The following is a 102,110-nucleotide window of genomic DNA, read 5'->3' on the forward strand; positions in this document are numbered from 1 at the left end:
TTAATTTAACCAACCATAATAATTTGAGCATATAGTTTTTATTATTATTATTACAAGTTTGTTTGTATGAGTTTTTTTTGCCGTCAAATTTGTCGTATATATAAGAAGAATTAATGGGAAGTAGTATAAAACCTCCTGTGCTTTTCAAATATTTCATTTTTCAGCTAGAAGTTGAGTATTTGTGAATGGGATTAAAGCAAAAACAAATATTTCATCAATTAATATTTGTATGATATTTCATCAGGATAATTGATGAAATATTTGCATGGATTAAATCCAACATAAATACCATATAAATTCTAACGTATTGATGAATCGATATCAAATAAGGCAATTCTCATGTATCTTTCATATGAACTTTTACTCGAGTTATGTTTAGAACATGACAACTTAAAAATGAAATTCACGAAAATTTAGATGAGTTTGAACCATTTCCTCTAATTTTAATTTTTAAATATCAATTCAGTGCTCCAAATGCAACATTAAAAATGACTTTGAATTGAAATCTTACCCAACATAAATAAAACAAAACCTAAAAACTAGGGGTGCAACTTGGGTTGGGAATCCCAAACCCAACCCGAGCCCAGTCCAATTTTTTACGGGCTTAGGTAATCATTTTTATAATTAGGATTGGGTTTGGGTTGAAAAATCTCAACCCAAATTGATTAGAGTTGGGTTTGGGTTGAAGTGTTAGCAACCCGAGCCAACCCGAATACGAATTATAATATTATTTTCATTTATATTTTTACTTTAAAATTCATCTTATATATTATTTAAACTATAATTACCTTTTTTCTTTTCAACTTCCTTTTTTAAATCTTAATTTATAGTTTATAATTTATTAAAAATCTACAAAAAGTATTTAAATTTTTTTTTTTTTTTTTTTTGTTTAAGAGTAATTTAATCTAAAACTAATTCAAGATCATATTAAATTTTCGGTGTGAAGATTAGTCATGTGAGTAACCCGAATTAATCCGAAATTTTAACACGAAATCTAAACCCGAATTGCAAGTCTGAATTTAAAAGTAAAAGGATGGGTTGGACTCGGGTTGAGTTGTTAGGATTGAAGATAGGATTAGGGTTAGATTTGAATTTACCATTTCATATAATGGATTGAGTTCAAGTTATATTCCAAACTCGTCCAACCCACCCGAATTGAAACCTACTGAAAACACATAAACTTAGTGGGGGTATTAGTTTTACATGTGCTGAGAGATTGCAAAGATTTCCATTGAAGTGATAAGCACCATGATTTCTTACAATTCGAGTATTTGTGAACACATTGTATAATACGTGTTTCATACTGAAACAGTGATTCGGACTAATCCAATTCTAGCCCAATGTACTTCTATTCTTATAGATTTCATTGTGGGCCCAATTATGGTCACCCCTGTATAGAATTAGAAGAGTCTGCACAAAAATAAGTTTGTAAAACCACTTTCATTCATCCTTCCTATTCATTCATCAGCCCCATTCCCTTTCAGGTCAGGTCCGGTCAGGAGTGGGTATTCGAGGTGTTCGGTGCACCTTATTTCAGGCATATCAGAATAGTTCGTGCATAACACGCGCATGAACAAACGGCTCTAATGACCCGGTGCACAGTGCACCGAACATATCGAATATATTCTCCAAATCCATGGCTACACACAATTCTTGAGTTAGGAATGTTCGGGTCCATATGGTCTCGTACTGAGGTGCCGCTGCTACTTTTCTCTCTGGACTGACATTATATATATATATATATATATATATATATATATTTGTTAACCGAGCATTTTATATGTCTGATAGTATATTATGAATTGATCTAAGAAGCCCCACACTGCCATCGTTATGTACAACAGTTCATTTGTTTGAAAATATGTGAAAGATTTGTAACACAAAAATTTTAGCCATGTCTTCAATATTTATCTATAAGCTCCCTTTAACTCGAGTGACTTATGAAAATGCATGAGCATATAGGGTACAACAATTAACCAATTCAAATTTCAGACCCAAACCAGAAAATTGTGTTGGGCTTTGAACTACACTACTACATTCACTGTAAAGTTCTAAACCCTGCTCAACCTAAATCAATAAAGTCAAACTTGACTTCCAACAAAAACATTTTTTTTTTCACTATTCATAAAATAGCTCCAGATGCTTAAAATTTCACCATCTAGATATAATTAAATATGATTAATTAAGTCCATTTGTTACTAAAAGTTTGAATATATGTATTAGTACGTAGTATATATATATGTATTAGTACTTTTTCTTTCTGGACTGACATTGTATATATATATATATGTTAACCGAGCATTTTATATGTCTGATAATAAATTATGAATTAATCTAAAAAGCCTCACACTATCATCGTTATCCACGACACTTCATTTGTTTGAAAATATATGAAAGATTTGTAACACAAAAATTTTAGGCATGTCTTCAATATCTATCTATGAGCCCCCTTTAACTCTAGTGAATTGTGAAAATGCATGAGCATATAGGATACAACAATTAACCAATTCATATTTCAGACCTAAACCAGAAAATTGTGTTGGGCTTTGAACTACACTACTACTTTCACTGTAAAGTTCTAAACCCTGATCAACCCGAATCAATAAAGTCAAACTTGACTTCAAAAAAACATTTTTTTCACTATTCATAAAATAAATTCAGATGCTTAATTTTTCACCATCTAGATATAATTAAATACGATTAATTAAGTCCATTTGTTAATGAAAGGTTTTTTTTTTTTTTTTTGTTTAATTCTCTTCATCACCTTTTCTTCTTCTCATTTGTTACTAAAAGTTTGAATACATGTATTTTAAAATATGTAGGCTAATGAATTTTGGCATGTATTAGTACGGAATATATAATATTATGAGTTATTGAACTTGACATTTAGAACTTCAAAAGGATAGCGTAATAGCAAAAACACTTACCTCGTGACTTAGAGATCGAGAGTTCAAATTCCCTTAATGCCACTTTCAGAGAATATTTTCATCCGACTATATATATGTTTTTTATATTTTAAACGAATAGCTCAGTTGTCGTAATGGTTACAAATACCTCTAGAGAGAGGGGGCTAATGCGGCCACACGTCACATTTAATGAAAGAGTACTATATATATATGTTCCGTGTTTGATTATTAAATTCTCTAAGTCTGACACCACAAAAAAAAAAAAAAAAAAAAAAAAAAAAAAACCCTTAATATTTAGAGCAAAAAAATTCTAAAGAAATTAGGGGTCTTTCCCTACTGAAGTCAATACCTCTGGGCCCTAATTTCTCTGGGGACAAAAATACTAATGGGCCCAACTATCACATGCTTAAGCAAGTTTGAATTTAAAGGCTTGGATGGGACACTCATAGGGCTGGCGATATCTGATAGGTTGAAAAATGAGATTGGGGCTATCTTATGAAAGTCACTTCAATTATCTGCACTAAATATGGATCCTCATGGCCCTTTATTTTATCACTGTGAGGGACCACATTGTGGTATAGCATGTAAAGACAATTATGATTCAAGACATATATGTCTTTTGTGTTTTCAAAATGAAATGGGAGATTTTTGAAAGGAAAAAATGTAAAGATGATTTTATCATTTCATTTACTAAACTGCCTTAAATACAAATTATAATATTTCAAAAGTATAAGATGATTTTATCATATAATACAGAACGATAAACTAGCTTAAGAATACTCACACTTAGGTTATAGTTGTTCTATATACGCGCGTGTGTTAAGTTTGGTTAGAGAGATTGAGAGGAGAAAAAGAAGAAGAAAGGAAATGTAGGAAAAACATGCAAAAATGGAGTGAAATGGAAGGATTTGGAGTGAGAAGGAGCTCACTCAATGGTCGCACAAATTTTTTCTTATAGACCGAAATGAATGAAAATGATACAAATTTTCATTTATTTTCTCTCTTCTATTTTTTTTTTAACAGTTGATGCTATTAGGGGTGGTTTTAAATTGGATCGGATCGGATTAGACATCAATCCTAATTCGATCCGCTCCTAACGAATTAGGCAAATCTTAATCCGCCATCAATTCGTTATTTCACGAATCGAATTGAATCCACAAATAGAATTTTATCTAAATTATTCATTATTTATTATTATTATTATTATTATTATTTATTTGTTTTTTAACCATAGCCCAATAAATAAAATTTTTAATTTATTTATATTAATTCATATATTTAAATAATTATTAACTAATACATCATTGAAATCCATTAAATTATAATTAACTAATATATTATTTGAAAAAATATATATAAGTTTTACGGATCAGACTAATGGATCGGATCAGATTTTTAACAGCCCAATTCTTGATTCGTTCCGTGAATTATGGATTCAATTTTTTTTTAATTTGCCATCGATCCGTGAGTGTAGCAATCCAACTCGACCCGCACGAATTGGACAGGATCGAATCGGATTCGGGAATTCATAGATTATTTACCTACCCCTAGATACTATTCTTTCCTTTATCACAATCAAATACAATAACAAATTAACACTAAGTCACATAAAGCAGAAGCGGAAGTGTGAAAACAACAAAATTTAAATCATACAGAATAAGAATCAGAGCAAGAGCATACACGAAACCTAAGAGCGGGAGCAGCGCAGAGTTGAGAGCGGCATCAATTTTAAAAAATTATCCTCCCATTTCTATTCTTTTCCTCCTATTATATTGAACACAATAGTAGGTCTAATAAATTGCATTTTTTTTTTTCCATTTAAAGTACTAAATAATTCAATCTTCTATTTATACTATAGGTAAATTAGATATAAAATTGAGATCAAACTTTCATTCAAACCCTTACCGACTTGGATGTAAAATTTAAATAAAAAGAGAGAAAAAAATTTTATTCTCTGGTTTTTTTTTTTTTTCTTTTCATAGGATATTATTTTTTTTAATATTAAAGTTGCCTTGATTATTAAAAAAGATTATTAAAATTGAATTTTAATTAAATTAATTATTATTTAAATTCATAATGTAATATTCATTATTTAACTAAAAATTAAAGAAATATTTAAAAAATTAGATTAACAATCAATTATTTGAGTAATTTTATCATTACGAAATTATATATATACGTATGTATATATATATATATATATATATATATATATATATATATATCATTAGTTAGAAACACCTTCGCATGCTCAAGGATGTAACCTCAAATTTTTTTCTTTAATATATATATAAAAAAAAAGTATCACTAAATTACAATCTTTGGCTGAGACGGACACTACTTACTTAAACTTTTGTTTTTTAAAATATAAAAATTTAATACCAAAAAGTTAAAATTATTAATAGTTTCTTCTTTAATTTAGTGGCAAAAATCTGAATAATTTAGGGTTGGCAGCCGCAATTACTGGCTCCACATGGGCTTCTCGAATGGCACTGACACATGAAACTCTTGAAGGACACTGTGGGCCTCTCAATCCAGAGTCCACACTAATAAGGTGGCATTCAAGTTTTTATCACATAAACGGCCCTATTGGGCCCATCATTCGAAGGACGTCTCTGTTACAATCGATTTTGTGCTTGTGGGACATTTGCATTAATGCAGGAAATAACTTGTCTATTAAAGTCCAAATGACCTTTTTGTCAAATTGGACCGGGTCCTCATTGGTGTCCACCGGCTTCATCCAAACTAGCACGTATCCTCCCGTGTTATGCTATATCGAACAGCATCCATCACTTGCACATATAATTGTTTAAATGTGCAAGTGATGAGAGTCATCCGATATAGTTAAACACTTATGATTTATTTTATCTGAATTTATATTTGAATTTAGTTTTTTTTTAAAATACTACCATCACTTATATATGTGACCGCTTACATATACGATATAACAAGAATTATCAAATACAGTTCAACACCTGTGCTGCAAGATTTTCAACTCATTCCAATTTGTATTTTAAATTTAATTCAAAGCAAGTAATGAATTTGTATTCCCAAACCTTATTACTACTGTAATGCTTTTTTATTATTATTATATAAATAAATAACACTTTATTTACTAGTACATAGAAAAAAAGGGTAGCAATTTATTGTGGTAGCATGTGCGTACAGCTATATGAAAATTGAAGCTGTGGGGGTGAGGTGATTGATGACATAAAAGAGAGGGTCCATTGAATTGAAAATAGATATCCAATAAATGAAGAATAGTAGTATTAATTTCTAGGTAAATTTATTGCAAAATAGTCAAAACAAATCTTGTTAGTTGTCGAATCGATTTCTTATTTGTGTTGCTCTCTGATCTGTCAGACTGTGAAATTAGTAGTCTACTTATTCAGCAGAGAGAGAGAGAGAGAGTCTGTGTGTGTGTGTTTTTGCGAGAGAGAGAGAGAGAGTGTGTGTGTTTTTGCATGGGCCATTTAATGGACCTATGAGAGCTTAGTCCACATGGTGGGCCGCCAAATATTTAAACCAGGGCCTTTGACTTTAGAGTAGAAAAATATGATTATTTTTTGAATAATGACAGAACACTGGATAAATATCTTTGAAATAATCACGGAAAAAGAAATTTTTTTTACTAAACACTCCTCCTCTTTTAGATATAAATCAAGATTTCATTTTTCAGAAAAATTTGTAAGTAATTTGGAGATATTATAAGTCTGTCACTTTCACTTTCCGTGAACTTTGTAGGTTTGCTATTCCATTTGATAGGTTACAAAAATTTATACAAAACATTATCAAAACTATATAATAAAATAAAAATAAAAAACCCTAGTTTTTTGGATTCTACCATCATCATGTCGGTTTCATGTTTTGCCCCAATTCTTGCTTTCAAAAATTGTGAATTGTGAAAGAGAGTACTGATTGAATAGCTATTGGAGAAGAAAATTCGTTACAAAGCCTAGAGGCCAAAAGCGTGAATCTGGGATCGATGTTGTTGTGAGAATGTGTCTGTTATTTATCTTTTTAAATTTGTGAGAACTTTTAGATATATATATATATATATATATATATATATATATGTCAGATTTGTGTATTTAACCACCATATCTTTACCCTATTGCTTTTCTCTATCCACGTCAGACTCTTTAAAAGGTAAGATTCAGAGAATAAACATCTTCTATAATTTTTTTGCGTAAACTGAAGAAAAAAATAAAAGAATAAAAGACTATTTTGGAGATAAGATTCGGTTGCTCTATCACTACTCTTATTTTTTACTAGGTCAGTAAAAATTAAAAGTCTTCTAGTCCAGTGGTATATTCTTTACCTTTTAAAGTGAATAGATAAAAAATTGAGTCTCTATAATAATTTGTTTGGAGATTTTCAATGTAGATTATTTTTAAATAAGAGTGTCAAGTTCTCTAAATAAATAAATAAAATAATTTTTGTAGTATTATTTGACACATTTATTAGTCGTTGAACACTCTTAGCTAATCTTATTCTTGGGAGTGGAATACATATGAGTCTTGCATAACAATATAACAATCGTATACGGTATATACACACACATACATCAATATAGTTCTAAACGTGATCAAATAATAATTTCATAATGAAAAAGTGATAAAAATGTAAGCAATTTGTAAGAGCTCGAACGCTCGAACTCTTCAAAGGATCAAAACTTTAAATTTAAAATGGCTATGCATTAGATGGTTATTACCACCTAACCAAAAAATTTATTGTATGTATCCCAAGTGGTCAGAAATTTGTGATAAGTCTGATAAACCACATTAATGTAGTCAGTATCAGCATCAGCATCATCATTATCATATGTTTGTTTAATTAGTCAATGTATGATTACACGAGTTAAGTTAACTAAATGCTTTTAATTCGGCAATATATGTTTACACGGGTTAAGTTACAATCAGGTTGAGTTCTGAACTTGTCCTGTCAATGCACATGGCTTGTTGGGTATTGTGTATATTTAGTGACGGATTAGTCTCACCCGTAAAGTACAGAAATACCTCAATTATGAAAAAAAATATATATAAGAAAGTATAACTTTCCACTTTCTTATCTCTTGCATTAATGACCAATTAATCCTATTTAATCAAAGAATTATCACTAGCTCTAAAGGTGATCAAATAATAATTTCATAATAAAAAAGTGATAAAAATGTAAGCAATTTGTAATGGAGCAGGAAGTTTCTTTTTCCTCATTGAATTTTAACATAAATACAATATATTTGGTTTCTTTTTTTAAAAAATAATTTATTTGACACAATTTCTAAATAATTTTACTTAAAAGTTCACCTGTATTTAAATTTCACCACCAAAGACATGTGCACTTGTTGATTTGCCAATAAAGGCGACTATAGGCAATTTTAATCCAGTCCAAAATATAGACAATTTTAGTCCAGTCCAATATATATATATATAGTATTAACCCACCCAAATAAATTGAAATTAACTAAATTTATATTTAATACTATCCCACCCCATTTACAATTTCTGATCCGCCTTTGGCTGCCAATGCAGAAACAGAGCAAGCTTTTGAATTCTAGTCTCATTTTCATTACTCAAGAATGACAATTAATGATGGGTCCAGGGCTCCAAGTAAAGCAAGGCATAGTTAGAGTGCAACGGGCATCCTCTGTGTGTGTGTGTGTGTGTGTGTGTCTGCGCAAATGTATGTATATCTAGAGAAAGAAAATATGAAATTAATGAAAGACCTACAATTAACTCAAGGAAATGAAAAGACTTCCTTTTGACACGTATAACATGTTTATGCATGTATTAATAATTTAATATGAAGTAGGCTCAATCATTTTTCCAATAATGCCCCTGGTTTAGGACACTAAAAATGTGTGTTTACCAAATCTCCTAATGCACTTTAATGCTTACTACTAAATAAATCCATGTGGCTCACATTCTAGATGTTTAACTTGGAACAATTTTTTTTTTTTTGAAGTTCAAGCCAACAACCCTACCAAATATATATTTTGGCCCTCCACCAGAGCTCGAATCAACCTCTCCAAAGGATCAAAACTTCTTAATGGCTATGCATTAGATGGTTATTACCACCTAACCAAAACAATTATTGTATATATCATAAGTGGTCAGAAATTTGTGATAAGTCTAATAAACCACATTAATGCAGTCAGCATCACTGTCATCATTATCACATGCATGTTTAATTAGTCAATTTGTGTCTTCACGAGATAAGTTAATGAATGTTTTTCGTTAGTCGACGTATGTTTACACGGATTAAGTTGTAATCAGATTGAGTCCTGAATTTGTCCCATCGGTGCACATGACTTGTGAGATATTGTATGTATTTAGAGATGGATTAGTTTCACTCATAAAGTATGAAAATATATCATCTATAAAAAAATATATATACAGGAAAGTGAAACTTTTTACTCTTCACTTTCTTATCTCTTGTATTAATGACCAATCAATTATCATCAGTCAAAAAATTATCACTATTCATATCATATTTATATCATAAAAAATGATTTTAAGGTTGATGAATTAGGCAAAATTTCTTACGGTTAAAACGAAAGGCTTAAATTAGTTAATGAGGGCTGAATATAAAAAATTGGAACCCTTATTTATTTATTTTTATCTCTAACATTAATAACCAATAAAATTTATTCCACTCAACTTTTTGCCCCAAATATCAATACTCTCTCATATCATACAGAGTTCATGATATTATGGATAAATGACAAAATAAGGCCGACATGTCAGACCTACTCAACCGTAAGGTATCAAACAGTGTGATTGATTTAGCTTGAAAAGTGGGTACTTTTCATTTTGTAAGCTCGTATGAGATTGCTCTTCTTGTAAACAACTTCATTGTTGATACTAGCTAGAAAACTGAAGATTTTTTTTGGAATGCTAGAAAATTGAAGTTGCTATTACTGACTTAGAGGTATGGTTAGGGGTGGGCAATTCGTGTTCGGGGTCGATGTGCCATGTTGATTTAAAAATATTTTATTAAACAGTTCAACTCAAAAATGATCTGTTTAATAATCGTATCAAAAAAGCTGTATCAGAAAAGCTTAATATTAATCCGACCTGTTTATTAAACACATATAACCTGTTTAATGACCTGTTTAATAAAATTAAATATTTATTATTTAAATTATTAATAATACCCGATCAAATATTAAATATTAAAAAAATATAAGTTTCAATCTAAGTCACGTAAGTAGGAGCGGAAGCGAATTCGAGAACGGGAGTGTGAGAGCGACAGAATTAAGTCATAAGTAGTGAAAATTTGAACGAGAGCACGCTCGGAGCATAAGAGGGATACTTGTTAAAGAGAATTGTATGACTTAGGTTTCAATCCAACCAAATTACTAATTAATCTCTAATCTACAAAAGTATAAATTATAAGATACTAAGTTTAGATAGTTATTTTAGAACTTAAATAAAAATTTGCTTATGATACGCATAGTTAAACGGGTATAAACGAGTATACGGGTTGAACTCCTCAACCAAAACACGACACGATGAACTAAACGGATTAATCGTATAACCCATTTACAACCTGAACCCGTTTAAGATCAATTCATACCAGTTTAACTCGTGACGTGTTTGAGTTTTGTTGACGGGTCAAACTTTGCCATCCCTAATTACAGCATGAGCTTTACTAATGTGTTGGTATATGCAGTGCAACCACATTGAATACCACGCGTTTTGGTGAGACAGAAGAGGCAAACACACACACACGCAAACACATGCATATATAATTATATATATATGACTTATACAGCTTAGCTAGCCCATGGAGTAAATGCCCTCACTGAACCCTTTTGAAACTACGGGTACCCATTTGCTTCTTTTAGGTCAGTGTCCTATAACATTGGGTTCTCATTTCCTATACATGTGTTGATCAACAACCTTTTGACCCTTGTCTGATCAGCTTAGTGTTTTCCAAGAAGAGAGAGAGAAGCAAACAAAGACGCTATAGAGAAGAGCAAGATTAATTAGAAAGGAGAGACTTGAAAAAGAGCCAAATAAGTTGATATGGGAAGACCACCTTGCTGTGATAAAATTGGAGTGAAGAGAGGACCATGGACTCCAGAAGAAGATATCAAGTTAGTGTCTTATGTTCAGCAACATGGTCCTGGTAATTGGAGGGCTGTTCCTACAAATACAGGTTATATTTCTCTCTAGCTTGTGATTCTTTTTTTTCTTCTTTTTTATTTTTAATTTTTTAAAAAAACATTTGAGTTTGATCTTGTGGCTTGATGGGTTTGTATTGCTCTCATTTGTTTATTCATTGATGAATGCATCATTGAGCTATGTTTAGGAGTACTGAATCATCTGCCTAGATTTGGAATTAAAGTAAATTTAGTTCGAAGTTTGAACTAAATCAAAGGCACCGATTCAGTTCTCCTAAACACAACGTTAGTTTATTTCATTTTCTGAATCTTTTAAATTCACTAAATTTGTCTTTGTTTATATGCTTGGTTTAATTTGTCAGGATTGCATAGATGTAGTAAGAGTTGCAGGCTTAGATGGACTAATTATCTGAGGCCAGGGATTAAAAGGGGTAACTTTACAGATCATGAAGAGAGGATGATAATCAAGCTTCAAGCTCTTCTAGGCAACAAGTAATTAATCCCACTCTCTCTCTCTCTCTCTCTAGATTTAATATTATAAGTGTTGTAACTTTGATTGTTGGATAGTGTTATTCAGACCTAATAGTCTATCCAACCATATCTATCCCTCAGGACAGATTTAATAGAATTCTCGAATAGACTGTTAGGTTTGAGAATCATTATCCTTGATGATTCGGACTTTGGAGGTTCTATATTGTTTCTAATGAATTTAATAATGTGACTATTGTTTTTGTGAAGATGGGCTGCAATAGCTTCTTACCTTCCTGAGAGAACTGACAATGACATTAAAAATTACTGGAATACCCATTTGAAGAAGAAGCTCAAGAAGGTCCAAACAGGGCATGAAGATCAGTACTCCACAGATAGGTACTCATCTCCACACTCAATCTCTCGAGGTCAGTGGGAGAGAAGGCTACAAACTGATATCAAGATGGCCAAACAAGCCCTACATGAGGCCTTGTCTTTGGAGAAACCAAGCTTTGTACCTGAATTGAAGCTCTCTAATGAGTATGATGACACTTTCACTACTAGTACTAGACCAACTCAAGCATCTACCTATGCATCAAGCACTGAGAATATAGCTAAATTACTAAAAGGGTGGATGAAAAATCCACCAAAGTGTGCTCAAACAGACTCCTCAAGTACTCAATGTTCCTTCAACAAATCGATGATCGATTCTACCTCTAGTGAAGGCACTCCAAATGCTAAAAAGAATAGTGGTATTGATAAATCCGAGGCCTTAGAGTCGTTGAGCTCAGCGAATTCTGATGTTTCTAGGTCTGTGTCCCCTGAGGCCGGTCTTTTTCTAGGCGAAAGCAAACCGGATATTGGTGCCCAAGTCCAATTGTCAATGCTTGAGAATTGGTTGCTTGATGAAGTTACTGTGGATGGGAAAGAAGTCTTAAACAACTTATCATTTGATGAAAATGCAGGTTTTTTTTAGAAGGATTCATATTTTGAAGGCTTTGTAGCCCAATTTATATTTTGTTACCTTTTGTTCTAGGCCTTAGATATGAAAAATTACTCTGTTGCTTTGTAGAAATTGAAACTCATTGGTGTGTTAAACAATAAATTGGACATTGTTAAGCTCTATGCATTGAATGGAAATAAATTTCTTTCTTGATCTTCTTACTTTGCTAATTAGTTCTGTCAAATTCCTTGGAGTTTATATCAACATATATATGTTATGAAATGATGCAAGTGATCTCAACTATGGGCTATCTAAATTAATTAAACACTATTTCTTTAACTTGAGCCATTTGAATCAATGTTTAAAACCAAGGTCAGTCCATGCACTTTTGCTGTGATGACCTCGTGGACGGATGTGCCGTGGGCGGGTGCGAGAGACACTGACAAGCTACTACATTGGCGAGTTATGGGTACACAGTCTCACATCGCCTGGATAGAGGAAAGGTGAAGTGCTTTTATGTAAGTGTGTCATCTCCAATTGGTATGAGGCTTTTTGGGGTGAAGCCCATGAGTAAAACCGTGTGAACTCAATCCCAAAGCGGATAATATCATACCATGTGGTGGAGTGGGTCGTTACAAATGGTATCAGAGCTTGACCCGGCCGGAAGTGTGCCGACGGGGAAAACCGTGCGGGTTCAGGCCCAAAGCGGACAATATCATATCATGTGGTGGAGTGAGTTGTTACATTTGCTACTCTCTTTCATCAAGAAATTTTATTACTCCAATTGGTATGATGTCTTTTGGGGTGAAGCCCAAAAGCAAAACCGTGAGGGTTCAGGACCAAAGCGGACAATATCATACCATGTGGTGGAATGGGTCGTTACATTTGCTACTCTCTTTCATCCAAGAAATTTTATTAATTTCTAACAATTATCCAAATCCTACAAAATTTCTAGCAAAATCCATGACAAAATCAAGTTGTTCATCGCCAAAAAAACGCGTATTCTTTAGACAAGCCTCTGCTGTCCAACTGCGTGAATATATACTAGATCAGTTTCTACATAAAATCTATCTACCAAATGATCACCTCTTTATCAAATTAAGTACTTTGAAGGTCTATAGAATGACTTGAATACCACTGGCTCTGATAGCTGTTAAATTAATGTCAGGCCATCAATGACTATGATGGAAATTTTAAAAATTTTCTGATCATATATATGTACTCTTTATTATATTGTACTGAATCTTCTATTCCATTGTTCAGGTTCTTGATTGTATCATTTCAACACCAACCATTTTCAGAAGACAAGCTCATGTGGCTTGGGACGAGACCATTAATAGACACCTCATGTTGTATTTAAGTGAAGCATGTGAATATACTGCAATGGAGTAAACCTCCAGCTAGTGCATTACACACAATAACTTAATTGAAACGTGGAATTCAGTATTGAGGAAGAAGAACATGTGCGACGAAGAAATAAACACGATACAAATCCGATTTCTCTGAGTCATTAGGTACCAAACATATATATCTGCAGCTACATTTATTGAAGGGTAGTGACTCTTGTCAAATGCTTTAAGTGCATGTACCCATTGCATTTATAACCTGATTCTGGATTTATTTTATGGGATTAATGCAGCATTCTTGAGTTGTTCTAATCAGACATTAGGTGCAGACCTTACTATTGCTGTATGAAATTTGTAGTTTACTTAGCAAAAGTACAACCATAAAAACATGCTTTCTAGGTTCAGTTTATGTTATTAGATACAACATTGAGTGAGCAATTCTATACGCCAAGTCACATAATTTTTCTGGGTCACTCTCACGCTTCGAAATTGCTCATGCTCTCACGTTTCGTGCATGCTCTCGCTCTCATTTCCACTTTTTGTGACTTAAATTTTGTCGTTTTCATGCTCCGACTTTCAAATTCGTTCTCGCTCTTTCTTCCCACTTTATGCGACTTAGTGAAATACATCTCTTCATGTGCTAGATAAAACAAAATGCCCAAATTTTTTCCCCTTTAAGCACCTTACTGCATCATTTTTCATATTGAATCAAGCTGCACAATTAGTGAAGAATTAATAGGTCTTTTTTTTTTTTTTTTTTTGATTTGTATATAATAGGAAGAGTAAGAATCCGAAAGCTCAGAATCATATAGGAGTATTTTGTGTGCAACTAGTAAGTTAGTTCTGGAAGGCTAGAAATAAATTTCTTTTTAATGGGGAGCTATAGGATGCTTAGAAGATTGTTGTTTTGTCATGTTCCTCTTTGTGGGAGTTCAAGGAGGGATTGGCTTTAGTGTCATTGCGTTAGTCACGAGGTCCGCTTGTCTCTAGTGCCCGTCCGTGTTTTTCCTCTTCATTGTCTCGCTGGCGGCCTCCTCCTCCAAGTTTGGTTAAGTGTAATGTGGATGCGTCTTTTTCTCATACTCACCAAGTGGGAGGGGGTGGAGTTGTTTTTCAAGATTCTTCTGGTACTATTTTGCAGGCTGTGGTTTTTTGTCCGTTCCTAGCCTCTAGTGCGACTTTATCTGAGGCTTTTTGTCTTCATAAAGCAGTTTTGTGGGCGTTATCTGTCCCTTTTGCTTATGTTTGGTTTGAAACAAACTCCTTAGCTGTGGTTAAGGCTGTTTCGGCTGTTGATCCAGGGCATGTGGACATTCATGTCATTTCCTTTGATATTCAAATGGCTCTTCATTGGTTCACCTCGTCTCATCTTAGCCATATATATAGGCATGCTAATGAGGAGGCCAATGCTCTTGCAGCGCTTTTCCAAAGTCATTTGCATATGGATGTTGCTCTTGAATTCATTCCTCATTATATTCTTCTTTTATGGATTGTATGTCTTAGATTGTGCTGCTCGTTTTTGTTTGTTTGGCGTTGTTTGCAAGGATTAACATACTTCAACATTTGGGGCCATATGATTAATTAGGTCAATAAATTGATATCATACTTCAATGTCCAAGGTTGATCTTACAATCAGCCCTAGTGCATGCCATGGGGCGCGACGAATATATCACGCTATTAGTATGCTCACCGAATAAAAATACAACACTTAATAAAATAGCTTACTTATAAAAAAATGCTGATAATAAAATGATATGCCCGTCCGTGTTTTTCCTCTTCATTGTCTCGCTGGCGGCCTCCTCCTCCAAGTTTGGTTAAGTGTAATGTGGATGCGTCTTTTTCTCATACTCACCAAGTGGGAGGGGGTGGAGTTGTTTTTCAAGATTCTTCTGGTACTATTTTGCAGGCTGTGGTTTTTTGTCCGTTCCCAGCCTCTAGTACGACTTTATCTGAGGCTTTTTGTCTTCATAAAGTAGTTTTGTGGGCGTTATATGTCCCTTTTGCTTATGTTTGGTTTGAAACAGACTCCTTAGCTGTGGTTAAGGCTGTTTCGGCTGTTGATCCAGGGCATGTGGACATTCATGTCATTTCCTTTGATATTCAAATGGCTCTTCATTGGTTCACCTCGTCTCACCTTAGCCATATATGCATGGTAATGAGGAGGCCAATACTCTTGCAGCGCTTTTCCAAAGTCATTTGCATATGGATGTTGCTCTTGAATTCATTCCTCATTATATTCTTCTTTTATGGATTGTATATCTTAGATTGTGCTGCTCGTTTTTGTTTGTTTGGCGTTGTTTGCAAGGATTAAAAAAAAATAAATAAATAAATAAAACTTCAACATTTGGGGCCATATGATTAATTAGGTCAATAAATTGATATCATACTTCAATGTCCAAGGTTGATCTTACAAACAGCCCTAGTGCATGCCATGGGGCGCGACGGATATATCACGCTATTAGTATGCTCACCGAATAAAAATACAACACTTAATAAAATAGCTTACTTATAAAAAATGCTGACAATAAGATGATATGCTGCATTTTTATTGGATGTAAATGTCTGGATTGTCCAATATCTTCAACACGATAGCGGATACAACTAAAGATTCATGTAGAAAATGTTTTATTGTTGGGAGATTAAGTGAAGTATAATATGAAAATTCAATTCTTTCAATAGTTATTAACCCCTCCCCCCCCCCCCCCCCCCGCGCGAGAAAATTCAATTCTTTCAATAGTTATTAACCCCTCCCCCCCCCCCCCCCCCCCCCCCCCAAAAAAAAAAAAAAAAACTGTATATTATATAGTTGAGATTGGCCACTAATTCAAAGTAAAAGAGTATGAAAAATCAGAGCTCACAATATGGTACTAATTGGGTTCACGTGGAAGCAATCAAACAACTAGTGATATCAATTCAATGTCAGAGGCACATTGTGTGATAAGAAATGGAAAAATAATATATATATATATATATATATATATATATATATATATATATATCTTCTTATAATTTAGGCACATAGCTGCATTTTATTCCTGTTAATGATGGACCTCCTCTTATTGCATGCTCCTGTGGTGCATATACATTCTTATTAGTTGCACTGCCAAATGCAAAAGCCCTAAACCACAAACAGTTATTGGGTAATCTCGGGTTCCGATCATATAGTACCCGGCCAATGACAAATTATATTTTTTTATTATCGAAGAAAATGAGAATTCTTTCATTTGAGTACCACAACCTTTCTATACTACATCAGAGCTCATCTCGTAATAAAGTTTTTTCTCACAACAACGGAACTACATAAATTTGTTAATTGCATACATAACTGCATATGGATCGAGTAGCTTTAAAGAATTTGTGATAAATGAATTATTAAATCATCACTCTACTCTTCTTGTTGGTATTTGCTTGATGATTTGTATATATTTGACTACTTTTCTTGTATTCAACAAGTTGTGCAATTATTATGAACAGAGGGAACCCGGAATCAATGTGTTGAGAGTTTTCGTAAATTGACAAAATATTATTGGCGATTTGATGGGTATTAGTTGAAATTATATTCGTTGAAATGCCAATAATTGCTTTAATAAACTCTTCTTTTTTTATTTATAATATTTGACATAAAATGTGACAAGTTTCCCGTTGGAATTGTGAGAAACTTTCGGTCATTAAAAGCATCATATTTAAAGTTTATAAAAAGAGTCAAGGACATTAGGATGATTAATTACTTGTCAATGAACTGAATTTCTATATCATGCCGCAAAAGTTTAGCTCTAATTTATGTTAGGCGTGGAGTGAATGTTGTTATATACCCAAATAAATAAATTCTTCTTCTTCTTCTTTTTAAATTTTTTCTTTTTTTTTTAAGGTAAATAATATAATGGGTAAATTATATTGATCTCCCCTAAAGCTTGAACAAATCGTTAAAAATTTATTACTTTGACATTCCCTAAATCTATTTGTCCGAGGCAAAAAAAATGACTTTGAGTGCGAAAGTCAGTAATACTCTTATATTATAATAATATTTATATTACAATAAATAAGATTATTATTTATTTTTTCATATAAGAGAAGGGCAAAATAGTCATTTAATAAAATTTCTTCAACATGTGTACGCCCACCTAAAAATAAAACTCTATGGGTGTCGTTAAACACACACTTCAAATTTCAGAGGGGGTCAAACTAATAGAAGTTGAACGGTTTATCCATATATAATTTGTCCAAACTTTAAAAGAAGTCATTGTAATTTGCCCTAACGGTCGTTATGCTTATCAAACTTTCATCTCACCTCTAAGAACTGAGTGATTATTTCACCTAAGTCAATGAAGTTGTGATTCAACGAAGTGGATTTTTATTCTTTAAACCCAAGAGGTTGGCTCAAGTGGGTAAGTCATTTTACTCTAGCGCCTTAGAAAGTTTTAGGTCTAAGATTCGACTCCTCTTGAGTATGAACAATTCATGTGTGAGTCACACATGTTAATGGGGTTAGTTATATAGAATAATATTAAATAGTGATTCAACAAAAATTTGAAGTCTTCTTCAATGATTTTTTTTTACAAGCATTTCCAAGCCTTCACCTAACAATAAAAAAAGACGTGTTTAATTATTTTTATTACTACCCCTATCTTTTGGTTCAAAACAATGTTAATTCAACAAGATAATGATGTATCTTTGAAACAACTGTCAAAATAAATAGATAAATGAATTTTTTAAATAAAAAGTAAAATGATTAATTCATATTTTTCAATAATTACCTCTTTTGAAGATCTTTCATGTGAACATTTTATTCAAAAAGATAGTGTGGTGGTTTAGGATATCATTGATTTTAATAGGCGCAAGACCTCACTTATAGAATGCCAGCAAAGAGGTATTAGTCAAAATTCCAAAGAACAGTGAAATAAGTTTGTGTTTCATAGCAACCTGTACCATGACCTTTTCACTAATTTATTTATTTAATTTCTTCTAATGGGATAGACTTAACTTAATTAAATACAAAATCAAATACGTAATACAGCTCAAACCGCCCTAAAACACTAATAAATGTCTTCAATTTAAAATTAGAAAAAAATTGGTTCAAACTCAAAGTTTCAAAGTGTCGGTTCCATTCAATGTTTCGAACTAATCTTATTTATCAATTCTAATAAAATATTTATTTGATTTTTAACAATTTAGCAGTACTTATTACAGACTTTGAGCTACATTTGGGACCCTATGTCAAAATCAATCAAAAATCTGACCATCTGCACTAGTAACAAGAATGGACAACTAAGAATAGATTTCCTTTTGATGGTACCAGCTCCTGTCACATGGGTGTGCACGAGTGCAAATCTCACACACACACTATCTCTTAATTACATAGATATTCGTAGAATCGACACATGATTATAATCTGATTTAACTTGGATATGAAATTGTAAATCAAATGACAACAAACAAAATTATAAAGCAAAAATATAGGAAACCTTCATCCATATTTTTAATATTTTAATAAAAAATTTAGGATATTCAATTAAAAGATTCGAATATGTACAGAGTGAGGTTGTGGACCCTGCAGTGAAATTCACAACCCTTCTCGCTTGTTCTTATTTAGATTTTGAAACTTGAAATTTTTTTTTTTAACCGATTGTTTACAGCTGTCCTGTCATTTCATTCAAAATTTGACCATAAAGAATTGAAACCACTTAAAAAAGGCCAAGTACAATTTAAATAATTGTTAGAAAAGGCCAAGTACAATTTAAATAATTGTTAGAGACAATATCGTTTGGTTATACTCACTTAAAATTACCAAAAAAAAAATCAATCAGAATGAAGGGTTGGTGAACACTGATGGCATCAAATTTAATCAATGACTAGTGCTTTTAGCATTTCAAATTGCATGGTGAGACCAAATTTAGTCCCTACAATCTTCACAGTGCATTGAGTAAAAACTTGAATGAGAGAATAGAAAGATACCCTCAAAGTTATATCTTTCCATTTTCTGTTAGATTTTGGAAAATAACTTGAAATAACTAATGTAAAGAAAAAGAAATTAAATCATTTCAGATGGGAAAGAAAAGATGAAATCACATAAATCCTCTTGGTATATTTGGGCCCTTTATCATTTCCGTTCTTTGCAATTTTTCTTGCGTGTTGTACTGCATTGAATGATCATATTTCAACTACATTAGTGTGATTAGTGATTTTGGAAAATAACTAATGCCAAGAAAAGGAAATTAAATCATTTTCAGGTGGGAAAGGAAAGTTGAAATCACATAAATCCTCTAGGTGAAACAAAAATAGTTGGGCCCCTTATCATTTACGTTAGTTTTTCTTGCGTGTTGTACTGTATTGAACAATTATATCACAATTTTGTTTGTATTAAATGATCATACCACTTCACACGGCAAAGAATTTCAACTACATTAGTGAGATCGTCCTTCATTATTTATTGAATCACGTAAATAATAATTTTATTTTGTTTATAAAAACAATTTTTTTTGTGTGTTATTGTATTAAACGATCATACCATTTCACACGGCAAAGAATTTCAATTACATTAGTGAGATCGTTATTTATTGAATCACATAAATAATAATTTTATTTTGTTTATAAAAACAAAAACAAAAATTAAAAAAATTAAAAAATTAAAAAAGAAGAAAAAAAAAAGAGTGCAATCAGATATATTGCTCCTGACCTACTACAACAGTGGTCCCATGACTTTCACATCTTGAGAAAAGACGGGATCATAAATGGGGTCTTGACTTGAGCTGAAGGTGAAAATGGCATCAGACCTACCAAACCTTAAGTAATATAAATTTTTCTTGGTTACATGGAATTTAATTTGTGCCTTTGTAAAATAAAAATAACTTAATTATCTCTTCAATCCTTAGAAAATTTTTTATCAAAGAAAAAAATTTCAAAAGTGAATCTATTCAATATAAATAAGAAATTAGAATATAATATCTTAAATTAAAAAAAAAATTGCTCTACAGATCAAAACTATATACATAAATAAATCCTATGAAAACAATATGGATATGTCATACATGAGAAATTATTTATTGTAACCGTTGTAATGATAAAGTATTTAATTGTAAAACAAAAATTAATATTATATGTACTTTGATAAAAGTCTTTTTAATCATCTGTTTACACTGATACGATTATAATAAATAATTTTACGTGAATTCGTGTAATAAGATCTAATTATATAAGCTGGGGTCCAATCTAACAAGCCATGATCGATAAGCATATGGAGGAACTATTTGATTGATTCATAACAGTGAATATGCAAAATATGGTTTCTACTTCAAGTATATGAGTCTTGAATTGCACCAATCATCAATGGCCACCAAGTTTCTTTATATAAGTAAACATTTCCATTTAAATCTTTGAATATGACTGTACTTAATATTGTTTATTAGTGGACATTTTTGGTGATTTGTTGTGTCAGTTTAATCCAAATTATTAAATGAAAAGTAATTTATTAGACCCCTATAAAAAGGTACACTAGTACCAATCAACACCAATTAATTAATTAAGTTTCTTGATATAAGTAAACACATCCATTTAAAACCATTATAAGTGAGTGCAATTAATGTTTATTAGTGACTTTTTTGGTGATTTGTTATGTCAGTTTTAATCCAATGGAAAAAGTGGATTTAGAAGCCTAAGATGCTTTAATTCAAGGACCACCAAGAAACTCTTTTTATTTGGAGTCCACAAGTTGGGTTGGGTTGGTGAGAAGCAAATTGCGTCATCTTTCATTACCCTTCACAAAACACAATGATATAATTGTCTTTAAGTCCCCATCAACCCTCAATTGCATTATCAAATCCAATCCCTTTTTCCCCTTTCTTCTTTGTTTTGGTTCATAATAAGTTTCAATTGAAATTAGTTCCCTCTAACCTAATTTGCTGGTGTTATTGATTTGAGACTCAAAAAGAGAAATTAAATTAACAAGCTAATTATAAATAACATAATGAATAAGGATGCGGAGTCCGACAATTGGACACATTCAATTAATTTTATGTGAGTAAAGGCTGATATCATCATGACATCATGAATATTAATAACATCATGATGATATTAACCTTTACTCACATAAATCAGTCCGATTTATCTGACTTTCGTATTCCAAACCATTATCTTAACATAATTAGTTCCCTCTAACTTAATTTGCTGCTTATTTAAATTTTTTTTTTTTTTTTTTTGCTAGAGTTGCAACTTGCAAATCAATCATGGTGTTTCCAAACCACTACTTAATACCTTTTTAGATAAAATTGAAAATTAAGTACTAAAAATTTTAAGAGCTTAATTTTAACTGCTGTATTTTTTTAATTGATCATTATTAATTTAGATTTTTTAAATATTTTTTAAAATTTTAAATTTTCTTTGATAAGTGAAATATCACTTTGGTGTTCTTAGCTTATTTCGTTATCTTTTTTTCTTTTTTTTGCAAGCTTATTTCATTATCGCATGCACTTAATTGAATAAGTGCTACAGAAAACTACATCATGATGATACTTTTTCACTTTCAAGTACGATGGAACACACAATATTTCTAATTATCTTTGTGTTACATTAATCCATATGGAATCTTTGTTACTTCTTTTAACCTAAAACACACTCACACACACACACACACAACTGAGTATACTCTAGATGGACGTGAGCATGAATGCATCCAAAAAGATAAGGTGGGTGACCTAGAATTCAAATTTAAAAGTTCAAACCTCCACCCATGATAGATTTGATTGTGTGTTTGTGTTTGTGTGTGTGTGAGTGAGAGAGGAGGATAGGGGGGAGAGGGGGGATCAAACTAGGCTGTCATTTGCTAAACTCAATAATATAAATGTATTAATAAGTTTTTGTTTTGTTCTTCTTATTCATTCCAAAAGCTAGCAAACCAAAACCAAAATAATTCAAAAAGGATGCCTAATATTACCAAAAGTAGAAATTATCTTTCTAACTGTAAAGGGTTATAAAAAGGACAATTATTTATCTGAATACATAGAATCTATATCTCATTGTTGAAACGAGGATTGAATGGTGGGCATCCAGGTCTCAGTTCAGTTTTTGTCACTAAATTATGGTATGTCTATTTTGATGTAAAATTAATTAACCATCCAATTGTGACCAAAAATAAAAAGAAAGAAAGTTGGATACACATTTCTAATATAAGTCTAACCAATCAATGCCTCATACTGCATTACCAAACCTAATGTTAAACCACAATAAGTTTCACTGAAAAACCATCTAAAATTCTTGCAAAAGGCTACATTGTGGCATAGGATGAGATTTTTTTGTTGATGTGAAAGGAAGGTCAGAGGGCTCAGAATATAATAATAGAACATATAGACTAAGCATCTTGAAAAATCTTTACATATATGCTACTAGCCTAGCTACTACCTATTAGCTAGGTATGAATTTCCCATGTTAATCCCTCAGATTTTAATGTTAATTAACTAGAATTGTTTTATTAAATTTGCTTGGATTGAGGCAAGATGGATAAGGTTAAGGCTTTGTTAAAATTTGGTGAGGTATTGAACAAATATTTATGGACCAACTAGTTCATACAAAACTTATTGCTGAAGTTTATATGATCCGTTGGGTTGTTCAAATTTCAAACAGGCATGTTGAATTCGGTGAGCTTGTTTTGACCCATGAGACTCATAGACTCATATTCGATTAGAAATGACCTATCGAGATTAAAACTCACTAGTTATGTTTTGCTAGCTAGCTTGTGATTGAGGTTGTCTTTGGCCAAAATCCATTATTTAGGGTTCCGAAATAACATTTTCAGAATATTTCGGAATTTTGTTGCAGGTTTAAACAGATTCGGATTAATTAGTATGAAATTTGCTAGTTATCTTAGTGTAGTAATGTTAATTAAGAACTATATATAAGGTGAAAGTCTTGAGTTTGGTCTCATCAATGGTGGTCAGCTTCACAGGAAGGGGGAAAAAAAGCGTAGAAGAGTTTCTCTAAAGCCTTTTATGGCTATTTCTCACCCAAAAAAAAAATACAAAACTATCCCTAAAAATTATTCATTCTTGAAAAACTGATTTTAGAGAACTAAATCAAGCAAACTTTAATTTTATTTTCCCTATAATCTTACCAATTTTCAACATTGTCATTCTATATATAGATGAAAGAACTCTCACCAAACCACATGATCAGCTAATTTCTGTTCTACCCAACTTTTAGACTCCCTTGCTGAAACGACTGTACTTTTGTTGTAAAAGTGCACAAGTTTATACACATTCCTCTCTCTTCAAACAATGCCATACTAAAATAAGGTGCTATGATTGATAGATCATTCACTGGTTAACTCAGTCTCTCTCTTCAAATGAAAATTTTGGTGAGATTCAGTTATTTCATGAAAATAACATAAACTAGCTTGGCTATACACTCTACTAGAGAAGGGATGATGACTGATGTCCAAACAATACAATCAAAATTGTCCAATTGAAGCATCAGAAATCAAAACCTTTTTAATCACTATTTCACTGACTATGATCAGCCTAAATTGGAAAAAATAGATATTATTCACCAAAACTCTTCTCCCAAAATTTTCAATAATAATGGAAGAATGTTGGCAATATTTTTGATAACGTGAAAAGACATGATTTGCAATCGATGCATTTGGAAAAATCCCAAAAATGAAAAATAAAAATAAAAAAAATACAAATAATAGCTGTAAATTACCATGGTATGTTAGTTTTAAGTTTGTAACTATATTAGTGTCTGTAAATTAAACACTTCAATTTATAGTTATCAATCACTTTTATACAGGTGTAGATATGCAATTTGTTGATTTCCCTCCAAGAATGTGAAGACACAGACTACCAAATAAACAAAGGAAAAAGGAAGTTTCTGATTACTAAAATAATGGCAACCCTAATTTCATTCCTACTTGCTACTCAATGGGAGTATTTAATTAACATTTTCCTAGTACCAAAAGATCTACTAATTTATTAATTGTTATTGAGTATGTGTATGATATTATATGTATGAAATTGTGCACACATGATGTCACACAACATAGAGGAAGCATGGTATTGCATTATTAGAAATGGTAGTTAGTTTTGTTTGTATTTGTAAAATGCAAATAAGCATAAACATGATCATTATATACGGAATGATTTTGTACGAGAAATTATTAAATGATTCGTGACCATATAATCTTGGTCAATTACAAACAGTCATGCAATCAAAAAATTAAAAAAAATTAACATGTTTGATTACGTCATCAATTCGGACCATCTAATAACTTTTCAATTTTGCACAGCTTGATTATGGGTCAGTCTAGAAAATAATAGTACCCACCTTCAGTATCAGTATAGGGTCCACAGAATATTAGTTTCAGAAACCAGCTTAGCTGGTTTTCTATAACAAACCAAACACTAAATATGGTCCTAATATATTCCTTTCTAATCTTTTTACTGTTTTGCATTATATTTGACAAAAATTATTTTTGTTCCATCCTAATTAGTTGTTAGCAAGCAGTTGGATGATCAATTCACAACGACCCTTCTATGGGTTTACTGGTAAAGACCACATTATCATCATGAATGAACAGTAGAAACACACTAATTGCTGGAAAAGTGATGACGTGTCACTAATGTAAAAAAGATAAGAAATCACTATTAAAGAATTACCGCCTATAAGTATCCCTTCTAGGGTTAGGGTTTTGATTATCAACCAAAAAATGAGCTAGCTTTTGCTCTCTCTCTCTCTCTCTTCATGCCTTCTTCTGGACAAGAAAACCAATTGGGGAATTGTGAATTTAGCTCTAAAGTGTTTGGAGGGGAAGAAAGTGAAGAAATGAAGAAGTGTAAGGTGGTTGTGAAGAGAGATGAGGCTGCAAGAAGCAACACTGCTTCATCTTTGACAATTAGGAGTGTGAGATATGTAGAATGCCAGAAGAATCATGCCGCTAGCACCGGTGGCTACGCTGTTGACGGCTGCAGGGAGTTCATCGCCAGCGGGGAGGATGGGACCGACGGTGCACTCATTTGTGCAGCCTGCAGCTGCCACAGGAACTTCCACAGAAGGGAGGTGGAAACTGAGGTAGTGTCCGAGTATTCTTCGCATTCTTAAAATGGGAAATATTGGAATGGGAATAAGAATTTGCGTGTGTGTATATGTGTTTGTGTGTACGTGTGTGAGGAGGTTCTTATTATGAATGGACTTGTAGTACTTTTCCATTTCCCATTGCTTTCTATGATATGAGTGTCTTGTGTTTTTGGTGTTTTTTTCTTTCCATATCTGTGTTGTGAGATTTCTGTAATATTTTTCAAGCTTGATGAACATGACTTACTTTAATTGCTCTATGATAATTATATCTCATGCAAGAAAGGGAAATATCTTGTGTTATAAATCATGATTCGATTTTTTTGTTTTCATTAGCCGACTCTAAGTAATTAGAAAAAGATTTGGTTGATGTTGTTGTGATTCTCGATCTTTCTTTTCATTAAGCGAATGGAATAAGCACAAAGAGAGAATTCAGATGCTATGATGTCTCTGGTTCATGATTTTTTTTATTATGTGGAAAGAAAAATCTATTTGAGGAAAGGAGGACTAAAAGATGGGAAAAGTTATGGATCTTAGATGTGTCTGTATTGAAGTTGTTGTTTGATGTGATCAGCTGATTTTTCATGTGTCTTCCTTGATGAACCATGTGCTTCTTTCCCTAATTATTCGTTTGAAAGGGTAGGGTTTTGCTCCTAGAACATTCTTATCTTTCCTTTATGTCTTCATCCGGTGCATCATGTGCAGCTAAAGTTGAATGATATAGGAATACCTAATCAACTTAGCCTATCAATTATGTTCAAGTAAGGAAATTTGTAACAACTCCAAGAAGAAATTAAAGAGGAAGCACGGCCGCCGAGTGCTTTTTCAGTGGTATCTTCTTTACTTTTCAAAAGAATGGTTGAAAATTAAAAACAATCGTATATATGAGCAGATGACTTACTAAAAGAAAAGGTAAAAAGTAAAAATAGAAAAAGTAAAGTAAGAAACATCTTTGGTTCATGTGTTAATCAAGGAACCCAAAGTTTGATTATGCAAATATAATTTCACTTATTCCATTTAGTATATTATACTCCATTACACTAATAACATTTTATTTTTTTCGGAAGTTAAAGCAAACACACACTCTCATATTTATAACATGCCCCTAATGTTATTCAAACTCTCAACTTCTCCTTTAAAGAGGAAAGATCATATCATCTGCGCTAGAGGTATAACGGTACGCTACAAATACTCATTTGACCCTTCTTATATATAACCTGTTTTTATTTATAATTTTGGGGTGAAACTCTTGGCCAATTATCTTGAATGAAATAATCTAATGATTCTAATCCATCTTAAAAGATCAGTGAGTATTTTTATCAAGTTTAATTGGGCCCACATATCTAATCATGTTGGTTGTTACGTTGGACTTGTTCTTTAATAATGTAGTTGAAAGGTGATTACAGCTTAAACTGAAACCCACTTTGCAGTAGGTCTTGAGTTTGGTTTCTGAAGGGAATTAATTAATAAAGAATCTAGTTGGAAAGGACTAAAGGAACATTAGGGTTAATCAAGTAGTAAACTGTTAGCACTGTTATATCCCTTTTCCCTACGTTGGGTACAGTGATACACTATCGATGAAAAAGTATAAGAGATTGATTAAATGCTGACACTAATTTGTAGCGATGAGATCCACTAATAAAATGAATGCATTTTCACTTACCAGTATATAATGTAGAATAATCTAAGATTGAAGAGGGAAGTAAAGAAGGAAATAAGAGTAAGAAAAATGTATTTTTGCTTATGTAACAATATAGTTTGTAGAATAATATAAGAATGAAGAGAGAATTAAAGAAGGAACAACACAAGAATATATTACGTGGTTCAGCCACTATAGTTTACGAGAGAAGAGATGAGAAGTTTTTCTTACTCTGTAATATGTTGAGTCTGAAGAAATGATTAATTAAAATAATGAGTCACCATATATTGATGTCTCAAGGAGATGGCAGCAGCACAATAAATAGATACAATGTTGGCCTAATTGAAAAAAAAAATTCCCAATTAAAGAAAATCAGTGGCACCAATTAAGGACCACAATTTAAGGAAAAGTACTATCAACGGCTCACCATATCAACCTAATAGTTGTTTGATTATACCAGTGACACGGTATCACCAGTGCAATGAAGTCTTTCCTCTTTCCTTTGGGTGAGACCGTTTATAAACAATTTCATATTTTTAAAACTGTAATTGAATCAAACCCTGAAAAAATCGAACCAAACCTTCCAGTATTTTTTATGCACCCCGTGATACATTAGAGAGATAAAACCCTAGGATCTATCATTCAGTAGGTACAACACAAGTGGAAACAATCATTTTAATTTGGGCCATTAAGAACATGTGATAAAGATATGTGAAGAATGCAATTCCTGAACTACAAAATTTCTCATTTTATTTTCATATAGAATATATATATATATATATATATATATATATATATATATATATATTTTCAAATTCATCATGATCAAATGCGCATATGTTTGCATGTGAGCTGTTAAAGCAGAAAAGATCAAGTTAGGTAGTATTTAAGTAACTAAGCTTAGGTATATGTTCATTTGAATTGGGTAGAAGTCAAATCTGTAATATCAAAAGTGCATGTTTGGACTATGAATATATGCTTTCGACTAGGTAATATGTAATTCATCTAGAAACAGAGTATCTTCACTTATTTTTAGCTAACACCTAACTTGATATTTTATGGTACTTTCTTTTTTTTTACTTTTTGATCATAGTTCGATTTGAATTATTGAGAATATCCTCTCAACAATTCAATCACTGTATCCTTTGCTACACCATCTAAAGTCATGAAGAATTCAGATGAATTTTTTTTTCTTTTTTTGGTAAAGGAACTGATCATATGATTGCAGATGAGGTAGTACATTTTGTAGGTCCTGTGAACATGGCTTACAAAAATGTACAATTTGATTTAGAATTTTTTTTTCTTAAAAAAAAATAAAAAAATGTTTCTTTAGCTTATTTTACCTTTCCCTTGTTTTAATGTAGTTTTCTCGAGAATCATTTTCCTGCAAATTTTTTTGATCTCTACATTAAAACGAATCAATTCTTGGAACCACCCTTGTCAATTTATTCTAGATCTTATCATACATAGCACCACTGAGCTGTTAATGTCTCTTCAACAACCTTTGCCCAATTCTCTATGTTGATAAATGAATAGTCTTTGATAACAAAGTTCTCTATATTTTCCAAAAATTGCATGATCCATACAATGGTTGCTACTATTGCAAAAGTGACATTTGGTTGTTTTCATAGACCTAAATGAAATTCTTGTATGTTTTTTTATAGTTGACATCTCTGAAGTATGCTACACGTGTTGTACTACATTAGACAGGTCACAAGATATCATACCGTATTAAACGAATCGATACAGCACACCGTAGAGGATCTATTTCAATTTTCTAAATGGTGCGAGTAAGATTTTTTAAATTGATAGAATTTTGATCATTCAACCAAAATAACAATAAAAAATTAAAAAAAAAAAAAAAAAATTGAAAGGGCCCAAGATAAAGTTTGCAAAGACCCTAGTGGGCTTCTTCATTCTTGGGTTGAAATGAACTTTAAAGGGGAAACAAACAGTGGCTCATGGACTATGAAGCCCACAGCTCGGACTGTAATTGATGAACCAGGACCAGCCCAACTTTATTGACATATTAGACTATTAATTAGACAATAGGAACTGACCAATATTACCAGCCAATTGGCCCTAAAAACACCCAGAATACCAAATCAAATTACAAATACTTAAATGTCGGAGCATCGTTTGAACTAATTCTTCTTCATGTCTAAATTCAAATTATCAATTTGGTACTGTAGATATAGCAAGACGAAAGTGAGGACTCTAATAGAACAAATTGTAAATTTAAATATAAAAACAATCACTTTGTATAAAATAATGTTAAGTCTAACATTCAATTATAGTCACTAACGACTTTTGAATAAACTCTGTGTCGTCCCATCCATCCTAATTCAAACACTAAATTGTGTGGCCGCGATTGCAATGTACAGTCAACTATCACCATTAGGGTCTAAGTCTCTATTAAAGGTTGGCCCAACATGTGCAAATGTGACTATGAAAAGCAAGATCAAGTTGAGCTATTATTTGTTTGCCGTACTAGTTATGGTACCCCTTAGGTCTATAACATGATAGCACTGTCTCTATTGATTCCAAAAATGCCCTACTGTGTGACAACTAATCTTTCACATGTTGGGTTAGGCAAATAGGCTCACCCTACTTCTTCTCACATGGGTCTTAGTCTGAACTTGATTCTTTTTGGGCTTGGATAGATCTTCAAACTATTGATCTAGATTATTCAATAATTAAAACTTGAAAATTAAAATACTAGGAATAATTTTCTTTTTCATTTTTAATATAAATGTTGAAGTGGCAAATTTCATAGATTTAAAAATCACCTTTTAGATGCATATGATTCTTTTCAAATGTGTAAAATAAATTGTGCAATTCGAATTTAAAGTGACATTACTCAAACAGGTGGAGGTATTCGGCTCTTACTTTTCAAAGGGAAATCAGGGATTTGAATCTTAGGAAAGGTATATATGTGTGAGTAAAAAAAATAAAAAGAAGGTGGTAGGAATCTTTTACGAGAAAGTGACACGGGTTATTATTATTATTTTTTGGAGGTATGGGACAGAGATTAATTGTTAATGTATCAATGTATGCTATCCAATGGTAAGATTTTTGAATAGCGAAATTAATATGTTTGTAGACACCATGTGTTTAGGACTATGAAATTTATGGCATTCAACAATACAATGTGTGTATACATAAATATATAATGTGTATGACCTGAGAAAAGTTGGACCACAAATTAAAATCCCTTGAATTCAAGTGGTGTTGTGGTCCTAAAAAGCCCTTGCAATTAGTGCTCCTTTCTTAAATTCTCAATCCTTTTTATTCCCTTTAAAATGTGAGGGATAAATCTTATTTAAAATTATAGAACTAATTAGGAAAAATCAAATTCATGGGTGTCAAGTGTGATTAGGGTAAGGAGGGCTGTTTCAAAAATGACAATGACCTATAAAAGATAGTAGTCATTGATGAAAGGGTCAATTTGAGAATCCAATGAAGATAACCCTCCAAACCATGATGTGTTTGGATCAGTAACTGCCCATCAGTGTCCAAATTAAATATCATACAACTCATGTGTCTAAAGTATGGTCCTCCCCACTCTGCACTTTTCTTGTTTTTTTTTGAGTCTTTACACATGCTACCCATACACATTAAAGTAAACTATATATATATATATATATATATATATATATATGCATGTAATATACATTTACAGACTATATTGCAATTTCCTCATCCCATAGCGCAACTCATGGAGTTGTGTTGTTTCATTTTTGTGCCCTTACTACTTATGTGTGTGATTTGAAATTTACCTACTCTCTCTTTTCACTTGGTTTGACAACACTAGACAATAGTGTTATTGGTGTTGTGGTCTAATAATTCAACAATAAAGCTACACATACAATATAAACATTATTTACTTAAAAAAAAAGAGTATCACATTTATCTTTTATTTTTCGGGTCACGTCGGTCCAACAATTTTAAAGTACTTATTTTATGTATCACCTTTTCTATGAATCCAAACTAAAAAAATACTCAATAATTGAGTAGTACTTATTATATAATCTAATAAAAATTGTCAATTATACCTATGTATTCATGGTGCAACTCATGGACGTGTGTTATTTCATTTTTGTGTGAAGCATGGTATGATAACCTTACTATTTATGCGAGTGATTAGGAATTCATCTCCGCTTCCTTTATACTTGGTTTGACAACACTAATTGGAGTACAATATCACAACTCCAAAAATAAGTCTACACAAATGATATAAGTTGGATTTAGACATAAGAATGACCATCGTATTTATCTTTTATTTTTCAGGTCACGTCAATCGAATATCTTAAAGTATGTGATTTTCAAACGCACACTTATTTTACCAATTGTACTTCTTTTTTCATAAATCCAATTTGATGTAGTACACCGACTAATAAAAACCATCAATTGCAACTTCGTATCAGTAAAGCAACTCTTGAAAAGTGTGTTATTTAATTATTGTGCGAAGCACGGTATGATAGTCTTACTACTTACGTGAGTGATTAGTTCACATCCACTTCCTTTTTACTTGGTTTGACAACACTAATAAAGACACAATGTCACAACTCAAAACACAAAGGTGGTATGATAATTCAAGAATAAAGCTACACAAACATTATAAACATTATTTTAAAAAATAATAAATAAATAAAAAGAATAACCAACATGTTTATCTTTTATTTTGAGGGTCATGTCATGATGTCAATCCAACGTGATTAGCATTAATTACTACAAAGATAAAAATTTAAAAAAAATTAAAAAACTATTAATTGCAGCCTTTTTTTTATTTTTTATTAAGCAATTTTTACTACTAGATTGTTCTGCATGTTAACCATGCAGTAAAAACCATAGAAGTTATATTATAAAGACTGATAAAAGATGTAAATGTGATAGTGATAGTAATGTTTTCGTAATGAGGAAGGTAAAAATATGATATCTGAATTGAAAATGGTATAAAAGGGATCTAATTAATACATTTCCAAAACATGAACATCTGATTTGAAATGTGGTGAGGAAAAAAAAAAAAGGCAAGAATAACGCTAGAAGAAGGGCTTGAACCTTCGAGCTTGTGGTTAACAGCCACACGCTCTAGCCAACTGAGCTACTCCGGCAGACGGGTATGCTTTTGTTTTTTTTTATTTATTAAAATCATAGACATATTTTTTTATTCACCAAATAGAAACAACATTCACTCAATTTGGACATTTGGATTGATAAATGCAATACAAAGTCCCATTCAAAATTATTTATGTTGGGTTTGAGAGTATCAAATCAATTTTTTTAATTTGAGATTGAAAAAAATTTTAACTAAATTTATTTTAAATTTAAATTTAAACCACTGATTCGATACTTTCAAACATAATATTAGTGTCATCGCGTTATTATTAGGGCTCACACCTTTACTCACATCATGACCAACTTTCTATCAATTTAGTACATATATATCTTTTCCTATATGATGGGTTTAAGAGCTTGAACCTCAACCATATGTGTGACGTTGTTTGGCATCAAGAGATAATCACACGACTCGATCTCAATAGACATTAAACTACATGAAAGTAAAAGAGAGACCATCCAATTCCAAATATCCTAGTTTGGTTAGACAAATGATGAATCCATGGCTTGCTTAGTCCTTTCTCTTTTGTTTATCACATAGACTCTAAAAAGTCGCCAAATAGCATAATTGTGAAATGAACCATCCTTTATCCTATTTTTGGTTCGACAAATTACTTCTTTCTCCTTTATCAATCACATGCCTTGAATCTATGGCTTCAATGAATATGATCTGAGTGTTGTGCTTTCCCTTTAACTTGCTATATATATATATATATATATTGAAAGGTTAAAGTATCTAAATCACAACATGTCTATTAAACGGTTTTAAAAACTTAATATTTTCTATAAAGTGGAGGGACTCTACCAACCGAACTAATATACCAAACTCACGACATATCTCTTGATCGATTCGAGCGCTCAACTTTTCTCAAATCCAAAGATCAAATAGAGGTGATATAAGTGGTTAGTTGGTCAATATTTAAGATTTCACCCAGCAATAAAAATATAGCATTGCCTCAGCTTTTTGTCATTATTATAATTTGATTACATATTGTATGGAAACTTAATAGTAGTCAGACATTTAAAATTTGAATTTGATTTTCAGCATTTATTAATAAATAAATAAAAACAGCCTACTTTTGGCCATTACTACAATTTTATCCCATATTGCATTGAAACTAAATAGTTGTCGGACATTTAAATGTTGAATTTAATTTTCAGCATTTGTAATTAAAAAAAAGAAAAATAAAAAACAGCCTTCTTTTCTCATAGATTTTTTTTTTTTTTTTTGAATTTTCTTTTCTTAGTTTCATTAACATCAAAATTACAGTTTTTTCTATTATGTTTTATCAATAGCATCTTTGACTATCCTGTTTTAATATTAAGAGACCAAAAGATGTAGTTTATTGTCTTTTAAAATAGATGGTCGAGAGTGTAAGTTCTCATATATACAAGTGAGTGTGTAAGAGTATTTCTTATCAAAATAAATAATAATAATAATAATAATAAAATTTATAATAATAGTATTATTTGATACCACCCAAGTCCATGTTACACTTATCGATTAGAATGTGAGGGTATATTTTGGTTACATGCGAAATGAAAGTAAAAGAAAGCCAAGGAAAAGAAAGAAAAATAAAACTAATCTAAAATTCATTTGATTAGACTAGTGAGTAATAAAAAATTACTTTTCCAAGGTTTGGAATGCATGAAAATTGCGAGAATTGAAAGGCATTGCTATAAATTCGTACTTGCGGATGAAAAGTAAAATATTGCTGTATATTTTTGAAGGAAACTTTTCGAACCATTCAAACTCCAAAAGTATTTTTAAAAAATTATTTCACTCAGTTGAAGTTGGAAAGAAACTCAAATCCAAAGAATTACTAATAATACTTAATAGGTGTAAAGCATCATATTCTCTCGTTGCGGTTGAATCATCTTACTTATTTAGATCATGGTTCGTCATATCGGTCGATACGTTATTATTTTTCAAGACTCTCATACTGGTCGATTTGGTCAGTCAACACTGATTTTGTTCGAATTTGTTATACTGCAACCACAATCAATACTGCGTACCATGATTTAAATATATTTTAAGCATGGTTCGCCATATCACGTTCGTAATCTTTTTTCAAAGGTTCGATTCAATTATACACCTCCATAAATTATTTGGGTTGATCAATTTATACCAACAATCATTCGTACCGCAATCAATACCGTAACCATAAACCATATTTTTAAATAAGTACCGGACGTAACATCAGACGAAGGAATAAGCTACCTCTTAACAGTCTCAATGATGTGCTTCCACCGATTTTCGTCCTATACTCCTATAAAAGACCAATCCAAGTGCATGGAGTGTTTAATTAGGACAAAGGGTACACCAAGTAAATCACTACAACGACCCACTAAATTTTACCATAATTTATGGAAGGAGTCCATGGGAGGATCCGAATAATATATGGTACCAAAGACTTTAGGGTTAGATCTTTTGATTAAAAATAGTGGTCCATCAATAATATTGTGGTTACGTCACAACCCACATGTCCAACATATGCTATGTCTGATAATACTGAACCTGCCGTGTGGAACAATGGCATTCTACTAGTAAAATGGGTGTCTCACTATTATCATCAGCTGTAATCATGACCATCAAAGAATTACTCCTTTGTTATCTTTCTTTCTTTTCTTTTATTAATTTTCAACTTCACAATAAATATATTTTTATTTTATTTAATCATTTGAAAGGTACAAAGATCAAGTCAAAGTGACAATACAAAAGCATAAGCCAAGTCAAACATACAAATCATGAAGCAAAACAAGAAAAATTAAAAAAGATTGTAGATTTGTTAAGAAAGAACTACCGCTCTAGAACAGAAAACACCAAAAGAAAAGATAAACAACGGAAGTGATCAAAATTCAGATCATCATCAGGGCAACAGTTCTAAAACTGCATCCACAAGACGCCTCCACACACCCAATTCTGCACAAAATCAAATCAAGTCGGGAAAAACAAAAATCGACCTAGATCAGAGATCTAGTCAAAGGAAAAACAACAAATCCACCATGTCAAGCCGAAAACAAACCAAACAAAATCAAATCTAGTCACACAAAAACAAAAAACGACGTGAAAACTCCATGGAAAGGAGCAGGGAACAAAACGGGATGGGAACTAGCAGCTGAGAAAGAGAGAAAAAGGGTAGAGAGAGAACTGAGGAGAAGTAGAGGCGGCCTTATCTCTTACATACACACTTATGCTCAGTTAGACTTCAAAATTCGATCATCTATATATATATATTTTTTTAAAAAAAAAAAAAAAGAAGGAAAAATAATGCTGATAAATTTCGAACACTGGCCATAATTAAAAGTCATGTTGTATGCTGAAATCATTACTCTTCCACATTTGTAATCTCATCTAACTATGGTCCTCGTTTCAAACTCACCCACATCTCACCCTTCTACAAATTTTGGTGGAAACTACCTAATTTTGAACGAAATTGGGATGCAAGTGTTTAAAACAAACTTATACCAACTCGTGTAAAACACTTATTTCTTTTAAATAATAAGTTGGGATAATCATACAGACATGAATTTTTTAAGAATTCCTACACAAGATGACATATAACCTTACCTAGTTTAACGAATGATAATAGGCAGTGGTGAGAAATTTAGATCCTCTCCAAATATTTCCAAGACCTCATCCAACGATCAAAAATGTGTCACGTTATTATATGTCAAAGTATCGAAAATGATCCATTCCCGAAGAGGTCGAAAATTTCCAAAGCATATTTATACAAGCACACTTGAAATTAGGGTTTTATAGCGAGTTTGATCCAGGATCTGATCAATTCAGAGTACATTTTAACGAGTCTGATATAATTTGAATCCAAATTTATAAGTACAAACGAATCTTGAATCTTACAAAAATAAATGGTGTAGAGTATGAACACGAAAGATAAGCACCATTTTATCTATTACATAAAAGTTGAACCCTCTGAAAAAATAAAATTAAAAATTAAACGGGTCGGATCGGTCTATTTTGTAGGGATAATATTGGACAACCAAAAGCAATCCTCAATAATTTAAATGGAAGAGTAAATGTATTAAGACAACAATGATAGAATCACAATAATCATGGTGTTCAAACATATCGTACGAACCCCACATATCCAGCTAATTACCCACTGTCTGAATTTATGAAAGGACCGACGACCCACACTCCATGGTTAATATGGTAGTTGGGCCACAGGCTCATCAGACACACAACACAACTTGTATATATACATATATATATATATATATATATGTAACCCTGCAACAAAAACAAAGATCACTGACTTCACCAAATCACCAAACACCAGAACACAGCACGCAGGAGAGAGAGGTGGTGTGACGGACAAGACACCCAATCCTTTCGTCATGGTCCAATCATAATCAACACACCTTCCCTTTTAAGGAAAGTTAAATCATCGAAATTAGGAACACAAATCCAAGAGGTTACACCATCTATTAGTACCACTTACCTGTTCAATTAAATACTATTATAACAAACAACATTCGACTAATGGATAAGGTAATCAATCATCAACACTAGCAAAAGACCAACCCTAGAGGTTAGACTATCTATTAGTTTACCAATTCAATATTATATATATATAATTATACTAATGGATATGGTTTATTCCAAATCACAACCACCGAACCTCATTCACAAGTTATCCACAACACATTTATATTATAATGCTTACTATTAACTACATAACACACCCTAAAAACACATCCCTAACCCTACGTGTATCTAATCCTACTCAAATTCTGTAATGACCGGAATTTCGTGGTCTTTGAGCAATTAATAAACTCCTTGTATATATACATATATATATATATATGAGTACCTAATTTGGAGAAAGTGAAGAACATTCAAAAGAGTGCCTAATGTAGATTAATGGCAACTGAAAAAGCAAAGAATTTCTAAAACTATAGTTATGTAACAAAAAAAAAGCCACCTACATTGTTCTTATCCATTTGTAATAGAAATCAGATAAAGTGAAAGAGTACTGAAGTGACAAAAGGCCAAAAAAAAAAAAATGATACCTACATTAACTTCTAAATTAATATCAAACATTAGGAATATAAATAATAGCAACATTAATCAATTTCTGTATCTTCCCTACAGGAAAAAGAACTAATAAAGATGGCATTAAAATAATATATGTATATATCTAACATCCCACACTCATACTATACACCACTTTTTGCTGCTTCATCTCAGACAATATTATTCTCTCTCTGAAACAAAATTGAGAAATTAGAAAAAGCAAAGAGAGTGATTACTTTACCATATTGCAAGCAGAGAACTGAATAAAATAGCATTAACAATCCATGATCCCCACTAACCCATCAACATTAATCCCCAAAACTGATGAAAAGTGAAGCATCATACCAAATGATCATCAATTAATTAACAATACCATCAAAATTAAAAAATTAAAATAACCCAATAAAAAAAAATGTAAGAGAAGAAGCAAGAAGATTAGTAAATTGAAGCACTGAAACAACAAGAAATGTTGAACAATCTCTCTCCACTGTTATGCTCAACAAAGTGAAAATTAAAACTACCCATTAATAAAACTACTAACAAATAGGTAAATTTAACTAATATATAGTACCAGCTTTTTTCCCCTCACTATCTACTAGTAGTAGTACTTATTTTTCATCATCAAAGATCAAGAAGAAGAAGATGACCCATTAGTGGCAACAACATTAGGAGGAAGAACAACACTGTCATTGTTGTTGTTGTGGTGGTGGTGGTGGCTTAAGTTTTCCCCATTGTTGGTGGTGGTGGCGGCGGTGGTGATGGTGGGGGTGGTGTGGTCAGTGTTTTGGTGGTTGGTGTGGTAGTGAGTGGTGGTGTTCTCATTCTGATCAGCACCGTTTGTAATATTAGCAATACCGTTGAAGCTGTTGCTCCCATCTCTTTTCCCGATAGTGTTCTTGTTGTTGTGCATCCAAACCTTCAACACGCTTCTGTCAACTCCGATTTCACTGCAGAACTCTGCGATCAAGTCTTCGTCCCTCTTCTGAATCTTCCACCCGACTTTCTCAGCGAATTGGTGCATTTTCTCCTTCTGATCTTGTGTGAATTTTGTCCGGAACCTTTTCCGGCTGTTGGGTGTGACTGCAATGGGAGTTGTCGCCGCCGCGGTGGTGTTTTCGGCCGGGTGGCTGGAGAGGCCGGCTGAGAGGGCGAGGAGCATGTGGGGTGCGGAGGGGTAGTACGAGGAGGAGATCGGAGGTGGAGATGGGGAATCGGGGCTGCTGTGGCCACCTCCGCCGCGTGGGGGCGGAGGCGGTGGTGGGTGGTGGCGGTGATGCGACTGGTACTCGATAACATGCTGGGGTGTTGCCACCGAATGGGGAAGTGGGTCTTCGGGTTCACGGCGGTGAAAGTTGCGGTGGCAGCCGCAAGCGGCGCATTTTAGTGAGGTGGGGTCGGTGGGGGAGGCGGTGGGGGAAGGCATGAACTCGCCGCATCCGTCGAGAGCGTGTCCACCGAGGCTGGCCGCGTGGTTCTTCAGACATTCTTTGTAAGTGACAACCACCGGAGGAGAGTTGAGCTGGTGGTGGTGGAGGGGGTGGTGGCGCTTGAGTACGCCGTTAGTGAACGATAAGGGCTTGATGGGTTGGATCCGTGTGGGTGTCTCGGTTTCAGCTTCTGGGGTTTTGACGCCGCCGGTTGTGACTGGGCCAGTGGAGGCGGCGGTGTGGACGGTGGTGGGGGTTATGATGTCCATGGTTGAAGCATAAACAGTGAAGCGGTCTTTAAGAGTTGATTAGATTTAGAGTTAGGGTTGTGCGCAAAACAAGGATATCTATATCCATGGATTAGAGAAATGAAAGATGGGTAGGAAGTTTTAGAGAGAGAAAGAGATAGGAGAGAGATTGGAATAGAGAGAAGATGGTTGTTTTTTTTTCTTTTTTTTTTTTTTTTTGGTGGTGATGATGATGATGAGAAGTGATGACTGAAGATGATAAAAATCTGGGTTTTGTGGTTGTCCTTCTTAACCACTTGCATTTTTAACCCTGGTTCTAATCTCTGGTTAACTTGTTGGACCCCACTCGAGGTTTAAATGTTGTGTGTAATAAATAAGCTTATTTACACTGCCTTTTGTAAGTCTACGGTTTGACTCAGCAGATTTGAAGTCTGTGTCTTTTTGTTAATCCATATGGTTTGACTCGGCTGAATCACTGTGTTGTGTCGTGTGTTGCTTGTTTTTGTCAGGAATTTGCTGTAGTATCACCATTGTTTTGACTCACTAGTTTAATGTATTTTTTATCTTTATATATGTATATATATTTATCTCAATAATAGTAGTTTTGAATCTATTAGACCTGTTTAGCATTTGTTTTGTTTTTGTTATTTTTAAATTGTTACAGTATTAATTTTGATAACAAAAACATATTTGGTAAATTCTTATTTTATTTTACACCGTGCTAAAATATTTCGTGAAAAAGTAATCCAAAATCAAAATACCAAAAAATTATTTTTTTTTATTTTAATAATTGTTCATAACCCAAAATCATAACTATTCATATTTTTGTTTTCGTCATTTCCACAACAAAATATCGTTCCTAAACGTGTTTTCAATTTTTTTTCAAAACACTCCTACACTATTTTTATTTTAACCAAAAACAAAACGCCTAACAAAGCGCATGCTAAACGAGAATAAAATTTTCTCTAATTCCATCAATGTTAATTCTAAGGCTCCAATTCCACTCAACGGAACATTACCACAACTCTTTAGTCCTACATATGTCAAGCAATTTTCTATTTTTTTTTTTTCCAAGAATGACCAAATACTCACATGTGTCCATGTGCACTAATAAGTTTAGTGAACCCACACCACCTTAGTGTGAAAAGGAAAAGTGATAGGCATTTTAGAGATAAAATTCAGGAATAAAACTGTGCTTTCAAAATATAATAATTTGAACTTAATTTGGATTATTTGCACAATTTGATGCAGATTGAATTTTGAGTTCATGAAACATATTATTTCTGAAAATTTTATTATATATCTTAGATGAATTTATTTTGTTACTTCGCTGTTTCAAAATTATTATTTAAAAGGATTAAGTGCATCTTCACTAAATTATTATGAGTCAAAAATTCTGTCTTGGGCGGTTTAAGGTCAATTTGCTAAATAGACAAATTCATAGGTGATATTCCCATTCAACACCTTTATTTAATCAACAAATATTAAATTAAACATTAAATCAGTCATGACTCATGACCTCACAACTTAACAAGATATAAAGTACACTTCAACTATAGTGACTACTTAAGCCGAGTCTAGGGGTATGTTCCTTGACCTTGTGAGTTTCTTTTGTTCTTTTGTACAATTTTATTCTTTTTATTCGCAATCTATTTAACTAAAAAATAAAATAAATTGTTTTCCCCTATTTTTTTTAATTTTTTATTTCTTGAAAAAAAAAAAAATTACACTCATATCCACAAATATCTGCTGCAAGACTTAATTCCCTCACACCTCTGCTTTAATAGAGAAGTTATAATAGTTAGGCTAATGATTCAGTTGTGTCTCATCACTTAGGGCTTGTTTGCAAGTGTTTTTTATTTTACGTTTTTGTTTTTATTAGAAAAAAGAAATACGTAACATTTTATCTGTGAGGTGTGTTCAATAGTGATTGGAAGTATGTTTGTTATGTAAAATTTTGTTGTAAAATTTTTGAAAACAAAAATATAAAAAACATGTTTGGAAAAAAGAAAAAGTATTGCCGGATTCAAAAACAAAATGGCCAATTAAAAAAGGTCATTTAGAGTCTTCTTTTTTTTCTTTTTTTTTTTTGGTATTTTGCTATAGTGCGAAAATGTTATAAAAACACTAATTTGGTGTTTGTAATTTGTGCTTGTTTTTGACAACAAACGTACTACTATTCAAATTGCAACAAAATTTACTAAATGTATTTTGATATTTTGTTTTGCTATAGTAATAGTATACTTAATAATGCAGATGTCTCGATAGTCCAGTGAGTTAATAGTGAATTCGGTAGATTTTGTAGTGCCAGACTTTGACTCTAACCTAATAATCTAACTTTTAACCCTTCTTACCTTATTAAAAATATATATATACTATCACTAAAAAAAAAAAAAAAAAGGCAATGCCAAACAAGTCCTCAATTATTACCTTAGTAAAATTATGTGGTAAGTGGGGGTAATTCTCGAACTCGGTCCGCACTGAGTTGAATGGGATAAAATTCTGATTTTGAATCAGTGAAGTTAACTTGTTTGGAATTTTTACGAAAACAGGACCTGCAGTACTGAGACGTATACTGCAAGTCTGTAGCCCACCTTAATTTGTGAAAGCTACCAGAATGGGACTGGACGCTTTAAACCCATTCACTATTGATTTGGGCACCCCCCAATTCATTTCTACTTTTGATACATGTACCACTTGATTTAAAAAAGTTTACATTGCCCCTCTCAATTTTTGGTGCTCAGAAAGTACAATCATACCCTTCCTTGTTTTAGTGTCCGATGCATAGATGCCATACATGCATGCGATGTGGTGCATGTATAGGGTAAAAATACAACTTTACTGATGGTAAAACTGTCTTTTTACGAAAGTGTATTGTTTGTCAGAATAACATGCCACCCAGGCATTTCATTATTCAATTAATTAATTACTAGTATAAAAAATATTTTTTTTCCTGGAGGTGTAACATATGAGAAAGCATATAACATTAGTTTAAAAAAAAAAAAAAACAAATCATTCAAACATTTATTAGCACTTTAATAAAAAAGCTCAAAACTGTATTTATGGTTCTTTTAAAAAAAAAAATTCCAACAAAAAGACACCCACAAATTTATAATATCATAACTCGAATACCTTATATTTCCTTTATTTTTCAAAAATCATACTATATCAAGCTGAATATTAATAAGATTAAAATTAATTTTAAATTGGTAGACAATATATATATTTTTGTTATTTGTTAACATTTTATTGAAATTATATATATATATATATGTTACTGTTATTTTAGGCCTTAAAAATGTAGATTTGCTCTTTTATCCCCTAAATTTCAAGAGTTTATATCCAAAAATGATTGGGGAAAAAAAAGTAAAAAAAAAAAAAAAAAGAATTTAGGGGTGTTCTTTTCATCCACTCGGACAGAATCTTCTGAGTCGTTCAATTAGTGACTATTCGAATCTGACGGTTCTAAAGAGAAAGGAAGCATCTTTGCCTTGGAGTCGGTGCACTATTCAGATTTTACTTTTTAGACATGCAATACGACGCCGTAACAGTTGGCCCAAAATAGAATGCACCCCACAAACATCGGCAAATTGGAGTTTAGTGCATGAATCACGAGTACTTAAGTCATTAATAACCATAATTTAATCTTCACCGCGATGGTTGGTCTGGTGACACGTGTACACTACTAGTGACACGTGGCACGTACTTTTGCTTTCTTTGGTTGACACGTATCACCTTCACACGTACCTGGTTGAGAATTTATATTATTAAAGTCAAAATTGATTACTAGTACTTTAAGTTTCTTTTTTGGTAAAACATGAGAGGGGAGAGAACAAATTAGGGGTCACGGGGTGGAAATTTGGATATGCTACTTTGCGGCCTACACTATTGCGTTACTGTTTCCTGAACCGAAACCGTTCAGTGCACTGACTACGGTGCTGATTATTTTATTACTGTATGACCCTCTCTCTCTGTTTTCATTAAAAATATTGATTTAAAGAATTGGGAATCGTACGTCAGAGATTTGATTGCACCAGAAGTCCAATCATGGGGCTCCTAAGGTTTAATCATCGATGTTTGCGTGCCACATGCAATGTTGTGGCATTGTGCAACAACATTTTTCAAAGCTTGTAACACAATTATTTTTAGGTAGAACACATTCAATGATACAATAATCTGCCAATTTTAATTTCGTTTTGTTATATATATATACATATATAACAATGGTGTTATCGAACTTTTCATATTACTTCATAATTTATCACTGTAGATATGATTGTCGCATACCTTTAATAATTATTAAAAAAATTATTTGAAATGAGTTACTATAAATTCCCAATCCCCAAAATTTGAGTGACACCCAAATAATTCGAACTCTCTTAACATCCAAAAATGTGAGGTAAGGTAAGAGTACTATTGAGTTATTCTTTTAAAATTATGCAACTTTCATTTATTGCATTGCATCCCCAAAATAATTATACATACTGGAGTGTGCATATTGTGTAATATATTTAAACTATGATATCAAAAGGTATATACCATATTCCATTGGTTTTTATGATATTACGAGACAAAGACATTATATTATGATTTTTTTTTTTTTTTTTTTGTTTCTTTTGACAAATAACTTAAAAAGTATTTTTTTTCATCTTTAAAATAGGGGTAATAACCATTTGTTTTTATAAACATATGATCATATAGCAATTTTTTTTTACCTACATATGACAATATTGACTAGTTGAGATTTTGCTCTTAAATAAGAATATCGAAACAAAATTCATGTCACCGATCTCAAACAACCAAGAGTAATGAGTTGTGTACGTGAGCAGAAATATCTTACTTAAAATAATCGTTTCCTCCACCCTCCAAAACTTATTTCATTTCAATCTCATAAAATGATTTGATTTTCAAGAGAAAAGGAGAAGATTGGCAAAAAAGGAACAAAAAATGATGTGAAAAAAAGAAGAAGGAATTACACTGACTTTTTCCGTGGTTCAGGCAATTATACACAGTAAATCATACAACATTTATTACTTTTAAAATCTCTAAATTTGTTTGGGACAATTGAAAAGTGACTTTGAATGTGAAAAATCATTATTATTTATTCTTATATTATATTTCATTTTATAAAATTTGATCGACATATGTATCACAAAGAAAGCGATAAGGGATTCCTTAAACACATGCACCAAATCTCAAAAAAAATAAAAATAATAAATATTTAACGGTACATACTTGTGCAGCGTAATATTAAAATGACTCCTAATTTCTTCGCGCGTGTGTCACACATTAGATGTCAAATATTTGAAAAAGTGGTATTAGAATGGTATGGCCATTACACAAACATTTATGTGGTCGGGTCAATATGGTTACACTTTGGACTTTATCATAACTCTAATTAAGTGGGACTTTCGTCATACCGTAACTGAATGGGATTGCTATGGACTATATATCATAGAATTTGTCCTCTTCTTCTTCTTCTTCTACGTCTCTTGTAAGTTACAATTAAGTGGTACCTTAACTAAAAAGTCATAGAAACATTGTTATGACAAGTCAATATTTGCTAATTTGTGTCTGTTTCCCAATCTTGTAGAGCTGTTGTTATGGTGAGAGTGATTAATCGAAGGTTTGAGGTTGATGGTGAGGGACAACAAATGATCATCAAGCATTTAATCAATTAGGCTTCTTTCATGTTGTACTCAATATTTATGTACAATTCTATAATTTCTCACTACTTCACATCATTTCATCTTTAACAATACCATCTTTATTTTTTTAAGAAAAACAAATTCAAAATACAACTCAAAAGTCAATTATATATATATATATATATTTCTCTGATTAGTTTTCACTGCATTTTTATTCACATTGAAACTTGAATCCCTCCCTCTTTTCAAGAATGGGAAAATTAGAAGCTATTTGGTAGTTGATGTAAAAGAGTTACCGACGGGTTAGTAGTCCAGTGGTACCAAGCCTCTACTTCTCAAAAGAATGTCAAAAGTTTAAGTCTTAGTGGAGGTACGTGTATACCAACTAATATATATATATATATATATAAGAGTTTTAAATCATTAAACGATATTTTACGTGAGGAGAGAAAATGTGATGAAAAATATCATGATCTAAATTAATGTTGTGTTACAATAATTAGAAAGAAAGAGAGGGAAAAAAAAATTAACCATTTTCTATTGATTTTATGTGAGTGCATTAAATAAGAAATTAATTTATACAAAAATGTATTATCAGAAAATGTAAGTGTCAATTTATAATTTCTCTTATTTTCCTATCATGTAGGAATATAAATAAAAATTGTGATGTATTAAGAACTCACTCAAATGCCTCTTACTTTTCTGTCCTTTTCTTCTCCAGTACAATAAAAATTAGTGAGAGTGATTCCCACATTTTCCATTTTGTTCTATACAAATCTTAATTTAGATTTGATTTGAATCGATACTTTAAATTTAAGATTGCAAGAAATTTAATTCAAATTTTGTACTAATTTTTTTAAAATCTCAAATTTAAGGCACCAATGCGGCGCCATCAAATATAGCATTAGTTTATATTGTCTATCGCACCATGTTTGATATTCATGCCGAAAAAACACACATAACTCAAAGAAAAGCAATATACATTTTATGATAAAAAAGAAAATTTTAACTTATTTTATTATTAAAGAACCTTTTACTTCAAATTTTCTTTAGGATTGCGATAATTTTGTACCAAGGGTACATGACTTCATTCGAGGGACTTAATAGATTATTTTAGTATTTTATTTTAAAATATAAACATAGACAATGATCTTTCACTATGCTTTTTTTATTATTATTAGATGTCACACACATTGTAATTAAATTTTGGGAAGAAAAAGGGAATAAAAAGTGTCCAAGTCCATGTAAACAAAAGTAAATAGTAGTTTGTGTTAATGATATCTGCCAAATAATAGAAGGGAATGATATAAAAATAAACAAATTTTTTTTCTTCTCAAGAACACTATAACATGTGAAAAAGTTATGGCTTTGGCAGGAATAGAAAAAAAAATATAAAAAAAAGTGGAGTAGGCCAAATAAGGTTACACATAGTCCCACATGAGTCCTTTGACATGTTCTTAATTTCAAGGGCTACATATCCTCTTAACCAATCAACATAAACTTCTTATAATAGTGTCATATAATAGATTGCTTTTCAAATATTTGTACAATTCACAATCTTTGACAAAGTACAACAAAACATGAACAAGTTACATAAGATAATAGCTAAAAGATACTCTATACAACAATATGAGTCTAGTACTTTGAGTAGACAACACTTTGCTAAAAAGCTGCAGTGGACATCTACTATTATTATGTTGATTATGAAGATATATATATATATATATATATATATATAACATTGGAAAGACCACGTGAAGACATCAACAAAGGTGGTAAGTAATGGTAACACACAAGTTTGACATAACATGATATGAAGTTATTATCAAAGGTGGCAAGTTCATAATGCAAGTTCACAAATCAATGCTTGGATGTTGAAAGCACATCCAACTCAAATCATTCAAAACCAGAAATTCTTGGCCCAATAATTCACCAAATTGCTAACCACTTATAATTGAATTTAACATGTAGCATACATAGATCCATTAAATAATATATTGCTTACACAGCAATTAAATTTTTACCCAAGTTAAAAGTTTTTAACCCAAAGTCTTACATATTAGAATAGAAGTGAGAGCAAGGATCAAAATCTGGTATCCAGTCACAATTTTTCGTGGTTTGTGGGTGAAATTCATTACTATCAGTGGAGAATTTTGTTACTAGTTACTTACAGGTGAATTTTACACCATTATAATAATAAAATTCATCATTAACAATAATCAATTTCAACCACCGTATGAAGCAGTAAAAAAGAAAAAATGTGACTGTAAATGATTTTGAAGTTCAGCACTATCAATAGTGAGTTTCGTTACTAGTTGCTTACAGGTGAATTTTATACTATTATAGTAATAAAATTCATCATTAATAGTGATAAATTTAATGAAACAATAAAAATAAAATGTGATTGTAGAGGATTTTGAAGCTCATCATTATCAATGGTGAGTTTCATTACTAGTTGCTTACAAGTGAATTTCAAACCATTATGGTAATAAAATTCATTATTAATAGTCATGAATTTCAACTATAGAATGAAAGTAAAGAAGAAAAAATGTGATAGTAGGAAATTTTGATCGAGAAACTAGTGTGCAAGAGCTTTAAAAAAATAATAATAAATAAATAAATATGTATATATATATAGAGGACATTGTAGTAAGATTAGGAAATGATCAAGGTGATGCAATCTAAGTAAGGGAACTAACGGCTCTTATCATTAAGAACAAAGAAGAATTAAATTAAGTGAAAAGATATAAAGGGGACTTCAAAGAGAGATAACAAGACTATGTCACACACACACACACACACAGTTTTGGGGTGTTTTTTGTTATAAGCAATTAAATACACCTAACACCTTTATTGAAATTCTAAAATTGCAAGAGATTATCATATTGATGTGAAATGAAAGTTACATTTTTTTCCTTTGAAGTGAAATGTCTTCTGACTAGTAATGGAGACCTCAATTTTTTGTGGGTTTTCCCTTGGGGGAAAAACGTTATGACAATGACAAAGTTCAAATTAGTTGAGTCCATTTGATTCCATCTTCTCTTCTTTTCCTCTCTCTTTCTTTTTGGCCATTTGAACGGTATTAATAAGAAAGACTCGTTCTGAATTGAATACATACTAAATATTTTCGAAAATGAAGGACTTTCTTAGTTTGTAACTCTAAAAACAGTTTTTAAGAACTTAAATAACAGAAAATTATTCTCAGCGAACAATCTTTTAAAATTATTTAAAAACAAAAAATTTTATAACTGTGTTTTCATAAAACAGTTTTTTGAAAACTGAACCAAACAGAGATTTTTGTACTATTTTTTATTTTCTGTTTGAGAATAAAAAAATATTTTTATAATTATAAAACAAACAGATTCGAATTATTTGTGTGTTCAGATATTCATCACTCACTTATTAGTCAAATGATAAACAAAACAAAATCCCAACAAATAAGTATATGTATATGTATAAGTATATGTATATGTATATGCGTATGGTGTATAAGGAAAAGGAATGAGCCAAAGTTGGAAAGCTGTTGCTAGCTAATGTCCAAGTGCAATAATTGTTGTGAAGATAAGTATTGGCTGTGAACAGTTGTACTAAACAGTTTTGCAGTTGTGCATTACTCTAACAAGAACCACATTTGCTTTGACAATAGAGACATGTAATGTGAATTTTTAGCAATATTTTAAAATAATTAACACAAGATTACAAGTAAGGGCTTGATTTGGGATTTTTCTTATTCTATATGGAGGAAAAGCGCAGGGTCATGAAGGTCATATTAGTGGGGGAGATGTGCTTTAATCTTCTGCAACATCAGAGAGAGAGATTCCATGGACCCCCACCCAATTTTATGAGGGGCTCATAAAGCACCCAATTTAATTCTCAATAAGATTTGATCGAATGGGAAGAGCATACTGTGGCCTCATCTTTTTTAATTTGTCTTTCGGCAATAAAAATAGGATAAGGTTAACAGAATATTTTATCATTTTAACATTTATCCTAAACTTAGCCACATAAATTTTGTTCAATATTTTAAAATTATATTCATTTCTTCAAAACTATAAGATTTGATAAGATGGAAGAGCATATTTTTCTTCAATTTTTCAAAATTTTTTGTGTAAATCATTTTAACTCTTATGAGATTTTGATAAATTACACACAAATTCTAAACTCGTTTAATGAAGGTTAAAAAGTTATTTTGAGTATAAAAAATCAATAAATTTGATATTTTATAAAATTTGGTCAAACAGATCTACTGGAAAGAAAAAAATTAGAGATGTTGAACATACACGTGAAATCTCTTAAACAATCTAATTGTAATTTGTTCAAATCTCGTGAATATATTTATCCTAATTTTTTTATTATTTTATTATATATTAATTTTGATTGATTTATTTGTATCTTACATTCTAGTCAACTAATCTTATTATTCTCACCGGTGCATCTTAAGGAGTGGACAGGAGAATAAATCTTTACATATTAAGACTACATAAAGGAGTGGACAAGAGGTCTATTAACCCATGATATCCCCACTTTTAGAAAGGAAAAAGGGAATCAGAAAAATGGAAAATTGAAAAAATATAATAAAATAAAATAAAAAATTGTCCTCATGAAAATCTGAATTGTCCTCATGTTATAATAAACATGTTATAATATGGTCATCTGTTTTAGCTTCAGAATCGGTTTGGTTTTTTTTTTTTTTTTTTTTAATCTTTTTTGTTTCTGTTATCCTAATGGTATGAAGAAAAAAAATTTATAATAAACAGGTACAAAATTCTAAATAAATTTCAAAAAAAATCTAAATCTGAAGCAAACAGCAAAAACTGAAATTCCAATTCATTGTCAATTCTACACAATCAACTCAACCTAGTTAAAATTCTGCATGAGCACCATCCATAGTGAGTATTTTGTGACAGAACAGCTGCGGGTAATCAAGTAACAATTGCGAGATTTGACTCGTTCCAAATTCTACTGTCCGCATAGAGCAAATTTGGCCCAAAAGTCTGGTGGGTTGACTCGATCCGCATAGTGCAAATTTGGCCCACATTCTGGTGGTACATATGTCTAGAGGAGATTTACTTGAGCCTAAATTTTTACTTGTCCTACACAACAACTTGTCTGACTAAAAAGCCCAAAGATCAAATGGCATTTTCTATTGGACTTCTTTTTTTTTAGAAAGTTTAGAAGACCCATGGTGATAAAACCAATTTTTTTTTTTTTTGGTGTCTTCGTAGGAATTGAAGAAGTCGGACTAGGGGTGGTAAAATGAGTCACAACACAGCAATCCTTCTATATCTGCACGCTTTTTAATAGTATTGAGTGAACCATATTTAAAATGGCTCAAAAATGAATTGAGTAATTTTTAATCACTTAATTTGATGGTCAAGATGGGTTGAATACATATTCAACCCATCACATAATAAGCACACAACACACATCTATTCTATATTGCACTCAACTCATTTCTTTCTCTCTAAAATTCTCTCATTCACTATCCTCTCTCTAAATTTATTTCTCATCAATTCCCTCTCTCTGAGTTTCTCTCTCGAGAAATTTCTTCTCTTTCCTTCACTTCTCTCCCTCTAAAACGAGTCGATAAATATTACTGAGTTTGAGATTGTGTTTTTTTATTTGTTATTAAATAAAATTTTAAAACTTTTCGAAAAAAAAATAATAAATAAATAAATAATAATTAATGGGCCCACGGGTCATAGCGGATTGGCCCTATACATTTTACCCACCCATTTTCAACCCAGCTCAAACCCGGCTCAACCCATCCATTTGCCACCCCTAATCCAATGTTATAACAACATCATTGGCTGTTGTACTACATAGAATCTGGGATTGAACCCTTGACCTCCACTCTCAAGAGATAAATGACATACCATTAAGCCAAACTTGGGTGGTCATGAAAGGGTCTCTCTTGGATCATATCGTGATAGTTTACATTGTAGCTTAAAATAAATAGAATGGTTAAATCAATGTCATGGTCATTTTTGCATTTGTACATAAATTTCTATAAATTAAACCAACTTATGTGGGTAGTTTTTAGACTTGTTACATCAAGGGCCTAGATCGCCTTAATTATTTTGTTTTTCTTATTAAATAAACTACTGTATCTCATCAAGTTTAGAGGCCCTCACCCGTTCTCTATTTTCTTCCTTAAGGCTCTGTTTGTTTGAACGTAAAATATTTTTCAAAAAAATTTTTTTTTTTTTTTGGTGTTTGATTGTCATAAAATATTTATGAAAAAAAAATATATTAAAATTTAACAAAAATAATTTATCCATAAATTTTCGACAAGTTATTTTATATATCCCGTCTGATGGACTCGACCTAAACCTCGACGTAAACATTTGCCAAATATCAACAAAGTAAAAATAAAAAATATATTTTACCTGAAAAAGAAAAATATTTTTTAAAAATAATATTTTACGTCGAAACAAACGAGTCTAAGTTCCTAAATCAAATATTCTTTGAGAGAGAAAGACTCATCTTGGGTATGGTGAGGTCTGTGAGGAAGAGCGTGAGCCCAATAACTAACTTGGCCCCGTACAAATATAGTACCACAAATGAGGCTGAGCCCGAGCCCGAGCCCGCATCTTGTGTAGCATATTTCATCCATTTAATTTAATGCGTTGAAAAACAAAGTACATGTGTTAAAAGGCAAAAGTAAATGTGTTGAAAATAGAATTAAACGTGTTGACAAATTACAGTACCATTACAAACAAGAAATGTTACAATTGAGGATTAGATCGCTTGCTTAAGAGCTAATACAGTCTAACCCTGTAATAATTTAAGATAATCTTCAATTACAAAATAGTAGTGGTCAAAGATAAATTTTACGCGATCATTGTTTAATGAATAAAAGTTGCAACATCAATGAATTTATCAATGAATTGTTTAACTATTATTTTTATTAAATTCAACAGGATTGACTCATGTGCTTAAATCCTAATCAGATTTTATATACCCATATAATTTGCCCCTACAAAATTTTAAAATACATTTGAATAGTGCACGATACTCTTACCATTGTGGATATACCTTATTTCTGTTTACACAAAAATTATGACATCTAAATCACAATGAAGCAATCTTATTATTGAGCCAAAATCCACTATAAACTTAAACAAATTGTTATTATGAATCTACATATATGTGTGTGCGCGCGGGCGCAAATAATGCAATGAAGAAGACATGAAATATGTTGGTAAAATAATATGGCGACATGTGAGGATTGAAACATATCCACATGCAGAACATGATTCAAGTAAGAAGTACATACCAATCATCCTTTTTTCCGTGATTATACGTGCAATGCACGAACCCTTCATGGATGTGGACCACCCATGAACATGATCATCAACTCATTTTTATGTATTTGTATAACCACATTGATCTCCTTCATGTATGCATATAAGTTTTATATATGTGTGTGTGTGTGTGTGTGTGTGTGGATTGGTCTATATGGACATGGCCTTTTTGAAGAATGCAATTGGGGTCAATGGCCTTGCACATGTGACATGTTCACTCACAATTCTGTAAATTCCTTACCATAATGTGACAACAAACATGATTCTTTTTTGTACTTCCTCATACATATTAACATCAATAGTACCTTGAAATGTTTGAATTATAACTATACTAGACAACATGTACATATATATATATATATATATATATAAATTTTTATAATTTGTAATACTATGATAACCAAAAGTTTGTGATATGATGGTTATCTCTCATGTCTCCTAAAATAAAAAGTGAGAGTTCAAGTTTCCACAAGTTAGTGTGTAAGTTTATGAATTCGATTTATCTCTAATGTTGTAAATTGTTCAAGTGCATTGGGAGAGATGAGGATCATCCTACTAGGACTAAAATTCACTCTATGTGTAAAGTCTACGACTCTTTAGAGTGATATACGGTACCAAATTCACATGTAGAAGTGGAATCCGGTGCATGACAATGTAGGTATTGTACCGCATCGCACATATACATAATTATATATATACATACACAATGATGTTCGTGAACCGTTGAATGCACAACAACATTTGTGGGCGAGGATGACATAATGATCATCAACTCTTTTTTATATATTCGTATAAGCACATTGATCTTCTTCATCTATGCATATAGTTCTGTGACCACTTGAAATATGAAATTGATCACTATATATGGATTGGTCTATATAGACATGGCCTTTTTAAAGAATGCAATTGGTTGGCTCAACCGATCTTATTAAATAACCCACCTCAATAAGTGATTTTGGCATATTGCATGCAATGTGGTCAATGGCCTTGCACATGTGACATGTTCAAACACAATTATGTAAATTCCTTACTATAATATGACAAGAAGTATGATTCTTTTTTGTACTGCCTCATACATATTAACATCATTAGTACCTTGAAATGTTTGAATTATAACTATACTAGACAACATGTACATATGAATATATATATATATATATGTATATATATATATATATATTTATAATTTGTAAACCATACGAAGTTAACCAAAGGTTTGTGACATAATGGTTACTTCTCATGTCTTTTAAAATAAAAAGTGAGAGTTTAAGTTTCCACAAACTAGTGTGTAAATTTATAAATTCCGATTATCTCCAATGGTGTGGATTGTTCGAATGCATTGGGAGAGATGAGAACAGTCCTACAAGGACTAAAATTCACTCTCGTGTAAAGTCTTATGACTCCTAGAGTGATATACGGTACCAAAGTGACACAAAGATCATATAAAATTGGTATCCGGTGCAATATATATATATATGATGATGATGATGATGTCCGTGAACCGTTCGATTCACTACAACATTTGTGGCCGAGGATCCGGACTAGTTAAACATTCCCACACCTGTCGGTGGAAGTAGAACTCACAATGAGGCAAGGGAGTGTTGGGGTAGCACGAGTGAGTGTGTGTGTGTGTGAGAGAGAGAGAGGAGGATGGGCTACAGCGCACGGGGCGCACTTTTGTCAAAGGGGCGCACTTTTGGGACATGTGATTTCGCTCAGAGGCGAAAGGCATAGCACATGGCATTGATTAGATCTGGCTACGACTGCTTTCTTTTCTGAAGGCAAAGCTTTCCTTTTTTTGATTAATTTAATTTTTCTTTTCCATATTAGAATAATTCTCACTTGCTTTTTTTCCTGACTTTTTATCTTCAAATGGGCCCTCACTGTACGATCTACTTAACCAACCATTTTAAATGTCAGGGAAAAAAAAAAAAAACCCTTTTAAATGCCTCTCGTTACAAAGTTATTTACTTCTGGATTTCTTATTAATGTGTTAAATACAATTAAATACTACAGAAGTTCAAATTGTGAAGGGAAACATTAATGAAATGACATTAATTCCCGTTAAAAAATAGTGTTCACTTCACACATTATGTTCACTATAAACATTAATGAAATGACTTGCCATTTATTTATTAGTATTTTTTTTTTCCTAATTGCTTGCGATTTTGTTCAAAAGAGTTGTCCGCATATAATTGTCTGAAACTTCTATCTCCATGTGCGTTTTAAATTCGTGAGTGTGGGGAGTGTACAAAACAAACACTATTTACACGGTCAGAACGGGTTCACAATAAATGATATCAGAGCCTAATTGAAAATGGGGGGCGTGCTTAAGGCAATGCAAGTCCGCCAATAAGGAGGCTATTTTTTTTTTTTTTTTTTCTTCCCTAGTTGCTTGCGATTTTGTTCAAAAGAGGTGTCTGCATATAATTGTCGGAAACTTCTATCTCCATGTGCGTTTTAAATTCGTGAGTATGGAGAGTGTACAAAACGAACACTATCTACACGAGTCAGGATGGGTTCACAATAAATAATATCAGAGCCTAGCTGAAAATGGGGGGTGTGCTTAAGGCAATGCAAGTCTGCCAATAAGGAGGCTAAGTCTCAGGAGGAGATGATTGTGACATTCCACATTATCCGGTGAAAAAATTCATGACATTTATACGTGTGAACACTCCTTAATCATATAAACACATTTTGAACAAATAGTGACCATCGAGAAAAGAGAGTGCAGACAAAATAATATCTATACAAGTTGAGACGAGGCATGACATAGGTTGAGTTCACTATCATTCTCGCTACTCTCTTTTTTTTTTAAAGAATTCGGGAATTGGGTGTTCTACCAATTATGCCACTAAACAATACCATATTAGTCATGTGTTAACTAGATATCTTGTCTCTCATAATCTTGCTAACGAGAATTTGATTATTCTTCTCTCAAATATAAGTGTAGAGGTTCATTATGACTGTGCCACATGCTCAAATTAATGAATATTTGCTCTTTTCGTAAAAATAAAAAGGAAAAAATATATATAAATTTGCAAAATAAAAAAAATACTCAGAGAAAAACTTTTTTACACCCGTTGCATTGTGTAACGGCCGCATCCGAACCATCCGTATAATATCCATGTTCGGACGTATATGTATTAATGGGCAAGAAATTTTTTCTCCAAAATATGATTAGGAACAATCAATTAGTGATTAATTACCAAACATAGATAGGTAGGTTTTCAATTGTTTGAACAAATTATGAAAAGGAAATTCTAAAAAAAGACAGACCATGTGGGAAACTGGGAATGTGGATCAACCAGATCTGTGAACACTTCATTCTTTATGGTTTATGCGGACTTGGGATATCTATGCACTCTAATTAATATACCTCAGAAGTTAGTTGAAGGACATAAATGCCCCTGCCTGTGAAGAACTTTGTCAATTAAAGACCATAGGGTCTACATCAATAACTATACATTAGATTAGCACCCTTCATACCCCCAACCCCATTCACATTGGGAGATCTGTCTATTTATAGCCCCACACCACCACAGCAAACTTTGTACCAAACCCCCCTCTCAACTCTCCATCTTTTGTGCACTGCCTTTCCTCATCTCTTTGTGGGGTTTGGGGGTTTGCTCATAGCAATGGCCATGCCTAAGTTTGCTGCTTTCATGCTCTTGGCACTCCTTGCCATTTCCATGCTTCAAACCATGGTAACACCTCTCAATCAAATATAAGAAAATGCATACACTTACACACACACACACACACACACACACACACATGCATATATGATGTACCACCATGTAATGACACACATTTTCTTGATCTCGTCTTGCAGGTTTTGGCATCAGGGCATCACAACAATGTATGTTTTATTCCATTTCCCCTTCTTTTTTTAAATGGAAATTAATGTGTAGGATTTGATTTTTTGAACAAAATGCTTACATTTTTGTGTCGTTTTGTTTTTGTTGTTATGAATATTACAGAAAGGTTATGGTCCTGGAAGTCTCAAGAGCTACCGTGAGTACTCAAATCCTACTCTCATTTTTATTTCTTCCCCTTCATTTTGCATCCCATTTTTAATAAATAGTGTATGCTTAATTTTTACTACCATTTAACATTTGTCTGCCCAAAATTACTGATATTTAATATTATATAAAATATATATAATAATAAAAAATTCCATTTCTTGGGTTTTAATTTTTTTTTCTTTCCCTTCATTTTGCATCCCATTTTTTAATAAATAGTATATGCTTAATTTTTACTACCATTTAACATTTTTCTACCCAAAATTACTGATATTATATAAAATATAAAATATATATATAATGATAAAAAATTCCATTTCTTGGGTTTTACTACTATTTTTACTTTGGTACCATACTCAACTAACTGCTTATTTTAGTATGCATACCACGTTTACTATCATAGAATGTGCCCTGGTGCGCAGGATACGGGTCTGGTTTTCTAATGCCCTTTTTACCCTGGTGAAGATAATTAATTACTATTACTACCTTTAGCTAGTCAAAGAGATTTGGACTGTAGTCAAAAGTGTAACTGAAAAAGAGCACTTCTCTGCACATATGTTGACAAATGGTCAAAAGTGTCAAAAGGTAATTGATGATGATGTTTGTTTTTTGTTTGGGTGTGAAATGACCAGAGTGCCCATCACAATGCACAAGGAGGTGTAGCAAGACACAGTACCACAAGCCATGCATGTTCTTCTGTCAGAAGTGCTGTAGCAAGTGCCTTTGTGTGCCCCCTGGCTTTTATGGAAACAAGGCAGTGTGCCCTTGCTATAACAACTGGAAGACCAAGGAGGGAGGTCCCAAGTGCCCTTAAGAAGACCCTACTAAGACTACTATTATAGTCCCATATATATATATATAGCATCATATTACTATTGCTACTACTGCTAAGTACTAACTATATATATATATATATATGTGTGTGTGTCTATTTTGTCTTTGTGGTTTCTCTTTGTTGGGGGGTTTGTTTTGTTCAATCTGAATCATCTGATCATTTGAAATGGTTCAAGTTGTATGTATCACTTAACTCACCCCACTGGATTTTACCTGATGAGGGTGGTCATATTATTTACTTGATCTTATATTTTAAATGTCTTATTTACCTAATATAATATCAATTGGTCATATTATTATGGATCTTATGTCTTACATGCATCAAGTCTCTGCTATACTTTTGGTATTTTATTTATAATTATGGTAATTAATGAGATTTACATAAAGTTACGTTTGGGAGCATAAAATTACTGTTTTGAAATTGAAATTACAAAAGTATAGGTTCAAATTTTAAAGAGCAATACGAGTCACAATGAGTTCGAACCTCGTTCTCGTTCTCCACAATGATATAATGGCACATCAACGAGTATGCAAGCATTGTCCAATTTTAAATTAATTTTTTTGCTACTCTAATTCCAAGGTGTTCATTTCATGCTTCCAAATGGGATCCAAGTGAAATTATGATATAAATCACAAAGGGCCTTAATGGTAATTAGAAATCAACCCTCCCATTTTTTAGCACAATATTAGGCCAAACCCATGTAAAGTTGAAACGAAAAAACAGAGCCCATAAACTATCCTCGCTGATTAAGCATAAAATTTGGGCTCTGTTGCTCAACAAATATCAGAATTGATGGCACAATAATCATTTCAAAATGGCCATTAGAGCCCAACATTCCAAAGCATCTACACACTTGTCCTAGGAGGACCAAACACAGTAGTTTCTTGTACAGACTCATACCGCTATGATATTGTTTGAGAGCAAACGACTAGGCACTTGGAATTGAAGAAAAATGAGTTAGAAGTTGCTCGCAAAGGCCCAACTCAACTCATTCATGGAAGGCAGAAGGCTTGTGCATAGACAGAAGAAATACCAGTTTCTCCATAGTTACAAAATCAAGCAAGCCCACAATTTCTCCATGCAACACAGAGGTTTCCGGAGGCAAGTTGAAGCCAACGAAACGCGCTTCCTATAAATTACATATATTACATGACGGGGGTAAAGGGAAAGAACATGAAAGCTACTTGGCATCTGTAAGAAGCTTAAACATTCTTGAACTTCTACCAAACGATTTGGAAAAGTAAAATAAGACCTACAAGTTACAACACATGGAAGAACATGCCAACATACATGTGTATAAATGGCCATTAATTTTCTATCATTGCTAGTCTATTACTGACTAGAGTGATTAATTTGGATATTCTTTTGCATTTGTGCATGTATTTTCCTCTTTAGCTCGAGATTGTCACCTGCAACTCATGAGGAGGTTCTCAGACTCTGATGCTCGTTTCAACTGTTGCCCTGAAAGTAAAACTAGTCGTTGCTAATCCACCTGCTTCCTGATTCGAAAACCATACGAACAGCTATTAAAGCCCACTGCAAAAATTTATGTTATGGTACCATAAAAGAGTTAACCATGCAAAACGAATCACTAACATGTCCCTGATGTCGGCGAAGTAAGAGGGTAGCAACCCATGTCATGAGATAGACCGGCATAAGGAAAGCCAAGGTGCGGAGTAAGAAAACCTGCCATAGTTATTACTCAACTAATTTATAACAAAAATATAAATTTGAATCATGAAACAACGAAAAGCTTGGGTTGGTTAATAAGAAAGGGTGGGTGGAATCGGGAAGGTATTAGGTTCGTGTGTTGACTAACAAAGTAAAAGAAAAAATAAACTTGTGTGTTGAAAAATGGATTGCAGTCCCACTTACCGATAGCAGGTTGTAAATGTCGGCGTCCTCCTCGTCCACAATGGACAATGCATGTTTCATAAGCGTAATAGCCATTAACTGCAAGAATTAAAGATGGGACTTCTGTTGGCGAGTGGCTGACAGCTGACTTATTGATCATACGAAGATTTAAGAGGAATAAAGATTTACTAGACTATGCACTTCCGATATAAATCATTAATAAATTGCCTAGAATAGGATTTTGAATTTATAAAAAGCAGGCTTCTTCAGTCATCTGCAGAGAAGATAAATATGCACTACAGTAACCCAACCATTCAAACTTGGAAGGACATAGTAGCAAGCAGCAAATAGCTAAAAGTGTAAGTTCATATATTTATTACTAGCTTGAATTTTGGATATAAGGCCTTACTATTAGAACTGTAGATCGGACAATTGCAGTTCTCATGCTAGTTGCAGTGGTACACTCACCATACTCCCCGTCCAGGAGGAGTTCTGCTGCTGCTGCCGCAAGCGTAGGGGAATGCACATCCTCAGTAGTACCTGTATAAGTCAGGCTTTCACTGCAAGACAATTCGAAATGCTTAAGAATCACGAGATAAAGTAAAGGCAGATAAATCTCCTTCTGCCAAATCAATTAAACATATTTCTAATGCACACCAAGAAAGATAGAAGAAGAAGACTATTTCAATTACCACAGCTGCATTTTAGTAAACACCGAATAGAACCAAAAACAAGTCTTCAATTGTTCATTCAAAAGCTAACCCTCTCTCTCTCGTCAGTTAAATAATAGCAAATGCGATTTAAATTTCTGTAGGAAATCTAGACAATTGCTTAAAAGCATAATATCAAGGATAGCAATGCAAGTAGAGGGAGTAACCTGATATCAACTGTTGTATCTTCAGATCTAGGAATATGAAGTGGAGATGGGGCAGTATAACCAGCTTGGTAAGGCTGTATAGAAGCATAACGAGACATAAAATGAAAGAACAGAATTAAATTTCCAAGTTACAGAAATAAATTCATACAAACAAATAGGTTTGAATCGACGGCAAAAAATGGGAAGATCAAGTTCCACATATGGAATTTGGGCAAAAATAGAAACTGACAAAAAAGTTATTTCTTTCCTCCTCTTTCTGAATATTGAATTTGTTTCCATGGATTGCAGTTATAGCATGCAAGAAGCAGAACAGTGAATAGATGTGAAGTTTGTGGCTAAATGAGTGAGAAGTAATTACAGTTTGCTGGAAGGGAGAATAAAATTTCAATAAAACCCTTTTCATGGGATTTCATCTACAATCGCAACGTCTGTGGCTAATAAGTGATACAGCTCATCACTTTTAGCTATTGCGTAAACAGTCATTGAAGAGTAATGTTCGTAAACCTAGCATGATTTTGAACGAGGTAACACGAAAATCATGAAAAACTATGGTAAAAGTCACAATTCAAATGACATATTAAACAAATAGCTTCTAAAACATATAGACTGTCTTTTTAGCATTTAATACTTGAATCAGAGAGAGAGGAGGGATACAAGAAATTTTACTATCAGAAACTTAACAAAGATAAGTGATGTCATTCAAATTTATCAATAAATGTGACTCTATATAAGCCTCAATCTGGCACAAGCTCTAGGGCGACGCCAATTGATAAATAGTTCCAGCAGAAATATGACTTCTTCTTTTTACCTCAATCCGGAAAATGTCAATAAGAAGTGTGTGCGCATGTGTGTGTGAAACCAATATTAGAATCAGGTGGACGATAACAAATATTTAAAGCCCATTCCCCGAATATGCATTCTTCCAGAAGTAACAGGATTTAAAAAGTAATGCAGGCATTTCTCTTTTCAGAAGGTACTCTGGTTATTTGAGAAGCAGTTGTGTACCTGATTGCAGATTTCGCAAGTGGTATTTTTTTTCTCGTTGCACCATTGCTGAACACATTTCCTGTGTGTGAACTGGATAATACATGATTGTCATGAATCAACAATTATAAATTTAAAGAACCGGGCAGCTTTCTATCATGAAATGTCTTTTAGTGACTACACTGGTATGTCTCGGTATAAGTAGGAGAATGAATGTAATATGCATTCATCGTCACAGCAAACAAATTGATGGAATTAATCCATCTCCAGCTTAAAGAGTAAAGACAAACCAGACTAATCATATCAAGAATCAATTGATACAAGGGCAGATTTGGCAACAAATACCAACAAATAACAGGAAAAAAAGAAAAGAAAAAGAAAACAACGTTCTCTCATAAAACAAACAACTTCATAAGGAAAGAAGAAAACCAGAATGCATTTGTGCAGTCATTGCATTGTCGTCAAGCTAGATGATTAATCATTTTAACAAACAAAAATTGCTTTATCAATTTCTCAGAACTGGACAAAAACTTGATGAAAGAGCTTAGTTTTTAAAAAATTAAACAGTGACCACCGGAAAGTCTCGTCACATAACAGACCAATTTGTTCATAAGTTCAGGTATAGAAAATATTGAAGAGGGTTCCATTAAAAATTAGCTATCTAGCTATACGACTTTGAACAACAACATAAACCAGATTAACATTCAATCTTTTCACTTTCTCCACAAAATATATCTAGTGATTCCGCAAATACAAATTAACTCAACAAAGCTTTTCAACTACTTGTGATTACTACATCAATCCTTATTTTACATTCCGTTCTTTCTAAGGCCATAGCCTCAATCAAACCACACATTATCACATATTTCCTTACTAACTTTAACAATGCAATTTTGTTCTTCCCCTATTCCTCACATTACCCTCGACATGGACCATGTTACTCTTCCTAACCGATGCATAGTCTTCTTATGTGGAATTGTTTAACTAGTCATTGATATCAATTCATCATTTCCGTGGATCTATTAACAATTCGGATATATCAACACTCATCTTTGAATTTGAATAAGGATTACAATTAAATACAGAACAATGTGTTTGTGTGTATACCTTCAAGCTGCCACTACAAGCACACGGCGCCTCCATTTTCCGGACAAGGTCCTCCTCCTGGCAAATCCGGCATTCCGTTCTTTCACCTGCCTCTTCTTTGTCCGAAAACGAAAACTCATCCACACCCCATTCATTAGTGTCCACATTGGACCGCAGCCCAATTTGAGTTGAAGTGCCTTCCTCAAAAGGCCCTGCAAACTTATCAGACTCGGCCCTTCGCATTGATTCTAAGGTCGCCGACGTTATGAGCCGGTCCGCACACAACACCAAGTGATCACTCATTGTTCAAGTATACATAAACTCCTGATTCAAAATAAATAACCATTAGCTACTAAAAATCAATGCTTTTGAACATTTAAGTTAAAATTTGAAATATAGATATTGTTGTAATCTGAATTATTTGAATGTGACATAACCTACATAATTGGGATAAGTACTAACATCCTTACACGAGCATCATAATGTCAACATGTAAAATACAATTAAATTCTCTGAATCGGAATGCAAGCAAACTCTACACACATTATACAAGTTCTGTTCGGCTACTGAGAAATGGTGAGAAAAGAAAAGAAAATTTTGGGAATCTTAATATTACGAAAGGAAAACGACAAATCCCATGCAAAATGACCTTTATGGAACGACTTTTGTTTTGTTGAGTCGAGGTTTTTCATTTTGTTGGAAACATAAACAACAAAAAAGCACAGAACTCAAACATTTGCTCTCCCTTCATTTCCTCCTCTTTCTCACCAACCAAACAGAGTGCATGAACTGGTTTGGTTTTTTATACTTTCGAAAAAGAAAAACACAACAGAGAAAATAAACACACAAAAAATTGCCCTCTCTTATTTTCCTTGGTTTTCTCAGCAACCAAACAAGTGTAGTGAAAAAAAAAAAAACCATTTATCATGGGCATGTGAACAACAGAAAACATTATAAGAAAGCAACAAAAAACCGATAAACTCGGAATCTGTTTTACCTTATTTTCCTCTGCTCGAACAGATAGGTTAATGAAAAAGGAAAAAGAAATCAAATTTTCCGAGAAAATATTTGTACGCTGACCCAAAAAAACAAGGAGCTCGCAAAGAACAAACCCAAATCAATTTTCCCAATAAAAATAGTGTACAATGACCCAAAAAAACAACTAGTACCATGAAAAGAACAAACCTTTTTATAACGAGAAAGTGGCATGAACCCTTGAAAATTTCAACAAAAAGAAGAACATTTATGATACAAATTTACAGTAAACACGACATTAGATACAACAACAACAAATGAACAGATTGAAAGTACTTGAAAAGTGATGTTTCTTCAGTTGAGCTTCCTAGGTGTAGAGTCTGTAGCCTGTCTAGCAATAGTACGGTTTTTTTATATAGGCTCGGTGGTGGTTGTCTTAGGTTCGGATATCCGAGCCTATTCGAGGCTCGGTAACGTCCGTCCAACGATTATAGGTTACAGTTGTCGACCGTCAGTTAAAAGAAACGGGCATTTTGGACGCGTAATAAGCCAATTTCGCCAACTTAATTACATATTTGGCATTATGTATGGAATGTTTTGTTGGCATGTGAAGGTTATGGTAATATGATGGGGTTATCGTACCAACTTAGATGTGTACTAAATGGGGATTTGTGCCAGCTTGCATGAAGTTACTAAATTGCCCTCCTATTGATTTTTTATTTAAATTTACCAAGTCACTCTTAAAAGTTAGTAAAATAATTTAGATTATAGTAATTTATAGTTTTTTTTATGTTTTACCTTTTCAAATCTTAGTCGGATATAGCACAGCATTTGATTCTTCTCATTCTCATCTTTGGAATCATTAGACCAAAGAGGTTTATTGGATGCACATGATAGGATATTATTTTAATATTCCAATAATGATAATTTCATTAACCATTTAGGTAATGGCTTTTATAGCTTTACAATTTTAGTAATTGGTGATTTTATACACCAATTGGTAACCTGAAAACCCAAGGGAATTGGATAATCGCAGTGTTACATTATTAATAATACATGAGTAATGTTATAAATACCACATACGTTAAGAGAATATATATATAGAACAATGATTAGATGGTTTATTATTTATGGAGAAGAATGTTGAGTGCTAAAAAATAAATACAAAGGATGCAGTTGTAAATAATCTGGAAATATAAAATTAATAATTAAAGGATTAAGAAAAAATTAGGTGCTACGCCTCTTAACGAGAAAATAAGAGATGATAGATTTAGGTGTATGGGTATATGCAACCCCTGTGTATAGTTGCACTCATGTGAAGATAAAGAACCTAAAATAACATAGAATGAAGTGATAAAAAGTAATTTTAAAAAATTAAATTTAGTTGTAGATGTAGCTTATGATAGAAAAGAGTTGAAATTTTTTTCATTTGACTCACCCGTTTATACGGGATAAATGCAAGGCTGATGGTGATGAATTTATGAATGTTATTGCGCCAATTTTATCTTTAAATGGAAGTAAATGAATTATATAAATTGGGCTTCAAAATTTAAGGTTAACGTAATAACTTCTCGTTGTCTGTGATTTATTATTATTATTATCATTATTATTATTATTTGTCTTACATGTGATTTATCATAAATTAAACAATCTAATTCCGACAAAGTTGTTCGTACACAATAACAGCTTGGCAAATTTGTACGTTAAAAACCGTTATCATAATATGTCATATGAAAGCGACAAATTGTTGACCCTAAACGTGTTATTTCCTCTAAAGTAACTCAACCTACTTCGAAAAAAAAATAGATTGACAATTACATTAATATTTTCTTTTATTTGTCTCAAATTTTGTTTATATTATTTCAATCCCGACAAAAATGACGACAAAATAGAAATTAACAATTTGCAAAATTTTGTAACGAGTTGATATCCACCCAACAAATGTCTGAAATTTAAGACAAAATAATGTGTGTGTGTGTGTGTATTTATTGTCATGGTGGGTTAGGGGCCTTACAACGGCTTTAAATCACCATAACTTGTTTATGAGAATTGAGAGAAGAGCCTCTACTTGAGGATGACAGTGGGATAGTTTGAAGCATGGAATGTCATCCCCATTTCCGTTCCCATTTAGCATAACTATCCCCATTCTCGTCCCAAAACCATTTATTAAATGGGGCGGGGTGAGGTGGGGCGATTATGGGTTTTATAAAGTACTTTTGCAATTATATTACAAATGTAACGAAAGTAAATAATGAAATTAATTTTCAACTATGATAATTATTCTTTTTCTTTTATGCGGATAAAACACAAGATTCAACTTCTCAATTAGAAGTTTAAACTTAATATTATGAACATCAAAATAATACATAGAAGTTCTTAAATAAGAATAAGAAAAGAAAAAAAAAAAAATGATTGAAATAGAATAAACTGTGATTTGTTTAATACATACCTCATATTATTGAATATAAAACATGGTTTGAGTACAAAAATTGTAATTTAAACAAAATATATGTATAATGTACTGACGCAATGTTTATGAGATGAATAATATAGAAGTAATATAAATAGAGTATTGATACTTACATCGAATACTTGCAGTGAATTGCTAAATCATTTTTCATATAAATAACATTGACAAATACATATCCGTGCTATATATACTCATAAACCCATACTTTTACTGAGGCTTGAACTCCTAACTTTTCTTTAAAAATAGGGGTCCAGTAATGTTGGGCCATTAGCCCATTAGTGAACATGTGTACATTATACAATACAATGTGTATTTTTCTTTGTTTGCTTCTATAAGTAATAATTTTAACTTACAAAATAAGTATAAATCACTTTTAAACTACAAAAATATTGTATTAAGCTTTAAGTAAGTATTGTTAAGTTTTACAAGTGACAAATTTAAAATTTAAATCTATTAAATCTCAAAAACAGAAAATATCATTATATATTATTCTTAGGAGCCCGAAGGCATTCCGATTGGGGCAGATTCGTCGCCCGACCCTAACTTAGATGGGCCTAATAGCGCCTTTTACCGGGCCACATTGGCCCATTTAATAGTCTCAAACTAGGCCTATAGAAAATCCTTATCTCTAATCCAATGTGTTTCAAAACATCATGCCACATTTTTTCGTTTCCCGCCCACTATTTTCCCTGTTTTTCAATCGATTTTACTTGAAAAAACACACACAAATTATTCTCTCTCTCTCTCTCTCTCTCTCTCTCTCTACATATATATATATACACACACACAAACACACACATTATATATATATAATCATTATAGAAGTAAATTCCAAACAAGTTCAAAGGAGTTTCATCAGTTGTGTATTGAACCAGAAATGGGGATTCAGATGGAATCGACGACTGACGAGTTCATGACCACCGATTCCGAGTCAACTCCCTCGAGATCCACAACTCCGAGGTTATTCATCAAAGAAATGGTCATGAGGAACTTCAAATCATACGCCGGTGAACAGCGCGTTGGCCCTTTCCACAAGGTTAGGGTTTCTCTTCAAATTAAACCCTAGCCTTCTTTCCAACCATCTCTCCTTCTCTCTCTCTACACACACACTTAAATTCAGTTCTATATTCAAAATTTAAAATTCAATTAGGTGTTTTGGTATAATGTTGGTGACAGAGCTTTTCGGCTGTGGTTGGTCCCAACGGAAGTGGGAAGAGCAATGTGATTGATGCTATGCTATTTGTATTTGGAAAGAGAGCCAAACAGGTATTTCGCTTCACTAATTTTCCCCAAAATATCATCTTTCATGACACTGATTGGTTGGTTACTCGGAAAATATGTAGGGTTGGAATGAAAAGAAGAATTTTTTGAGTTCTCTCTTTCTTTTCTCCTTTCTATATTAAACTTCGTCTCAAGAAAAAAGGGTGAGAAAAAAAAAAAAAAGCAGCTGTGACCATAGGGCTTAGCTGAATTACTTGTTCAATTTTCAGTAACACAAAGACTAAAATTATTGTTTACAAATTGGACAAGATGAGATCAATTTTTCCTATATGGTTAACCCACAGTCTAAGTTGGAACAACATTTTATATTATGTGCAGATGCGTCTTAATAAAGTTTCGGAGCTTATCCATAATTCCACCAATCACCAGAATCTGGACACTGCTGGTGTCTCTGTTCACTTTCAGGAGATAGTTGATACGGTAATTGTTACAATTTCTCTTTTTTAGTGTTTGTTTGGAATTTAAGAATTTTAATCTTTGTGGATTTCTAGATGTTAATTCTTCAATTCATTGTAGGATGATGGGATGTATGAAGCCGTTCCGGGAAGTGATTTTGTTATAACCCGTGTTGCATTTAGAGATAATTCCTCCAAGTACTACATAAACGACCGTGCGAGTAATTTTACTGAGGTTACCAAGAAATTGAAGGGAAAAGGAGTGGACTTGGACAATAACCGTTTTTTGATTCTTCAGGTTCTACATTCTATGCTAATTGATTGTAACTTGACTAATTGTGTAAAAATTCTGCCATTAATGCTTTTGAGATGTACTTGTTGGTTGTTGTTATCAGGGTGAGGTTGAGCAGATATCACTGATGAAGCCAAAGGCTCAAGGACCCCACGATGAAGGTTTCCTTGAATATCTTGAGGATATAATTGGAACTATTAAATATGTTGAAAAGATTGACGAATCCCATAAAGAGTGAGTTTAATGTCTCATTTTCAGTGTTGCATGTCTTAGTTTCTGTACTAGCATTTCCCGTCCAAATATGCATTACCTGTATTTTTTGAGTGTTCGTGGATGCACATTTCCCGCCCAATCTCGCATCACCTGTATTCTTTTGGTTGAATGCACAGTGCAAACATAATTCTTGTTGTCTAGTTAAGAAAATGTCAGATTAGGATGCAAGTGCGTAGCGCATATGGAAAATCTCAGGCAGCAGTCTGGTTAGTGGCAGCAATGTGCTGCTAGTTTGTGTATATATATTAACAGTTCTAACCCAATAAGATGCATGCCATCCTTTTGACACTCACAAATGTTAAATTTTGTTGCTAATAGGCTAGAAGCCCTTAATGAGAGAAGGTCTGGGGTGGTGCAGATGGTTAAGCTAGCAGAGAAAGAAAGAGAGAGCTTGGAGGCAAGTTGAATTTGCTAAACAGTGGTAAATTTTCCTTCAACTTTTTCTTCAATCAATTAATCAATATATATCATTTTATCAGGGTGTGAAGAATGAAGCAGAAGCCTACATGCTGAAGGAGTTGTCATTGCTGAAATGGCAAGAAAAAGCCACAGAACTGGCTTCTGAAGATACTAGTTCCCGAATGTTGGAAACACAGGCAAATGTGTCCAGCTTGGAAGAAAATCTAAAAAGTGAAAGGTAGTTTTAGTCACAACAATGGTTGTACAAGTATGTAGAAGTTTTATAATGAAAATTTTGGCGTAACATGTCAGGGAGAAGATTCGAGAAAATAACAAAACATTGAAGGAACTTGAGGCTTTGCATATGAAGTATATGAGGAAACAAGAGGTGTGTGTACATCTGTCTAATGTTTTTTCATTCAAGTGTTTGTAGCGATTCATGCTTTCTAATGTCGGATTATCTAGTCGGGAAAGTTTCTATTGGTTAAAACTCTACTGGCATGCCATACCAATTCCTTGACATCCTTGTCATACATATGATATTGCTATTGCCTTGAAATTAGCTCAATGATGATGTGGACATATATTTTGTTTGGAATATATAGGATCTCGAAAGTGGTCTCAGACGTTGTAAGGATGAGTTCAAAGAGTTTGAAAGGCAGGATGTTAAACACCGGGAAGATTCAAAGCACATGAAACAGAAGATTAAGAAACTCGAGGAGAAACTTGAAAAGGTACAGGGTCCAGATGATCTTCACCTGAATTCAATACATGCGTTCGTGTCTTACATCTGGATTCTTTTTAGGATTCGTCGAAGATAAATGATATCACAAAAGAGTGTGAAAAGTCAACTAATTTGATTCCACAGCTGGAGGAAAAGATTCCTAAATTGCAAAAACTTTTGTTAGATGAGGAGAAAGTCTTGGAAGAAATTAAGGAGAACTCTAAAGGTGAGCTCTTCTCTTTTGACGAAAACATACACAAATATTAAGATTATTGTGTTTTGTTTTCTTGTTAGTTTTATACTTTTTTTCTGGTTAGGTTTTATTTTATTTTATTTTATTTGTTTAATTTTATTATATTTCTAATTTATAATATAACTTTCCAGAAATTGGAGGGGCTTATATGTGATGTACTTTATCTAGGCTATAGGGCTCTTAGGTTAATTGTTCTCAATTGTCGATCTTGTGCTTGGGTCTACATTCTATATTACTTTCTCATTGAACACCGAAATACAGGCAGTTCAAATATTTTGCTTGCCATGACTATATAATCTCTACGGGATCTACTTACCTGTTTAGGAGACATGCTGATTAGTTGAAGTGTGGAACTAACACAGATTTATGATCATGTTGAGTTTTATTAATTTAGGGGCTGTGGGCAGCTTTGATAGGTGGAGGAGAGATGGTAAACATATAATTTGTCTACATTGTACTGCCTTTCCATGCTCATAGTCTCTCAGTTAAATATGCTGCTTCCATTTATTATTTATAGTTTTGTGAAGCATAGATGCCTAATGCCTTTTAATCGATTGTATATGTGAGAGACTATTGGTAAACAGAAGTTTCCCAGTGGCTACAAATATTGTTGTTATAACTGCAGTGAAGTGGGAAAGGGTTCCAGTGTTTATATATCTTCCATGTAATTTTGTAAATACTTGGTTTTTTAAGACTTTTCATAATTTTTATTAGGTGTCTTTGCTTTGGCAATTGACAGTTCAACATTATGCCTCTTGTAGCGTGGTGGTGGATTAGGGTAGCCACTATTATTTCTTTTGCACCTTGATATCATGTCTTCTGAGTTGTATGAATATGCCTTTTTAAGCTTGGCCGTGGCAACTTAATTTTTTGGTGTTACTCACTTTCCAATTGGTTGACAAACAGTTGAAACCGAGACATTCCGGGCTAAGCTTACAAAAGTTCGTACTGAATTAGAACCTTGGGAAAAGCAATTGATAGAGCACAAGGGAAAACTTGAAGTTGCTTGTACTGAAAGCAAACTTTTGAATGAGAAGGTGAGGATGACATTTCAATTGGAACATGCTCTTTGGTTATTGTTTATTACTACAACTTTTGTTTTCAGGATCCTGTAGATTTAGGTGGTCTATGTTTCTATCTTTTCCTACTGAATGGAAACAATTGCATTAAGGTCTGCTTCTTGCCATGGAAATTGTTTGAAGTCTGGAAAATTGCTTGATATATTTCTAACTTGAAAGTTGCTCCATATTAGCTATTTTGCTTTTGTGTTGTTCACAGTTTTCCATCATTCAGTGGGAACTTTTCTCATTATATATTGGATAGAAGTTGTTTCCAACTACTTTATTTTGAAATGAAAAGAAGCATGTTGGTCGTGTTCACTAATCTTATTACTATCAGTCTATCATACAATACGGTGACATTTCATAGTATTATCCCGTGGGACAAATGAGGCCATGGTAAGGGGAGCAAACTCCAACATGTACAAGTGAAGATCAATTTTATGATTTACTACTAAAGTTTTAATTATAGACTTATAGTAGAGTTGAGCAGATTTTCCTTTTTCTAGGTACTACAGTAGAGCAAATTGAGTCCTTTGAAATGAACATAAAATGTGGCCCTAAAACTACATAATTTATTTGTTTTTCTTGCTATTGCGCAAAAATGTAATTACTTATAAGAAAGTGGGATCTCATCTCCTATTGTAAAATTTAATGACATGAATGAAAATCTTGAAGATCTGCATTTGGACAATAATTTTGAATTGCTTCCTCTAATCTGATCATGACCCTGAAGGAACCAATCACTTGTTGACTTTGTTAGGGATTGTTAGGGACCAGATTATGGCCAAAGGTGGCAGATGAACCGTAGTCAATATGGGCTATTAACATCTAGCTGCTTAAGTCATTTGTGCCATTTTTATATCTCAAGAACTTTGAGGTTACAGAAATCCATCAAGACGTCAACAAAAAAGATATTTAAGCAAAATAAGATGCATGTAGATGACATTTATATGTATCTGATTTCCCATTTTCAGAGAAATCAAAATAGTTATAGTTGACGTCTTGATGGATTTCTGTAACCGCAAAGTTCTTGAGATATAAAAATGGCACAAATGACTTAAGCAGCTAGATGTTAATAGCCCATATTGACTACGGTTCATCTGCCACCTTTGGCCATAATCTGGTCCCTAACAAAGTCAACAAGTGATTGGTTCCTTCAGGGTCATGATCAGATTAGAGGAAGCAATTCAAAATTATTGTCCAAATGCAGATCTTCAAGATTTTCATTCATGTCATTAAATTTTACAATAGGAGATGAGATCCCACTTTCTTATAAGTAATTACATTTTTGCGCAATAGCAAGAAAAACAAATAAATTATGTAGTTTTAGGGCCACATTTTATGTTCATTTCAAAGGACTCAATTTGCTCTACTGTAGTACCTAGAAAAAGGAAAATCTGCTCAACTCTACTATAAGTCTATAATTAAAACTTTAGTAGTAAATCATAAAATTGATCTTCACTTGTACATGTTGGAGTTTGCTCCCCTTACCATGGCCTCATTTGTCCCACAGGATAATACTATGAAATGTCACCGTATTGTATGATAGACTGATAGTAATAAGATTAGTGAACACGACCAACATGCTTCTTTTGATTTCAAAATAAAGTAGTTGGAAACAACTTCTATCCAATATATAATGAGAAAATTTCCCACTGAATGATGGAATACTGTGAACAACACAAAAGCAAAATAGCTAATATGGAGCAACTTTCAAGTTGGAAGTATATCAAGCAATTTTCCAGACTTCAAACAATTTCCATGGCAAGAAGCAGACCTTAATATATATATATATTATTGCATGGAATCCGACTCCAGAATGGTTTCGCCACTAGCATATGTGTTTCTCCACGTATATAATCTCATGTTACTTTCATTACCAATTAAGAAATTGAATGTTCGGATTGAAATGTTCAATGAATTTTATTATAATTTAATAGAAACTGGCCTATTTCACAAGAACTACTGGTTTGTGCCTTAATTTTGTCCAAGTTCGTCACTGTATTTGCTAATCCTGGTCTTCTGCAGAAGCTGCATGTCTTATTGTATGAGTTTCAGAACTTGATTGTAATAAGTTTGTATAAGCAATTTCTCAAGTTCAACTCTTACCTATATTGACTAGTTTAACACCTCTTGAGCTTCATTGCTCGTCAATCTTGATCAACACACTAAAATATTGCTCTACTTGACTGATGTGATTTTCTAGGACTATTCCTAGTCGACCAACCCCAAGGTTCCTTGAGTCTAGTCTTTCAATTTGGTGGGAACTGCTTCTTTGTCAGATATTTTGGTAGAGAAGGATGTTTAAAAGTTGTCTGATTTGATGTTGGCTGTGCAGCATGAAGCTGGGTGTGCTGCTTATGAGGATGCTCAAAAGCAGATGAATGACATACAAGAAAAGATTAAAACAAAGACTGCAGGTATCACAAATATTCAGAGTAATCTAGAGAAAAACAAGCGTGAAGCATTGGAGGCTCGTAGAACTGAACAAGTATGTTGTTTGATATTAATAATCTCTTTGTCCCTTTTTCGTTTCCATTTTTTGATATGGTGAGATTGTTTGAATTCTTTGCAGGAATGCCTTAAAGAACAAGAAGCTTTGATTCCTGTTGAACAAACTGCAAGACAAAAGGTCACAGAGCTTTTGTCTGTTATGGATTCTGAGAAGAGCCAGGGATCCGTCTTGAAAGCGATATTACAAGCTAAAGACTCAAACCACATACAGGGAATTTATGGTCGAATGGGCGATCTGGGTGCTATTGATGGTGAGACTTTTCTGTACTGTAGCTGCTATTGATGTTTTGGACCGTATACATCATGAAAGTCTGAAATTAAGTGAAGAGAAGTGAATTTGTAAATTGCTCTAGGAGAAAGAAGTTTTAATACCATTTTCTTCATTTTCTTTTTCCTGTTCTGGGAACCAAATGGTTCATTAGTCTTTCCTGTTACTATAATGTACTCCCTTTTAGTTGTCCGTATCTGTCAAAGGAAACGATTGATGTGATTATAGTATTGAAAATAACTTATATGTGCTGTTTGTTCAATATTTTTTCTTCTTAATTTTTACTCATTTAGGCCCTCAAATGCATTTGAATTAGAAACAAAAGCATTGTAACTATTTATCTGTTTCTGGCATTTGTTATTGGACTGCTAGTTATTCTCTATCTTTGCTCAAAGTATATTCATTTGCTAAATATATTCTGATTTTTTTTAATCATTGGATCACATGATAATTATTTTTCAATAAATAGTTCTTTTAGCTTTACCATTCATCTTTACCTTTTGGTTTGACTGGATTTTTCTGTGCAGCAAAATATGACGTTGCCATATCAACAGCATGTCCTGGTCTTGATTATATTGTGGTGGAAACAACTGGTGCAGCACAAGCATGTGTGGAGTTACTTCGTAACAAAAAACTTGGTGTTGCAACGTTTATGATTTTGGTAGAAATCTTATATTCAATTTAGTGGTTTTCCATGGTTATTCTTTATTCAGTGTTGATTTATTGTGCTAGTAATTAAGTTGATGCCATGCTCTGAATGAGCTGGATGACTTGATTGGTAAATGGTAAATTTAACAGAAATTTGTCAGCACTTGCCAACAAAACTGTATAACAGCAAAGAGCCTCTTCTATTTGTTGATTCTGAGTGGCGGGAGTTCATTATGTTTGTTATTCATTTTTGTTAGCCCATGGTTGTTAAAGCGCGCCTAGGCTCCAAAAAAGTCCCAGGCTTGTCGAGGCTGCTCAGCTAAAGCGCCTCAACCTTGTACAGGCCAGGTTCCTCAGTCAGGCTTGCGCTTTTTAGTAGGTTCCAGGCTTAAAAAAGCACGCCTTTTTATTTTTCAATGATTTATTCATATCATTTAGTTTGTATCAAATGACTTCTAAATGAGGATGTTATATATCATATCATGATCATATTTTTCAATGTTATGAAATATTTGACAGAATCCATAAGTTTATGATTCACTACTTACATTAATGGCATTTAGTGCTTGATTAGGGATATTTCTGATACTATAGGTTTAACGTTTTGCATAATTATACTTTTATTTGTTTCAGATTTAAAATCACTTTTTATTTGGTTAATGCATGTATTTGAAATGATTTATAAGCAATAATTTACCTGATCCTCTTAGTTGATATATCAAATTTCCCATTCTTTTAAGAATTTTTTTTTTATTATTTGTGTCGCATATTTTGAATTGTTCTTATTGTACATTTGTTTTATTGAATTCATATGCAAAAAGAAAAGATATATGGATGTTAATTTAGCTTATGTATTATGAATTGATATGTTGAGATTATTCCTTATTTTGATGTAGTTTAATTTTTCTTTATATAGATCCCACACGCACCTTACTTTGATCAGGCTTGGGCCTTATGTTGCGACTTGCGCTTAGGCTCCGTAAGACCTTTGGCGCGTTAGTGCGCCTTGAGCCTTTAACAACTATGACTTAACCTAACCAAAATAAAATTCGTACTAGTGTTCCTATATTGGTTCATAAAATTTAGGTATAGTTGAAATTTTATGAATTTTATAAGAAGAATTCAATCTTTCACTTTTATGAGTTGAATTCCTCTGTGAAGGCAGGTTCTCTCATTTGATGATTCTGATTGTTTACTATGTAGAATCATTGATTGTATGTCAACTCCAAATGTATGTGACTTCTTTTTTGCTAATTGCTCTTGCAGGAGAAGCAAGTTGACCATTTACCTAGATTGAAGGAGAGAGTAAGCACTCCCGAGGGAGTTCCACGCCTATTTGATTTGATTAAAGTTCAAGATGAGAGAATGAAACTTGCTTTCTTTGCAGCAATGGGGAATACAGTTGTAGCGGAAAATATTGATCAGGTAGATTTCCCAACCCATCCACCCAACCCCCCCCCCCCCCCCCCCCCCCCCAAATGGGGAGATTAAATCAATAGATAAAACAATAGAGTACGAGTGTATCAGTGAGGGCATACTCTCACATTACAACAGATATATGTTTCATGTGATTTATTCTTTCATGAAGCAAAAATGGCCAAAAAGGAAAAAAAGAAAGAAAAGAAAATGAAAATTAGGGGCATATTTGGTTTGGTAAACATTGGCAATAGAATGCTAAGGCAAATATTGATTAACAGGTTTCTTTTGAATTTTTAGGCTACACGTATTGCATATGGTGGAAGCAGAGATTTTCGGCGCGTAGTAACACTTGATGGTGCTCTTTTTGAAAAATCTGGTACTATGAGTGGTGGAGGAAATAAGCCACGAGGTGGCAAGATGGGATCATCAATCCGAGTGACAAGTGTTTCTGCAGAAGCTGTTGCAACTGCTGAGAAAGAGCTTTCTGCAATGGTTGATAAATTAGGTAGCATACGTCAAAGAATTGCTGATGCAGTGAGGCATTACCATGCCTCAGAAAAACTAGTATCAAATTTGGAGATGGAATTAGCCAAAAGCCAGAAAGAGGTAGATAGTCTAGTACAACTCCTCCATCCTTTTCGGTTTGATAATATTTATTGTGATTTTTATGGGTCAAAAATTTTGTATCTCAACAGATTGACAGTTTGAATTCACAATATGTTTATCTTGGAAAACAACTTGATGCCCTGAAGGCTGCATCTGAACCGGGGAAGGATGAGCTTAGTAGGCTGGAGGAACTCAGAAAAACTATTTGTGCAGAAGAAAAAGAGATAGAGAGGCTTGCACAAGGGTCAAAAGAGCTGAAGGAGAAGGTGTGTAAGGGGATATCTTTTGACTTCTTTTTTTTTTTTTTAAAAAAAATAAAAATAAAAATAAAAATCCAATCGACATGTAGTTTAATGTTAAATATTTTGCTGGTTACTCTTTTGAGCGTTATTATATACTAAACAAATGTATTCTATGCAAAATGGTATGCCTTTTAGTTTGGGAGAACGATATCTGCACTCCACTTTTATACTCAATACTTTACTTGCTTTTCTTAAAAAAAAAATGACATAATTGTCCTTAAAAAACAAGTCCATACTTCACAATTATCTCAGAAGTACTCACACACTCCCTCCTTAGAGGGGTAACTGTGACATTTTTTTTAAAGAAAATTAAGTGGAATGCAAGAGTTTAAAAATGAAGTAGGAATGCCACATTCCTATGGTTTGTGATAGAAATTGCTTATAGTGTCCATGTTTTTATATTTAGGCTTTGGAACTACAGAGCAAAATAGAGAATGCAGGTGGTGAAAAATTGAAAAAACAGAAGTCGAAAGTTAACAAGATTCAGTCTGTAAGTATTTGCTTGACTAGCATATGGCAGATCCTATAAATGAATATTTCCACCAAATTCATATTACCCACTTTTCAGGATATTGATCAAAGCAGTACAGAGATCAACCGCCACAAAGTTCAAATAGAAACAGGTCAGAAAACGATAAAGAAATTAACAAAGGGGATTGAGGATTCGAAGAAGGAGAAAGATCGAGTTATTGCTGAGAAGGAGAAGCTACTTTCCACCTTCAAAGAGATAGAACAGAAGGCTTTTACGGTTCAAGAGAATTATAAAAAAACACAGGAGGTATTATATTTAGTTGTTTTAATTTGTGGAACTCAATATGGTGAATTTTGTCAATGGAGTTGCATTTTTAATTGGTGGATGCTCTCTTCATCATCATCATCTTCTTTTTCTTCTCTAGCTAATCGATCAACACAAGGATGTGCTGGATAAAGCAAAAAATGACTATGAAGAGCTGAAGAAAACTGTGGATGCATTAAGGGCATCTGAGGTATACCAATAAGTATTTTCTGTTTTGCACCTGTTCTGTTCAATCTATTTTGTAATACCATATCAGTGATTTATTGGGGATGGTATAGGTTGATGCCGACTACAAGTTACAAGATCTGAAAAAGGTCTGCAAGGAGCTAGAAATGAAGGGAAAAGGATACAAGAAAAGACTTGATGATATGCATGTTGCTCTTTCAAAGCATATGGAACAGTATGCATTGCTCATAATATTTTATTGTCAGGGAAAAATGTAACATTGAAGCATGTCTAATTTTATTCTTTTTTTTTTTTTTTTGCCCCTTCTTTTGTATGGTTGCTTGCAGAATTCGAAAAGACTTAGTGGACCCTGAAAAGCTTCAAGCAACATTGGCAGATGAAACTCTTACTGGGGCTTGCGACCTAAAAAGGGCCCTTGAAATGGTGGCACTGCTGGAAGCACAACTGAAAGAGATGAATCCGAACCTTGATTCAATCTCAGAGTATGCAGTTCTTTGCTTATTTATGTAGGAAAAGCTCAATATATTTTGCAATTTTTCTGTACTAAGTGTATCCATTATAATAGATACCAGAAGAAAGTGTCCTTGTACAATGAACGAGTGGAGGATCTTAACTCAGTAACCCAACAGCGTGATGATATAAAGAAGCAATACGATGAGTGGAGAAAGAAAAGGCAAGTCTATCCTTTGTTGTTTGTAATTATAGTTTCATTTCTTATATACAATGTCTCTCTCGCGTAAATGAACAGTTATTACTTATACACCAAATTGGTTGTAATTTTCAGGTTAGACGAGTTTATGGCAGGATTCAACACAATATCGTTGAAGTTGAAGGAAATGTATCAGGTTTGTGAATTGATTTTATTTAAATTCCCCTTTCTCAGCTCTTGGTTTCGAGAATATGTGATTCGGTGTGTGTGTATGTGCGTGTGTGTATTTTGTGTGCCCAACATGCTGGATGCATGACTTGTTTGTTCATCTAAACTTACAAGGTTGCTGAGATTTTGGCCGGTGGTAGTAATGTTCTGTTACTACTTTGGTGCTATTGCCTTTTAATTCCTATGTTTCAATTCCTCCCTCCCTCAGTGATGTTGCCATTTGTAAGGAAGCCATGTATCAGTGCGTTCATTCGCAATTGATGCTAGTTGTCGTTGACCTTTCTCATAATAGATTCTATTTGTGTCAATTGTTTACTTTTCCTTTATTTTTTACTTTTTTAATCATTGATCATAGTTATTTTCAATCTTGCTACAGATGATCACACTTGGAGGTGATGCAGAACTTGAGCTAGTAGATTCTCTGGATCCTTTTTCTGAAGGTGTTGTTTTCAGTGTCAGACCGCCTAAGAAGAGCTGGAAGAACATTGCAAACTTATCAGGTGGTGAAAAGGTATGATTGGAGAAGAGTCAATAAACCCAATTTATTTTGCCTCTAAATATATATTATAATTCAAACTTAGCATTGTCTATTAATCTGAATAATATAATTTTTTGTTGGCTTTTCATAATGTTGCTGATTTATTTATTGGTTCAGACTCTCAGCTCTTTAGCTCTTGTTTTTGCGCTTCACCACTACAAACCTACCCCACTCTATGTAATGGATGAGATTGATGCTGCTTTGGGTATGTTCTAAGGATATAGGTCCTAGGATTTTTTTTGTTCTCTTTTTTGTTTTCCTTGTTGAATTTTATTCTTTAAATTTATGATTCCTTCTTTTGCCACCCTTCACTTGTATAACTCATGTGGCAGATTTCAAGAATGTTTCAATTGTGGGACATTATGTGAAAGACCGTACAAAGGATGCACAGTTTATAATCATAAGGTAGATTGGATACATATATTACAATCCTCTGGATCATCACTGAATTTATTTTTCTTTTACTCAAGCTGTTCTTTATGTTTTTTACATGAAACCTGCAGCCTTAGAAACAACATGTTCGAGTTGGCAGATCGGCTTGTCGGAATTTACAAAACTGATAATTGCACTAAGAGCATTACCATCAACCCTGGAAGTTTTGTGGTTTGTGAAAAAGCTGCATAGGAAGTCTGCAACTTTAGAGGTGGATTGAAGTTCAGTCATGTAACAATTATTTTTATTTCTTTTTTGGTAGTCTGTGAATTCCAAAGATACGTGGAGCTTGTGAATATCAATTGTATATTTATTTTGATACTGTTATGAATATAATTGTTGTCTATAGCATGATTATGATCAAGTATTACTGCATACTTTGATTGTTCAGTTGCTAAGATTATTATTGTAAGAGGTTTATTTGTTACATGGCCTTTGCAGTTTCTTGCCCTTTTAGAGTACATAAACTTGTCCTATTTCATGGATCTTTCTAACAATCTGTTGCAGGTTCAGGTATGTAAATTTTCTTTTTATTGTTAAAAGTACTGCTAAATGAAATCAAATGGTTGATTGCTTTTTACTGTCCTTAATATATATATACACATACACGTATATCTATTTCCTATGGCTGCGTTTGATTGGTTTTGTTTTTTTTTACGATATTTTGTGCGCTAATAGATGAATTCTAGTATTGGAATTTGAACCTCTTTGAATTAGATAATATATATATATATATAGTGTGGTATTGGGTATTAGTATAAACGGGCTCTGGTTAGCATTGAGAACATTCCAAATGTGGCCCCAAACTGTGATTTAGGGTTGGTTTGTCGGTGGCTCGGATTTAGATTGTTGGGCCATACCTCAAGTTTGTACGGGCTACCGTAAGGCCCGCAATACTAGTTGGGCTTGTTCGTTGTACCTCAGGCCTGAGCCTAATTCGACCTCCTAATTATTAATCCTAGGTTATCCAATGGATGTTGGGTCCTTTTCTCAAGCAACTTGTAGAGGCCCAAAATTAGCTATGAATCCTGGCAAATTAGGGGAGAGGGATTCGAACATGGGCGCACCCAGAGCCTATTTATAATAGTATCACACTAGGTCACTGGTAACTGCTCAACGAACATTGCCATTGGGGATATGGTAGTATTGGCGTTGAATTTTAAATTAATAAAATGACAAAATTATCCCTTCTAAAGTGAAAGGTGTAAGTTGAGTATCTATGAAGGTCAATTATGTCATTTTCATTTATAGACATGTGGGCTCAGTTTAATTCTTGTTGATCGTTGTGTGGTGTTATAGTTGAGTTATTAATCTAACAAAATGTTCAATGTTTTTGCTTGATAGAGATAAATGCTTAGGAAATGGAAATGGAAATGGAGATGGAGACATTATAAATATGGGCTTTTCCATTCTGAAAGATTTCTGTCTGCATCACTATTTATCCTTTTCACGACTCATGCATGTTAAAATTATACAACCCTAGACTTGCATCACTTTTCTCTATTCATCGTTTTTAATATTGGTTAGGTAGAATCGCACTAGAAATGAGGTTTATCAATTATATCATTGAAGCCATCGGAGACTTAATCATATGGTTGGCAAATGTTGACACAATATGTTGGCCCAACTCAAACCTAACACAAAATTGGCAAAGTTTGAGTTGATTTTATTGGCGTTTTGTGGCAGCCTGATTAAATCCATTTAATCATATCGTATTCATAATTTTGGATCAACTTGTTTAATCAAATTTGATCTGTGTAATTAATAAAAGATAGGCCAACTTGAACAGCCTATTTTAACTTTTATAATAAGTTTTAATTCAATATATATATATATATATATATATATATATATAATTTGCCTATAATAACAATTTTTTTATATAAAAAATATAAATAAAATTTAAACAAGTTATGTTGTATATAAGTTATTTGGATTGTGTTATGTTACGTTTTTAATAAATCGTCTCATTCTTATCAAATGTAAACCACATCAGTACGTGGCTCCATGGATTGGATCCCTTTATTTTTTGAGTTCGTCTCCAATATTGGATATTTGAAAAAATAAAGGGAAAGAAAAAATATAGACGAACTCAAATAATTTATATGAGTGGAGACGACTCAAACGAAAAAAAAAAAAAAATTTAAAGTAGTGGAGTATCAATACAAATATATTTTTAAATTTTTTACAAAATAAAAAGTACATTTTAAAGATTTTTATAAAATTTATAATTAAAAAAAATTAGTGGGGGTGGATAGGACTGTGCCTCCCACCCCCACAGGTGTCGCTCTTACGCTCTCGCTCAAAATCTTACTACTTATGACTTAATTATGCCATTCTAACGCTTCTATTCTCAAATTCGCTCTTACTCCCGCTTTACGTGACTTAGGTGAAAATATTATTTTATAATAATTATTAAAGGTAAACAGAAAAAGAAAAAGGCTATCAGGATATTGGATGTGTGGAAAAATAAAAAGAAAAGGAAAAGAATAGACGAACACAAAGAATTATATGAGTGAAGACAACTCTAAAAAAACATATATTTAATGTAGTGGAGTATCATTAAAAATTAAGTAGGGATATTTTTAAATATTTTACAAAAAAATAAGAACATTTTAAAGATTTTTATAAAATTTATAAATAAAAAAAATCAGTGAGGGTGGATAGGACTGTGCCTGTACCCCACCCCAACCAGCCTTATGTTTCTTCTAAAAATATGGAGGAGAAGAACATAATTTGTATAAATCATGTTTTATTCATTACCCCTTTTAAAAGTGAGAGTAAAATGAGTGATATAATCGTACAGAGAGTTTGTGATTATCCACTTTATTTTTTCTAACAAGTGAATTTTCGTATTATTATTAACACTCAACAAACTAAATGAAACAAATGTTTTTTTTTTTTTTTTTAAACAAGACTCACAAGACAAAGACTTTCTATTATTAATTTATTATTATCTTTATTTTTCCTCCAAAAATTGTTAACATTGTCCTCTCTCATATATTTTCCAAAATTTTGGACCAACTTGTTTAATCAAATTTGATCTGTGTAATTAATAAAAGAGAGGCCAACTTGAACGGCCTATTTTAACTTTTATAATAGGTTTTAATTCAACATATATATATATATATATATATATTTAATTTGCCTATAATAACAATTTTTTTATATAAAAAATATAAATAAAATTTTAAACAAGTTATGTTATATATAAGTTATTTGGATTGGATTATGTCTTGTTACGTTTTTAATAAATTGTCTCATTCTTATCAAATGTAAACCACATCAACATGTGGCTCTATGGGTCCGTTTATTTTTACATCGGGTCTTTTAGAGAGTCTCTTTTTTACTTCACTGAAATAAAGAAAAAGTCCGAAAGAGAATTCAGTACTCCTTGGTCGTGAATTTTTTTTTTACGTGCTCCGTAACTTTTCCCCAACAATCAAGACAATTGGCTGAATCCCGCGAAACCATGGTCTAAGGGATAAGCTACATAAGCAATAATCTTCCGTTTCTTCCAAGCAGAATCCGATGCACCCGCCTTATTGGGTGATGATTTTTAAAAAAATGAACTTCATTGGTAATAAGATTACCAAGATTTCGTGATCCACTGCCTGTATCTTCTATGAGGATAAAAAAAGATATGTGTACTACTAATAAAGGTGAAAGGAGAGAAATGACAATTTGATTCACAAGTAGTATTTGTTACTTTTGGGATGGGGTTTCCACTTGTCATTAACAATTTTGGCATTTTGTCAATTATGTGTCTCAAATGAATGTGACAGGTACAGTGTTATGGTCATGTTCTAATTAGACGGCACTATAAGAATCCCAAGCTTTTGAAGCACCTCTTTTGGACATGGTGGGTTGATTGTATTTAACTGCAAATAGTCAAAATTGGATGACACTTCATAAAAATAAATCGATTTATATCCAATTTACATCTTCATTATTTTTACTTTAATTACATATTAATGAGGTGGTAAGATGAATTCTCTCCAATTTTTTGAGAGTGACTAGCAAGCACTCAGTACATTACTTGAATTTTTTTTTTTTAATTTATTCTTTTCCCATTAGAATATTATTACACATTCCACTTTTAGTGATAATGAGTATTTATTGTCTTTTGGCGTAGTGCAAAAGATAAAGTGGTTCACTTGGTACGGAGACGCTGTCGGATTTAGTATTATATTACAAAAGGATAAGTGGGGCAGCTGCCCCCACTGAGCTAGCTTTGTTTTTTTTCTTTTAATTTTATATGAAAATATTTTTAAATTTGTATAATTGTCCCATGTATACTCTCTCTCTCTCTCTCTCTCTCTATATATATATATATATATATATATATATAAAAAATCAAATGACGGTATTACAAAAAAAATAAAATAAAATAAGCAATATAATCTTTTCAAAAATTATGATATTTTTTTTCCACTTTCTCAATTCCGACTTTTTTAAAAAATATAAGATATTCTTTCACACTTTTGACTTTATCACAAACAAATGCATTTTTTTCATCACATTTTCAGTCTTCAACATTTTTCTTTGGGCGAGTCATCAACATTTCAAAAATTCACAAAATCCGAACAAATATTGCAATGCGGATACAGGTAATCTGATTTTTTTATTTTTATTTTTTTTTTAATCATCTAAATTTACGATTATTATGTCATGAATATTTTGAAAACTTGACTGCGCAATTGAATGGAAGACTAATGGATGAATGATATGATGGTTGTGTATATTAGGAGAGACATATTTAGTATTATTGACAATGATATTATTATTCAACGTTTTCGAAATATGAAAAATCGTAGAGGGCAATTGTGAATGTACTTAATAATGTACTTAATAAAAATATTATGAATCAATATTTTAATTTTTACATATATCATTTTGATTCAAATTATATATATATATATATTATTGTTATTAAAGATTGCCCAATTCCTGGCTACTGTCAATAGACAGTGAAAATACTTAGTGAAATACTTCTATTCTTATTTAATGATACTTAATAAGATGGAATGTTCGAGATTCAAGAATGAATTTATCCATTCATCAAGAATTAAGGTCCACGACTTAGTCGGAATGGATTTGATTCAGAGTTCAAGCTCTTACTAATGCATAATCCCCTAAAATATATAAAAGGTCAAAATAGTGGCGAGGGAAAAAAGAGAGCTTTCTTTGAACTATCCCATGAAACATTCCAACCTGTTCTTTAGACCTTTTATGAAAATTTGGGCATAATCCCCTAAAATATACAAAAGCCCTCACTTTCGTAGTATTTGCACGGACTCTCTCCAAATTTTTCAAAAGCCCTCACTCTCGTACTATCTCCATCCCAAAAATAGTGTCATGTTTAACCGTTTAGGGGATCGTGTCAGTTCAATTTGTGAGAGTCATGATTCCCTAAAAATGAAACTTTTTATGGGACGGAGGGAGTAGTACTTTGACCTTTTTTAAAAATTTGGGCTTTTGGAAATGGAGAGCCAAAATACCCTATAACTTCTCTTCCTTGATTGATGTGGAACGTGACGTGAAGCCGCCATCATCTTTTTTATTGTTTCAAACAAAAGGTCCTCTAATATTTAATTGTCAACAAGTCATTAATTGTTCTATAAGAGATTGGCATCACATAAAAGATAAAGAATTTAAGTTCCTTAAAAGTAATTTTATTTGTATGGACTGTGTCCAAATTTTCCACAAGCAAATTTATTATCCAATTGACGAAGTAAATTATACTTAAGTTAAGGTCCTTCAGCAAGCCAACCAATTCAGGGCATGTAATAGTTTCATGGACAAAAACTCTCCTTAAGTGTTAGGCTTTGTATTGAAAGTAATATTTGATTAGAACATGACACAGGTGCTAAGATTGGTGGGACCACTCTTTGTCGGGACCTTATTGATAATAGGGATCAAAATTCACGTGTGGCCGCAGCAGAATGTTGAAACAACCATAAATTTTAGAATTTATATATAAGATCACATACTGCTCTTATCTTCATCCAACACAGCATCTCTCTTTTAGGTCTTCTCTCACACACACATACACACACTCTCTCTATATAAAATGGAGGATGAGCCACATGATGAGTACTCTCTAACCATACCATTCGTACTTGCCAATGGTGGGAATCAACACCAGCTTAATGAGGAGGAGGCTGAGAGAGGAGAGTCAGTTAGTGAGCATCAAAGTGCTGGCACCACCTCTTTTTCCAAGACCTGTTTCAATGGACTCAATGTTATGTCAGGTTCTTCTTCTTCTTTTATGTCATTTCTTTAGTAAAAGGTATGTGGTTGCTTCATTGTTTATATAAATTAGCTGGAGTCACTAGGCTTTATCTTACAAGACCATTTCTACATATAATTGTACTACTTATGTGGAGCATGTTGTGACAAATGCCACGCTTAACATACAAAGATTTACATGGTTTGACGTAAAGCGTACGTACATAATATAAAGTTATGGAGAGAGATTTCAATATGCAAATAAGATTACAAGTTTAAACCCCCAAATCTTCTCTCACTTTCTAAAGTGTGGCTTTCAGATTTCTCTTATACCACATTCCAAACCCTGAAACATGGATGGTGAAGTTGTGGCCAGAACTTTGTTTCAGCCCGATCGCAATGACTCAAAAAATGGAGTTTGTGTATTTTTTTACATGTTTCTCTTTTGGATTGTGGACCAAGGTAGTAGATTCTGTTGTAGCCCAGCATATAAGATCGTGTAGGATTTGTGGTGTGTTACGAGAGAACACTGAAAATTGCAATTTAGAGAGTGAGAGAGAGGGCGGTTGGGGATTGAAATTTGTAATCTCTTGATTTTTACATAGTGAAATCTTTCGCCAAATATTCACCCCGAACAATATAAATATTTGTATCTTGTGTGGTGCATGTTTTCTGTCCAACAGGGACAGCCATAATTACTGTGAAGATGACTGAAGAAATTAACCTTAGTGCTCAATATGGTTTCTGCCAAAAGAAATTATGATTTTGAATGGTGGAATTTTCATTATATGACAGCCATAATAAACAAAAGTTATTGCATTAATGTGTTTCATTCCAAGATTGTTCCCTTGACAGTCCTATTTATCTCACATCAAGGTTTTTTTACATAAATAAACACAGATATATACAAAATAGTAAACTTATTTTACATTCAGATTTAATTCGGATGCTACATGCATGCAGCTTATAAATAACTTTATCCCCTGCCTTGAAGACTAAAGGAAGTTGATTTCTAGGCTTGACTCTCTCAGGATTTAAAAGCTGAGACTGGAATTTCAGATCTGTATACGCTCAGTAGAAAGAAACATAAAAAATAAACATTCGAGCTGAGAAACTCATTTTATCTTGCCATAGAATTTGATGTTTTTCAACCTCCTTTGGCTTCTCAGGAGTTGGAATACTGTCAGTTCCATATGCGCTATCATCAGGAGGGTGGCTGAGCTTGATACTTCTATTTGTCGTTGCCATTGCAGCCTTCTACACAGGTTTACTGATTAAAAGATGCATGGATATGGATCCAACTATCAGAACCTATCCTGACATTGGCGACCAAGCATTTGGGAGCACAGGCAGATTGTTGGTATCAATTTTTATGAACACGGAGCTCTACTTAGTCGCGACAGGTTTCTTGATTCTAGAAGGGGATAATTTAGATAATTTGTTACCCCATGTGGGAATTAAAATTGGTGGGCTAAAAATAAGTGGAAAACAAAGCTTCATGGTGATTGTTGGCCTTATCACAATGCCTACTGTTTGGTTAGACAACATGAGCATTCTTTCTTATGTCTCTGCCACTGGAGTTCTAGCTTCCCTTGTCATCCTTGGCTCGATTTTGTGGGTTGGTGCATTTGATGGCGTTGGATTCGACCAAAAGGGAATGATTCTAAATTGGAATGGACTTCCGATTGCTGTCAGCTTATATGCCTTTTGTTATTGTGCTCATCCAGTTTTCCCTACTCTTTACACTTCTATGAAGAAAAAGCATCAATTCTCAAAGGTAAAGCAAGGTCTTTGAATTCACTCTAAGGTGGTTTTAACTGATTTAAGTTACTGAATTTTACTCTGCTTTTTCACATTGTAGGTTTTGCTCATATGCTTTGTCATTTGCACCATCAGTTATGCATCAATGGCGATTTTGGGGTATTTAATGTTCGGATCAGACCTTCAATCACAGATAACATTGAATCTCCCAACAGACAAAGTTAGTTCAAGAGTGGCAATATGTACAACCTTGGTAACTCCCATATGCAAGTATGCGTTGACGGTTAAACCGATTGTGCATGCTATTGAAAACCGGCTTCATCGTTACTGCAACAAGAAACCCTTTAGCCTCATCCTGATCAGGACCATCTTGGTAATGAGCACCATTGTTGTAGCCGTGACTGTCCCTTTTTTCGGATACCTCATGTCACTTGTTGGAGCTTTTCTAAGTGTTACCGCTTCATTTTTGCTGCCATGCTTCTGCTACTTGAAAATTTCCGGTGCTTATCAGAGGCTTGGATTTGAATTGCTGATCATAATTGTCATTGTGCTTATGGGTATATCAACTGTATTGATTGGTACCTACACATCTTTGGTAGAAATAATATCACATTTGTAACCAGTAAGTGTTGAGACTTCTTTTAGTTTAGTTGAGAGTTTTTCTTATTTAATCTACTGAAATGTTTGTAAGTAGTGAATGCTTGTGTATTCCAAGATGGCAGTGTTTTCACTATTACCTGTTTAATTAATTTGAAAAGTGAGAGATTAGAAATTGAAGGTTTGTGCCTAAACCTATTACTCTATTAGTAAAGTTCAGTGATTATATAAGGAATTTTTTTCTCCAGAATCACTCTATTCCTTTAGCACCATCTGGTCATTAGTAATTCTATATGAAACTTAGCATCATACTCTGTCACAAACCAAGCCAAACCATGCAAAATTCGAAATCTTAAAAGTATATTAATCTAATTCGAGTGTCTCCAAATTTCTAAAAACAAACTTGTTATCCAATTAATCACATAAGAAATCTAGATATAGGTAAGAAGATAGTTTTAGCAAGGCAATGACCCTTTCTTTTGTAATGTTTCCAAATTTTTACTATTTTCCAATTTCTAGAATTTTTTTTTTATTTTTCGAGGGTATTTTCGTATTTTCTCATTTTGCATGTCGGACATCGTGGAGTGTGCCGGGTGTGTCTGAGAGTTGATTGAGGTATTTCGTTGAGTTCAGGACTCTTTAAAATGTAAGGGTTACTATTTCGGCATTTTCAGTTTTTCGGACTGGACGGTCTCGAGTGAGACCCGCTACCGGAACTGTTGTGTACAAGAATTTTATTTTTGGGTCCATTGCATTTAACACATTATTATTTGATGTATTTTATGTGATTATGTGCTTGTATATGTATTGTAGTGGGCTTAGTGTATGTACAATTGTATATAATTATACAAAATAATATTATTTTTACTGAGGGACTCACCAACACCTTTTTCGTTACAAATGGTCTTATGGCCATTAGTTGGCCATCAATTTCTCTCCCTTCCCTTATTCTCTCGGCAGACCTCTCGTCTGTTTTTATTTTTCTTTTCCATTTCAAAGCTTTCAGCTTTGATCTTTCTTTCAACATTTGATATTTTTGGGTGCCATTTGTAGCAAAATGGAGAGCTCGTCGAGATCTTCGCATTGATTAGAGCAATTTCACTTTTGGTGCTCCTTGGAATTTCGAAATTAGGGTTTGGATTTGGGCAAATTGGGGGTTTTTGTTTCATTTTGAGATAGGAGTTTCTAATCCACAATTTTCATTGACTTTTGTGAGTTTTCTTATAAAAGTTGTTTACTAAATTATGAGTATTGTTTGTGGTTATGGACATTTTATGTATTATGAACATGACAAGGTGTATATTATGTTGAAAATGATAGAAATTACTTGTATTGGTTATTGATTTTGATTATATGCACTTGAATGCTTGAAAGTCAAGTACTATGTTGTCAAAATTGTTAATTGAGAGTTTATGTAATATTACGAATTATATATATATATATATATATATATATATATATATATATATATCTATTTATATATCTATATACGCATATATATATATATATATGTTAAATGTAAAATTTGTTGCCGTGGGCCCCACAGGGCTTTAGTCATTATAATGACCTTTTATGGTCAGACCATCTACTATCTCTCACTCTCGCGTAGTATCTCTCTCCCTCTGTTTTCTTTTTCTTTGAGCTTCAATTTTGCTCTTTCATTTTCTGGCTAATCGGTCGGGTTTCCGGTCTTGGTTCCTTGACGGAAAATGTTCCTTTCGTCGTTTTCTCTCACATAGTTAGAGGATTTAATTTTCTGAGGGGTGGTGATTATTTTGCGAATTTTTGAAATATTATGAGCTAAGGCTTTGGAGGGGGTTTTGGGCCACTTAGAGTCGGATTCCGGAGCTGAGCCTTTGGAACAGTAAAATCTCCTCATCGACGGCTATGTTCCTACCAAACAGTTTTCTGTTCCGCAGCCGTTGACCGGCATTGACTTTTGTTGACCGGCATTGACCGCGTTGACCGGCGTTGACTTTCTCGGCCGGGGATGTATTTTGGCTACTTTTGAGGTAGGGGTGCTCTAATTCACAATTTCTTAGGTTCTATGTGAATTTTCCTTCTTAAATTGACTATAAGCATGTTTAATTTCAATTATTTTGACTATGTGATTGTGGTTGATTATATGTAAAGTGGTGGATGTATGCTATGTGATAAATGAGTTTATAAATTTAGGTACATCCTTGTAGTGAAGAAGCATGCTTAGAAATGACAAGTTGTTTAGTTTATGTATTTAAATTGCCATGGAAATTTGATGTCATAATTATAGAAATAAATGTTTAAAATATTCTTTTACAAGTTATGATTGTGATATTGGTAAAATGTATGGAATATAGTTGTTGAATTTGGCATTTGGAATCATGAAGCATTTATGCATCCATTGGGAAAGAAAAAGGGGAAAAGTGTATATTTTTTTTTAAACCAATGAAACTGTTTTGGGGAAAAGTTTTTGAAAAGTGTTTGTAAAAACCCGGACTCCTTGGAGGCGCCTAGTGGTTCGTGGTGTTAGTGTGGTCTAGAGAGGGGATTAGGGAGAGACCCTAGTGTGGTTTAGCTAACCAGGCCGGATGCGACGCCTTGGAGGTGCCTTGTGGTCGTGGATGGTTAGCCAATCCCCCTTTCGTGACGCTTTGGAGGTGCCTTGGGTCGGATTACACTAATGGTTTGGAAGTTGAAACGGTATGGTTTCAGAAACGGGGAGTGACATTGCATGGCATGGCACATCATTGGCATACGTGGTGCATTTGGTAATTGGTTGAGATATGTATGTTTGTTGATGATACAGTGGTTATACTTGACTCCCGAGATATGATCCCGTTCTCTTACTTTCTATTCTCTATGTGGATTCACGGGGTCATAAGAGGTGTGTCTTAGACACTTCCTATTGAGCGTTTAGCTCACCCCATCATTTTAACATTTTTCAGGTCACGGGAAGGAAGTGGCGGATGACGTTCCTCCACAGGTTTTGATAGGTTAGTAGACTATTTGATATATTTTGTAGCTATGATTTCATTTTATTATTATTATTAATATTTATAAACCCTGACACGACACGTATATTATGTATTGATATAGGCTAGGACGGTAACGTTTTTTTAGTTGATCTTGGGTTCAGGTAAGGACTCGGCTAGCGATTCGGACCCTCGGGTTCGGGTCGTTACAAATTTGGTATCAGAGCAATGGTTCGAAAACCAGTAGGACGACGAGTAGAGGCCTACCTAGGGTTGTGTGGAAGGTGGATTGCACTGCTTATGTGCTTATGTGTTAAAGTGTTTGTTACCGGAGAAGTATGTTTACTTGCTTAATTGCTTATGCGTTTACGGTTTTAGAAGACATGCTTATTTACTAAGTGTTTACATGCTTAAATGTTTAATTGCTAAAATGTGTGTTATATGGCCATGACGATGAAATGTATAAATAATTGAAAACATATTAATTATGATACGATGATAAGTGTGATTTAGGTGGTAACGGCAAGTGGTAGGTACGGTGTGTGTGTAATTTTATTTTAAATGATAATGTGGCAAGTAGTGAGCATGGTAGGTGCAAGCATGTCTCGTATGGTATTGTGATGGTTATTAGGCATGGTTATGTAAGTAATTTAAAAAAAAAAAAAAAAAATGTAAGACGGGGTGTTTAAAAAAAAAAAAAAAAAAATTATGATGGGATATGATTGTATCATGGTATGGGGTACGGTTATTATATATGTGTGTGCACTTGTGTATATACAGTTGGGTACGGGGTGGTTGCTAGTAAGGTAGAGTACTTGTTGTAGCATTAATGGTCGTGTAGGTTTTGACCTGAGTAGAAGAGGAGCTCGATTGCTCCAGGGTTGTTTGAGTGCCGGTTCTTATCGAACGAATGGCGTAGGTCTTTAGCTCATGGATCGAGCTATTCAGTGCATGGTTGCTCTAGTTTTCTCGTTGTTTTTAGGGCGTAGTGCTTGGGGCACAACTTTTGAACGATTGCGTATGGCGTAATGCAATGTCCAGGGTGAGACGTGTGGGTTTCATGTGTTAGTGCATGAGTTTTGCGACCGGAAAGGTCAGGTGTAGTGAGTGAGGGTTTATTGGGAGAAAGGTGTTACCTTAGGGGGTTAGGGTTTGTGACTTGGGTCACGGTGTGGTGCGGCGGTTCTTTTTTAACCAGTTTGAGGTGGGTGTGACAGAGGTTGCTTGAGTCACGGGTGTAGTTTATGGGTTGTAGATGTGTATTTTGAGTATTCTGGTACGGTCTAAGGAAGCGTGTTAGTTCTGGTAGTTGTGGGGATTTGTTGGACTCTGTAATACCTCGAAATTTTAAAGAATGTATTTAAATTAATTTTGTGTTAGGATTAATTAATTTTATTTATTTGTGCATACTACATTATTATATTAGGTTCATTTAATTGTGCATGTAAAGTAATTGTGGATGTTAAAATAGTAAATTTGTTCATATAAATATGCATGTATTATTATTAATAATTTTATTTGTTGGTTATGCTTATATTAATCATTATTAGTTAAGTAAAGTATTATATTTGTGTTATATAGTATTATGATGATATAATGTATTATTTTGTAATAATAATAATTATATTAGTTTAATAATAATAATAATAATAATAATATTAATAATAATATAATAATAATAATTATAAAAGTTTTATTAATAATAATATTAGTAATAATAATATTAGTATTAAATCAAGGTAATGATGAAAAATTAAATACTAGGATAGAATTTCATTTACTATGGTAGAATGGTGGATCAAATATCTTGATTAAAGATAACATTGTCTTAAAGCCATATAGGTAGGAGTATGAGAAATGGGTGAGAAGTTATTATAAATAAGATATTTGTAATATTTATATTATATATTTTGTATATAAATTAACTAGCTTGCCTTAGAAGAAAATAAAGGGAGTTAGAAGCAAAGTATAAATTCTAGAGAGCTATTTTATAAGAGTGAAAGGAAAAGAGAAAGAGAAAGAAGCTTGGACCGGTGTAGGCAATTTTACCCGACTACGCGCAGACCGGCGGATTTATTTTAAATCCAAAAAGGCAAGTTATTATCTACTTTTCCCCTTTGAATTAATAAATTAATTGTTTAGCTTATTTTTATGCATAGAGCCAATGTTTGGAGGTTAATAAATTATTAATTTTATTTTATTAAATTAATGGAATTTTAATTATATAGGATGGTATATATTTATTTAATGTCCTATGAAATTAATAACGGCTAAAAATAATTAAATAAGACTTTAGGGATTTTTCTAGAATTTTCTAGATTTTTCCGGGCATTTTCTGCAATTTCCGGCGACCTTCCGGCGAGTTTTCCGGTCGCCTGCAGTGGGGGAGACGACCGGAGTGATCCGGTGCAACGCGGCGCACCATAGGAGGGTGTACGCGCGCATCCTGGCCATTAGTGGAGTCTGATTGATCCGGTGCATCGCGGTCCATGATACCGCGGTACACCCGGATCTGTGGGCGTTGAATGGAGGGAAGATAGGGTGAGATGATCCGGTGTGGCGCGCATGTAGGAAAGATGATGCAGCCAACCAACCGGAGAACGCCACGTCAGCAGGAAGCCATTAACGCGCGCGTGGCAGCGCGTGCGCGCGCGTGGGACTCTCCAAACGCGCGTGGGAGCGCGTGTGCGCGCGTGGCTGACGCCAGACGCGCGTGGAGGCGCGTGGGAGAGTGGGAAAGCTTGGCGGCGCGTGTGGGGAGCTCTGGGAGGCGCGTGGGGGCGCGTGAAGAGCCTCTGCGGCTGCTGGAAAAGTCCAGAATACCCCTAGGGACTGTTTTGTCATTACCAGGACCTTCACTATACATTTTGGGGCCTCGGGTTGGCATTTTTGGAATTAACGGGACATTATATTATTATTTTATTTCTCGTTAATTATTATAATTGTCCGATTAATATTTCTAAATATTAATTGTATCAGTTAAAGTGCGAATCGCTAGTAAACATATGTAATTGATTTAACGACTATTGATGGTATTATTTTATTAAACTGTAATAACCATTAATGTTAAATTAATTAGTGCTTGGTTTTCTTCATATAAATAACCCATTATATATTATGGAATATTTATACTGTTAATCGTATATAAACCATGATTATTATGCTGTGTGCATTGCAGGGAATAAATGGACTGTTTATTATGTCGCATTTATATCATATGGATGTGTTGCCATATAGAACCATGTGAGCTGACTAATAAGTTTAGACTCATTTATACCTTATGCATTCGTTGCGATAGACAGATGTGTGGCTGTCGGGGTATGTGGTTTAATATTATTGGCATGTGTTGCCTAACTGACATACTCGGTATATTTATTAATATTATTGGCATGTGTTGCCTAATTGACATTCTCGGTATATTTCTTAATATTGTTGGCATGTGTTGCCTAAATTATATGCTCAGTATATTCATCAGTACTTTGCGAGGTGTTATCACTGTGTAGTTCGTTATAGTCTGTGTTGTCAGTACCGTGCACCATGTATAATAGCTGATTTCCCGGGTAGGGAAAGGCGACACTTGACCACCTAGTGTGAGTCTAAGTGATCACCGTCTATTCTGGTTGAGGTCATGTTATACATCGGATAGTTCCCGTAGGATGTATACAGATATAGTACTCATCCGATTCATAATGATTAATTTATTTGATTCTCTGATTTGGGTCATAGTAGAGAGGACTTGCTCGTGGGGTTGACCCACCATTGTTGTTATTTCAGGATACGGTCAGTATCCGTTTCAAGGCTGAGGTTAGCAGTGTGGGACCATCATCCGAACTCATCTACTCTTACGATCCAGTGCAGGGTAGAAGTTTTATGTAATACTTCAGTTTCAGTTTTTATTTACTTTTGACGTTGAACTCTCAGGGTTATATTTAGGGATCCCTGACGTAGGATTTCCAAGTTGTAATGAAGTACTGTATTAAATAAAGGATGGATGGATGTTGTATTATTTAATGTTTCTTTCCTGTCTAAATTCTTTTATTTCCATCATTTTGTATTCCATGCTTGTATATTGCCAATTGTTTTTGATATCCCTCGTTTTTCGTGTATAAGCCTGATCAACTTATGCGTGGAAAATGTGGGGGTGTTACAGTTGGTATCAGAGCATTCCAGGTTCGAGTGTCTTAGGGATCTGTGATTACTATACTTCCGCGTTGTGTATTCTGATAATTAGAGCCTAAGTATTGGGGTTCTTTGTATTCTTTTAGTCGGTCCATTATAATGTACTGACGTTAGATTTTTTCTGAATTTAAAAGAAGGATGTCTCGGCGTGGGACAAGGAATGCGAACCGTCATCGCAGTATTTCCCCAACTCAAAATGAGAATCGGGAATTTTCTCCTCAAGTTGCTGACATCATTGCACGAGCTGTGGCAGCAGGAGTAGCATCTGCTCTACGAAACCAGCAACCTCCTCCGATAGTACCTGTTCCTGAACCAGTGGCACAGCCAATGTCATGGGACAAAGTTCGTCACTCGTTCATCCGGGGAAATCCCCCGACATTTGCAGGGTCCACAGATGTCCTGTTAGCATATCAGTGGAAACAGGAGAGCGAGCGTCATCTTCGGATGGTAATCTGTACCGAAGTGCAGAAACAGATGCTGGCTACGTTTATGTTGATAGGCAATGCATTGCAGTGGTGGGAGTCTATTACTACTGTCGATGAGAGGACCAGATTGACGTATGCTGAATTTCAGACTCGCTTTGACGACAAGTATTTTCCTATGTCAGTAAGATCAGTCTTGAAGACTGAATTTCTGGATCTGCAACAGGAAGATATGACTGTGGCTGAGTATGAATAGAAGTTCATAAATTTGTCATTATTTGCACCAGAGGAGGTCAATACGGAAGAAAAGAAGAGAGACCGCTTTGTGAAGGGGTTGATATGGCCGATTAAAGTGGTGATCTTAGGTAGTCCGGCATATACTACTTATATTCAGGTGGTTAATGCCGCCTTACAGCACTGCCAGATGAGGAGTGATTACCGGAAGTCCAAGGGAGATAAGCGGACTAACCGAGACTACCAGACAGTGGAGAAAGGAAGCAGCAGTGGTGCCAAGTCCAATGATCGGGGCAGATTTCAAGGACATCCACCTTGGAAGAAAAACAAAGGAAACCTAGATGTGCAGAGGGATGGAGTCCCTAATCAGGGTAGACAAGGTGGGATACCTCAGACCGGACAGGAACAGTGGTCGGGAAGTCAACAGAGGAGGCAGGCAGGTCCTTTTACGGGACGTTGTTATCACTGTAGAGAGATTGGGCATCCGGCCAAGATGTGTCCCAAAGCTAAACAGGGACAGTATGGGCAGCCGAGACCTAATCAGCCGTTACCTCTACCGGCCCCACCGATGCCACGTGGGCAAGTTCAGAATTTTTCGGCACTTCCAGCACCACCATTTCCTCCGGGACAACCTCCACAGCAGTTGCATCATGGCAGAGTTTATAACTTCATGCCACATAATGCGCAGGCTCCTCAGGCTATTGAGGGTATGTTTTCTATACATGGTAGAACTGCTCGTATACTGTTCGACACTGGTGCATCACATTCTTTTGTGTCTAGATCTTTTGTTATCTTATCTGGTATGACGACTCAGTTATGTGACCAACCTCTTAATATTTATACACCATTGGGAGTTGGCGCAATTTTACGAGAGTATAGCGGTGATATCCTTATAGATATGGGCCGGCTTCGATTTCTTGCAAATTTGTTAGTATTAGATATGCATTCGTATGATGTTATACTTGGGATGGACTGGTTATCTCAGTACCATGCTCAGGTTAACTGTTACGAAAAGTCTATTGTATTTTCCATACCAGGACAGGAGATGTATCTTCTTGTTGTACCACAACCTGATAGAGGGCCTAGCACTTATTTATTCGTTCTTGAGGAGGACTCACAGGAAGCGACTGCGGTATCTCTTGACAGCATCCCGGTAGTACAGGAATTCCAGGATGTATTCCAGGAAATTCCAGGCTTGCCACCGAGTCGAGAGATAGACTTCGTTATTGATTTAGCTCCAGGCACTACGCCTATTGCTAAGGTGCCGTACAGAATGGCACCAGTGGAGATGCGAGAGTTGAAAGATCAAATTCAACAGTTGCTCAGCCAGGGATTTATTCGCAGGAGTACTTCACCATGGGGAGCACCAGTATTGTTTGTCAAGAAGAAGGATGGATCTTTTTGTCTTTGTATTGATTACAGAGAACTGAACAAGGTCACTATTCGCAACAAGTACCCGTTGCCCAGAATTGATGACCTATTTGATCAGTTGAAGGGAGCTACTTACTTCTCAAAGATCGATTTGAGGTCTGGTTATCATCAGCTACGAGTCAGAGAACAAGATGTTCCAAAGACAGCATTTCTCACGAGGTACGGATCTTATGAGTTTCGTGTTATGCCTTTCGGTTTAACGAACGCTCCAGCTGTCTTTATGGACTTGATGAATAGAGTATTCAGAGAATACTTAGATCAGTTTGTCATTGTTTTCATTGATGATATTCTGGTTTACTCTAAGTCGGAGAAGGACCATGCCAGACATTTACGCACAGTATTGCAGACACTTCGAGAACATCAGTTGTTTGCGAAGTTTGAGAAATATGAATTTTGGCAGAAAGAGGTCAAATTTCTAGGTCATGTAGTGTCAGAAGAAGGGTTAGCAGTAGATCCAGCCAAGGTTGCGGCCGTTATGGAGTGGGGACAGCCTACCTCACCGACAGAGATTCGCAGTTTTCTGGGATTGGCGGGGTATTATCGCCGGTTCATCCAGGGATTTTCCAAAATTGCGGGTCCACTTACTCATCTAACTAAGAAGAATGTACCATTTGTATGGGATGATTCTTGTCAGACTGCTTTTGCTGAATTGAAGAGTAAGTTAACTTCTGCACCTGTCTTAGCCACACCTCAGAGTGGAATCGAGTATTTAGTATTTACCGACGCTTCTCTGAAGGGTTTGGGTTGTGTGTTGATGCAAGAAGAGCGACCAGTTTCTTATGGGTCTAGGAAGCTTAAGCCTCATGAGCTTAATTACCCGACTCACGATTTAGAGCTCGCAGCAGTGGTTTTTGCCTTGCGTATTTGGAGACATTATCTTTTGGGGGAGACTTTTCGATTGTTTAGCGATCATAAAAGTCTACAGTATTTGTTCACATAGAGGGAACTGAATATGAGACAGCGCAGATGGTTGGAGTTCGTGAAAGACTATCACTTCTCTATTCAATATCATCCAGGGAAAGCGAATGTTGTAGCAGACGCACTCAGCCACCGACCCTATGTCAGCCTTTCAGCTTTGTTTACAACAGAGTGGGATGCTTTGAAGACGGTTGATGAGTTAGCAGACGCTTTTATGGCATGTGTGGTAGTAACTCCTTCTATCATTCATCAGGTCATTCAAGCGCAACTCTCAGATCAACAGTGTATTGACCGGGTTTCGGAGTTAGCCTCCGGAGATGTTCCTTTTTATTCTATAGGGACTGATGGAGGATTGAGGTACAAGGGACGTTTAATTGTGCCTTCAGCTGATAATTTGAGAAATGTTGTGATGAGAGAGACACACACTTCTCAGTTCTCTGTACATCCAGGGGGAGACAAGATGTATCAGGACATGAAACGCCAGTTTTGGTGGGCCGGCATGAAAAGAGATATAGCTATCTTTGTCTCTAAATGTAGCACCTGTCAGATGATTAAGATTGATCATCAGAGACCGCCAGGATCGTTACAGCCACTTCCCATACCAGAGTGGAAATGGGAAAGTATTTCTATGGACTTTATAGAGGGATTACCTACTTCACAGCATAATCACAACTCTATTTGGGTCATTGTTGATAGATTGACCAAGTCCGCTCACTTTCTGCCTGTTCGTTCAAACTTTACGTCAGAACAGTATGCTAAGCTGTATATTGCAGAAATGGTGAAACTTCATGGTGTACCATTGTCCATCGTATCAGATAGAGATCCGAAGTTTGTATCAGGATTTTGGAGGAGCTTTCAGCAGGCTTTGGGTACAGAACTATATCTTAGTACTGCTTATCACCCTCAAACAGATGGACAGACTGAGCGAGTTAATCAGATTTTAGAAGACATGTTGCGGGCATGTGTTCTTGATTTTAAGGGCAATTGGGAGGAATATTTGCCGCTTTCAGAGTTTGCTTATAACAATAGTTATCAGAAAACTATTGGTATGGCACCATTTGAGGCTTTGTACGGTAGACCGTGTAGGTCTCCTGTCTGTTGGCTTGGAGTTGGTGAGAACAGCTTTTTGGGTCCTGAATTTATTAAGGACACGTCAGAAAAGATCGCTATCATTAGGGATCGGATGCGTACAGCTCAAAGCAGACAGAAAAGTTATGCTGACCGTCGAACTCGTGCTTTGGAGTTTAAGGTTGGTGAACAGGTTTTGCTTAAGGTTTCTCCTATGAAGGGAGTAATGCGGTTTGGGTCAAAGGGTAAGTTATCGCCTCGTTTTGTGGGTCCTTTTATGATTACAGATCGGATTGGGGCAGTAGCTTATCGTCTGGCTCTACCAGATAATCTTCATATGGTACATAATGTTTTTCATGTATCTATGCTGCGAAAATTTCTACGGGACGAAGATCGATACCAACACATTGATGTGGGTGAGATTGAGTTGCAACCCGATGCAACCTATTTGGAACAACCTTACTGTATTCTCGATCGTAGGAATCAGATACTGCGCACGAAGACTATTCCATTAGTACGTGTACAGTGGAGCCATCATAGTGCTACAGAGTCTACTTGGGAACGGGAAGATATTATCCGTGCCAAGTATCCAGAACTTTTTAATACAGGTATGTAGTGAATTTCGGGGACGAAATTCCTTTATTAGGGGGGGAGAATGTAATACCTCGAAATTTTAAAGAATGTATTTAAATTAATTTTGTGTTAGGATTAATTAATTTTATTTATTTGTGCATACTACATTATTATATTAGGTTCATTTAATTGTGCATGTAAAGTAATTGTGGATGTTAAAATAGTAAATTTGTTCATATAAATATGCATGTATTATTATTAATAATTTTATTTGTTGGTTATGCTTATATTAATCATTATTAGTTAAGTAAAGTATTATATTTGTGTTATATAGTATTATGATGATATAATGTATTATTTTGTAATAATAATAATTATATTAGTTTAATAATAATAATAATAATAATAATATTAATAATAATATAATAATAATAATTATAAAAGTTTTATTAATAATAATATTAGTAATAATAATATTAGTATTAAATCAAGGTAATGATGAAAAATTAAATACTAGGATAGAATTTCATTTACTATGGTAGAATGGTGGATCAAATATCTTGATTAAAGATAGCATTGTCTTAAAGCCATATAGGTAGGAGTATGAGAAATGGGTGAGAAGTTATTATAAATAAGATATTTGTAATATTTATATTATATATTTTGTATATAAATTAACTAGCTTGCCTTAGAAGAAAATAAAGGGAGTTAGAAGCAAAGTATAAATTCTAGAGAGCTATTTTATAAGAGTGAAAGGAAAAGAGAAAGAGAAAGAAGCTTGGACCGGTGTAGGCAATTTTACCCGACTACGCGCAGACCGGCAGATTTATTTTAAATCCAAAAAGGCAAGTTATTATCTACTTTTCCCCTTTGAATTAATAAATTAATTGTTTAGCTTATTTTTATGCATAGAGCCAATGTTTGGAGGTTAATAAATTATTAATTTTATTTTATTAAATTAATGGAATTTTAATTATATAGGATGGTATATATTTATTTAATGTCCTATGAAATTAATAACGGCTAAAAATAATTAAATAAGACTTTAGGGATTTTTCTAGAATTTTCTAGATTTTTCCGGGCATTTTCTGCAATTTCCGGCGACCTTCCGGCGAGTTTTCCGGTCGCCGGCAGTGGGGGAGACGACCGGAGTGATCCGGTGCAACGCGGCGCACCATAGGAGGGTGTACGCGCGCATCCTGGCCATTAGTGGAGTCTGATTGATCCGGTGCATCGCGGTCCATGATACCGCGGTACACCCGGATCTGTGGGCGTTGGATGGAGGGAAGATAGGGTGAGATGATCCGGTGTGGCGCGCATGTAGGAAAGATGATGCAGCCAACCAACCGGAGAACGCCACGTCAGCAGGAAGCCATTAACGCGCGCGTGGCAGCGCGTGCGCGCGCGTGGGACTCTCCAAACGCGCGTGGGAGCGCGTGTGCGCGCGTGGCTGACGCCAGACGCGCGTGGAGGCGCGTGGGAGAGTGGGAAAGCTTGGCGGCGCGTGTGGGGAGCTCTGGGAGGCGCGTGGGGGCGCGTGAAGGGCCTCTGCGGCTGCTGGAAAAGTCCAGAATACCCCTAGGGACTGTTTTGTCATTACCAGGACCTTCACTATACATTTTGGGGCCTCGGGTTGGCATTTTTGGAATTAACGGGACATTATATTATTATTTTATTTCTCGTTAATTATTATAATTGTCCGATTAATATTTCTAAATATTAATTGTATCAGTTAAAGTGCGAATCGCTAGTAAACATATGTAATTGATTTAACGACTATTAATGGTATTATTTTATTAAACTGTAATAACCATTAATGTTAAATTAATTAGTGCTTGGTTTTCTTCATATAAATAACCCATTATATATTATGGAATATTTATACTGTTAATCGTATATAAACCATGATTATTATGCTGTGTGCATTGCAGGGAATAAATGGACTGTTTATTATGTCGCATTTATATCATATGGATGTGTTGCCATATAGAACCATGTGAGTTGACTAATAAGTTTAGACTCATTTATACCTTATGCATTCGTTGCGATAGACAGATGTGTGGCTGTCGGGGTATGTGGTTTAATATTATTGGCATGTGTTGCCTAACTGACATACTCGGTATATTTATTAATATTATTGGCATGTGTTGCCTAATTGACATTCTCGGTATATTTCTTAATATTGTTGGCATGTGTTGCCTAAATTATATGCTTAGTATATTCATCAGTACTTTGCGAGGTGTTATCACTGTGTAGTTCGTTATAGTCTGTGTTGTCAGTACCGTGCACCATGTATAATAGCTGATTTCCCGGGTAGGGAAAGGCGACACTTGACCACCTAGTGTGAGTCTAAGTGATCACCGTCTATTCTGGTTGAGGTCATGTTATACATCGGATAGTTCCCGTAGGATGTATACAGATATAGTACTCATCCGATTCATAATGATTAATTTATTTGATTCTCTGATTTGGGTCATAGTAGAGAGGACTTGCTCGTGGGGTTGACCCACCATTGTTGTTATTTCAGGATACGGTCAGTATCCGTTTCAAGGCTGAGGTTAGCAGTGTGGGACCATCATCCGAACTCATCTACTCTTACGATCCAGTGCAGGGTAGAAGTTTTATGTAATACTTCAGTTTCAGTTTTTATTTACTTTTGACGTTGAACTCTCAGGGTTATATTTAGGGATCCCTGACGTAGGATTTCCAAGTTGTAATGAAGTACTGTATTAAATAAAGGATGGATGGATGTTGTATTATTTAATGTTTCTTTCCTGTCTAAATTCTTTTATTTCCATCATTTTGTATTCCATGCTTGTATATTGCCAATTGTTTTTGATATCCCTCGTTTTTCGTGTATAAGCCTGATCAACTTATGCGTGGAAAATGTGGGGGTGTTACAGACTCTATAAGTCTAGGGTAACGTAGGTATTAACTGGATTCATGCCAGTGTTGTGTGATCGATCGTTTGATTTGATTCAGTTCGTGGGTTGTAAAAGTTTATTTTAGAAATTGGTTTGTTGAGGAGTGATTCCCATTTCGGAGAGCTATATGAGTGTGTTGCGGGTAATTGACTCTCGGTGAGTTGAATGCATGGCTCGA

At 33.6% G+C, this 102,110-nt stretch overlaps 7 protein-coding genes across 12 annotated transcripts; 5 read left to right on the forward strand and 2 right to left on the reverse strand.

Annotated features, from left to right (window-relative positions):
* Positions 1–10,691: 10,691 nt before the first annotated feature.
* On the forward strand, positions 10,692–12,675 carry LOC132315906 (myb-related protein 306-like). The gene is made up of 3 exons (XM_059814346.1): positions 10,692–11,069; positions 11,397–11,526; positions 11,773–12,675. The coding sequence occupies exons 1-3, from the start codon at positions 10,937–10,939 to the stop codon at positions 12,476–12,478; spliced, it is 969 nt and encodes a 322-aa protein (XP_059670329.1). The 5' UTR covers positions 10,692–10,936; the 3' UTR covers positions 12,479–12,675.
* Positions 12,676–25,487: 12,812 nt separating this feature from the next.
* On the forward strand, positions 25,488–26,038 carry LOC132267427 (mini zinc finger protein 3-like). Its single transcript, XM_059768589.1, has one exon. The coding sequence runs from the start codon at positions 25,519–25,521 to the stop codon at positions 25,873–25,875; it is 357 nt and encodes a 118-aa protein (XP_059624572.1). The 5' UTR covers positions 25,488–25,518; the 3' UTR covers positions 25,876–26,038.
* A 12,020-nt stretch (positions 26,039–38,058) lies between these two features.
* Positions 38,059–39,561, reverse strand: LOC132315907 (zinc-finger homeodomain protein 9-like). The gene has a single exon (XM_059814347.1). It carries the CDS (start codon positions 39,337–39,339, stop codon positions 38,272–38,274), a length of 1,068 nt encoding a protein of 355 aa, XP_059670330.1. The 5' UTR covers positions 39,340–39,561; the 3' UTR covers positions 38,059–38,271.
* A 16,256-nt stretch (positions 39,562–55,817) lies between these two features.
* Positions 55,818–57,389, forward strand: LOC132315908 (gibberellin-regulated protein 6-like). The gene is made up of 4 exons (XM_059814348.1): positions 55,818–55,980; positions 56,109–56,135; positions 56,257–56,290; positions 56,931–57,389. Exons 1-4 carry the CDS (start codon positions 55,912–55,914, stop codon positions 57,110–57,112), a joined length of 312 nt encoding a protein of 103 aa, XP_059670331.1. The 5' UTR covers positions 55,818–55,911; the 3' UTR covers positions 57,113–57,389.
* A 551-nt stretch (positions 57,390–57,940) lies between these two features.
* On the reverse strand, positions 57,941–63,308 carry LOC132315909 (uncharacterized). 5 transcript variants are annotated; one of them, XM_059814351.1, is made up of 8 exons: positions 63,246–63,308; positions 61,956–62,258; positions 60,870–60,941; positions 59,865–59,938; positions 59,397–59,547; positions 59,009–59,086; positions 58,730–58,819; positions 57,941–58,632 (listed from the first exon to the last, which is right to left on the reverse strand). In XM_059814351.1, exons 2-8 carry the CDS (start codon positions 62,235–62,237, stop codon positions 58,564–58,566), a joined length of 816 nt encoding a protein of 271 aa, XP_059670334.1. In that variant the 5' UTR covers positions 62,238–62,258; positions 63,246–63,308; the 3' UTR covers positions 57,941–58,563. The 5 variants fall into 5 exon arrangements, with proteins under 5 accessions (XP_059670334.1, XP_059670335.1, XP_059670333.1 ...); XM_059814352.1 differs by having other exon boundaries at positions 57,941–58,628; positions 62,932–63,302; XM_059814350.1 differs by having other exon boundaries at positions 63,120–63,301.
* Positions 63,309–66,049: 2,741 nt separating this feature from the next.
* Positions 66,050–79,070, forward strand: LOC132315910 (structural maintenance of chromosomes protein 4-like). The gene is made up of 28 exons (XM_059814355.1): positions 66,050–66,415; positions 66,556–66,645; positions 66,979–67,080; positions 67,177–67,353; positions 67,451–67,581; positions 67,939–68,017; positions 68,100–68,257; positions 68,332–68,407; positions 68,625–68,753; positions 68,825–68,969; positions 69,903–70,033; positions 72,396–72,548; positions 72,633–72,822; positions 73,367–73,500; positions 74,754–74,912; positions 75,204–75,512; positions 75,602–75,778; positions 76,221–76,304; positions 76,383–76,592; positions 76,711–76,800; positions 76,889–77,010; positions 77,123–77,278; positions 77,362–77,469; positions 77,581–77,641; positions 78,050–78,184; positions 78,329–78,416; positions 78,544–78,616; positions 78,715–79,070. The coding sequence occupies exons 1-28, from the start codon at positions 66,257–66,259 to the stop codon at positions 78,833–78,835; spliced, it is 3,747 nt and encodes a 1,248-aa protein (XP_059670338.1). The 5' UTR covers positions 66,050–66,256; the 3' UTR covers positions 78,836–79,070.
* Positions 79,071–84,619: 5,549 nt separating this feature from the next.
* On the forward strand, positions 84,620–87,456 carry LOC132315911 (amino acid transporter AVT1J-like). 2 transcript variants are annotated; one of them, XM_059814356.1, is made up of 3 exons: positions 84,620–84,897; positions 86,044–86,651; positions 86,736–87,456. In XM_059814356.1, exons 1-3 carry the CDS (start codon positions 84,717–84,719, stop codon positions 87,252–87,254), a joined length of 1,308 nt encoding a protein of 435 aa, XP_059670339.1. In that variant the 5' UTR covers positions 84,620–84,716; the 3' UTR covers positions 87,255–87,456. The 2 variants fall into 2 exon arrangements, with proteins under 2 accessions (XP_059670339.1, XP_059670340.1); XM_059814357.1 differs by having other exon boundaries at positions 84,622–84,897; positions 86,128–86,651.
* The last annotated feature ends 14,654 nt before the right edge of the window (positions 87,457–102,110 follow it).

This window comes from Cornus florida, unplaced genomic scaffold (genome assembly GCF_030987335.1).
Source record: "Cornus florida cultivar Cherokee Brave unplaced genomic scaffold, ASM3098733v1 CherokeeBrave_3.0.0_Hap2_Chr07, whole genome shotgun sequence".
NCBI classification, from domain to species: Eukaryota; Viridiplantae; Streptophyta; class Magnoliopsida; order Cornales; family Cornaceae; genus Cornus; species Cornus florida.

Excerpts from the sequence above, each read along its gene's own strand:
- LOC132315909 (XM_059814351.1), bottom strand. The coding sequence starts at position 62,237 with ATGAGTGATCACTTGGTGTTGTGTGCGGACCGGCTCATAACGTCGGCG. Across the intron at positions 59,548-59,864 it reads GATACAACAGTTGATATCAG|TGAAAGCCTGACTTATACAG; the intron begins GTTACTCCCTCT and ends ATTGTCTTGCAG. Across the intron at positions 58,633-58,729 it reads TTCGCCGACATCAGGGACAT|GAAGCAGGTGGATTAGCAAC; the intron begins GTTAGTGATTCG and ends TTTTCGAATCAG.
- LOC132315907 (XM_059814347.1), bottom strand. The coding sequence starts at position 39,339 with ATGGACATCATAACCCCCACCACCGTCCACACCGCCGCCTCCACTGGC.
- LOC132315906 (XM_059814346.1), top strand. The coding sequence starts at position 10,937 with ATGGGAAGACCACCTTGCTGTGATAAAATTGGAGTGAAGAGAGGACCA. Across the intron at positions 11,070-11,396 it reads GGCTGTTCCTACAAATACAG|GATTGCATAGATGTAGTAAG; the intron begins GTTATATTTCTC and ends TTAATTTGTCAG. Across the intron at positions 11,527-11,772 it reads CAAGCTCTTCTAGGCAACAA|ATGGGCTGCAATAGCTTCTT; the intron begins GTAATTAATCCC and ends GTTTTTGTGAAG.
- LOC132315908 (XM_059814348.1), top strand. The coding sequence starts at position 55,912 with ATGGCCATGCCTAAGTTTGCTGCTTTCATGCTCTTGGCACTCCTTGCC. Across the intron at positions 55,981-56,108 it reads TTTCCATGCTTCAAACCATG|GTTTTGGCATCAGGGCATCA; the intron begins GTAACACCTCTC and ends CTCGTCTTGCAG. Across the intron at positions 56,136-56,256 it reads CATCAGGGCATCACAACAAT|AAAGGTTATGGTCCTGGAAG; the intron begins GTATGTTTTATT and ends TGAATATTACAG.
- LOC132315911 (XM_059814356.1), top strand. The coding sequence starts at position 84,717 with ATGGAGGATGAGCCACATGATGAGTACTCTCTAACCATACCATTCGTA. Across the intron at positions 84,898-86,043 it reads TGGACTCAATGTTATGTCAG|GAGTTGGAATACTGTCAGTT; the intron begins GTTCTTCTTCTT and ends TTGGCTTCTCAG. Across the intron at positions 86,652-86,735 it reads AAAAGCATCAATTCTCAAAG|GTTTTGCTCATATGCTTTGT; the intron begins GTAAAGCAAGGT and ends TTCACATTGTAG.
- LOC132315910 (XM_059814355.1), top strand. The coding sequence starts at position 66,257 with ATGGGGATTCAGATGGAATCGACGACTGACGAGTTCATGACCACCGAT. Across the intron at positions 66,646-66,978 it reads TTGGAAAGAGAGCCAAACAG|ATGCGTCTTAATAAAGTTTC; the intron begins GTATTTCGCTTC and ends TATTATGTGCAG. Across the intron at positions 77,470-77,580 it reads GATGAGTGGAGAAAGAAAAG|GTTAGACGAGTTTATGGCAG; the intron begins GCAAGTCTATCC and ends TGTAATTTTCAG.
- LOC132267427 (XM_059768589.1), top strand. The coding sequence starts at position 25,519 with ATGCCTTCTTCTGGACAAGAAAACCAATTGGGGAATTGTGAATTTAGC.